At 42.0% G+C, this 144,179-nt stretch overlaps 4 protein-coding genes, 1 long non-coding RNA gene and 1 pseudogene across 9 annotated transcripts; 2 read left to right on the forward strand and 4 right to left on the reverse strand.

Moving 5' to 3' along the window:
• Positions 1-1,285: 1,285 nt before the first annotated feature.
• Positions 1,286-1,782, reverse strand: LOC147625540 (uncharacterized). Its single transcript, XR_015268795.1, has 2 exons — positions 1,659-1,782; positions 1,286-1,531 (listed from the first exon to the last, which is right to left on the reverse strand). It is a non-coding gene; the product is annotated as an uncharacterized LOC147625540 (long non-coding RNA).
• A 10,416-nt stretch (positions 1,783-12,198) lies between these two features.
• On the reverse strand, positions 12,199-81,087 carry LOC147625541 (Peptidase S41 family protein). 5 transcript variants are annotated; one of them, XM_086817043.1, is made up of 13 exons: positions 80,494-81,087; positions 79,765-80,334; positions 42,920-43,039; positions 42,131-42,268; positions 41,878-41,982; positions 41,568-41,730; positions 20,421-20,497; positions 20,245-20,289; positions 13,928-14,011; positions 13,752-13,790; positions 13,098-13,160; positions 12,868-12,997; positions 12,199-12,645 (listed from the first exon to the last, which is right to left on the reverse strand). In XM_086817043.1, exons 3-13 carry the CDS (start codon positions 42,995-42,997, stop codon positions 12,599-12,601), a joined length of 969 nt encoding a protein of 322 aa, XP_086673169.1. In that variant the 5' UTR covers positions 42,998-43,039; positions 79,765-80,334; positions 80,494-81,087; the 3' UTR covers positions 12,199-12,598. The 5 variants fall into 5 exon arrangements, 3 of the variants coding, with proteins under 3 accessions (XP_086673169.1, XP_086673166.1, XP_086673167.1); XR_015268703.1 differs by lacking the exon at positions 79,765-80,334 and having other exon boundaries at positions 13,098-13,165; positions 80,494-81,082; XR_015268704.1 differs by lacking the exon at positions 79,765-80,334 and having other exon boundaries at positions 13,098-13,182; positions 80,494-81,082.
• Positions 54,171-56,806, reverse strand: LOC147625542 (uncharacterized). The gene is made up of 3 exons (XM_086817790.1): positions 55,392-56,806; positions 54,981-55,296; positions 54,171-54,850 (listed from the first exon to the last, which is right to left on the reverse strand). The coding sequence occupies exons 1-3, from the start codon at positions 56,804-56,806 to the stop codon at positions 54,425-54,427; spliced, it is 2,157 nt and encodes a 718-aa protein (XP_086673916.1). The 3' UTR covers positions 54,171-54,424.
• A 253-nt stretch (positions 81,088-81,340) lies between the features above and the next one.
• On the forward strand, positions 81,341-85,711 carry LOC147625543 (uncharacterized). Its single transcript, XM_086816997.1, has 12 exons — positions 81,341-81,628; positions 82,998-83,068; positions 83,398-83,865; positions 83,944-84,039; positions 84,148-84,285; positions 84,359-84,459; positions 84,540-84,662; positions 84,747-84,917; positions 85,013-85,150; positions 85,224-85,317; positions 85,392-85,492; positions 85,609-85,711. The coding sequence occupies exons 2-12, from the start codon at positions 83,063-83,065 to the stop codon at positions 85,709-85,711; spliced, it is 1,539 nt and encodes a 512-aa protein (XP_086673123.1). The 5' UTR covers positions 81,341-81,628; positions 82,998-83,062.
• Positions 85,712-86,995: 1,284 nt separating this feature from the next.
• Positions 86,996-91,029, reverse strand: LOC147625544 (uncharacterized). Its single transcript, XM_086816998.1, has 5 exons — positions 90,613-91,029; positions 89,276-89,343; positions 88,655-89,146; positions 88,182-88,572; positions 86,996-88,083 (listed from the first exon to the last, which is right to left on the reverse strand). Exons 2-5 carry the CDS (start codon positions 89,312-89,314, stop codon positions 86,996-86,998), a joined length of 2,010 nt encoding a protein of 669 aa, XP_086673124.1. The 5' UTR covers positions 89,315-89,343; positions 90,613-91,029.
• A 3,289-nt stretch (positions 91,030-94,318) lies between these two features.
• Positions 94,319-95,826, forward strand: LOC147625545 (calcium-transporting ATPase 3, endoplasmic reticulum-type pseudogene; annotated as a pseudogene).
• The last annotated feature ends 48,353 nt before the right edge of the window (positions 95,827-144,179 follow it).

Here is a 144,179-nt window from a genome sequence, read left to right on the forward strand (position 1 = left end):
TTCTCTATTTTTAAATGTTAGAAGTGGCTCTCCATGGAACTAATTAATTGAACAACCCTAAATATGAAGGTATTCCCACAACATAGAAGATTGTGTACACTGTAGGACGAAGTACTCTTGTTAGATCAGTCTTTGGAATTCTAATTTAGGCTTTGCACTCAAAATCTATCAAATTTGATCTTAACCGTGGACGCATGATTGATCTCGTTAAGTACCTCCTCCATGTTGAAATAATTGTGTCCTAACCTCTGTCAAGGTAAGGTCTCGGCAGTGTTTCCAACTCTCAGTAACACCCATGTATGAAAGGTGGGTCGTAAATATAAATGTGCTTCATTTGTTGATTTCCCAATAATACCTACATGATCGCACAACTACTGTACTCAGTTGGACACAATTCCCCCACAAATCTGTGGGTTTGGATAAAAACCCTAGGCGCTTGGATGATGGCACTCTCCATGGGCTTGGATGATTTGTTGTTTCATTCGTCTTGATTTTATATCAATAATAATTTCGTTGCAGACTCAGGCCAATGAAAAGGCATCCTCCCCTGCTCAATTGATTCATCAATCAATCAAGCCTGCCTCCTTCAAACCCGCAGACACCGTTTAGATATTAGCAATACTTTCTTCTATCTGGGCATTTTTCTCTTGTAATTTAATTGCACTTCTTCCTGTTGTATATAATTAATTGGGCTTGGGTTCTCATCAGAACAAACACAAGATTACTAATGTATGATTGTGTTTACACAAATCTTCGCCACCACAGGAGATATATCCTTCACGATTTAAAGCCCAAACCCATGGCGATTCATGAATCTTTTAACCAAAGCACTTGGATAAGGCCCATATGGCATCGTGGACTCTGAAATTTCTAAGTATCTAGCACATAGATATTGCACTTGTGATGATAACTCTGATCAATCGGGCAGAAATTAAACCAAATGAATTAGTTCCTTGGCCTTGCAAGATGTTTTCAAACACCATCAGGTTCCTAGCAAAGGAACTGAATAACACTCCCCCAGGGGCCATGGTGTAAAGAGAGAGTAACCTCCAAGAGCATGTTCAAGTTCAGAAGTATGAGGAGAGAAGAAAACCTCCACAAAGCAGCAGATCAATATCAATTATATCCTTGAACAACATATACATAAGTGTGCTCTCTCTCTCTCTCACCTTCTTAAATAGACAAATATGCTCCCTTACCTTCAACAAGCTGGTTCCTCTTTCATGCATGTGATTCTAAATTATTATTTTTTATTTTTATTTTTAATTTGGACTCTGCTTGAAAAGACAAAAGCCAAAATGTGTTACTTACGGCATCGAATAAACTAAGCCAAAATTTGAGGAAATGAACCACCAGCACAAAACTAATCGATTCAGTACCAACAAGCACATACTATAAAAACAAATCGCCCCCCAGCCTAGCCTTGAAGAGTGTGTCTTCTTCTTCAACTTCCGGGCGGGAAACTTGATATCAGTGATGGAACTGCTTCGTACGCTTGCAAAGCTGCACAGTAGCGCTACGGTGTCCAGATCTGCAGCTCCATTGAGCACTAGTGGTGTCATCAATCATACATACATGATAAGCCTACAAGTCTTTCTTTCTTTCTGCACAAACCATAATTCTGAGAAGATGTTGCGCAACACAGGGTGAGAGATTACCAAAATTTTGTTGGGACTTCATTTGTTGGCCACAGCTGTTCATTATTGCAGTTGGCAGAGGCGAGGCATTTCGCGCGAGAGCAAGCAGTTTCCCCCCAAAAAAGAAAGAAAGAAAAGAATCTAGATTTCCGCAACAGCATATATATATATATATATATATTTAGAGGCCATTATTTCTAGTTAGAATGCCCATTCTCTCTTTTTTTAAACAGGGACATCCTCTCTCTCTCTCTCTCTCTCTCTCTCTCTTTTTGTGCCGCTCTCGGAAGATGATGACGCACCCGAAAATTCCCCATCGCTGTGGCCTCCGATCCGCTCCCACTTTTTCACTCTCTTGTCGTCAATGAACCCTAGATCTTTGTCCGTACGCCTTTGAGCTGAGAATGTATCAAGATGTGAGCAGCAAGGAAACTTGTGTATAAATAAACTAGTACTCAACCCCCAAGTTGCTGCAGTATGTAAAAGACATTAAGAAGCAAAACAAAGGAATGGAAGTTGGAATCCAAAAGGTCAATCAAAGAGATTTTTTCCTCTTATTTTTTAGAAATCTAAGATTTCTTTTTTTTTCTCTCTCTCTTCTCCTTGTGCCTGCCTTCTTATGATAGATAGGATGCCCTTAGAGAGAGAACGATGGGGCTACTCTTCCTAACTCATAAGAAGAGGTATATATTCAATATTAAAGGAAGCAAGAAAAGAACCTACAATTTTCGATTGAATGAATAAATGCAAAAAAGGTTAAATATCAAATTAATTAACGATTAAATGGAAAAAATGGCTACAATATTAGATTAGTCAAAGATAAATTCCTACCAAGATACCAAAAGGCCACTGTCTTCAAAGTCTCATAACAGAGATGTTAGATATATAGTAGTACTACACTGTGAGGCCATGTACTTATGCCACATGCATTTTGTCCTATTGGGTTTTTTCCTATGGCCATCCACGTATGAATTAACAAAGCTAGTATATAAGCCACCTCATTCAAAGTTTAGGGTTGCTACTCATTTGTACTTTCTGTTTGTACTTATAGAGAGCTTCATCTACCTTCTTTGAGCTAGCCAATCTCTCTCATATTCTACACCTCTGTGTTCTTATTTTTGAGCATTGTGTGTGAGTCTAGATCCATTCTATGAGCTAATAGTGATACCACATTCTACACCTCTGTGTTCTTGTCTTTGAGCATTGTGTGTATGTGAGTCTAGCTCTATTATGTGAGCTAACAGTGGTATCAGAGCAAAGCTTTCCATAGCTTGTTTTTGGTTTTATCTACACTGTGTTCACCAAGGCACACATAAATACTACATACACAAGCAAAACTTAAGTACCTATAACACAGACTAAACGTCTACACATTTACAACTTTCCTGTTCAAGCTTCCATTGAAGCTTTCTCTCTAAATAGTGAAGGAGGTTGTCTCTTATTTAAGCTTCTTCTACTTCAATCCACAACATTGTTGCCGTGGTCCATTCTCACAAACAATTCACCTCAGTTTACAACATTTAAATTGAAGCAACATCTCACCCAATTTATAACATTTAAACCATAGCATACATTAGGATCGTTTCAACAACAATCTAGGCATCAAAATGATCCAATCCTACTCTTCCACCACTTCACCAACAAGTGACACGTGTCGAATAGAATCACCCATTTTTGCGATTGTTTTCATGTGAGATCATTTTTGGGTGCAATCGCCCGATTCTGTGATCATTTCCAAGTTTACAATCGGCCGATTTAACTCTTGAATCATGGGTTTCTTCCATCTTCGTGTTTGATTGCTTAAATCCACTTTTCTCACAATTCCAATAATCAGATCATTCATAGCAATCCAACTTCAACGATCCTACCTTGGCAATCCAGCTTTAAATAACGATCCTTCCTCGGCGATCCAACTTCGCCGATTCCACTTTTTGTAATCCTTTGATTCTACATTTTGGGATTAACTTTTCAACTTTCTATGATCAACCGATTCAACTTTTCAAATCATCCGATTCTACTCTTTGTGATTGGCCAATTCCACTTTCAATGTCCATAGTTGGCTTCAGATTAGGCTTTCTTTTTGCATCTTCTCTTCTCAAATTCATCAACAATCAAGCATGGCTAACAACTTTGCAAATAATTTGTTTGGTATTCTTTCCAAAGAGGATAAATTAGATGGGGTCAAATTACTCGCTCTATGGAGTTTTATGGTTCAAAATGTCCTTGTTATAAAAGGCTTATAGAGTCATATCAATGGTAACAATCCCTGCACAGTTGCTCCTACTACTCCTTGAAGGATCAGAGTGCTCGCATCATAGCCAACTATGGAGGCTCAAAGATTTCCGTAGCTAAGAGATGGAGAGAGAGAAATTGAGAAGAAGAAGAAGAAGCTCTTTTAACGTCGTAGGAACAATCCCAAGAGACCAAATATGATCTATCCGACGGGAGTGAGATTCGAACACAAGACTGGATTTTTGGCAAGATTCCGAATGGGCTAGGTAACCCAGAACATTCAGTTTTCTTTCATTTTTTCGGGTGGACATGTTTGTGGCATATTTGGTTAACTAGGAATGCCTTCATATTTGATGTAAAAGTTGGTATTATAGCTCACACAAGTCGTATAAAAGGGCTACTATTGTGGCAAGTATCTTCCTCTTACGTTCAACTTATTTGGTGGAGAATGACACGGCTATATATTGGATGCGGGTACTCCGAGCTACACCTATGATTCAAAGTAATTAGTGAGGGTCGAGTAACTAAATGCACTGTCTCAGCCAACTTCCGAGTTAATTGGCAAAGAAAGATTTCACACACAGACACACAAACACACAGATTATTATATCTCATTTTGGATTTAATCCAAGCAGAGTAACCCACACACACACACACACATAAAAAACAAACACACAAATAATTATTTTTAGGAGTGGAAACTCTTAGTCGGTGAAGCTCTTGGTGTGCTACTTCTCTTACAATGTCATTTCCATGGGATCACACCCTCAAGCATAACTAAGAAGTATGTCGATGAAGTAGTGGGTGTTGATGTGATGAACTTTGAACCAACACGAAGGTGGACATAGAAACTAAAATGCCTAGATGTGATAATAAAGGAGTCCCCAAAACATAAATTTTCAAGCCCATGTCAATAAGTGCTTGTATAAGTTGCTTTACGCTACCTTTTTATCTTAAAAGGTTATTAAAAACCTTAAAGTTAAGAATGGGTGGCACCGAGAGTTAATGATGATGATGATGACTATTTGAGGACAAACTAATGTGTGAGGAGCACAACTGAAGCCGATGATTGAGTTGATAACGGCCTCATGCCATGCAGGAGGCAGTGGAAGATTACCAGGTACCGTTGAACCTAGTCGGTAGTGCGCGTGGCAAAGATGTAGTCTCATAACATCGGGCGCTTGTTCTAGTGGTTAACGGGAGTGGCTTGTAACCTGAAGATACTCGGCTAGACACCCGATTGTTACCTTACCCTCACTTTGTAGAGCATATGAGGGGTGCTCCCTTCTAGTAGTGGCCAAATTTTATTTTATTTTTACAAATTTTATTTTATTTTTAAAGATGTAGTCGCATCCGTGGTGGTGTGCTGAAGCGAGTGCAAAGCTGGTGGTATGTGGCGCAAAGATGTAGTCGCATCGGTGGTGTGCTGCAAGCGAGTGCAAAGCTATTGTTGCCCTTGCTTGCTCAAGATAATATGAAGCTGTCGGTGAACAGCAAAGAAGAAGCCGGTTGCAGGTGACTCTACGAGTAGAGAAAAAAAAAAACGGTTGCCGGTAGATAACTGCCCGCGATGACTGTAAATAGGCCTTAATATAACGCTTATAAACCTTAAACAAGCCTTAATCAACGGGCAGCAACAGAGATGCTACTTGTTGAGCTGAAGAGGATGGCGTACATTTCTTGATACTGTAGACATTGAAATGTTGTGCTATCGATAGCGAGATCAAAACTATACTGAGCAAACCCTAATCAATGTTTATTAACCTAAGCTCTTATACTAAGCAAACCCTAATCAATGTTTATTAATGATACCAATTGAAGAAGCAGAGAGTTCGTATCATAGCCAGCTATGGAGGCTCAAAGATGTCAATAGCTAAGAGAGAGAGAGAGACAAAGAGAGATGTGATAATGCTCAAAATTGCAAGGATTGTATTGATGTATTGAACCTCCAAGTAGGCAAGTAGCCTTAATTTTTCGACTCAATCAAATCTAGACTAAGTTTCCTAAGGAAACTTTCTACACACTTGCATAAAATCAAATCTAATCCTAAAAGGTTGTTCACACCCAAACACACACACAAATAGTTCCAAAGTGTTGAGATAATGTGTCTAATTTGTTTACAAAGTCAGCTTGCAAGATCTTTCTCACATTCTTATTATTGGGATATGGACAATTGCCATGGACTCCAAGAGCTCATCCCTTGGAAACCTATCTCGGATCTCACTTGTTAAAGTTTGGCAAATTTTTATAAGCTCCTTTTTCACATGTGAAACTACCTATTGAAAGTTTGATCATTTCACATTCTTGGTCTTTTTCTCTTTTTCTATTAATTTAACCACGTGTAGATTGATGAGCTTGCCTTTCACTTCCATGCATAGACATCCCTCGTTTTTAAATAGCTTTCATCACTTTCATCATCAATACTTAACTTCCATTCTTTAAACTCTCCATCTCCAAAATCAAAGACTTCACTGTACAAAGACTCTAAGTGAAGGCATGTCATTCTATGTGCAGATATATACTCCACGACATAAAGATCTCTCATTTGAGCAACCTTGACCAGAAGGTTCATCTTATGTAGCATTGTTGTAGTAGACCCCCATAGTACAAGAATGTTTCCACATCTGTAAGAAGCTCTGATAGATGTCTTGCTTTTTCTTGTCCCTTTTCCTTTATCTGAGCAAGCTTGTGAACACTACCAACAGTTGATTTGTACTCACTCTGAAAGGCTTTTCCACCAGACCAATTAGTGAGATCCATCTAGTGTCAACATGCTTCAACATATTTCTTCCTTCTCTGACTCCCGCAATAAATGCATTAAAGTAGTTCTATCGTTTTGTACTCTTTGAAAAGAAGCTATAAGATTTGCATACTAAATCCTCAACATTAAATACGCCATAAAACTCTCCCAAGCATATGTGGACAATAAGAAGTTTGTAATTGTATACAAAGCCCTATTCAATTGCCATGCATTACTAAGTAGCCATTAGCCCCAACACACACCACCTTTTTGCATACATCCTCTAGAGTCAATGATATGTGAGGCTCATTCTATTAAACAAAGCACTCAAGATGCCGTAATCCGAATGTATATATTGTTTCTACTAAAGTGTGTACAACTAGCTCTAATAACAAACGAGATAAGACTAGAATGTTCACAACTAGCTCATATATGTAACTAGTGTGCTCACAACTATTCTTAATTTAAAAAAATGGAAAAGACTAAAGTATTCACAAGGACCTCCATTTCCTCCGCCCGCGATTGATCTCTCTCGGCTAATTTCTGAATCAAAATTTCTAGCATGAAAATTTATGTAGTAAATAGATGGGCTTTCCTCCCACGAGTCCCTCATAGCTACACACCCACATGCATGATCAGAGTGCACACATCTAGTGATATTATAGAATTAGAGTGTTCACAAATGGTCCACATACAATACCAAAGTGCGCACAACTAATTCAAAGAAAAAATATTAAACATAGCTAGAGTGGTCACAACTATTTTTAATAAAACAAATGGTAAAGACTATTCACAAAGACCCACATGCGTGATTAGAGTGCACACACCTAGTCAAAGTAACATAAATTGATAAAATTAGAGTGTTCACAAATGGTCCATGTACAATACCAAAGTACGCGCAACTAATTCAAAGAAAACATATTACACGTAGCTACAGTGGTCACAAGTTGATCCACATATGTGACTAGTGTGTATACAACTAGCCTAAACACAAACATATAACAATCAAACGAGTTATTGTGTTCATAACCGTACCAATGTGCACACAACTAACTTATTTACACGTACATTTAAAAAATGAATATCTTATATTAAAATATTTTAAATTTAGAGATAAAGTTTCTAAACATAAATCTAAAGATGAAATTTAAAAATTAAGTAGATAAAAATAAAAGCATATTAATAAATTTACATAACATAATCATCATAAAAAACTAAACTTTTAATAAAAACTTATCTTTAAAAAATAATCGTACCAATGTGCACACAACTAACTTATTTACACGTACATGTTAAAAAATAAAAATCTTATATTAAAATAAGATATTCAAACATATAGCAATCAAACGAGTTTTTGTGTTCATAATCGCACCAATTTGCACACAACTAACTTATTTACACGTACATTTAAAAAAAATGAATATCTTATATTGAAATATTTTAAATTTAGAGATAATGTTTCTTAACCTAAATCTCACAATGAAATTTAAAAATTGAGGAGATAAAAATAAAAGCATGTTAAAAAGTTTACATTACATAATCATCACAAACAACAAAATTTTAATAAAAACTTATCTTTAAAAAATGTGATACAATATACACGCTTTCTTGCATTATTTGTTACAATATAGATGAATAAGTAATTAATCCCATGTTATTTGTTAAGAAATCATTGTTGGGATCGTATTATGCATATGGTAGGATGTGTGTATATCCTAGAGGAGAGAGAAAAGAAACGTGATTTTTCGATCTTGCTTTAAATCGTTGGTAGATTTATTTTTTGTGTTGTTTTTTAATTCTTAAAGCATGCTAGGGAATAGCTAGATTCATTTAGAATGCATGGTTGCATCAAATAGCTTTAGGTTTGTGAGGTTTTTGCATTTTAGGTAACTTACAAAGAAGAGGTTTTCAGTTAAACCTAGAGTTTAGATCTCAATTTTGGTTGATTTTTATTATTTTTCTTGTAAATAATTCGGTTAGTAGGTTAGCATTCAACGAGAAAAAAAATCACAAGACTCTTGATTTTTTTTAATCAATGTTAACTAATCTACAAGCTTTTTAATTAGTACGGTTAAGAACCCCCGACAAGAATGCATAAAAAGTAATAAATTGTGTTGCATTGAGCACAAAATCAAAATGCTATGAAAATGAGTTTGTACTCTCATGACCGTAAATATTGCCCTATGATTTCTTCCAAGATTTTATGTTGCCAAATTTTACAAGTCAAGGAGGGAAAAAGGAAAAAGGTAAGACTTCTTAGTTCTTTATCACAATCGATGTTCTAGCGTTCATAAGTAAGCTCATGCACATGATAAGATGTTGAATTCAACTAAGCAATTATGAAATCCATCAATTTAGACTTGGATGCTTAATTAAGATTCTCTTATGGATTATTTCTTTGAGTTTTCTTTTTGGTAGAAACACAACTGCATTGGCAGTAGTTTTACAAGAGGTATTTCTATAACAAAAGGTTTGCTTTTAATAAGGAAACGGATTGGTGCTTGATGGTAATGAAGCCATGGAATCAAAAACAACATACTCTACTTTGGTTCAATCACATTAATCATTAGTAGAGGGGAGAATCTTTGTAAAAGATTTGAAGGAGAGAAGTTGAACACAAGAAACCCTATCACAAGCTATGTAGATCTTTATTCATAGAAAAAAATGTTCCTATGTGCACACAATAAAGGGAAACAAAAAAATTAACAAAGGTATTCACTAACAAGGAAACGGATGCTACACAACATGATTTCTCAAATGATGTTTGAGAATCAAGTTGACGTTGATGTTGTTATCAAATATATATATATATATATATATATATATATATATATATATATATATATATATATATATATATATATATATATATATATATTGAGTGAGACATCTTTTTTATAAATATTGACGGGTCAAGTGAAAAATATGGCACTTCTTTTCAAAAATGAATTGCATGTGAAAAATATATATTCATTAAACACTAAAAGTCTGTAGCATTTGTGTGGGGCTTTCACCTTCTATCCATAATAGAACAAATGGTAAGGAAGGTGTATCATTAAAAAAGGAACGGAAGCAAAAGGTATTAACTAGAGGCACCTACAAGCAAGCAAGGAGACATTGTTTCTACTCGTCATCATGATAATATATGAAGTTCACCACTACTAACTACTACACGCTACGCTGCCTGCCCATCCTCCATCATATAATATTATAATATATTGGTAAAAGAAGAGCCGCCGCCAGAAAACGGATGGATAGACAGATAGCCTCTCAACTTAATTCGGGGGTCCACGTGGGGTGGGCCCCCACACGTACACCTCCTACTACTACTACGCTTGGTTGTTGTCCTTGACATATATATATATATATATATATATATATATATATATATAGAGAGAGAGAGAGAGAGAGAGAGAGAGCGCTTAAGCCAAATATATATATATATATATCACCGAAAGAACTAAAGATACATACAACAAAGGCTTGGAGGGAATAATGATAATGGGCAGTGTGTGTGCCGCGATGACCACATTACATTGGTGGATGCGTTGGAAATTGTAAGTAGGGACACAAGTGTTGATCCCTTCTCCTCCCTCCTGGTTTGTTTCGTTCGAATGACAGCCAGTTCGACTAAATTACCTTTTTTGAAAATGTGAGGTAGTTTAGCTTTTACCTAACAAAGGTTTATGAGCTTCAAGTGGGAAAGAATCACTAGACTTTGGTAAAAGGTTTACCTCAAAGTCTTACAAATCTATGACTAGCTGGATACTTAGATAGTTGGTAAACGGTGGTAAGGGACATCGATGCTTCAACGAGGTGCTATAGATAACATGGTTTTGAACAAATAGACCAAGCTTCTGCATAAACCAGTCAAATAACATATGATACAATGATTGTGACTCATGCCAAGTTATTTGCAGAGGCTTCTTTAAGAATGGATATTAACCACAAGTTTCATTGCCCATAGCTTTGAGGTGTAGTTAACTTTCGCAAGCAAGTGAATGTTGTTTAAAGACTAGCTCAAGCTCACGATTGAGCTTCGGTCTCACATAAAATGTCTAGTAAAGATAAATCAAGATGGTTTCTCTCTAAATTTTCATGTTATGAAAATTTTAATCTCAAGAGAGTTCACAAGCTTTCTACTTGATTTATTAGACCCTTTATTAATTACAAAGGCAATTAACGGTGTAGCCTACAAACTCGATTTGCCGCCAAGGGTGAGCATTCATCTTGTCTTTCATGCCTGCAGACTCAAAAAAAAGTTGAGGACTAGGGTTCGTCTTGTTTTTTGTGCCTATAGACTCAAGAGGAAGTTGGGAACTTGAGATAGTCTTGTTTCGATTGATAGACTTTTTGAGTTACATGATTTAACTCAATATGTTCCACCTAAGTCAAAATCGTTTTTGGACTATCATGAGAACACACTCAGAAACATAACTGTTCTAGAGATGCTAATAAAGTGAAGTGTAACAGTTATATGACAAGATTCTAGAAGACACCGGAGTCCATTGGCCATAGTAGAGGGAGTACGTTATGGCCCTAAAAGTCATAGTGTGACTAGCAATATTTCGAAGGCTGGGCTTACACCTGTGGGACAACGTGCTAAAGATATTCACTACTAAGGATAATAAGCCACTTATAAACACCTGCTAGCGTGAAGAACTTGTTTATAAGTGTACTTAGTGAGATACAAGTGTGAACATCCATCAGAGGGAGGACGACTCCTTGTGAACTTAAGTCCCAAGCAAGGCCAAGGCCTGGCCATTGCCATGGCTTTAGCCACTCACTCCAATGGTATGGAGCGCCAAGGTTTGGGCGACGAGCATGGTTAGGCTTAAACTAATGGGCATCCCTCACTTCCGATGTTAAGGATAATAAGTGACTCATAAACACTTACTGGTGCGGTTCAAGGTGAAAGACTAATAAACCCTTCAGTGAGGTATAAATGTACATACCTCATAGGGAGGACTTCTTGCAAATCAAGTGCCAAGCAAGGCCAAGGCCATGGCCATGGCTCACTTAGAAATGAGCTCCAATCTCCAATGCTATGGACCGCCAAGGTTGGGCGACAGGCATGGTTGCAGTGTGGGTCTAGCCTCTAGCTGGAGGGTGCTCCTAACGATGCTCTCCTAACGATGCTATGGTTGGTTGGTTGGTTGTGTGTGTGAGTTACTGGATGAGGGTAAGCAATTATTGTTGTTTTCATGACGGTATGCCTGCCTGTGTTCGTCAATGATATTGTAATACCAGCCAACCAATGTCAACAATGGCAACCAATAGCCATCCAGATTTGGGACCCGACATTCCTACACTTTGTCTTGTGTAGTTTCAAACACTTGCTTGAATAGCCTCCTCACCAACATTTTAGCACAAAATGACGAAGCACAACCCCATAGCCACCAGCAACAAGTTTGGAAAGTCTTACGTTAGTTCTCCATACATCTATTGTCAAAATCCAAGAGTAGCACATAGAGAACTCATCAAGGTATATTCTATTCTTCAGGGTGATCAAGCTGCTTACTACTAATTCTACCGAGGATTATTCATCCTATATATATATATATTCACTATGATTTTGCACAACCGAAATGCTTCACAATAACCTTAAACATTATCAATGATTGTTTCCATTTCTTGTACTCTTCATTATTATTGATGCTTTGCTTGCTCTTACAAATCCTAGAGCCTTTTAACTGCTATATTGCTTCCTCTATGTGTAAACCTGCACATAGCCATCATATTTTCTTGCTTGTAGGCACTTTTCTTCACAAAACCCTTCCTTGCTCACGTCTTTTCTGGTCCCTGCAGGCTATAGCTTTGACCAACTAATCCCATGATGATGTTAGCTCTGGAACACTTGAAAATGTAACAGGTTAAATTCTTGTAAATCGCAAGAAAGCCTGCATTCACCGGACTTTGATGGCTAGCCAACATGGTCTTGTGTAATACATTTGCAGGCAACAGTCAACTGCTGCAAGTAGATGCTCAATCAAGATGTAGAACATATCTGGAGCTGCTTCTTTACATCAGCTAAACCTGATATTAAAGCATACCCCAGTGTGATAGACTCAGTAATACTGCTGTATGTAATTAAGTGGGTATCACATATTGTTGTTTTTAAAAAGAACCAAAAGGTCACCGCGTGTGTCAACCTTAAAAAGATTGAGCAGAATATATATTTTTAGTGTCGCAACCAAGACACTCTTTTCAACAAGCTACAAGCTTCTAAAAATAAAAATGTTTTTAATAAATACTTGCCAGGAAGTTCTTGGAAGTCGGGCCATATGCCGTTTCCGTCAATATCCTGATGATGTGGCGTTACATACTTCCCAACAGTCAAAATCACCCCCGAACCATCGCTTAATTCAAAAACAGACTGAATAAGACCCTGAGGCCAAAAAAATCTATTAGACTCGTTGATAATAGTGCAATCTCCCCCTTGTTAATCGAACAAAGAAAACTCTCAAGGTCCACACAAGGGGGCACACCTTGCCAAATGTTCTATGCCCAACCAGAACTGCTCTGCAATTGTCGTGTAAGGCTGCAGCAACCTGCACTATCCAGCAAACTTTCCTGTTAACATGTCAACATGCACAGATGAACATACATACATAGACGAGAGGTGGATGCATGTCAGCATGCACACAAACATACATAGACGAGAGGAGAATACATGTCAGCATGCAAAGCTACATGCATACATTTAAAAAAATAGGCAACCATTAAAGATTGCCGGTATATCTAGGGGATAATGTAGGTTTGCTCAACATTGCACTATCCTGCCATCTCTGCTCTCTCACAGCTACTGAACCTACGGAAGATGTAATGTAAAGCCAGGCTGAACCGTGAAACCACCTAGTAAGTAAATAAAAAGGTCTCCTTTTAACCATTATGCACAAACTAAAGATTCACTCCCTCTATCAACAGCCACTCATGCTGCATTACTTCCTGTTTCATCTGTAACTGCATACATCAATCTTTGTTGCCTTGCAAGATCATAATCTCACAACATCAGCCCTTTTGAAATCACTTTAATAAAAGCAACTAAACAACATCAGCCCTTTTGAAAGCACAACAATCATGAAAGGCTCACACTAAATAACTTGACCTTAAAAGCAACTTGTTCAATGTTTTACACTTACAATTTCGCTAGCACTAGCTGTGTGTTCATTTACGAGAACCTGCAATACCAAATCCAATGGGTTAGATACTCTTCAACTTTCTTTGATTCAATGTAGAAGCCTAAAATAAAAATAAAATGGGTCCCACGTGAAATAGTTCGTAGGAAAAAATGAGATTTTAACCTTTTTAGGCTTACCATGAGAGGTGCTCTTGTTAATGGTGGACTGCTCGCAGAGATGCGTTTCTGTATTTCTGGATCTTTTGCAACAGTATAAACCACCTGATAAAGAAAGTTGAATACATATTAACAGAACGTTCAGAATATTTTCAGATATTTGCAATCTAACTTCATAAAGGCCAGCACATACAGCTTCAGAGCATCCAACTCCATCATGCATAGCGAACGTGACATTCCCACTCACATGGTTGTAAATATATGGACGTATCTTTATGGGAGACAACCACAAAGTTTCTCCTTCCCTCCAACTTTCCTCTTCTCCCCACCCCTCTTTAATCCTCTCCCAGTCCCTCCCTTGTTGGCTCTTTTCTGCTTTTTGGACTTTTCACTACCTCTGGTTCTCCACACAAAGGAGGACTTAATGGCAACGACTCTTCCTTCCCTAAGACAACCCCAGCTCTTTAGCCTGCAAACCACACGTGCCATTCATAGTTAGAACCAAATGGACAACTCCCTTGACCAACTGAGACTAGGAGTCGTGACTTCTCCATCCCAACCACAGGTTTGCATTCCCAAACCAGCCCTGAGCATATGGAGAGGAGCAAACACATGAACCGAATATGAGGCCTTCAGATCTCCACACTAATTCACAGCTAGGCCACCACCACACCCATCGTGATACCCGCCTACAAAAGCTCAGCAGTCTATTGACCCACCTCAGGGCTAGATCGGAAAGTTATAGGCCTCAAGATATCCATCTTGGGTTATGAGACTCTTCGTTCACTCATATAGAGCTTTGCCCTACTATTAGCCCCACATCTTCATGGGATAATAAGCCCTCCACACATTTGACTCCTAATCCCCCAATTACACCTTTAGGGGATCTCTAGACCGCTTCACAGCTAGGTCACCACCACACCCATTGTTATACCGGCCTACAAGCTCAGCAGTCTATTGACCCACCTCAGAGGATCCATAAGTTGCAGGCCGCACACAAGACATCCATCTTGGGGATATGAGCCTCCTGGTTCACTTATATAGAGTGTTGCTCTACTATTAGCCCCGCATCTTCATGGGATAATAAGCCCTCCACACATTTGACTCCCAATCCCCCAATTTCACCTTTAGGGTTCTACCATACTTCCCCCCCTTAAGAGTTCCCAGTGCGATTGAGAAAACGCCCCTTTCGGGCCTGTAGTTTCCCATGAATCATCATCCTTGGTTTCCCCCCCTTAAGAGTTCCCTTCATCAAGAGTGTGATTGAGAAAACGCCCCTTTCGGGCCTTTAGTTCCCATCAGTCATCATCCTTGGTTTCCCCCCCTTAAGAGTTCCCTTCATCAAGAGTGCGATTGAGAAAACGCCCCTTTCGGGCCTATAGTTCCCATGAGTCATCATCCTTGGTTTTGCTCTACTATTAGCCCCGCATCTTTATGGGATAATAAGCCCTCCACACATTTGACTCCCAATCCCCCAATTTCACCTTTAGGGTTCTACCATACTTCCCCCCCTTAAGAGTTCCCTCAAGAGTGCAATTGAGAAAACGCCCCTTTTGGGCCTATAGTTCCCATGAGTCATCATCCTTGGTTTTGCCTATCCATTGGATCAGCTTCACAACTGGTCAAATCGTCCATTTGAACCACAACTCATCCATGGATACACAAGTGTCTCCTTAATGTAAGCTGGACTTAAACCGACTTAGTAGGATGAATTCAAACTTCATCAAGAAGTTGAAGCTTATAAGCTACCTCATTGATCTCAGTGACACGGAAAGGTCCACAACACCTTTTCAATAGCTTCTGATGTTTTCCAGCCTTGAAAAATCATGATTCTTTGAAGATCTTTGGGTACACCCAGTCACCCAGTTTGTAGACTTTTTGCATACATTTTGGATCTTTCTAATGTCTTGCTCTATCGTGAGCGCTCTTGACATTTTCTCTTGCCAACTTGAGCATATCCTATTGAATGCTTATAAAATCAGCTACCTTGGTGACTCGATATCACTTGCCTTAATTTTGATAGATGAGCATAAACAGACTAAATCATTTTGCACTTACAACTATTTCAAGCGAATTCAATTAAGGGTAAACATCTTTCCCAATCAGTTTGCTTATGTAAGACATGCTCGAAGCAAAGACTCCATGGTTTGGTTAGTTCTCTCCATTTGTCCATCCATTTGTGGATGATCTCTGCAACTAAACTTTAAGCTTGTGCTCACCTTTAGTGAACCTCCTGTCGCGATCACTAATGATATTTTTAGGCAAACCATATAACCTAATAAATCATTCCACAAACCGTCTAGGTTCTTGCATTGGGGTTCACAGGAAGTGCATGCAACATATAAGGATTAGCGTTTTTCCATTTGCACCCAAATCAAGGTTTGCATTATTGCTTCTCCAGCCACTTTTGTGCAGGTGCATTAGGGTTCTCTTTATAGATCATGCATGTAACAATAATTTGCATGCAAATCAGGTCAAGTTTAGGTAGGCAAGGCAGCCTCTTCTCATCATGGACTCAACATACGAAAAGAACCAAGAACAAAGAGATGAGGATGGCAAAAATCGAAGCCTCCTACCGATAGAGGATGGCAAAGATAACGAAGCCTCATACCCACAGAGCATCGTAGAGATCGAAGCCTCATCCTGACAAAGGATAGCAAAAATCAAAGCCTGATTCCAACAAAAGATAGAAGGGCAATCTGCCAAGTCCCAACTGAAGGAGAAAACCACCAACTTCCATGGAACTAGAAGTATTGGATACTATGGTTTACGTGGCAGCATCGGCCAAGTTTACTGCGGGGAGTTCACTCGAGGTGGAAGCTGAGCAGGATACAGTTTCCAAAAGTGCCAATGAGCTTCCAAGACTAGAAATGGCTCAAGAGACAGTTTATCCAAGTAAGGAGTCTAGACTGGCAAAGAATCTTGAGGAGCCCATATCGATGGCAAGTAGCACAGTGGAATCACCATGGGTTGACGAACAACCCAAGACCCAGAACGCGAAAGAGCTAAGACTAGAGAGCTTCTAAAGGATGCTTACAAGTTCGTAGACTGAATGACCCACCAGAGGTACCAGAGCCAAAACGAAATTTTGAGATGCAATCAGAGCGCGAGCCAACTCCAAGAAATTGAGTCTCTCCAAGTCCAGTATGAAGGAAGACGAAACTACCAGTGGTACAACTATTCCTGTAGCAGAGTCACTGAGTGTGGTGCAAAGCCTACAGATAAACTAGTACGGAAGTGGAGCAAAAGCGCCTTCTGTGCCCCAGTACTCCAAGATCAGTAGCAGGGGATGTCAATGGAATGTGATAATGGCCTAGCACATGGACATGGACCTCACTTGCAGCCTCTTGAGAGAGAAGATTAGGGGCGGCACATGGTCTGATTTGGGCTGTTTGGACAGCCAAAAGGCGCCCAAAGGTACCCAAGACGTGGCAGCATCGGCCAAGATTACTGCGGAGAGTTCACTCGAGATGGAAGCTGAGCAGGAGGGAGTTTCTGAAGGTGCCAATGAGCTTCCAAAACTAGAAGTGGCTCAAGAGACAGTTTATTCAAGTAAGGATTCTAGACTCGTGGAGAATCTTGAGGAGCCCATATCGATGGCAAGTAGAACAATGGAATCACCATGGGTTGAATATATATACCTAGATGAATCCAGGAACATGCCCAAATTCACATTTTAGGAACGTGCATGTTATATACTCATGGTAGTCAACCCACAAGACTATATAACTATCAACTCCATTATGCATAGTATGGACTAGATACTACAACATCCCCACTAACGTCATCAGTGCCCAATAGTGGGTGCAAAACTCTGTATCAAGATATGCTCTCACACACGCGCTCCACCCACACACACACACACATAAGAGCATATATTCACACAAAGCCCTTCGTACTAAGTTTCTGTCAAACCTCCGGAGATGCAAGGCAAACTCAGCCATAATGAAGCCTAGCACTAAGGGAAGTAGCAAATAGAAAGAAATAAGTAGTTGATAGGGCAAATGCACCGCTAAAGATAAAAAGAATTAGCACAATATCAACTGGCCACAACTCGGACGAAAACTTCACAATGTGAAATCTACATGTCCGCTAATACGGCTGAATTATATACCTAGATGAATCCAAGAACATGCCCAAATTCACCTTTTAGGAACGTGCATGTTATATACTCATAGTAGTCAACCCACAAGACTATATAACTATCAACTCCATTATGCATAGTATGGACTAGATACTGAATTATATACCTAGATGAATCCAAGAACATGCCCAAATTCACCTTTTAGGAACGTGCATGTTATATACTCATGGTAGTCAACCCACAAGACTATATAACTATCAACTCCATTATGCATAGTATGGACTAGATACTACGACATCCCCACTAACATCATCAGTGCCCAATAGTGGGTGTAGAACTCTGTAACAAGATATGCTCTTGCACACGCACTCCACACATAAGAGCATATATTCACACAAAGCCCTTCGTACTGAGTTTCTGTCAAACCTCCGGAGATGCAAGGCAGACTCATCCCCATAATGAAGCCTAGCACTAAGGGAAGTAGCAAATAGAAAGAAATAAGTAGTTGATAGGGCAAATTCACCGCTAAAGATAGAAAAAATTAGCACAATATCAACTGGCCGCAACTCGGACGAAAACTTCACAATGTGAAATCTGCATGTCCGCTATTACGGCTGAATTATATACCTAGATGAATCCAAGAACACCACGGGTTGAAGAACAACCTAAGACCCAGAACACGAAAGAGTTTCCAAGACTAGAGAGCTTATGGAGGATGCTTACAAGTTCACAGACTGTAACCACCCAAAATAAGTACCCGAGCCAAGACCCATTTTTGAGATGCAATCAGAGCGCAAGCCCAATGATCAGCCAACTCCAAGAAATTGAGTCTCTCCAAGTCCTGTATGAAGGAAGACGAAACTACCAATGGTACAACTATTCCTGTGGCAGAGTCACTGAGTGTGGTCCAAAGCCTCCAGATAAACTAGTACAGAAGTGGAGCAAAAGTGTTTTCTGTGCCCCAGTACTCCAATATCAGCAGCAGGGGATGTCAATGGAATGCAATAATGGCCTAGCATGTGGACATGGACATCACTTGCAGCCGCTTGAGAGGGAAGATTAGGGGAAGCATATGGTCTGATTTGGGCTGTTTGGACAGTCCAAAAGGTTCCCAAAGGTACCCAAGATGTGCACCAACGGATGGGACACAAGTTGGGACCAATATGAACATATTGGATGAACTTCTAAATATTTTTGAGTCCAAAAAGGGCTGGCCAGCCAGCACAAGCATACACCCTACTATCAGATCCATCTAAAAAGGGAGGTCAAGGGTCATTTGCAAGCATCCATTAACCACGGTCTGCAGGACCGGAAGCAAGGGCACATGGTGGATCATCAAGAAGGCAAGCTGTAGAGTGGCAAGACATGCCACCCTCGTGTGTTAGAGCATGCACAAGTGCAGGCACCCATGAACATTTTTTCCGGTCCCAAGGAGAATCGTTTTGGACAGGGGGTGCTTTAGCGAGCATTGGGAGGTAAAAGAGAGCTCCACCGGAAGTTTATAGTAATAACTAGATAGTAATCCAAAAAGGGCTCTCAGAGAGTAAACAAAATTTCGAATCACTCCCATAGGGGATGAGCCACACAACCAATGACATTGCACAATTTCACTGTCTTTCCACCTCTGGTAACAATGAGGAACCATTTCTACTTTTTGTGCTATCTGCACAGTGGAAGACATGGACATCCCTAACAAAAGTTGGACCCAGGATGTGATTCTTTTACACTCCTAGAAATGAGCCCCACAGCAACATTCATGGCTAGACAAGACCCATTCACCACAATGGCATTGCTGCGACAACCAGTCTTTCACACTCCCTCTACTAGCAATGAGGAACCATTTCCCCGTACTTTTGAATCCACTTCCATTTCAACTTGCACACTGGAAAAGGTGAGGGTGAACCTACATCCCATGCTCCTTACTATGTGGCCAGTCACCAAAGGCATAGTATCTACTTTATAATGTTGACAAGTAGGGTGCCTTATCAAAGCAGAATTTTGTCCCCCTGCTTCTTATTTAGATTCTTGAGAGGTCAAACTTCTTTGGTCCCTTGTATTACAGCCTAAATCACAGCCTCGTCAAGATAAAACTAGGACAACACATTATTCACGCTTTACAAATGATTAGGGTAAAATGAATGTACTTGATCACCATATAGATATTTTCTCAACTTCAAGCTTCAATAGAAACAGTAAGTGCAAAATAATCTTCTGATATCCAGGCTTGCATAAAGAACAGAGTTCCAAAACATACCGTATTTCCTTCCTCCAAGAATGCCTTGGCAACCTCAATACCAGCCTGTTGGATGCAACAAACAGCATACAAATCGTCTAAAAAGGCCCAAAAAGACAGAAGACCTTAAATTTGAACAGCAATAATATTGTCCACAGTGAGAGGTTTTGACTTTACAAAAGAAAAACAAAAACAACCTGAACCAGGCCACCAGGATTGTCCCGTAAGTCTAATAAAAAGGAAGCAGCACCTGCTCCCTTTAGTTTATTCATAGCTGCACACAAATTTCTATACAACTTGAAACTTTTCAGTCTAAAAAACAACATAAAAGGCAATATTTGCAAATACTACCTACCTTTCTACATATATGCATGTTATAAAAAGGGACACGGGGAAGCTCCACACAACTCGATGTTTATATGAGAGGGTTCAACCCTTCATATACAAGTTACGAAAAGCGAGAACTCTAAAAACAACGCAAAGCATTTTGCTAATAACAGCTTAGTGGGAAAAAGCTTTCAGCCTAAAAAACCCACTTTCACACACACACACAAAATTAGGATCGTTCATACACATGCCCGTGGAGCATGGCAACATGCTAGAGTGCTTCAATTTCAGTGCCATTTGATCCGTTGGACTCGGCCTTGAACTCCTTGTTTATCTTGAGCTTGTTATTTCTTCAACATTCCCCCTCTAGCTCAAGATCTTCAAAACAGATAGCTTATACTACTACTTCTCAATGTAGCTCCATCCATTGTTCCCTTCAAGTCTTTCAAGTCTTCAATGTCAATGGCAAACTCCATTGTTGACAATTCTATGTCATCAACCACCTTTATGGTGTCGAAGATTGAGTCACTCTGACTCTAGGCTTTTCCATTGCTTCTGTCTTTAAATTTTCTTGCTTTTACACTCGGTGAGTAAACCCTGAGGATTCTTGAACTAAGTTCTTCATCGGAACTTTGTGATCCATCGTTTGATGATTGAGAAATATCCAATTTCTCCTTGTTCTTGTGCACAGTAGCCTCCTTTGGTGATCTAGCCTCTCTTTGCGATCTTTGAACCCTTGTTTCATTCTAAATGTGTTCAACGTAGACCAACCTCTAGGTCTTCCTTTCCAAGTCAAGGTAGACATTGAATTCCTCAAGTGTTTTTCATGTTCACTAGATTTACCAATGTATGAACTTTTTGATTCATCAAATGTCACTTCCCTTAATCTTGTCCTAAACCTCGAAGGCATATTTCTACCATCTCACTATCACCAACTGGATGACCAATAGCTACCAACTAATCACACAAATTCTCGATCTTACCCACATATTCCAAGACTGGCAAATCCTTCTTTTTGATGTTATATAACTCGCCCTTGAGTTGAGTTTTTTTTGGCTTTAGACGTGTTCTCAAACATGCTCGATAGCTATCGCCACATCTCTTGAGCAGTCTCACAATGCTCGATGTACCATAGTCTGACTCATTGTCTGTGCAATGATGCTCATAACTTTCTTGTCTCTATATATCCATGCCTTCAAATCTGCCTTGTATTGGCCTTCATCTCCATGATGTTTTGGTTCTGCCTCTGAACCACTAACAACTCCCCATGAGTCGTTTGATTCCAAGAATAGCTTCATCTTGAACTTCCATGTATAAAAGTTGCTTGTGCGAGCTTTTCGTATGTATGCACTTGCACTTCGGCCATTGTTTTCGATTGAAGAGGTTAAATTGTCAATGTCGAAAGTTTAGAAGTGAAAGGTTTAAGAAGAAATTTGGGTAGATGAGAGGGGTTCAACAAGGATGGAATATTAAAGTGTAACCCGTACAGAAACTTGTATAAACTTTTTCTTGTAGAAAAACTCACAACTTACCTTGGGTTGATTTAAAATTTGTCAAAAGAATTGGGTCGAATCTAGCTTCAAAAATACCTTTGCCGAACTCCTAATGCAAGCTTTTTGCTTTTGTTTTTAAAAAGCAATCTCGATTTTTTGTTGTTTTCTTCTCCTCCTCATTCTTCTTTTTCTTCTTTCTTTCTTTTGCTATGCTTGGCGTGGGAACAGTCCCTTAGCAAACCTTTAATTAGGTTTTGATTAACCTTAATACAAGTTTTTTTTTTGGTTTTCCCTGCAGTAACCACACACCAGCTCTTTTCTTCTCTTGCCTGCGCTACACTTGCGCAGCTTCTTCCCTTGCTCGATGCACTGATCACACAACATGTTGCCATCTTTGTAAGGTTTTTAAACCTTTGGTTGAAAGCTTAAAGCTTTTTCCAAAAAGTTAGTGCCTATTTTTTTGTATCAAATATACATCAATGATAAGTGAAGACCATAAGAATAGATGGAGGATCTCCAAAAGTAACCATGCTGATAAAGTGTAAACCATAAAAAACTGCATGAGTCCATAGCATAGTCGTGCCCCTTGATCTTCCATATGGTCCCATGAATGAATCATATCACCATAGGATATGGTTCAAGCCTCCAAATATGAACAGGTGGGCCATGAACAAGCTTGGAAAGCTTTAGTCCATAAGCTTTAACCACCAAATGAAGAATAACAATCAATTCACATGTAGATGACTATTATGACAGCCCATGTCATAGTTGAAAACCCTTGCAATTCATTCATGAAAAACACCTTGAAATGAGTTGCAAATGAATCATACACAATGTCAAAACATCCCCATATCATAAGTCTTCATCATGATATCCATTGGGATCCATTGTGATAGGGAAAAGACCCCCAAAAATGCCTCTGCAGATTCTGTCCAAAAAATTACAGAATGTACATCTCCCCATATAAGAGTCAAAAATCCATAAAAATCATGCCACATGGTCATAGTTGTCAGGTACGAAAAGTTCAATTCGGTACGGTACGTTCAAATATGATCTCGGAACGCATCGCTAAATTTTGAAAATAAAAATACGGTGGAGGTACGGTCCATTAAAAAATAAAATATGGTGGAGGCTTGAGGACGAGGGGGAGAGAGAAAGAGAGAGGGAGGGAGAGGCTTGAGGAAGACTCAAGAGGGAGAGCCTTGAAAGTTGAGGAAGAGCGAGAGGCTTGAGCCTTGAGGGGGAGCCTTGAGCCTTGAGGAAGAGGGAGAGAGCTTGATAAGGAACTACTCTATACTTCTATTTCTCAACTCTCTTGTCCATCCTTCTTCCCACGATCCTCTTTGGCTCATAAATGATGTCTCCCTCTTCGTCCATAGGTGGAAGCTCTTTCACTTAGCAACCTGTTTAGGGGCTCTTTACAGCCGTGGACAGTGTTCAGAGCTAGCCAACAGCATTAGGAGCATGCTATGCTCTAGTCGGCCAGTGTATGTAGCAACCAGCAACAGGTCAAGTATGATTAGGCAGTCAGCCAGCAGCTATGGGGGCAAGTAAATGGAGCACAAGCATGCTTCATGTGGGGCAGCAACATTGTACGCAAGCATTCAATGCTATTTGTAGCATTTTATTGTCCATATAAATAGGCCGACAAGGATTATACGAACCGACCAGAAACTTATATTCATATATGAGCAAGCGCTTGGTCTCAACATAATTCATTCAAGCATCAATCAAGTAGTAAGCATTCAGTCTTCATCCTCTCAAGGCAAAGCCCGAAGCTCGTCGTAAGTATTCAGCTGGCATATGTGCAGTCCTACAACTATCGTGGACTTAATTGGCCCATAAGAGGCTTCTACAGTGCCATTGGATTGGTGGATTCTCAGTCGACGTACGGTCTTCCTCGTCCTTGTGTTGGGCAGTCAAATCTTGTTCTAAAGCATTGTATAGAAGTTCTCCAAACAAGTAATATAAACAAATACTCCTACTTGCGGGGGGGGCCTTCAGTGGGTATTTGGGACCCAATACTCTGTTGTCTACATTCTCTTCTCTCTCTCTCTACTCGAGGAATGGATGCTAAAGATCTTACCAAAATAAAGGTTTAAAGAAGGCTTTGTTGCATGTTACCACGGTCAACTTCAGTGCATGTAACATTGGTATTAGAGCATCAGGTCGGTGACCCAACTCAACTACCTAAAGAAGTGAGAGCATCCGGTGGATGGTAATACAGTCAGGAAAAACCACCCATGCCTCGACCATGTCAAGAGAGTCATCTCATCAAGAAGAAAGCCAACATGAGATAATGATGGAGCAAATAAATTCATAGAAAATGCAGCTTGTAGCAGAAAAAGAGTTGTCCAAAGAAGGTTTCTCAAATTTAGCAGAAATGTTCTTCGGTCTAGAGGAACAAAGAAATAAAGACGTGAAGAGGCAAGAAGAAAAATGAAGGGAAAAAAAAAGAAAGAAGAAAGGAGACATGCGGAGGAACAAAGGGATAAGGAAGGCACACACAAGTGTAAGGAAGACCAACGCCGTCGGGAAGAAGTTGATCGAGAGAACCAACAAAGACTCGATTGGGAGGCTATGCAACTCCAGCATCAGTAGACGGTGGCACAGATTTTGGCATCCCTCCCCAAGGTGGCTCCAAATCCTTCGTCGTCCACCACACCAACCACCACCGTCATCATTCGAACTTCACCAAACTTTAGTAAGTATGATGGTAAGTGTGATCATGCTGCTGTTACTTAGTTTATTCATCAATTTGAAGCACATTTTCCATCAACTAAAATCACTAATCCACAAGACAAAGTCCATGTGGCAGCACCTTAACTCATTGGGAAGGCAGTTACTTGGTGAGAGTATTGGTCTCAACTTCACACAAACCCTTAACATGCCAATATCAGTTTGATTGGGCTACTTTTGTATTTGACCTCAAGGCCCATTTTCTTCCATCACAGTATATGATCAATCTTGAGGACGAATTTTACAACCTCACTCAAAGTGGTTCCCTTGTTTTGACCTATTCCAACATGGTCATTACCATGGCCCAACAGTCGGGTATATTGGACGAAGACAAGCTGAAAGAGTTCATTAGAGGTTTAGATACAAACATTAGATATCCAGTTCGAAACTTTGAGCCTCAGACTTACGCATGGGCACTAAGCCTCACTCAAAATTAGGAACTAATGATGAACAGAGGTAAGTCCAAGCAAGTACAGTCTAGTCCTAAGCCCCAACAACAGTCATCCACCGAGTAGTCATTCACCCAGGGTAAGGGGGCTGAAAACAAAAAACTCCATAATGACCAAAAGAAAAATTCTTAGGGTCAATCAGGCGATAAACACCCAAGAAGACTCTTGAGGAAAAATCTAAGGAGGGCATCATTGGAGGTTACCTCCAGCCGGATGAATAGACACGGTACAAGGCAGAGAGCTCTTGTTTCTTGTGCCACACTGTGGGGCACAGGAAGAAGGATTGCACTAAGTGGCAGGCAGAAAAGTCTGCAAAGGCACCCAGGTCCCACTTCCACACTAGCAACCGTAGCATCCACATCCACCCCTCCACCAACAACCTCTAATGCCGTTCAGCTATTGCTCGCTTTGAATCCATGGTATTTGATGATAAGCAAGAGGGTGAGGCTGAGGGACAGAAGAAGGCTCTCATCCGTGCCCATGGCACTGTGAAGGGACAACAGTTCATTGGTCTCTTCGACATGGATAGTTCTGAAGATATCATCTCTTTGCAATTGGCAAACAAAATGAGCTATACGTTTGTTCCTTATCATTTAGATGTGGACGGGTTTACACTTGGTCTACGTACACATATCTCTCGGAAAGCTCAACAATTTGAGTTCCAAGTTCAGAAGGCAACATTCCAGAGAGATTTCATTGTCTCTCCTCTTCTAGGGTGTGACATGATTCACGGGATCGAGTTGGTTAGACAGTATGTATCCATTCTTGATTGGAGGCAGGACACTTTCAATATTGTTGAAGGTTTTCCTAAGCCCATCATGATTCGTGGGGATAGGAGCATTCTTGGAATACCACTCATTTTACACATTCATTTAACGAGCCATAAGAAAAGAAGTAGAGTGTGCGTTGATTGATATCCGCTCTCAGTCTAATGCTATTCAAATAGCACCCGCATATTGGAGCAGAGGATGGCCGGTCTTCCGTCTCAATACTGCAACATTATGTTGCGAGACGACCAGTCTCCCACCGAGTAGACCTAAGGACTATCGCATAGAGTTGGTGCTTGGTTTAGAGCCTCCCAACAAGTTTGTCCAAAAGACAAATAAGATCGCACGCTTATGTAAGGATGACAGGGTGCTAAACAAATTAACATTGAAGAATAGATTTTCCATGCCCAGAATAGAGTACATCCTAGAGCGATTCAATGGTGCTAAATTTTTCTCTAAGATAGATATTAAGAGTGGCTACCATCAAGTTCGGATCTTTGAGCCCGACATTCCAAAATCGTCTTCAAGACCGAGCGAGGCTACTATGGCTTGTGGTGATGCCTTTTGGACTCATCAATGCACCGATGACGTTCAATGAGATGATGTCTTGGATTTATACTGATCTAATTGGCAAATGTGTCTTCATCTTTTTAGATGATATCCTTATCTTCTCACGGACTTCAGAGCAGCATGAGCGAGATGTGGCGAAAGCTTTACAACTCTTGCACGACAATGAGTTGTTTAGCAATGCCACAAAAAGTGAGCTTGGAGTACTGGAAATACATTACCTAGGATACATCATTACTTGTACCTGGAAAAGGGCCATACTTAGTTGGGATATTTCCAAGACAGCCCAAGAAATCCACTCATTTGTGGGTCTTTGTTAGGCCTACTTTATTGGTGGACAAGTTTTTTGACCTTGCAGCATCTCTCATAGAGTTGCTTAAGGGCGTAAACACTCATCGCCACAAAGTGTCCTTTAGAGGCATTCCAGGCATTGAAGAAAGTTTCCTCTAAGTCACAAGTCTTGAAGTTGGCATCATAGGATGATCCTTTCAAGGTGATTACCGTTGCCTGTAACCTAGCCATTGGAGCGATTACCGATGCCTGTAACCTAGCCATTGGAGCTGTTCTACAACAAGATGGTCAGCCACTGGCTTATTATAGCCGCAAGTCCAATGCAGCCAAAAAAAATTATTTGATGCATGACAAAGAGCTATTGGGAGTGATGATAACACTTGAGCATTGAAAACATTTCTTGTACAGGAGAGATTTCACAGTTAAGACATATCATTAGATACTTAAATGGTTGCAATCCATGCCCGGTGCCCAATGGAGTGACAAGCAATCCAAATGGAGTCAATTGTTCCAACAGTTTGGGGGAATGATTGAATACGTTGTCGATGCTTCAAGTTGTAAAGGCATAATTCAACATCATGTGGATTCGGAAGAATTCGGCACTCATCAGTTGACCCTCAGTTCAGAACCAGGCCACCATAGTATACATGATGACTGGTTGTTTTACAAGAACCGCCTATGTGTACTCAAAGATAAGCATCAAGTACTTCTCCATGATGCCCATGATTCTCTTGTCGGAGGTCATAGGAGTATGGGGTATCAACAACACACTGGAGAAGTTAGAGCTGTCATTTTATTGGCCCAAAATGCGAAGAGATGTCTACCAACATGCCAAACATGCCAGATATGTCAAAAAATGAAAGTCCCACATACAGGACGGCGGGACGGCGGTTCGTGTGGGACGGAGCTGGACAGGACGGTCAGCGGACCGTTGCGCATTGTGCCGTTGGGCGCCTAGCCGTTGAGCAGCCCTCCCCACTTGGCCCATGGCTATAAGAAGAGCCCCCATTGGCAAGGCTCCTGGCTCAAGCTCAAGCCTCAACGCTCCTCAACTTTCAAGGCTCAAGTGGAAAGCTTATTGGCAATTTGGTTCAACGCTCCTCAACTTTCAAGGCTCAAGACTCAAGTGGGCATTGGGCAACCCGACAAGGCTCCATCTCTCCTCAACCCTCAACTTTCAAGGCTCAAGCGACATTGGGACCTTGGGTAAGTTGTAATTTCAAGTTCACTTGTAGTCTTGTTGCTCTCCTACACTCACCTCTTGCTCTAGCCTCTCCATTGGCAAGCCTCTCCTACATCTCTCTCCTACTCTCGAGTCTCACCTCCATTGCTCAAGGCTCAAGTGACAAGCCTCTCCTACATCTCTCTCCTACACTCACGGTCTCACCTGCTCTTGCTTTAGCCTCTCCTACATCTCTCTCCTACTCTCACCTCCATTGCTCAAGGCTCAAGCCTCTCCTACATCTCTCTCCTACACCCACCTCCATTGCTAAAACCTCCTTGGCACTTGCCTCCATGGCATCTTCATCGCGACCATCCCCCGCACCTCGTTCCGACGGCGCCAATACAAATAGAGGAAGGAGGACCGAAGGTTGGTCTTGGTGGGACGAGGTCAACTCCGATCATCCCGGAAGTGGAGGAGGCTCTCGCCCATGGTCTTGCAAGCTATGTCCATATAGGCAAACGGGTGAGGCGGATAAAGTGAGAGCTCACCTCTTGCATGAGCCCGGTCATGAGGTCCGATTTTGTGATCAGGTCACACCGGAGACAAGGAGGAGGCTTCTTGAACGTGTTGCCGCACATGAGGCCTTGCTTTCAAGGAGAAGAGTGCCGCATGTGGTTGTGGATCCCGCGACACTAGTGAGGCCATCCCAAGGTTCGGCATCCACATCGGCATCCCCATGTGCATCCACTTCATCGGCACCCGCGTGCGCATCACCCGCCCCACAAGAACGGGCCCCAACACCATCCTTCTCCATGCCGACTGCATTCACACACTCACGCCGGCAAAGTACTCTTGAGGGTAGTTGGGACCCCAAGAAGAAGAAAGAGGTGGATATGGCCATAGCCCGCTTCTTCTTTCATGACCACATTGCTTTCCATGCTGCCAGGTAATCAAGAATTAAGATGTCTAGCTTAAGATCTATCATTTTACAATGTTCCTCTTACAAGTTACTTGAACTTTGAACTTTGAAGTTGATCGGTTATTAAATTATTCATTTTTTGTGGATAGATCGGACTACTTCAAGGTCATGGTGAAGAAGATAGGGGAGTATGGTCCAAACTATATGCCCCCATCATCGGAGTCCTTGCGCACCACATTGCTAGAGAAGGAGAATAGGCTTGTGGAGCAAGCAACAGAAAACACGAAGCAACAATGGACAAGGAATGGAGTGTCCCTGATAGCCGATGGATGGAGTGATATGTGGAAGAGGTCCATCCATGGCCTTGTCACATATTCCCGCGGTGAGATGTACTTCATCGCCTCACACGATGCTTCTGGGACCGGGAAGAGGGCTTATGTGCTAGCAGCAGAGTGGGCTAGTGGCATAGAGATCATTGGCCCAGACCTAGTTGTGGGCTTTGTTGCTGATGGGGAGGCTTCAAATAGGGCAGCCGGAGCGATCATTGAGAGCATGTACCCCAACACCACCGTGTCATTTTGCATGGCACATTGCTTAAATAATATCTTGAAGGATATTGGGAACTTGCCATGGATCCGGCCTATCATCCAAGTGGGCAGCCAAATAGTGACATTTGTCACAAACCATTAGTTACTATGCCATGAATTCTCCAAAAAAAAATCTAGCCGCCGTCAGCTCCTCAAATACTCAGATACGAGGTTTGCCTACAACTTCTTGATGCTCCACCGATTGAAAGAGTGTAGTGGTGCATTGAGACAGTTGTTCATTAGTGACGAGTTCACTTCTTCACCATTGGCTTCCACTGAGACAGGATCTCTATGCAAGGAAAAAGCAGAGAGCCCTGATTTTTGGGAAAAAGTGAAGTGCATTGATGCTATGGTTCAACCTATTGTCCACTTGATGAGGCTTGTGGATGGTATGAAGCCATGCATCGGCAAGGTATATGAGGCTATGGACAGCATGATAGAGAAGCTGAGGGATTTGGAGCCAGATGAGGATAGGTACGAGGAGATCCATGCCCTATGTGGGCGTAGGTGGAACTCCTACTCCTCTCCTTTGCATGCAACAGCCTATGTGGTGGACCCTGAGTTTCAGGGTAAAGGGCAAGAAAGTGACGCAGAGGTGAGCAAGCTATGGAGACTTGTCTTGACTCGACTTGTGCCTGACCCAAATGTTAGGCAGAAGATCCGTGACCAGTTGTCCAAGCTTTCAGGGCTCTTATGGAGACATGGATGCACAGAATGATCGCTTCAAAGTTGGGGCTGCTTTGTGGTGGGAAGATTTTGGTTCGGATGGACCTGAGCTTCAGCATCTAGCCATCCGCATTCTCAGCCAAGCAGTGAGTTCCTCTTGCCTAGAGCAACTTTGGAGCTCATACAGTCACATTGCATCGAAGAAGAGGAACCGTCTTGGGGTGGAACGGGCAAATGATCTAGTCTTTGTGAGTGCAAACTTGCGAATGCTTTGCAAGAGTGCAACTGCAAAGGCTGATGCATTTACCGAATGGGAGATGTCTCAAGATGATGAGGAGTTGGAGGAGCAAGTGGAGGACATCTCTATGGAGCCTGCAAGCATTGCAGGGACCCATGATCGTGAGGCCAGCACTTCACATGCCCCTTGAGGCTTTTTGACATATGTACTACTCTAGTGATAGTCTCTTTTTTGTATGCCACTTACGTGGTTACGGCCTAGGCCTTTGCCCTTGTCTTTTGCTTTAGCCTTTGGCGACTAGGTCCTGGGTGCCCGATCTCCTTTTTTGTAACACCCATTTTTTTGCTAGTATGACTTAATATTAATGCTTTGGAAGTGTAAACTGACTTTGTTTTAGTATTGTTAAGTTTCTTAAATGAGTGCTTACTTAAAATTGCATATTTTGTATGCCGTCCCCCGTTCCCCGTCCCGGTTCCCAGGAATCCCCGTCCCAACCCCCGTTCCCCATTACGTTCCCCGACCCATGTTACTATGGCTTATTCTTTCTATCTTTACCGGTGCATTTGCCCTTTCAACTACTTATTTCTTTCTATTTGCTACTTCCCTTAGTGCTAGGCTTCATTATGGCTGAGTCTGCCCTGCATCTCCGGAGGTTTGTGTCATGGCCCTGTGAAAATGGAGCAGGACAAGTGTGTGCATGGTGGTTGCAAAGTCAGAATATTTTATGATTCACATGGGGGGTGCCCGGACAGAGTTTATGATGTGTGGACATCCCTAGGTGTGAAGGGGGGAACTAGAAACATTAAGTTTTAATGTTTATTGGAGTTTGCCCCTAGGCCTTAGTGGCCCTAGGAACTTATTAAAGTTTGGGGCCCTAGGGATTAAATTGGGGAGGAGTTTTCTCTCTCTTCTCTCTCTCTCTTCCCTTTTTGGGGAATCGTGTAGCAAAAGAGGAGTTTCCTTCATGCGCTTGAATACTAGCGTGGAAAAGCATAGAAGCTGAAGGCGGCTGCTGAAGACCAGTCTGGTTGCTGTTTTTCTGAGTGGAATCAGCCGTACAGCACTGTACGGCCAGAACTGGGCAAACATTTTCTCTCTTTCTCCTCTGTTGCTGGCTGCGCACAGGAACTGCTGCTGGAAACTCTGCGCACAGGCCAGTACAGGCTGTACCAGCAAGTACACAGGCCGTACAGCCCTGTACGACAGCCGTACAGTGTACGGACAGGGCTGACGCACGCTTTTCTGGGTTCTGAAGCTGCAGGCGGCGCTTGTCAGGTGGCTGGACAGACCTGAATACTCTGATTCAGGTTGGTACAGAAGTGGACAGCAGGCTGTTTATGCAAATACAACTCCTGGCATGTATCCCGAGGCGGTACAGACGGGTACAGTGCTGATTTTCAGATCTGTACTTTCAAGGACAGCATAGGAGTGAGCATCAGGAGGAGGACTCAGGCAAGTGCAAGCACACGTGTGAAGCAGGGTTGTGGATTCAAGTGCCTGCAAGCACAGATTGGTGCTGTTGCTTCCTCCAATGTTGTTTCACGAGCTGAACTTGGTAAGCTCTCTTTCTGTTCATCTATCTCTCTTTCTACTGCTTGATGTCTGTTGCAGATATGTGCTATCTGGCTCCTTGTGAGAGGAGGGGTATGGCAGATTGACAAGAGATTAAGACAGAGATTGGACAGCACATGTATGTTTGAGCTGAGAAGATGTATCATGCTCTTGAGTTATGCCAGATGTATGCCCATGGCTGGCCTGCTTTGTGATCTTGGCTGATCAGAGGGAGGCACAGTGTGTTGCTTGAGGACACAGATCTGTGTGCATAGATCCTCTGTGCTGAGAAGGATTTGTGGGCCGTCAGATTGGACTTACAGGTGTAAACTCTTGGCTGGTCTTTATGTTGTACTCAGCCATACATATTATTTTAATTGAATAAAGAAATACCGCAAGGGGCGCCAAGCTTTGGGGCCAACAGGTGTCGCTGTGTTTTCAGATTTGGGCACTCTAGCTCCAATCTGTGTTTTGTTTCTCATCTAGACTACAAGTGGACGGGTGATTGCTCCTACCGCACTCTGGTTTTCTATCAGAGGCCGGTTTCAAGGTTCCGTTGCCGGGACCAATCATCAACTTTCTGAAGGGGGTGAGCTCGTGGTTGCTTTGGAGAAAGCCATCGCTGAAAATTCAGCAATCATGTCTGATACAAAGGAAGAGTACTTCTATCATGAAGAAGAAGAGCAAGAGACTTCTCCTGAAAGAGATGTATCTGAGGATATTTTTGCAGGAGAACAGGCTGCAGATGTTGAGCCTTATGAGGATGTAACACAGCCAGAAGATGTGCATGGTAAAGAGGATGATGATGCTCGGTTTAAAGATCGCTTGGCTAGTGTTATGGATACTTTTATGCAGCTCACACAGAGTGAGAGATTTGCTGAATTTTTGAGATCTCGCTCAGAGCCCCGCACAGAGCCCCAGAAAAAGAAGAAGAAGGTTCGTTCAAAGAATCTTTCTCAGGGTCATAGTGGTACCACTCCACAGGATCCATCTCCTGCACAGTTTCCGAACATGCAGCATGCTTTTGGTGCTAACCCACAGAGTTCCTTCTATGGACAGCCACCTATTCCTCAGCAGAACATGCATCCAGGGTACTTTGGTGGTGGCTCGGTGTTTCAATCCATGACTGGGGGTTATCCTCAGGGAGGCATGGGTATGTATGGGCCTTTTGGAGCCAATTTTCAGCCTAGCATGCAAGGGAATATGTATGGTGGTATGCAGTCCGGTATGCAAGGAAATATGTTTGCAGGCATGCAACCTGGGATGCAAGGCAATATGTTTGGTGGCATGCAGCCAGGTATGCAGCATGGAATGTTTGGAAACATGGCTGGGATGTATGGTATGCCTGGTGTTGGAATGGGAAATGTTGACCCAATGATGGGTATGAATGTTGGGGGCAGCAATCTTACGAAACCACTTCCATATGATAATCTAACGCCTATGGGCAAGGCGAAGGATTACAAGGAAGGGGGAGCTGCAGTGAAGTTTGACACTTTCAGTGGGACCAAGGATAAATTGAAGGCACTTACCTTTTTACAGCAGTTTGATGCTGCTTTTTCTGGTGGGAATTATACAGAGTCCTCAAAGGTGAGGAAAGCTGCCACTTTTCTCAAGGGCAATGCTTTGCAGTGGTGGTCTACTCTTCTTTTGCAGGGCATAGCACCCACTACATGGGTCCAATTCAAACAGGTTTTCTCTTCCGTATGGCTCACATCTACATTTGAGGTGGATGTTATGACCGCATGGCACAAGCTGGATGCTTCAAAGTGTGATAGTTTGGAGGATTATAACAAGAAGTTTTGGGAAGCTCTACTCCCAGTGACTTCTTATCGTGCCATGCCATTATCTGAGCAGGTAGAGAAGTATTGTTGTGGGCTGTCCAAGGAGGTACGAGATTATTGTATAAAGACAAGAGTAACGAACATGTCACAGATGATTGAAAATGCTATGACAGCTAATGCGTTACTCACAGGTGGTTCATCTGGATTTAAGGGCAGTAAGAAATTGAGCAAGAAAGCTGAAAAATTTGGGCATGCTTCTCGTGATGCTAAAGGGTCTTCTGAGACAAAGTATAAGAAGTTGCCAATGCCCAAGAGGACTTCTGAGGAAAGACAGGCTTTGAGAGATGCTCAAAAGTGTTTTTACTGTACTGAAGAGGGGCATATGTCATTCAATTGTCCCAAAAGAACGTCCAAGAAGGACCCTGACAATAAAGGAGAGCCCAAGCCAAAGAAACCAAAGCCTTCTGCAGGCTTAGTTCCTGATCTTGTGGGGGAGCAGCTAAGTGGTGAAGCTACAGAGTTGTGCAGGGCATGGGGCAAAGTGAGAGATCAGAATGCTTTGATCTTCTTTGACACAGGTGCTAGAGCCAACTTCATTTCACCAGATTTGGCTGGCCGATTGGGGATTCGCGCAGAGGAGATGGGGCCGTTACATGAGGCAAATATGGCTTGTCCAGGGTATGCAGAACCCGTTACTCCTATCATTGGGAAGCTTCGGCTTCATTTGCAGGGTTATGTGGACAGCGAAGAGTTCTTCATCATGCCTTTGGATGGCTGTGATGTTTTGTTGGGGATGCCATGGTGCCACAGGGTACATGCGGTGGTGGATACTTACAATAGGAAAATTACTCTGACTCATAGAGGAAAGAGCATGTATTGGATGTAAAACTCAAAGGGAAATCTGTTCCTATTGTATCCGCTTCGGCGATTTCATCAGTAATGAAAAAGCATCTTTCCGCGTACTTGATTTATGTAAAGGATGCACAGGATGATGAGTCTAAGTCTAATTTGTCAATGTTAGATAAGGACAGGGCTGATTTCTTAGGTGGGTTTCAAGACTGTTTTTCCGAGTCATTGCCAGGAGAATTACCTCCCGAGAGGCCAGAAGATCATGCCATAGATCTGATTCCTGGTAGTACTCCACCGAATAGACCGCCGTATCGTGTTAGTGCAGCCCAACAGGAAGAGATTATGAGTCAGGTGCAGGAGCTATTGAATAAGGGGTTGATACAGCCTAGCTCATCACCCTTTTGCTCACCTGTGCTCTTAGTGCAGAAGAAGGATGGTTCTTGGCGCATGTGTATTGATTACAGGGCGCTGAATAAGAATACCATCAAGAATCGATTCCCCATACCGAGGATCGATGACATCTTGGACCGCTTACACGGCTCCACAGTTTTCAGTCGTATTGACTTGAAAAGTGGGTATCATCAGATACGCATTAGACCCGAGGATGTGCATAAGACAGCATTCCGAACCACATTTGGGTTGTATGAGTTCTTGGTTATGCCCTTTGGTTTGACAAATGCGCCTGCCACATTTAACAGAATGATGGACAGGATTTTCAGGCCTCATAGAGAGAGTTTGTGGGCACATTCTTTGATGATATGATTGTGCATTCACGAACTGAGGAAGAGCATAGAAGGCATTTGGCCATTGTGTTTGCAGAACTCAGAAACCATAGATTGGTGGTTAATGGCAAGAAGAGTGAGTTTTTCTTGCAGGAGATACATTTCTTGGGGCATATTGTGTCTGGTCATGGAGTCCGTATGGATCCAGCAAAGGTGGAAGCAATACTTAATTGGCCAGCTTTGAGGACTGTGCATGATGTACGCAGCTTTTTAGGATTGTGTTCCTATTACAGGCGTTACATACGGCACTTTGCTGAAATTGCTTCACCTCTTCATGCTTTGACGAAGAAAGCAACTCCGTTTAGATGGGCTGATCGGGAAATTACAGCATTCAAAAAGCTCAAGGAAAAGCTTACTTCGGACCCAGTATTGGTGTTACCGGACCTCCGAAAGGCTTTTGTTGTCCAGTGTGATGCATGTGGAAGTAGCATTGGTGCAATTCTCATGCAAGAGGGACATGTGATAGCCTATGAGAGTAGAGTTTTGCAAGATGCCGAGAAGCATTTGCAGGTGTATGAGAAAGAGATGTTGGCTGTAATTCACGCTCTTTCTACATGGAAACACTACTTGCTTGGGGCTGATTTCACTGTGCAGACAGATCATCAGACCTTGCGATATTTCCTCACGCAGACTAAGCTTTCAGAGAAGCATATGCGTTGGGCAAACTTTTTGTCAATGTTTCACTTCCAGATTGTGCATGTGGAAGGCAAAAAGAATGTAGTGGCAGATGCTTTGTCACGCAAGCCACAGGTCTCTGCAGTTTCACTTGCTTATCATCATGAGCTTGATAAAATGAAAGACCAGTATGCCCATGATGAGGATTTTGAAAGGTTGTATGATCAGATGTCTGAGGGTCAGCGGCATGAGCATTATACTCTCAGAGATGGGTTTTTATTAATGCATGGCAGACTGTGTGTTACCAGGCCATTGCGACTCAAGGTTATGATTGAAAGTCATGCTCCACCATATGCAGGTCATAGAGGTATTGACGCCACGGTCAAAGCAGTGGAGACTTTCTTTTATTGGCCAACCTTGAGAAGAGATGTTGATGCCTTTGTGAGGCAATGCATCGTATGTCAGAAGGTAAAGTTTGACCGTCAGAAGACACCAGGGTTATTACAACCTTTACCTATTCCGGATAGACCTTGAGAGAGCATTGCCATGGATTTTGTATTTGATCTTCCACGGACACAAACGGGAAATGATGGCATCTGGACTATCATATGCAGGTTCAGTAAGCAGGCTCATTTCATTCCCGTGAGGAAGACAATTAAAGTGGATCATATGGTGAAGTTGTTCATGGCGAACATCTTCAAGTATCATGGCTTGCCTACGTCTATCATTAGTGACCGTGATCCACGGATGACGAGTTTGTTTTGGAGAGGGTTGTTTGACAACATGGGTACAACTCTCAAGTTTTCATCGTCATTTCATCCACAGACAGATGGTCAGTCAGAAGAGGCTAACTCTACAGTGTTGGATCTTCTCAAGTGTTATGTGTCAGAGCACAAGCAACAATGGGAAAAGTATCTTCCTTTGGTGGAGTTTGCATATAACAACACTGTACATAGCTCGACAGGCAAGGCGCCTTTTGAGATTGTAGAAGGAGGGAAGAAGGTACCACCCATTTTGCATACAAAGGATAAGATCTTTGAGGCTGATCAGTATGTGGACAGCTTGGATGAAGCTTATCGGAGAGTTAAGTTGGCCCTCCAGAAAACTCAGCAAAAGCAAAAGAAAGCCGCAGACCGTCACAGACGTGATTTACAGTTTGCATTGGGTGATTGGATTCTTTTGCGTTTTGAAAAGGCTAGACTCAAGAAGATGAAGGGTAAAGAGCGCTTATTCCCTAAGTTGAGCATGCGATATTATGGGCCTTTTCAGGTTTTGGAAAAGATTGGTGAGGTAACCTATCGTTTGAAGTTACCAGATCACTGGAGGATTCACAATGCTTTTCACGTGAGTCTTCTTAGACCTTTCCGCGGGGATGTGCCTGAGGATGTATCAGATGAGGCTCAGCCGGAAGTTGAGGAACTTGATGAGGTTCTGATTCCAGAGCAGATACTGGCACATAAAGAAAGGAAGGTACGAGGTAAAGTTTCCCGTCGCTATCTTGTGAAGTTCAAGAACTATTCACCGATGGATGCGAAGTGGATGGAGGAAGGTGACTTAACAGATTCACCTCAGGTTTTGCAGCTTTATCTCGATGCCTTTGAGTTAGAGCCGACTCTTATTGTGGCTCATTCAGGTTCAGCAGAGCATGGGTCTGGAGCATTACCTGATGCTCAAGAGGGGGGTAGCACCTCCACTCCCTTGATACAGACAGGCTCAGATGACATCTAGAGGTCGCTTGGTGCAGATTTTATCTCATCCGAAGGTACTGAGGCTGACAGTACATCTGTTTATGGGACTTCTATGATATATGTGTACTAGTCACATGAGATTTTTGTGGATATGTATGGTTCACAGTGGTATACAACTTGGACTATTACTATGCCATTGGTTTGCAGTGAATGTTGATACGTGTGTATGGCTCAGAGAGATTGGGACGCTGATCTTGCCATATTGTATATTTCACTTTGGATATTTTGATGCATCATCAGAATGCAATCGAGGACGCTTGCCATCTTTCAAGAGGGGGGTATGTCATGGCCCTCTGAAAATGGAGCAGGACAAGTGTGTGCATGGTGGTTGCAAAGTCAGAATATTTTATGATTCACATGGGGGGTGCCCGGACAGAGTTTATGATGTGTGGACATCCCTAGGTGTGAAGGGGGGAACTAGAAACATTAAGTTTTAATGTTTATTGGAGTTTGCCCCTAGGCCTTAGTGGCCCTAGGAACTTATTAAAGTTTGGGGCCCTAGGGATTAAATTGGGGAGGAGTTTTCTCTCTCTTCTCTCTCTCTCTTCCCTTTTTGGGGAATCGTGTAGCAAAAGAGGAGTTTCCTTCATGCGCTTGAATACTAGCGTGGAAAAGCATAGAAGCTGAAGGCGGCTGCTCAAGACCAATCTGGTTGCTGTTTTTCTGAGTGGAATCAGCCGTACAGCACTGTACGGCCAGAACTGGGCAAACATTTTCTCTCTTTCTCCTCTGTTGCTGGCTGCGCACAGGAACTGCTGCTGGAAACTCTGCGCACAGGCCAGTACAGGCTGTACCAGCAAGTACACAGGCCGTACAGCCCTGTACGACAGCCGTACAGTGTACGGACAGGGCTGACACACGCTTTTCTGGGTTCTGAAGCTGCAGGCGGCGCTTGTCAGGTGGCTGGACAGACCTGAATACTCTGATTCAGGTTGGTACAGAAGTGGACAGCAGGCTGTTTATGCAAATACAACTCCTGGCACGTATCCCGAGGCGGTACATACGGGTACAGTGCTGATTTTCAGATCTGTACTTTATTGTCATGGCCCTGTGAAAATGGAGCAGGACAAGTGTGTGCTTGGTGGTTGCAAAGTCAGAATATTTTATGATTCACATGGGGGGTGCCCGGACAGAGTTTATGATGTGTGGACATCCCTAGGTGTGAAGGGGGGAACTAGAAACATTAAGTTTTAATGTTTATTGGAGTTTGCCCCTAGGCCTTAGTGGCCCTAGGAACTTATTAAAGTTTGGGGCCCTAGGGATTAAATTGGGGAGGAGTTTTCTCTCTCTTCTCTCTCTCTCTTCCCTTTTTGGGGAATCGTGTAGCAAAAGAGGAGTTTCCTTCATGCGCTTGAATACTAGCGTGGAAAAGCATAGAAGCTGAAGGCGGCTGCTGAAGACCAGTCTGGTTGCTGTTTTTCTGAGTGGAATCAGCCGTACAGCACTGTACGGCCAGAACTGGGCAAACATTTTCTCTCTTTCTCCTCTGTTGCTGGCTGCGCACAGGAACTGCTGCTGGAAACTCTGCGCACAGGCCAGTACAGGCTGTACCAGCAAGTACACAGGCCGTACAGCCCTGTACGACAGCCGTACAGTGTACGGACAGGGCTGACGCACGCTTTTCTGGGTTCTGAAGCTGCAGGCGGCGCTTGTCAGGTGGCTGGACAGACCTGAATACTCTGATTCAGGTTGGTACAGAAGTGGACAGCAGGCTGTTTATGCAAATACAACTCCTGGCACGTATCCCGAGGCGGTACAGACGGGTACAGTGCTGATTTTCAGATCTGTACTTTCAAGGACAGCATAGGAGTGAGCATCAGGAGGAGGACTCAGGCAAGTGCAAGCACACGTGTGAAGCAGGGTTGTGGATTCAAGTGCCTGCAAGCACAGATTGGTGCTGTTGCTTCCTCCAGTGTTGTTTCACGAGCTGAACTTGGTAAGCTCTCTTTCTGTTCATCGCCAAGCTTTGGGGCCAACAGGTGTCGCTGTGTTTTCAGATTTGGGCACTCTAGCTCCAATCTGTGTTTTGTTTCTCATCTAGACTACAAGTGGACGGGTGATTGCTCCTACCGCACTCTGGTTTTCTATCAGAGGCCGGTTTCAGTTTGACAAAAACTCAGTACGAAGGGCTGTGTGTGAATATATGCTCATGTGTGTGTGAGAGAGAGAGAGAGAGCATATCTTGATACAGAGTTCTACACCCACTATTGGGCACTGATGACGTTAGTGGGGATGGCGTAGTATCTAGTCCATACTATGCATAATGGAGTTGATAGTCATATAGTCTTGTGGGTTGACTACCATGAGTATATAACCTGCACGCTCCTAAAAGGTGAATTTGGACATGTTCTTGGATTCATCTAGGTATATATATATATAGAATAGGATATCCAAGCCAATGTCAATGTCGAGGCACGAGATCTTTGATGCCGTGCACACCATGAGGATGACCCACAAGTATCTCTCACCGAGCTAGTACCAAATCTAATATCCAAATCCAAATCCAATGAGTCCAAGTCCAAGTCCGTCGTCTAAGTTCCATGTTTCATACCCAAACTTCATGCGCAAGCTATATGTCCAAGTTCCATGTGTAAGTTCCATGCTTCATGCCCAAGCTTTATGCCCAAGCTATATATCCAAGTTCCATGCTTCATGCCCAAGCTTTATGCCCAAGCTATATATCCAAGTTCCATGTTTAAGTTCCATGCTTCATGCCCAAGCTATATACCCAAGTTCCATGTTTTATGTCCAAGCTTCATGCCCAAGTTCAAGCTTCCAAAGCTGGGTGGCGCCCGGGTGGAGCTGGGTGGCGGACGAGCGGCTCTCAGGTGGTTGAGCAGGGCGGCGGCTGGGGTGAGCTGAGCGGCTACCGCTGTGGAGTGAGCTGAGCGGCGGCCGGCTGGGGCTCTGGTTGAACTAAAAGCCCAGTGACGCGCCGATCCCCATAGTCAAGGACGTCTTGAATGATGTTCTCAGCTGCTCTATGGATGGGGCTTGAGGGATGCAAAGAAGCATTTCATCCACACCATCAGCGGCTCCATATACATTGCCTTGGCTCCCTTGCAAACTGCCACCCCGGCCCCGCTAGCCCCGGCTCTCTACATTGCGTGCTTGCACTATCGACCCCAACTTTTTGTGCTACCGAACTCGGGCTGAATCGTCAACGCCTGCATGCTGTGTTGCCTCCCAATCGACATTGTGAATGCTCTCATCATTCACTCTAGCTTGTGTTAGCGTTCTGATGGTGTTGTAAGTTATATGCGCCTGCTTGCTGACTGCTATATGCTGCGTGTTTCCTTGCGCCTGCTGCTGGTGCCCTTGCACGGCTCTAGCTTGCCTATGCTGCTCCCTTGCACCTCCTTTGTGCCACTACGACTGCTGCACTTAATGCCTTGCCAGCCTTATAAGGCTTTGAAGCAAATACTTTCAAAAAGCTTTTCAAAGAAAACCTTCACAACGCCTCCCAAACGTTGAGAGCCTTACCAATGCTGGCTCTGATACCAATGTTATGAAAAGTGGGAACTCTAAAACCAACGAAAAAGCACTTTACTAAAAACACCTTAGTGGGAAAAGCTTACAGAATAAAAAAACCCACTTTCACACACATACTAAATTAGGATTGTTTATACACGTGCCCGTGGAGCATGCTAGAGTGCTCTGATTTCAATGCCATTTGATCTGTTGGAAACACCTTGAACTCTTTGTTTGTCTTGAGCTTGTTATTTCTTCAACAATGCATACATGCGTGCGTGCACATGCATACATACATCATCATGCATGCATGTGCGCATCGGCAAGGGGGAATAGTACCTGCAACCATGTCACGTTTTGCCACTGCATTGAACTCCTTCAAACGGATGTAGCCTATGAGGTCACCTGCTCTGTGCTCTAAACGGTAATAAACTGGAGTTTGCACAGATTGTTGTCGCTCAACTGATAAAGTTTGGGTGTCACCACATGGTTCATGCCGTACCTGTTGAGATGTTTGCAGAAGACCTCGTGAAAATTAAAGAGATTTTATAACACAATTCTAGCAATTTGTCCCATATATGTAATCGGCAAGGCATCTAATCTGATCAATTACCAAACACCCATAACAAAAAGCTCCATTGTTTCACACCTCGATCGAGACTAGAGTGCCCTTAAGACCTTGTATAAGGGAAGATGCTTCAAAGACGGACTTTCCATGAACATCTACTCCATTTACAGACAGAAGTTCATCACCCTATTCCACATGACGGCCAAAGGAACACTTAGGTTAATCCTCCTTTCCCAACCCATTGAAACGATTAACAGTTATTTGAATCTAAATCCAACAGAAAAATAACATCAAAACTTGAATCTATACTGCACAATTCGACACTTTCTATCACCTGTTTGACACCCGCCATTTGAGCCGGGCTTCCAAGCACTATCCCGACCACACGCAATCTTGTGTCACTATCATCTGCCCCAATCTCCCCAAGGCTAAGCCCAATGCCAGTCATGTCATACTTTGAGAGTTGTTTTAACTGTCAGAAACAGACCAGGTCCTGCAGTGAGAAAAGGCAGCCTTCAGCCACACAAATTAAACCATCAGCATTTCAAAAGTAAACACAATCAGCACGTAAAAATTTAAAGAGCATTTCCTACCACTTGGTTTACCACATATCCAATCATGCATATACAACTATGTGGGTAATCATAGCACATTCATTCCCATCCAACACCCCACCAATGTAAGTTGCCATGACAGGTAGCCCAACAGGAGACATGCTCCCACCTTTATACAGTTTTCAAATCCTTTGTGGGGGTTTCGAGTGGTCTAGTCTGTGATGTGTGAGTCTGGTTTATGCAGCCCATCATACAAGCTAACCATTGTGCCCTTTTCTTCTTTACACTTCTAGCAGTCAAAGTAGTAGCATGGATCACTAGAAAAAACTGCAAAGCCCCTTGCCAATGATTTTCAATTCTTGAAGACTTTGACCTTGGATCAACCCAGTTTGGCATGAATTGAAAGTCCAGATGCTAAACATGTGCCTCTCAACTCGATAATTCCGAGTATTTGAAGCCCGGAATAAATTTATCTAGGGAATGAAAAAAATGCTTAGTGAGACGTGGGGTGGGAGGCATTGAAAATATATGAAATCATGAACTCAATGAATAAGACATAAGGAGTTGACCTCTCGAGGGGTAATGAACCTTGTATAAGGATCATTCAACTCCAAAAGCATACTCCTTATGATACCGTATGCTGCCATCCTACTTGGAATTGGCCTCTTGAGCACCTCCTCTCTTTTTTTCTGCAACCAAATAATAACAACCAGTTATGTTAAAGTTAAATATGCACCTTACATTTTTTGCCATGTAACTTTTGGAGCACACAAGGCCAATTGATGGTACAATTGGGAATGGGTGGAACAGATGAACCATGTGCAATTAGAGGCATAAAATCTCAGACTCAGTTGTGGATTTCTAATCCACTCACACTGAGCTATATGTTTCAAATGATTTAACTCTACTGAGACATCCCACTTCATTGCATACATTATTAGATGACTTAACTCTAATGAGATGTGCATGTCAAATGATTCAACTCTAATGAGACTTCCCACTTCATGGCATACATTATCCGAGCTCCCTATGAAGTATTCTAGCTAGCCCTCTTTGGTTCTCCAAAAAACACTCTGGATACCCTTATCCTCACTCGATTTCTCAAGAAAGCACTTTTGCCAATCTTGCCACAATACTCAATCATGTAACAAATGAGCTTTGCAAAAAAAACATCACAATTACGCATTAGCGAATGAAAATGCAACTAATGAGATGTACTTCCACCGGTCAGTGTGGAATGTTTGGTTGAACACAATGCTAATCAATACACTTAAAATGCACTAAGATTTAATGGAATACAATATTGCAAACAATATGGTCGTCGGTGAAAATCTTCAAGTCACACTACCCTCTGAATTGCCTAGGTTCTCTACCGTCTGCTCTCTATTGTTCCTCCCACACATGGTAAAAACAATATATATACCTAGATGAATCCAAGAACATGGTAAAAAAACAATATTCAAGAGAGCACGTAGGACAAGAGATTACTACACAAGGTATGTGAACACGGAGTCTTGCTCCTTCCTCTTGCTACTTGCTTCCATAATTGATCATTAAAGCTTACTAATAGCAAGTAGAGTCAATGTCAACGGAAGTCTTCATGATGGAAGCGTCAGGAATGTTGAAAGCTTCAATTTGTCGCGATCTTTCGTGAAAAAAGTCTTCAAGTGATTGGAAGAAAGCCTCAGAAAGCTTCCCTATGGTTTAACTTGAGAAAGGAAGGGTGAAATTAGGGTTTTCAAGAAAAAGAACAAAAATTACAACGAATAAAACGACTGTTTTGCATTTGAGTCATTGGGAGTGTGTAGGAGAGTGAATACGGCCTAGAAACGCTCTTAGAAGCTTGGAAAACACTCTTAACAAGCTTGGATATGGTGTAGGTAAGGAGAAAGTGCAGAAAATATAGCCATAAAGCCTCTTGACGTGAGCGCAAACTTCTAGAGAGTGGGAAGAAGAGAGAGATGATGAGATATCCACCTAAGGTGTCAGGCAGAGAGAGAAAGTGAGTAGGAGTCGAAGGGAAAGCAGACACTTGGCTTGTTGCTCTCTTTGTACTAGGCGGTGAACATTGAGCTTTGTCCACCCCAAGACATCAGTGTGTACGAACACAAGATTGGTCAATATTTATAAGTGACTTTTGATCGCCTAAAACTTAATAGAGTGTGTACACACTCACTCATAAAATAATGCTAGATCCGAAGCCTCAATTATGACAAATACTTAACACCTGTCAATCGCGGGAATGTCACCATTTAGCCACCCAATTGGTCCACCCGTGCTTTCTCATCATGTATGTACATTGGACTAGTGTCCATGGCAGTGTATATGCCGAGGATTAATGTCACTCATGTGATATTGTGGACTTGGCTTTTCGTTGGGACTTGTGCCTCTGTGTACATGCCCGGAAATGCCTCGTGGATTGGTGTTCCATTGGGTCAGGTACCTCGTATACTTGCTTGGAGCACGTCTATTTTGGTGTAGTCTCATGAACAGGGATTGTCCATACCAATGCTCCATTGCATAGCATCTTTATGTGCTTGCTTACAATTAAAATTGCATGTTTTTTCATGCTTGCTTGACCAATGCATAGTTCCAAGTAAGGGGACGCCCGCCCATAAACCGTGCGTGTGAAACTGTCTGCTGACATGGTTATGTGGCATGTGACAGGTGGTAAATATTGGTCATAAACCTAGCCTTAGGAATTAGCACTAGTTTATAAGTAAGTGTGAGTTTTGGGCGACCAAAACTCACTTATAAATTCTGACCAACCCGGTGTTCACACACACTGATGTCCCGAGGTGGACAAAACCCAATGTCCACCGCCCAGATCTTATCCCCTTTGTACAAAGAGAGTAACCAGCCATGTGTCCATTCTAGCTTCCACCACATAGCATCTACATGACACCTAGAGTGGACAACTCACCACCTTACTCTTCCCTCTCTCTCTAGAAGTAGGCAGCTCCTTCATGAGGCCTCTTGGGCTGTATTTTCTGCACTTTCTCCTTCCCAACTCCATATCCAAGCTTGCTAGGGTGTTTCCCAAGCTTTCAAGAGTGTTTCCGGGTGCTATTCACTCTTCTACACACTCCCAATGAGTGACTGAAATTCAACAACTGTAATTTCAGGTCTTTCTGCTGTAAATCCTAATTTCAGCCTTCCTTTCTCAAGTTGAACCATAGGAGAAGCTTTCCCAGGGTTCCCTTCCTCCTCTTGAAGACTTCTGTCATGAAGAATTGCAACAATTTGAAGATTTCAACACTCCAAGCACTGCCATCGCGAAGACTTCCACTGTCATCAACTCTACTTGCAATTGGTAATCTTTTATGCTTAAATATGGAAGCAAGTAGCAAGAGGGAGAAACCGGATTCCAAGATCACATACCTTGTGTAGTGTTCTCTTGTGCTATATGTTCTCTTACATATTGTTGCTACCTTATGTTGGTGGAACAATAGAGAGCAGATGGTACGGAACATGAGCACTTGAGAGGGTAGTGTGAGTTGCAAGTCTACACCGACAACCACTTTGTTTGCAATTCTGTATTCATATGCATTGGTATGGAAATCTGGTCACAAATGCCCATGACACTATGTACTTGATTCTCCCAAGATCAATATACTTTATTCGAGGGAGGAGCCGGCCGTTCCGGCTCATTGTGCATCTCTTGTCAATTCAACAAATTACTTCTTATATTGAGCATGTTATCCATTAAATCTTGGTGTATTTAAGTGTATTGATTAGCATTGTGTTCAACCAAGTTACATGTCACATGCCACATAACCATGTCAACAAACAGTTTCACACGCATGGTTCACAGGCGGACATCCAGGAACATGCCCAAATTCACCTTTTAGGAGCGTGCATGTTATATACTCATGGTAGTCAACCCACAAGACTATATAACTATCAACTCCATTATGCATAGTATGGACTAGATACTACGACATCCCCATTAACGTCATCAGTGCCCAATAGTGGGTGTAGAACTCTGTATCAAGATATGCTCTCACACACGCACTTCACACACACACACACACACACACACACACAAGCATATATTCACACAAAGGCCTTCGCACTGAGTTTATGTCAAACCTCCGAAGATGCAGGGCAGACTCAGTCATAACAAAGCCTAGCACTACGCGAAGTAGCAAATAGAAAGAATTGGTACAGCAAATAAGTAGTTGATAGGACAAATGCACCGCTAAAGATAGAAAGAATTAGCACGATATCAATTGGCCGTAGTAACTCGGATGAAAACTTCACAATGTGAAATCTGCATGTCCGCTAATACGGTTGAATTATATACCTAAATGAATTATAAAAAGCATTGTGTATATGCCAATGACTATGCAATACCAACCGAAAAGCCACTTTATTGATCTTCTTGATCACTCGAAAAGGCCCGTAGTACTTGGTTGCAAGTTTAGGTTATGCACCCTCTTTGCGAGGCCTCTTTCTAACTTCTCAAATTTCAGCAATATCCAATCATTCTTTTTGACATCAAATTACCTTCTACGCTTATAGGCAATCTTTTTATGTTTGTCTTGTGACCTTGCAATGGCTATCTCCACCTGAGCGAAGGCAATATCCAAGTCTCTTAAATACTCATCAGTTGCAAATATCTCATCCTTTGTAAAGGATGACTGGCAAAACCATCTTACGATAAACAATCTCAAACGGGACCTTTCTCATACATGCATGCACTGTGTTTTTGTATGCAAATTCCATAAGTGATAAGTACTTCTCCCAAGAGGACATTTAATCCGCCACATAACATTTCAAGAGGTCCAACACGGTTGAATTTGCAGCCTCACTTTGCTCATCTATTTGAGATAGACTTACCAAATCACGATTCGCCCCACTTCATTGCTTCCAAGGTCACATATGGAGCATCTCAAATTGCCCAGCGATTCATGGAGCATGTGTTCAAGATACATGGCTTGCCGCTTAACACATAATGTGTAATAGAGACACCAAATTGATGGGAAATTTTTGAAAATCTTTGTTTGAGAACATGGGCACACAAACCACTCCATCTACAGCCTAGCATCCTCAAACGGATATGCAATCAAAGTGTACGTGTAACTATTTGGTCCTCCTAGCTCTTTTCACATGGACAAGTTGATGGACACATGGGAACAGGGTTCCTAAAGTCGCCATTGGAAAAAGCACCAGTCTTGGTCAAAAAAGCAAGAAAATGCAAAAAGTCAAACAAGATTGACCATGAGCCAAGGGCACCAAAGAGGAGACTGAGCCGGACCAAAAAGCTAAAAAAGGCACTTTCTCAAAAAGCAACTCTAAGGCCTTAAAGCTAGAAAAGAAAAGCACCAAAAGTTGAGTAATATTTTATTAATAAAAGTAAAAAGAGCAAAAGCAAAGGCAAAAAGGAAAAAGCAAAGCATAAAAAGGGAAAAGCAAAGCATAAAAAGGCAAAGCAAAAGCATGAGGGCTTTTTGGCAAAAAGCAAGGCCCTTCCCAAGTATAAAAGAAGCTGAGCCCTCTTGTTTTGGGCATCAAGCTTGTGGAGAGCAAGGAGACTCTCATCTTCATCCACCCGCTGCCGCCGCTCATCTTTGGGAAGGGATGGGTTATAATGAAGTAGCAACTTTATTACTTAGTTTTAAGGACTATGGTCATGGACTCAAGTATAAAAGGGGGTTCATGGGCCACCATTTGTGTCTTTTGGACATATTACTTTTGGACAATCTTGGAGCCTTTGGCTTCCACACATTTAGCTTATGAAAGGCTATTTTCATCCTCATGGTGAGAGGCTAATTAGGCATCAATGATTTGTATGTGATTTCTCAGCTTAATATTTGTGCACAAGTGATTCTCTATTACATTTCCGTTTTTTGAAGGACTCCATGATAGCCGCTCCAACTACCTCAACCACGGCCACCCTCAACTGACATTCATTGAGGCAGACCTCCAGCTCTTTTCTACTTCAGTGGTCTACTTGGAGTCCCCAATCTAAGTCTGCAAGTTCATCTGCACCAAACCATCCAAAGGTCAAATTCCTGACCTCCTGCAAAATCACAGAAGTACTGAAAAGCTTCATCCTTGGACTTCAAAAAGAAAACCCAAGTAAATCTGGAGGAGTCATCTACCATCACGAGCATGTACAACGCCTTACTCAAAGACGCGGTACTCACAGGACCACATAAGTCTGCATGAACAAGAGCAAGTGATGTCGAAGATCTGTGTGTCGTCTCCTTCGGAAAGGCCGCTCGGTGTTGCTTCCCTTGTAAACAAGAGGAACAAACAGAAGATGGAGCCTTGATGGTCTGTATACCCTCAACCAACCCATCCTTCAAAGCTCACTGTAAAAGTTGATAACTCAAATGGCCAAACCAAGCATGCCAAAGAGCTGAAGAAGAACCAATAGAGAGCAAAGCGGTCAACTTGTACAAGCCACTATCCTTGACTCCCTGAGCCAAGATGCTACCAGCCTCCTTATCACAAAGTAATCTCGTAACGAGAGAAGATCACCTCCACACTCTGAGTTATAAGAGCACTCACTGACAAAAGGTTATGTCATGTGCACGAAAATACCATGGACATTCTCCAGGCTAATCCAAAAGGGGCAGCCAAGAAAAAGACCATTAAAGCTAGGATTTGGAGCACAAGGTGAAGATGAGGCAATAGGTTGGACTTGGAGCAAGACTTGGAGGACTTGGAGGGCTCAGTTGGCTGCAAGACAGCAAGGGTCGGCTGTACCAAAAGAAGGCGGGTTGCAAGCGCATCATGACCAAACAAGAAGGCGCAGCCCGACTAGCGTTTATTGGAGTCCAAACCAGTCGGCTGGTCCAACAGCAGTTGGCCAGCTCATCCATTGGTCAAGAGCCTATATATAGCATAAGATGCTCATTGTTGCAGTCATTCAACTCATTATGAGTTGGGTCCTTAGGGTCCTTAGAGTAGGGCAGATTTTGGTGATGTTCACCCTTTTTACAAGGCAACCTAGGGCTGTGGACTGAGTACCTTTTTGACCATAGGAATATACTGCATTTCCAGCCATCTCTCTCTCTCTTCTGTCTGCGTTTTTGCATCAGCATGTTCTCAGTGGTGTTTAGGGCGGAAAGAAGACCCCCAGAGCTTCCGCGTGTTACATTGGTATCAGAGCATCAAGCTCAGCAAAGCTAAACACCAAATCAGTCCCATATGATGGTGTACAGGTCCAAGGTACAGGAAAGTACTCGGATACGAAGCCCAAGGCAAGGAACACAGAATCGGGAAGAGCTCCCAGGACGTTTGTTGGTGGTGTTCCACAAAGCCAGAGGGGATGGTAATCCTGTGAGCCAGATAGGTTCTCAGGCAACGGTCCCAAGGGAGGATTATCCTCCAAGGGGTGATGTGAGAGTGCCAGACTCATTTCTCAGGAATGAAGACCAAGAAAGTGTTCAGAGTCAGGGCAAGAATGGATTGGGGACTGGAGGGAACAGATGCATAGATCTTATTCTGAGACAGAGTGGTTTTGGAGACCGGGCCGGGCTTTTAGAGAAAAGGGTTCCCAGGGATGGATGGATGACAGAGGGACTTCGGGAAAAGATAGGGATAATGACAATCATCCAAGAACAGGTTGGAATCCCGTCATCAAGTTTAGCAAAGGGGGATGTCATGTACATGAAAATGCCATGGTCATTCTCCGGGCTAATCTAAAAGGGGCAGCCAAGAAAAAGACCATTAAAGCTAGGATTTGGAGCACAAGGTGCAGATGAGGAGTAGGTTGGACTTGGAGGACTTGGAGGGCTCAGTCGGCTGCAAGACAGCAAGGGTCGGCTGTACCAGAAGAAGGCAGGCTGCAGGTGCATCATGACCAAACAAGAAGGCGCAGCCCGACCAGCGTTTATTGGAGTCCAAACCAGTCGGCCAGCTCATCCATTGGTCAAGAGCCTATACATAGCATAAGATGTTCATTGTTGTAGTCATTCAACTCTTTATGAGTTGGGTCCTTAGGGTCCTTAGAGTAGGGCAGATTTTGGTGATGTTAACCCTTTTTACAAGGCAGCCTAGGGCTGGGCTGCCTAGCAGCCTGGGCACTGTCCCAGCCATTTGCGCAGATTGGCCAGCATATTGCATGGTGTGAAATGAATAAAAAGCATGTTTATTGCCAAGACCTAGTCGTGAGGTTTTTTATAGGTGGCCGACTGGATGCATGAGGGGATATAAATACCCAATGCTGGAATTCAGTCCAGTATCTCATAATTCACAAGGGGTTGGCGCTTCCAAGGGCCAGGACAGCCAAGGGGAAGACTTCAACCAAGGTGGAAAGTGCAGGTCTAGACTTTTCTCTTTATTATTCTGATTTACATCATTCTAATAAAGCAAATACACCATTCGTGGTGAGGGCCCTACAGAGGGTATTTGGGACCCAATACTCTCTCTCTCTCTCTCTCTCTCTCTCTCTCTCTCTCCTAGGCCTCTTCCTCATAGTCACATGGGTCGGGGGACGGGACAGGGACGGGGAAGGGTATGGGGATGGGGAACGAGTGGAGGCAGGGAACGGGGACGGGGGGTGGGACAGTGGGTGGAACGATACCCAAAAAATGCATCAATATATCCACCAAATGTTAAAGTATTTATATTACATTTGAGTACTTTGAAAGAAAGCACACAAAATGACACAATTCATGATTCATATTACAAAAATAGTGTACTGCTGTGTACACAAAACACAATACAACTGTCGAGACTCACGGCTGAAGCATAGTGCCATAGTCTACTGTCTCTAGAATGCAGATACTAGAAAAGAAACCATGTCTACATAAATATAGCTTGGGTAGAGGGCCCTAAAGGCTGAGCTGAGCTGCACATGTGACACCCAAGGTTGAAGAATACATACTGAAGAAAACACTGGCCTCATTGTCATGAGCACCAGTCTCTGTGACCTCAACCTGCTCATTCTCCTTCTCTTGTTGCTACTCCCACTCCACAAAAGGATCAGCTTTTGCAATCACCCCCTTGCCCAACATACACAAGTTGGCACTTACAAAAACCAAATCACGTGCTTTTTCTATGCCAAGGCAGTTCCTCTTCTTTGATGCAATGTGACTATAGGAGCTCCAGAGTTGCCCCAAACAAGCGGAGCTCACAGCCTAGCTGAGAATGCGAATAGCCAATTGCTGTAACTCTGGTCCATCTGATCCAAAATCCTCCCACCACAAAGCTGCCCCAACCCGAGTCCGATCCTCTTGTGCATCGGGGCAACCATACATGCCACAAAAAGATCTATACTCTGCACGTGAGTCTCTTATTTTGCGCCTTGCACTAGGCTCTGACACCAATCTCTCTAAGATAATCCGCCAACCACTATTCACCTCTCGATCATTTTCTTGACCCTTGCCTTGAAACTCGGGGTCCAAAATGTATGCTGCTGCATGCAAAGGAGAATGACATGCATTCCATCTTTTGACACAAAGATCCTAAACCATCTCATACTTGCTCTTGAGAGTGTCCTCATCATCCTCGTCGTCATGATCAAATTGCTCTTGCTCTTTAATAAGCTCTTTCAATTTCTCAATCATCCTGTCCATGGCCTCATACACTTTCCCAATGCATGGCTTCATGCCATCCACAAGCCTCAACAAATGCATTATGGGCTGCCCCATTGCATCAATGCGACGCACATGCTCCCAAAACTCAAGATCTTCGGCATCATCTTTGCATTTCCACCCACCAGTAGTAGAGGCTAACAGAGATGTAATGAACTCATCACTAATGAAAACCTGCCTCAATGCGGCACTACATGTACTCAACCGGCCCAACATCAGAAAGTTATACGCAAACCGTGTCTCCGAGTACTTCCAAAGCCGCTTGCTTGATTTCTTATGAAACTCATGTAGTAAGAATTGATAATTCAACACAAAAGTGACCATGTGACTTGCCCTCTCAATGATGGGTGCAATCCAAGGCAACTTCCCTATATCCTTCAATAAATTATTGAGGCAATGTGCCATGCAAAATGACACTATACATGTGGATACATCCCTTCAACAATGGCACCTGCTGCCTTGTTGGCGACCTCGCCATCCACAACAAATCCCATAACAAGGTCACCACCAACAAACTCTATTGCCTCTGTCCACTCTGATGCAAGCACTTCAGCACTTCCCAGTCCCTGATGCATCATGCGATGAAACGAAATACATCTCTCCTCGAGAATAGGCCACTACCCCATGGATAGACCTCTTTCGTGTATCACTCCATCCATCAGCGATGAGAGACACTCCATTCTTTTTCCACATATGCTTTGTGTTCTCTGCAACTTGCTCTACAACACGCCTCTCTTTCTCAAGAAGAGTGGTACGCAAGGTCTCTGAGGATAGGGGAGTGTAAGATGGACCATACTCGCCAATCTTCCTCACCATAACCTTGAAGTACTCAGATCTGGCAGCATTGAAGGCAATATGATCATGAAAAAAGAAGCGAGCCACTGCCATATCATCCTCCTCCTTTCTCTTGGGATCCCATTTCTGATCAAGGGTGCTCTGTCGACATACAGGAACTGTGGATGGCATGCTAAAGGACGCATGTGATGTGGAGGATGTATGGCTAGCTGATGTTGATGCAGAAGCTCTAGAGGCTCTACTACATGCCTCTCATACAGGTGGCCTGACAAATGCTGCGGGGTCAATTGCCACAAGACGTGCCGCCCTCCTTGCTGTAAAGAGAGACACTTGTGCTGCAGCCCGCTCTTAGAGCTCCGTCCTCTTCTCTTGGCTTACATTTGGGCAAAACTGCACCTCATGCCCACACTCATGGAGAAGGTGAGCTCTCACCTTGTTTGCCCCACTTGTTCGTGTGTATGGGCATAACTTGCAGCGCCATTGACGTGAACCTCCCCCGCTGCCTGGTCTCTGGGCATTCACCTCTTCCCACCAAGACCAATTTGAACCCTTGCCCCCAACATGGGCTGCTGGTGCTCGCGAGGAAGAGGCCATTGTGATTGAACTTTGAGCTTTGAAGGCTGGCAACTGATGGCACTGGGGCCTGGGGCCTGGAGGCTAGGCAGCTTAGATGGAGACTGGACTCTTGAGTAGTGGGCTGTCACCTGTGGCAAGAACTTGTGCTGCAGCCTGCTGTGCAGTCACTGCACACTACAGAGCAAAGATTGAAGGGAGAGAGTTAGGGTTTCATGTGGGAGACACACACAGAGAAGAAGGGAGAGAGAGAGAGAGAGACGTGTAGGGATAAGTCAACTCACAGTATGAGTGTGTGACTCCCCTATCACACATGTATATTTGCTCTAGTACACATAGTGCACTTAGTACATTAAAAGTACTAAGTGTACTATGTACTATAAAACTTATGGGCTAGTACACACTATAAGGGTGGACATAATGCCTTTACCCCAACAACCTCCCACTTAAAGGCAAAGTGCCCTTAAATGAAGGAAAAGAAAAAATCAGCATGTACATGATAATATACAAGCATAGTTGCCACACGTTTTTTGAAACGCGTTTTTGAAACGTGTTTGAAACGTTTCAAAAACGTTTCAAACAAATTTCCAAAAGTTTTTTAAAAGTTTTTTTCAAATTTTTTTTCAGGTGTTTTTTCCAGGTTTTTTTTAGGGGGGTGTCCATAAATTTATGTTTGGTACAGTTTAATGCTAAAATCTACATTCAACTTTCATATACATGAATCATGATACATCATGAATGATGAATCCATGATTCAAATTTCATACTGAATCCTGATTCTTAATACATCATACATGATTACAATTTACATCATACAATGATCATACATGTAACATGAATCATGATACATCATACATGATACATGGCAGTCTTCAGGAATCAGGAATTAGATCATAGATGGCAAAAACCCATATAATTATTAATAGCATAACCAGTTTGAAGTTACAAGTTACAACTTACAACATACTAAGCAACATACTAAGCACTAGTGAATAGTGTCAAATGATAAATCTGAAATCTGAAATACAGATGTCTGTACCGAAAGACCAAATACAAAAACTCTGAAAAAACAAATGGTCTCCAATGTCTGGAGTCTGGACTCTCAACTCTAGACTCAAGTGTCAAGAGTCAAGAGTCACTAGTAGTAACTAGTAACTACTCAGCATCATCCTCCTCTGAGGAATGTGAGTCTGTGTCGTAAGAAGATGAAGCCTCAGCCTCAGCCTCAGCACTCGTAGATGCATGATCTGCTGATGTCGGTGCCCGTGATCGTGTCATAGTAGCTGGTGCCATCATCTCCTCGTATAGCATGGCATAGATGTCGCGCTCCTCAGCAGGGATCTCTGGTACGTCCTTCACTTTCTCTATGTCGATCTTGTCGACATTCACTTGGCGCGGCTCAATGGGATTGCCTTGCTGCTCAATTAAACGGAGGTTGCAATGACAATACACCAACCGTTCTAATTGAGCAGTGGACAATTTGTTCCTCTTCTTTGTATGGAAGAGGGCCCATGTGCTCCAGTTTCTCTCACATGGACCAGAGCTGCAATCCTGTGAGAGGACTCGTAATGCAAGGCGTTTCTGTCAAAAGATAACAGAAAACTTTATAAATAATAAGAAGAAACAACTTATATAAGTTGTAAGTACTAAGTTGTTACTTCAAAGTGCAAACTTATTACATGTAAGTTGTAACTTGTCAGTGGGCACTTACCAGAACTGGAGTACCGATGCCATATTTCTCCCACCAAGAGACTGGCTGAAGCTGAGTCTCTCTCAAAACTGCAGTGGCTCTCCCAAAGGCATGACTCCCATTCCGAAATACTAGGAGCTCATCCTCTAACTTCCTGAGGAGCTGAACATCACCTCCAGTCCAGGTCTGGATGTAAGACTGCCATCCCTCTTCTAGCTCCTCATTGTTGAACTGCTCCTCATTCCGCCATAGTGGGTGTAGTATATGGGCAACCGCATGGATTGGCCTATGAAACCAATCCCATCTACGGTTCCACACCTCCCTGATGTCCTGGATCCTGTTCAACGACACTTGGAAGCATGGAATTAATATCAATGTATAATGTGGCCACTGGCAACTAAAAGAACAACAATGACATACAATGATACATACCTCTCAGCTGATAGTATAGTGCATCGATCTAGGGCCTCTCCAATGCGGTCCATGAACTCATATAAGAGTCCAAGGGTGCTGCCCTCCATGTCCGTAATGCGAAGCACACTATATATAGGCTGAGTGGCCGTGACAAGTGCAAGGGCCTCAGCCCACCAAGTGTCTCGCATTACCGCGCGCACAAATGCTACTGCCTTGGGATGCTCTCTATCATCCCATGCCATCCACTCCTGAGAGACAACAGTGCGGAGTAAACCTGTACGGACCCGCACAAGCCTCTCAACCACAATGAGCATGTAAGCAAACCTGGTGTTTGAGGGCTTCAACAACTCCAAATCACTGTGTGCACGAAACATAGCTAAAACCTTTGGCCTCTTGGTGACAAACTTCACCATGCTCCGAGAAGTACTAAAGAGGTCGGCAATCCACCCAATTTTGGCCACATCCTCTATCAAGAGGTCCAAGCTGTGTGATGCACATGGAGTCCACACTATCTTTGGAAACTCATCCTCTAACATCCTGCCCATAGATACACAATTTGACCCATTATCTGTAACTACCTGCACTATGTTCTCTGGGCCAATCTCTAGCACTGCCTCACGCAAATGTCTCCATATGAATGCTCCAGTAACAACTGTACCTGGAACCGAGGCATCAATGGCACGCAAAAACATTGTGCCCTTACAACAGGACACCAAAATGTTATATACATTTCTCTTTCTCATGTCTGTCCAGCCATCACAAAGCAATGTGCATCCATATTTCTGCCAGGTTGCCTTCAAAGGCTCCATCTCAAGCTCCACTGCCTTCTTCTCCTTCCTTAAGTGGGTTTTGCGAAGGGACTCATAAGATGGACCCTCCCACTCATACCCAATGCGGCTGATAGCTTTAATGGCCTTCTTCCAACGAGGAGTACGCACGACGTGAAATGACAAAGCGCATTGTATAAACAACTTTGTCAATTCACGTGTGGCCTCCTTGACAGCTTGCTTTTGTATGCCTGCTTTAATGCCTGCCCTCTTTAGAGAAGGCACGGTGGGCAATGAAGATCTGTGGGCTACAGGAATGGAGCTAGACCCACCTGCTTGACTCTGCAAATCATCCTCTGTCCTAGCTCTTTTGGACACATCACCTACAGAATCTGTATCCTGTACATCATCATCAATAGGCTGAATTCCCTTTGCTGCTTCATGTTCTCTCTTCCATTGCTGAAGAGACGCTACAACCTCTCTTGGTACTTGACTGCAAGGGCCAATGCCTTCCCCTCTTACTCCTGTAAAATGGGCCTTTACCCTAATAATAGACCCACCTGACACTTTGGCACAAAAATTGCATTTCCACCTTTCTGTGCCTGAACCCCCATATCTGCTCACAGGAGTTACGTGGTTCCACATGGCATCCTTAGCCCGAGGCATGATGAATGAATGAAGAAATTTGGGCAACCTGGCAAGAAATGCCCAAATTTCAAATCTGAAATTTGGTCCAAAATCAGAAAAAATCAGCATTTAGGGTTATTAAAAACCTGAGAAGCAGGGTGCGTAGGGGCCGGAGGAGTAGGCTTGGTGCGTAGGCAAGGTGTGCATGCACCAATGTAGGCAACCTGGCAAAAAATGCCCAAATTTCAAATCTGAAATTTGGTCCAAAATCAGAAAAAATCAGGATTTAGGGTTAGTACAAACCTGTTACCTACGGTGCGTAGGGGCCGGGGGAGAAGGACTGGTGCGTAGGTAGGGGTGCAAGCAAACCTGGAAGACTTCAAAGGCTGGAAACGTCTCTTTCAAGCGTCACTTTCAAAACTGAAATGCCAGGAGATACTGCATCGTACGTTTTCTATCATAAAAAAAAACTGGCCCAGCAAAAAAACGCGTTTCAAACGTTTGAAACGTTTGCACGTTTCAAACGAGTAGCCTAAAGTTTGAAACGCGTTTTTTTGCAACTATGTATACAAGGCCATATCAAGGCTGAAACTGGCCTCATCCAATGCCCATCAAGTGTCTGCAATGAGCAAACCGCTCTGGAGGCAAACTCTTTGTCAACAGATCAACCGGGTTGTCATCCGTATGAATCTTGACAAGCTGAATCAGCTTGTTCTCTATCACCTCTCTGATGAAGTGATACTTTACATCCACATGCTTTGTCTTTGCATGAAAGACACGGTTCTTTGCCAACTGGATGGCACTCTGACTGTCACAATGCAACAATGGAATATCCCCTGTATAACCCAAATCAACCACTAACCGAGATAGCCATAATGCCTCCTTGCAAGCCTCTGTGGCTGCAATATACTCGGCCTCTGTAGTAGATAAGGCAGTGCACTTCTGCATCCTGGATATCCATCACACAGCACCTCCTGTGAATGTAAACACATAACCAGTAGTAGACTTCCGGTTATCTGGATGACCAGCATAATCCGAATCCGTGTAACCATGCACTAATGCATCCTGTTTGCCAAAGCAAATGCACATATCCTGTGTGCCTTTCACGTATCTCATGACACCTTTCACTGCTTCCCAATGCTTCTTGCTAGGTTTGGCCATGTATCTAGTAACCACTCCCACTGCAAATGCAATGTCCGGCCTGGTAGCAACCATGGCATACATGAGACTGCCACAAGCTGAAGCATACGGAATCTTGGCCATATCAGCCCTGTCACTATCTGACTGTGGGCTGTCCATAGCACTGAGTTTCACATATGGAGGCAAAGGAATACTAGTCTTCTTCCCCCCGTCCATATTGAACCTCTGCAAAACTTTGCCAATGTATTCCTTCTGGGACAAATACAACACATGCTGATTTCAATCCTGAAGTATCCGCATACCCAAAATGTGATTTGCATCACCCAAATCCTTCATGTCAAAGGTCTGATGCAGCCTCTTCTTCAAGGCATCCATCTCTTTACGAGATTTCCCGGCAATCAACATATCATCAACATACAAGATGAGGATCAATAGACTGCCATCCAAAGCTTTCTTGGTGTATAAGCAGTGATCTATGTCACTCCTCCTGAAATCCTGGGATTTCATGAATGTATCAAATTTATGATACCATTCCCTTGGTGCCTGTTTGAGCCCATAAAGACTCTTTTTCAGCTTGCATACAAGCTTCTCCTTTCCATTCACTGCATAACCCTCTGGCTGTTGCATATATATCTCCTCATGGAGATCACCGAGAAGAAAAGCAATCTTCACATCCATCTGAATCAAATCCAGATCATCATGAGCAACCAAAGCTAATACAGCTCTAAGTGTGGTCATTTTGACCACTGGAGAGAAGATCTCATCAAAGTCCACACCATATTCCTGCTTGAAGCCCTTAACCACTAACCTGGCTTTGTATCTTGGCTTTGCATCAGGTGCAACTTTGAGCCTGTAAACCCACTTGCATGGCAAAACCTTCTTGCCTGTAGGCAAATGCACCAACTTCCATGTTCCATTTTTGTGCAGAGAATCCATCTCTGACTTCATAGCACGCTCCCAAAGAGCCTTGTCTGCCCTCTGTAAAGCCTCCTTATAACAAGAGGGCTCCCCACAGTCAGTGAGCATCAAGTAGTCAACCCCTGGAACAAACCTGTCAGGGGGTCTGGAGTGTCTTGTGGACCTCCGTACCCAATGATCATCATTTGCAGGTTGTTGTCCAGCCTGCATATCACCTATTGGTGGCTCCTGTTCCAGACCATAAGGTTGAAAGATCATGCCCGGGTATCTCCTCTAACTGTGGGATATCCATAGAGATATCTTCTGCCATCTCTGGCTGTCCATTTGGACCATTTTCAGCACCATTTAAGGGCTGGTTTTGTTGCTGTAATGGCTGATTTACAGCCCTTGGTTGTTGTCCATGATGTCCATCATCATCAAAGATGACTCTGCCAGGCTCATGTTGCCTTGCAGGCTCCTTATACATGCATGTTTCATCAAAAATGACATCATTGCTGCGTATAATCTTCCTATTCACTGGATCCCAAAGTCTATACCCCATTTCACCTCTGTCACCATATCCTAGGAATATGCATTTGTGAGACTTAGAATCAAGTTTGGTGTGTATTTCCCTGCGTATGTGCACGTACGCAACACAACCAAACACTCTCAAGTGCTTGTAGGACGGAGGCTTCCCTGTCCATACTTCCTCTGGCACTTTCCCACCAAGCCTCGTGTTAGGTGACCTGTTTATAAGATGAACGGCTGTCATAACAGCTTCAGCCCAAAAACCATGAGGTAATGCAGCATGTGACAACATAGAACGAACCTTTTCCTGAATGGTCCTGTTCATCCTCTCTGCTGTCCCGTTTTGTGGAGGATCATAAGGAGTAGAGAGCTCCCTCTTGATGCCTTTAGCATCACAAAAGTCCTGAAACTGTTTGGACATATACTCTCCACCATTGTCGGAACGCAAAGCCTTCAGTGTTTTGCCTGTCTGATTCTCAACATGAGCAACAAACTTCTCAAACACTGAGAATGTATCACTCTTCAAACGAAGAGGATAAACCCACACCTTGCGTGTGGCGTCATCAATAAAAGACACAAAATATTTTGCCCCTCCCAAAGAAAGCTGAGGCATCTCACATACATCTGTATGCACAAGCTCTAACTGAGCATCTTTCTGTCCAAGAGCTTTCTTGTGGGGGCACTGGAGTTGCCTGCCATATATACAATGCTCACAAAACTGAAAACTTGAGAACTTTAGAGAAGGCAAGTAACCAAAACGAGACAATTGCTCCATTCCTTTGACACTCATGTGTCCCAACCGGCTATGCCACATAGAGATTTCCGGCAGCTCAGTTGCATTTACATTAGCATGGTGACAAACATTAGCATGCATGAAGTAAAGAGTGTCCACCTTAGAGCCTCTGGCAACAACCAGTGAGCCCTTACTAATCTTCCACTTTCCACGACCAAATGTGGTAACATAACCAGCATTATCAAGCTTTTTTTTTTTTTTTTCCGAGAAAAGATCCTTTCATTAGTTATGTAAAAAAAACCGCCCGTAGGGCTACAAAAGAGATCTCTCCTGCTCCTAACAGAGAGAAGAGCAGTGAATACATCATGGCAGCCCGGGAGACTCTCCCTAGGTGCTGCAAAATACAAGCATCAGTCTAAAGAACTGAGCGGCTAAATCATACAATAGGGGGGGGGAAGAGCCAAACAGGTGGCCTGTAGTGCCAACGGGGGGATCCCGTGTGTAGGGTGTAGAATGGGCTGCAGCGCCAAGTGGTGTGAAAGGCCTGGCGCCGTAAGATCGCCTCATCTGAGTCTCCCCGGATGCGGTCGTACTGTCCTCGCAGGGTGTGGATCAACTCCTGCCAAATCCCCCGAACAGTCTCTGCTGGTGGCTCTAATCTCCCCTCAAAGGCCGTAAAGCACCGGGCCCTCCAGGTGAACCAGATGGTAAGGCTGCTGAGGAGCTCCCATCGTAAATCCCTCTCCTGTGTCCAGCTGGCGGACGAGAAATCCGGCGCCGGAACCAGGCGAGGCTGGCCCCTAATAAATCTGATGGCCTGACTGCCCTGCTCCATCTCATAGCCCATAGCAGGCCCTGACGAAGTCGACCAAGCAGCGGCACCCCACGTAAACATACCCTCTGGAGAGAGGGGGGCCAGAATACGCAGCATCCGCAGCCAAATCTGCTGTGCCTGAGGGCAGTCCCAAAGGCAATGTCTCTGTGTCTCCATAGGGTGGCCGCATCGGACGCAGGCCGCCGGAAGACCGCTGTAAACAAGCCAAGTGCCAACTGCTGAGCCCCTGTGAGCGACCAGCCACTGAAAAGCCGAGATCCTGCGGGCCTGTCGACTAGCCCAGAGCCGAGCCCAAAAATCCTCCAGGAACTCCTGTGATAGTCCCTGCAATCGCCAATGCCCCGCTGCCGCTGGAGAAACCGTCCTCCTCGCCGTCAAAATATGTCGTCCCAGCCGAACAGTATACTGGAAAAAGGTGATCTCTGTGGCCTCAAGGGATGCATAAGGATCATGCCACTCGTACTCCCCGGGGTCCCACTGTAGCCGGGCCAAGGGGCGCGCTGCATATGCCCATATGCGCCAATCCGGGAGCACGTCAGCAGGGTCGGGGTCAATATGCCACTTCCGAGAAGCGGCAGCCACTACCCGAATCCTCTGAAAGGTGCACTCTGCAACCAAAGGCGACTCCACCTCCACTCTCTGGAGTCTGCCCTCATCCTGAATCTCATAATAGAGGCATCTGCCATCCTCAGTGCTAGCTCTGACAGCAATCAGGATCTCCAAATATCATCCCTCATAATCAACCCCCCTCTGAAGTGACTCAGCCTCTCCACCTGGGTCTCCTCTGGTAGACTGCAGAAAGCCTGCCAGTCTCCAAAACTACGAGCTGGGCCTGCCGCTAAAGGTCCCCAGGCTAGACGAGGCCGAGAACCCAGCATATGACCCTGCTCTGTACGAACCGCTGGGCTCCAGATGAGCGGCTGCCTGGCCCGCTCCTCAACACAAGAAGGAGGCCGCTGAGAGAGCCCCGGTCTCAGCAGCTCCCAAGCTCTCAGGATACTCAAAGCAAATCTGTCCTCCCATCCTCTACTGAGGCCTGTCCTCCTCATCTCTATGAAGATCCAGCGAATCTCTGGTGCCCAAGTACCCCCTGCAGGAGGCGCCCGGGCCTGCAGTCGCTGCAAGAGGAGCTCTTTCCAAGGCTCAGCGCCTGGAAGCAACCCCCGAACAATAAGCTTCCCCAATAGGGCTCTACTCTGATCGACTGGATCTATAATGCCCAAACCGCCCTGAGCCAGCGGAAGTGTAATGACTGCCCATGCAACCTTTGCCCGAGCTGGCTGACCGTCCCGCCCAGACCACAGAAAGTTCCTGATCAGCCTCTGTACCTGGCTGATGCAAGAGCTCGAGAAAATCCAGCAAGACGTAATGTACCACATAGTCGCTAACAGCACCTGATTTGCCACCACCACCCTCCCAGCCAAGGATAGTCGAGCTGTACTCCAATACAATAGCTTCTTCCGAATGCGCAGAAGAAGCGGGGCAATCTGCTGCTCAGGTGACAAATCGAGGCCAATCTGACATCCCAAATACCGCACTGCTGTGCCTGGAGGAATCCATCTAAAACCGGGGTCCGGGCTCCATGCCGGAGTGGGAGCACTACTGATCCAAAAGGCCACTGTCTTGCGCCAATTGATCAATGCTCCCGAAGCTGCACTAAAAACCTGGAGCGACTGCTCTGCCCGAATAAGATTGGCCTCTTGGCCATGCAAAAATAAGCCCGTGTCGTCTGCAAACTCAGCATCAAGCAAGTCCTCCCCCCGGACTGGGAGCTGGAGTCCTCTCAAACCAACCTCCTCTGCCGTCAAATACATACTCATAGCCTCCGCAAAGAAGAGAAAAAGGAAAGGGGCGAGAGGACACCCCTGACGGACTGATCTGGTCAGCTCAAAACTCGACCCCCGACCTCCTGCAATCAGCACTTGGCTACGAGCTGTGGAATATAAAGCTGCCACCCCTCTGATCCATCCTGGCTCAAAGCCCAGGCGTAGCATAGTGCCCTCTAAGAATCCCCAGTCAACTCTATCGTATGCCTTCTCAAAATCGAGAAGCATCACGACCAAGTCCTCGCCAAGAAACCTGGCTCGGGCCGTCGCCTCCCAGAAAGTAAAGATGTTGTCAAGGATACTGCGCTCCTTGACAAATCCTGTCTGAGTAGCATGAATCAACTCCCCCAGGAAGGGCTGGATCCGCAAACTCAAGGCCTTTGCTAAGACCTTGTATACAGTATTGAGGATCGTAATAGGCCTCCAGTGCCGAATGTCATCCGATACTCCCTCCCCCTTGGGGATAAGATAGATCAAGCCCTCTGAAAAACTCTGCGGCATCACCCCAGTGTCCAAAACATGCTGAAAGCCCCTGCGGAGGCCTGGCCCCAAAAGGTCCCAATAGCGCATAAAAAAGGCCGGCGTCAGTCCGTCCTCCCCTGGGCAACTATGTCGCGGCAGGACCCTCAAGGCCTCGGCAAGCTCAATCTCTGACAGAGGCGCACCTAGAACTGTGCGCATATGGTCTGTGACCCTCCTCTGCACATGGGCCCACACAGTCTGTCTGCATACATCTCGATCCTCAGTGGCAGGCTCCGCTGAAAGCAGGTCACTATAAAAAGCAGTGGCAATGGCTCTGATCTCCCCGAGCTCAGTAGCTATCGATCCATCCGGTCTACCAAGCTGGCGAACTCCTGCTCGCGCATGACGGGGTCCAGTGATCTCAAAAAACTCCCCAGTCACTCTATCTCCAAGCTGCGTCCACTGAGAGGCCTGACGACGATAGTAAAACTCATGTCTCTGCTCCTCTACCTCTCTAACCTCCTGGCGTGCCTGGCACAGCTGGGACGCCACCCACTCACATGCAGGCTGCTGCTCCTGAAGGCGCTGTAGCGAAGCAAGGCTGCGTCTCAGCCGTTGCTCCCGCTCGCGAATCTCTCCCAGTCGTGTCAAAGCTGCAGCATGTAGAAAAGAGCTAAGATCAATGAGTCCCTGGGCACACTGGCCCGCTGCATCCTGGTCAGAGCACTGACTATCATGCCAGATCCTCTCAATGTCCTCAGCGAGACTGGGATCTGCAAGTACCCTCTCTGGGATCCTCAACTGCAAGCTGGGCTCCCGTGTCCCCTCCTCCAATGTCAATATAACTGGCGCATGATCTGAAAATGAGGTGCCAGCAAGAATGCCGACGGAGCCCCCTCGCTCCCCTAACCAATCGCCCACATAAAAGCGATCAATCCGAGATAGATTAGTCCCTCCCTGCCGGCGATCCGACCGAGAGAAACTAAGACTGTCCTGAGACCGGGAGAAAGCCCCATGCTGCCATGCATCTGTGATCCTCAGTGACATGCAAAACCGGTCCCAAGCTGCAAGCTCCGTGCCATGCACTGTAACATGACTGCCTCCCACCCTATCTGCCGGGTCCTCGAGCATGTTGAAGTCTCCCCCAACACACCAATGTGCGGCCTCTGGCAATGCATCTGTAACCTGAGTCCAAAACTCTGCTCTGGCACTAGCATGATTGGGCGCATAGATGTTGAGCACACCCAATAGCTCATCATGCATCCTCAGAATGACATACTGTGCTCTACCAGGCACAATGATCCCTCGATCCACAATGGCCTGCCGCCATACATCTGCAATAACCATGCATACTCCTCCCTGTCCACCCAAAGGACCAAACCCTGCAGACCAAAAAGTGTCCCATCTACCAGGCATCACCGAACCATATCTCCGGATCCTGCTCTCACCCAAATGGTGCTCCTGCATCATCAGAATGTCAATGCTGCCACCAACCAGGCATCTCTGAAGCTCCTGCCTCAAGCAACCTCGATAGCGTATAAAGTGTGCTCCGCCAAGGCCCTGTACATTCCATGAGATGATCCTCATGGATGCCCTGCTGAGGTGGATGCTGTCTCAGCCGTACGGCGGGCCTTCGCAAGCGGCTTGGATGGAGAGTAGTCCCCATCCGAACGGCTGCGAATCTGCCCACCCGGTGTACTGCAAGAATCCCGGATCAGGCGCCAGTGGCTGTGGCCCATGGCGACTGCCTCCTGCTCTGATAGAGAAACCTCGTGTATACTCACATAGCCAGGGTCGCGCGCCAAGTCTGCCACTATACGCACGACCAAATGCCGAATCCCTGAGGTATCCACACTCCCGGGATCCAAGAAAAAGTGAGCCAACTCCCAAAGTCGGCCTATCACATCAGTCACCTCCAGATCGCTCATGTGGTGAGAAAACTCAACTGCTTGAGTCTTCAAAGTGCTGAGAGCGAGCTCTAGAGTCCACTCCCGATCACAAGGTCCACATAGAGGGAACGAGAAGGCCACCGCCGAATCTAGTGCCTCCTCCCCGCGGGCCGGAGGTATCACTACATGTACTCGAATGGGTGCTGGCTCATGGGGGCCCTCTGCTCCAAAAAGCCGTGTAAAGGTATAATCAAAGGCCTCCGAGCGCTGTCTAATGCCAAGGCGACTCAGCCGACTGCGGATAGATGAAATCCGTGAGGCCCTAATCGGCATAGGTCTCCTCTGTGATGCTCGAGCGAGGTCAGTGCTCAGCGCTCTCCGGACTGCAGGTGAGCGCCAGGGAACTGCCAGGGTCTCCCGGGAAGGTGAGGCGGGCGGAGGGGGAGGAGGGGGAGGCGAGGGAGGTGGAGAGGGAGCCGCTGCCGAAACCGGAGCGGAGGCGGGAGGAGGCGAAGGTGGAGAAGAGGCGGTGGGAGGGGACGGGGGTGGGGGGGGTGAAGAAGGGGGAGCTGGCATCTCCTGGTCCTCAGTCGCTGCAGGGGACTCCTCCTTAAGGGGAGCAAAGCTGTTCCTCACGGGAACCCAGTGAGGCTGAGACTGTGGCTGCTGCTGCAGCGGTCTCTGGGCGTGCTGCTGTGGCTGTCTCCCTCGGCGGCGCCCCTGTCCAGGCTGCCACTCCGAGGTCTCTGTGGCCTGGGCAGGTGTCCCGGAGGCAGCCTGCCGAGCCGAATCTGTGGGCGGGCCATCAGTAGCCTGCTGCTGTGGTGGTGAGGGTCGGGGTCTCCTGCGAGGGCAGGCCTTGGCCAGATGACCAACCTGCCTGCAAATGAAGCACTGGTTCGGGAGCCCCGAGAACTCCACTCTCTGATCTATCCACCCCCCCCTATCCTAGGTAGCTGAATGACCTTAGGAAGGGAGGAGATGTCAGATACCAACACTCTGACCGAAGGTAGCCCAGCTGCTCTGGCCACCACTGAAGCTGCTGAGGGGCCCGTCTCAAGAACCGAGCCCACCAATGCTCCGAGCCTGGAGAGGAGCGGAAGATACTCCCGGCGGAGACCAGGGAAACAAACTGTAATATGGAAGAGGCGCTCTCCCTGCTCCGCCGCAGCTGGGTCAAATCCATGCTGCCAAGGCCTGAAGAAAGCCCGAGCACCCCTGATGTCCAGAGGACTCATGGCAAGGACCTTGGCCACGCTCTGGGCAGCCTCAAACTCGATCTGATAATGTCCCCGGCCCAAGAGCTGTACATCCAGGATCTTGCCCACATCTGCTAGAAGGCGGGCCTGAAGAAGATCCCTGATCTCCCCTCTGCTGGGGCGAGTGCCGACTATACGGCAGATGGTGGAATGAGCCTGGAGGCGTTCCACCTCTGCGGTGAGGCTCGCTTCCTCTTCCGGCGAAAGAGAAAGCCTGATGGGGATGTCCTCGGGGGCGGGCGAGGGGGCTGCGGATGAGTCCCTCTGAGGCGAGGCGGGAGGAGTCTCCATCAGAGTCTGAAGCTCAGGCGAAGGCGAAGGCGAGGCGAAAACGGGGAACCCGCAAGAAATGGGCTGTACACGAGGAGGCGGAAGACCGGAAGAAGAGGAAAAAAAAACAGAAACCCCCTGGGGGTGAAGAAAGGCACGAAAGCGAAGGGAGGGGGCGAACAAACCCCAAGGAGAAGCCCTGGGGGGGGGGGCGGCAGCAACAAGAAGGGGGGGGCGGGGCAGTGCTGAGAGGAGGCGGGCGCAAGCAGGCGGAGAGGGGGGGGACGAATCAGGCGAAAAAAAGGGGGAGGGAGGGCGAATGGGCGAAGAGGGAGGGCGGGGGGGTGAAACGGCGCGAAGAGGCTAGGAGGGGGGGGGGATGAGATGGCGAAAAAAGGGGGGAGGCGCAGCAGCAGCGAGGAGGGGGGGCGCAAGCAGGCAGGACCGCGAAGGGGGGGGGGGCGCAACGGCGAGCAGAAGGGGGGGAGCAAGAAGCGAAGGCGGCGATGGGCGAGCAGCGGGAGCTTCCCAGCATTATCAAGCTGTCCAGTAGAAATCAGGTTCTTCTTGATCTCAGGCACATGCCTGACATCATGGAGCATAAGCTGTGAGCCATCTGAAAACACAAGCCTCACATCACCTCTGCCAAGAATCTGGCATGCATGGTTGTCACCCAAATAAACTACTCCTTCATTGCCAGCAATATACCTGACAAACAAGTCTCTGCAACCTGTGACATGAAAGGAGGCACCTGAATCAATAATCCATGAGTGCATACCATGACCATCTCCTGCAAGGAGTGAATGGGCATCAAGTGAAGACATGAATAGGACTTCATCCTCACTGTCACCTGCATGTGACACATTGACTTCTTCAATCTTGACTCCACTTTTGCCCTTTGGCTTTGCATCTTTGTCTTTGTCTTTTCCTTTGCCCTTTTCCTTTTGATCATTCTTCCATTTGTAGCATTGCTTTTTGAAATGTCCCTTCTTGCTACAATAATGGCATTCCAAGTCCTTTTTGGAGCGGGACTTGCTCCTTCCCCATTCTTGGCTTTTACCCCTTTGCTGGGATCTCCCACGTGCATTCATTGCATTGGACTTTCCAACAGAGTTGTTCTTCCTGTTCATCTCCTCTTGAAGGAGAGCACCCTCCACATCTACATATGACAGCATAGCATTTGAATTGCTAGTGGCTGTCCTGAATGTGTCCCAACTCTCTGGCAAAGTGCATAAGAGAAAGGTGGCTTTGAACTCATCGTCCATTGCCAACTTTTGATTGATGACCTGGCTGACAACACCATTAAACTCATTTAGATGGGCTGTCATAGACGCCCCTTCCTTCATTTGAAGACCTATGAGTTTCTTCAACCAATACACTTTGCTTGAGGCACTTTGCTGGGCATACAAGTCCTGCAATCTTTGCCACATTCCCCAAGCTGTCTTCTCTTCACGTATGCTGAAAAGTAAAGTGTCTGACACATACAACATGATGGTGGATCTTGCCAGCTCATCCATATCTTCCCATTCTTCAGCAGTAAGAGAAGCGGGCATTACACCCCTTTCTTTGATGGGCTTGTGCTGCTTCTTCTGAAGCAACACATTATAGCACTAGGTTTGCCAAATGTCATAATTATGTGAGCCTTCAAGCTTTTTGATATGAAGCAATGAAGAGCTCTCACCTGTGGTTGCCATAGCAATATGCAACCTTTGACACAGTCAATGCCTGACTCCCTGCAAGATGTGCAAACACTGCACCAAAAGCACACAAAGTGCTCACAGTTGTTCTCCCAAAGTTTATCTCCCACTGCGGAAGCACGAATGCAACTCTCCTCCCACTGAATGTGATAAAATCACCAAAATCTGGTTGCTGCAGATTTATGACAGCACCTTAGATGTGCTCTGTTCCCCTTCCAAAGTACTGTACAGCAGTACTAAGTGCTCACCAATGATGTACCAAATCTGTACCGGCAAGTACAATAGCTGAAAATGAACCTTTTCCTCACTCAAATCAATGTACAGCCATGCCAAAACTTGTACAAAGTTGTACCAAATCTGTACCAACAAGTACAGCAGCAATAAATGCTCTCCTGGCTGTCCAAATGAGTGAAAATCAGACCTTGACAGTCCTCACCACTGCATACAACAGTCCCGGACAGAAATTGAGCAAAAGCCCCTTGACTGCAAGTGGATTTCTGAGGGTTCAAGGCATAAAAGTCTTCCCTGCTGCTTTGCCAAGCTCAACAAGCACAAAATCTTGAAAAGCCCCTTGATTCAAGATCAATTTCTGATCATGAATGGTACATTAATGCACATGAAGGCATCCAGAGTCTTCACAATGCTTCCCCCTGGCCACATATACATCCAATACATAAAAGCCCCTTGATTTACTGGCACATTGAGTGCTTGACAGGCATCAACACATTGCCCAAAGCATCAAATGCCAGTGCCTGCATGCAAATCAACCCAATTGGCACAAAAGCCCTTTGATTTGCACTCCAATTTCTTGCAATTTTGCCTGTTGACACCCAATTTCCTGCAAATTGACCCGGAATGTGACCAATGTCACCCAATGTTGCCAGTTTTGCTCAAAATCTGAGCCATTTGGACCTGTACCTGCTCAATTGATGAAAATGGACATGCAAATCCCAAAAAATTGAAGCAAATACCTCAGACAATTTCTGATTTCTGTTTCAAGAAAAGGGGGGGGGGGCGTATTTGCTCTAATGAGGTGCTGCTAGTTGTTGACGTGACGGGAGCATCGTTGAAAGGCAACAGACGACGAGCTTCTCAGGCGAGCTACAGAAAGTATGTGCAGACAGGAGCTTTTGTGTGCAGACGGACCGCTCTGTGGATTGCAGCTGGTGGGAGCTTCTATACACAGAAGCCTAAGCTGGTTCGCCTATCTACATATGGTGCTGGAGGGGACAACGACGAGAGCTACTTTGCTGAAGGCGACCAAGATACAGGCGCATGCGACGGGAGCGAGGCAGGCGCATGGGAAAGCACTGGACGGAGTGTGGCGAGACAGCCACGGCACAGATCAAGCGATGACGGCGATCTCTGTGTCGCACAAAACGGAGAGATCGTGGGCCTTTTTCAACAGTCCCCCACGACGCTTCGAGAAAGTCACCTGCCGTGTATTCGCGTGTTCGTTCCACGCTCACCGCACCATCCTTGCCGGCTCGTGTGACAATCTGCAAGCCGTAAAACCCTTCGCTTCACCCACAGCTGTACGACAGCAAGTTCTCCCAACCAGAAACAGGCCGCCCTAGTAAAGCAGCTATACTGCTGAGATAAAAAACCCTTAAAAAAATGTAACCCTAAAACCAGAGCTCTGATACCACGGGTTTCATGTGGGAGACACACACAGAGAAGAAGGGAGAGAGAGGGAGACGTGTGGGGATAAGTCAACTCACAGTATGAGTGTGTGACTCCCCTATCACACATGTATATTTGCTCTAGTACACATAGTGCGCTTAGTACATTAAAAGTACTAAGTGTACTATGTACTATAAAACTTATGGGCTAGTACACACTATAAGGGTGGGCATAATGCCTTTACCCCAACAAAGATGGAGGAGCAGAGATGGAGGAGAGGCTAAGAGCAAGTGTGCACACTGCACAGGTGATAGCAGAGACGGAGGAACCTGGAAAGCGCACAACAGCACAGACTTGGACGGAGGAGAGCAGAGATGGAAGAGCAGAGAAGGAGGAGAGCAAGACTGCAAGCGCAGAGGTGACAGGTCACAGCAAAGACAAAGGAGTCTAGACTCTGGAGAGCACTCGATCACACACAGCAGAGACGGAGGAGAGTAGAGATCGCTCGACGCTTGCACGACTAGGCCTTCTTTTTTACAAAAAAAAAAACATAAAATGAGGCGCCCGTTTGTTTTTTTTCCCTTCCCGTCCCCAACCAGCCGTCCCACCTGTTTAAGGCGTCCCTTGATAGGGGACGGCCGTCCCCTGGTGAGGGACGCGTCCCCGTGTGAAAGGTAGGCCAGGACAGCGTTCCCCTGTCCCCAAGGCCTAGGACGGGCGTCCCCTATGACTATGCTCTTCTTGCTTGAGCTCCACAAACACAGGGACACCTTCTTGAGAGACCGCCGGCCCCAGCCACCCCGCCCCCTCCCTCGCCAGCAAACCATCACCAGTTTCTTCCGAACCCAGGAGGTGGAGGACACCGATATAGTGGATCTTGTGGACCCTCCACAAGCTGCTCTAAACCCACCTCGCCCGAGAGGAGTTACCTCGGACTGAGCCTCCACACTCTAGCGTGCCCGATGCCCCTAGCCCCCCCGTCGGCCACGACCACCTCATGAGCTTCAAATCCATGACATCCCCACCGCCATCGAGCTACCTTTCCACGTGACATAGCTGAGGGAGACCTCTCGGCCATACTCATTAGCCCCATGCTTGATATTTTGGAGAGTGGTATACCATCTACTCGGTGCTGATGTTGCTCTCATGTTTCTATGTTCTTAGTATTCCATGATGAGTTTCCATGGACAGTTTTGTATCACCCCAGTGAGATAGCTATGTTTATGTTTTCTTTCTGTTTTATTTTCCATTCCATGATGAAATATGCCATGGACATTATTGTATCACTTTGGTCTCATAGGCCCATTGGGTCTTTAGTAGACGCTTAATATCTCTCTCTCTCTCTCTCTCTCTCTCTCTCTCTCTCTCTCTCTCTCTCTATTTTCTGCACATCTACTTTAGTTTTGTGCGTTATATTCGTCGTGCAAGATTGCTGAATTCTGAGCATTGCAGTTACCGATTCGACCACGAAGCTTCCACATGTTACATTGGTATCAGAGCCTTCTTCAAGTGTGAAGATTCAGCTTGAAAAACCCCCCCAAAAAAAACAAAAAAACAAAACTCGCTTGTGTGGTTGGTTTCTAGACTCCGGTGGGCCACAAATTATCATGCACTCAATAAGCTGACTATCAAGAGTAAGTTCGCGATGCCTCCAATAAATTACATTCTCGAGAGACTGAATGGGACCAAGGTATTCTCGAAACTAGACTTAAAGAGTGTGTACCACCAGGTGAGAATTGTTGAGGTGCACATCCCCAAGACAGCCTTCTGTACGGAACGGACCCAATATGAATTCGTGGTCATGCCTTTTGGCTTGAGAAACACCCCAGCCACATTCAACTGCATGATGAAGCGTGTGTTTAGGGACTTAATAGGAAAGTGTGTGTTCATTTTTCTGGACGACATACTAGCATTTTCGGCTACCGTTTAGCAACATGACATTGATGTGGATAAAGTCCTGCAGTTGCTGGAAAGCAACAAGCTCTACATCAATGAGAAGAAGTCGGAATTTTATTGTTCGAGGTTCACTACCTTGGATACATTATCAATGCCGAGAACATCCAACTTGATCCGGCCAAGGTGGCCGAGATTGTCAATAAGGAAGTACCAAAGACTGCTTTTAATATCAAATCCTTTGTGGGTATATGCCAGGCATACTCCACCCACATAGACGAGTTTTCTGACCTCTTGGCAAATCTCACCAATCTGCTGAAGGGTGTCAAGACTAGAAGGCAGCGGATTCGAATGACTCGACGAGCATTGGAGACATTCAAGAACCTCAAGGTGGGTTTGTCAAAAGTGCCTTGTTTAAGGCTTGCCTCGTGGGACGAGCCATTCCAAGTGATCACCCAATGCGAGTAACATCGCAATTGGAGATGTATTGCAGCAAAATGGCCTTCTAGTAGCTTACATGTCTCGTAAGTTACTGCCTGCAGAAAAGAATTACTCAATCTACGATCGGGAACTCCTAGCAGTCATTCAGGCCTTGAAACATTGGAAACATTTCCTTTATGGCCGAGAATTTGAGGTTCGCACTGACCATCAAGCATTACGCTGGAGTCGAACAATGTCAAGTGCATAGTGGAGTGACCGACAGTACTGCTGGAGCCGAATCTTTCAGCAATTTGGTGGTATGATCGAGTACCTTCCAAGAAAGGCCAACCTAGTAGCCAATGCTTTGAGCAGGAAGAGACAAGTGACTTTGATTTAGACCACTAGGCTCGACCTCACTGGTATGGGACTAGATGACATGGACAAGTGACTTTGATTTAGACCACTAGGCTCGACCTCACTGGTATGGGACTAGATGACATGAAGCACACGTACGTGGATTTCGAGGAATTCAGTGCACAGTGGGAACAAGCATTGGATGCCACACGACCATGCCACTTTTTGATACACGAGCGCCTTTGTATCATGAAGTCGTATAGGGAAACTCTTCTCCATGATGCCCATCACACCATCACGGGTGGTCATCAAGACATGGATTCGACTCTGGAGAAGTCAGAAAGGCAATATTATTGGCCAAGAATGAGGCGGGATGTGTTTGCACATGTGCAACAATGTGACATTTGTCAAAAATTGAAAGCTCCTCGTGGGAAGAAGATAGGGTTGTTACAACATTTACCAATTTTCGAGGGACCTTTCCAAGATATCTCAATGGATTTTGTCACGAATCTGTCTCCAAGTTTGGGTAAGCATAATACTCAATGCTTGACTATTGTTGATAGATTTAGCAAATTTGTTATGCTTATCCCATGCAGGGCCTATGTGACGGCCGAGGATGTTGCCCATTTGTTCATTCGGCATTGGCACCCGATTGGTGGGATCCCTAGGACCATAGTATCAGACTAAGATGCCAAGTTTACCAGTCATTTTTGGAGGACATTGTTTGATAACCTGGTACTAAATTGAATTTTTCCAATGCATTTCATCCACAGACTGATGGCCAGACAAAAACCTACAACCAGTTGGTCTTTGATGTGCTAAAGTTGTGACATGTGAGGGATTGACCGTACTAATCACAACCTTCACTTAATGATGCTTAAGAGATGGACAATTAGTGTCAATGCAATGCAATGCAGCTATATTAAAATGAATGGTTACAATAAAGATCTAGAAATAGATCTATGATGCTGTCCTAGATGAAGATCCTTGTCACCAATTGGCCGACCATTTGGTCTATCTCCAGATTTGTGTCTCGTTCACTTGAGGCCAGGCCGGTGTCTCATGTGAAGGGGCCAGTATTTTTGCATAACATGGACGGGAACCAGACTGGTGCCACGTGTGTTAGCAGGATGGTGTCGTATGGACGGGAGCCAGATTGGCGCCACCCGTGTATGACCTGGACTGTGTTCTATCCATGGGATTGTCACGCCATGGAAGAGCCAGTATTTGTGCCGTGTCTTGCCTATGGGACTATCACTCCATAGGGAGGCTCATGCCTGGATCTGTGTCTTACCTATGGGACTGTCACTCCATAGGAAGACCGGGATTTATGTTTTCTGTCGTGCCATCATTGTGCCCGACAGATGTTTAATACTTGTTCCATGAACGGGAGATATGTCCATGATACTGTTTGCACATGCATTCATGTTTTGCATGTTTGGAACTGTTTTCGCATGACTTGTATTTTTGTGTTTGCCTGTTTGACGTGCCACTTACTGCGCAAGGACGCCTGCCAGTGAGTCGTGAAGTTTTCTCTATCTTCTGACGAGTTTTGTTGCGTGTGATCAGGTGGTAAGTGTTTTACACTTGTTTATTTTATAGCATTCTTTTTAACCTTTGTTTTTATAAGGTTGCAGGTTCACACTCATTAACGAGTGGACACCCTCCCCAAATCTTACTTGGTGTCCTTCGCAGGGTGGGCACCCATTTTTGGGCACCCACGTTTTAATCATGAAGGGTAAAGGGAACCCTTTATGTGTGGGGCCAGTGCATGGCCACCTACCAACCCCCCACCTTGGAACTGGCCGCCTCCATGCAAGCTAGGGGGAGCCGGCCAGCTGTTGGACGTGTGCTCTCTCTCCAACACCTACAAAGGAGCGACCACCTCACCAGCTTGGGGACGACTGTGCAAGCGACCATCCTATCATCCTCCTCTCCACTCTGCAGGCGGCTACAGGCGACTGCGCACCCCTTGCAGGAGGCTGCGCTCCTCTCCACAGGCAGCTGCTCTCTCTACACAAGCGACTGCCCACTCTGCAGGCGGCTGCGCCACTCCACAGGCGGCTGCAGCCAGGCTTCTTCTGCCCTCCTCAGGCATCGCACCCCTTCCCAGGCGGCTATAGGTGGCTGCGTTTCCCTTGCAAGCGGCTACAGGCGGCTGCGCACCCCTTGCATGCGGCTGCACTCCTTCCCTTGCAGGCGGCTGCGTTCCTCTCCAGGCGGCTGCGCCCTCCTCCACAGGCGGCTACGCCCTCCTCCACAGACGGCTACGCCCTCTTCCACAAGCGGCTACGCTCCCAGACTTCCACAGGTGGCTGCGCCCAGGCCTCCTCTCCATTCACCAGGCGGCTGCGTACTCTTCCCTCTTGCCAGTAGGCTGCTGCGCCCTGGTGTCCATCTCCAGCAACTGCACTTAGACGCCTCGGGTATTTGTCTTCCACTAGCGAGCTACAAGTAAGTGGATTGAGATTTTGATGTAAATCTGATAAGGGATACTCTCTACTGCTAACACTCGTTCGGTGCCCGGTAGTCCAAGCTTCTGGAGAACCACGGTCCATGGGTGCCGAGATCGGGAGAGCCAGGCGTTAGTACGGGAGCGCCTGTTTGTGCGTAGTCCTGGAACACCAGTGGGGCGCTCTCCGCAGATTCCAATGAAGGCACAGGACCGTAGAGACTAAACTACTCAATGGGATTGCTCTCCTTCGAACGTCTACTTCGAGTCTCTTGTTTGGTAACTGTATTCATCTCAGTTGTACATGAACCCATGGAGCATTGTATCTTTTAAATACTCCCAATAATATATCATATATTGAGGGGGGGGGTCGGCCCGTTCCGGCCCCAGTGCTGGTGTCCATTGATCAACATTTCATTTCATTTTAGTTTTTAGTTGTTATTAAGTTGTCCATTCAAATTGTGATATTTAAGTTGTGCTATTACGCGTGTGGGTGTCCAACGGAGTCTATTCCCACTTGACGGGATCGGTTTCAATCCTTCTCGGGATGAGAGGGATATGATGAATGCTGATGATGAGACTGTTCCTTGCTCCAATGTTGTGGTCCACCCCTTCGATGCCGGCTTCCCTCTATGTAGGAGGTAGGAATGATGAACTATGTGCTGAATATGCTAGCTAATTGCTGATCTGCTTCTCCCTTGCTCCATGGATGAGAAACGATGAGGAGAGATGAGATCGTGGACTGAATATGCTGCCTATGATGACTGTATGCTGAGTGAACTGCTGTCTCGTTGACTTCCCTTGTCTCCTGGGAAGGAAACGCTGAAGAGAAGATGAGATGCTCGGACTGAACTGATGCGCTTCTATATATATGTGTGAATGATGCTGGTCGGCCAGCTATTAGGCTGTCGGCCAGCTCCTAGATGCTCACAACCTGCCCATAAATGCTCATAATACTTGTCGGCTGTCACCTACTTGCTGTTGGCTGCCACCATAAATGCCTATGAAGCCTAATGAAGTCTAATGTGCTGCTTTAGATGATATACTCAACCTATACCGCGAGATACATGCTGAATACCATGCTTAAATGCCTGATAAAATGCTGGAAAATACCTGATAAATCTCGATTAATTCCTTATTAATGTTTATGATGCCATGTCACTTGTACACCTTTCGGGTGTGCACGTGACAGAAGTGTTATGTACACGATACGCAAGGTAAGTGGGAATCATATTTGCCTTTAGTTCAAGCTGTTTTGAATGATTCCTTTTCATCTATTGGCAGGACTCGATATGAAACAACGTTTGGAAGACCATTCCAGTCGCTATTGACCAAAACCTCATCTTCAGTACCTGAAGCAAACAAAATGACGAAGTCTTACCATGAGATTTTGGAGTCAGTGAAAGACAGGTTGGCTAAAGCACAGGAAACCTACACTCGACAGGCCAACAAAGACCCAAGGGATATGAAGTTCTCAAAGGAGATTGAGTTTATCTCCGGATTATGAAGCAAAGGCTGCAACAGGTGCAGAAGCAATGCCCAAAGCTATCATTCATGAGCTTCGGACCTTTTTCCAACCAAAGAAAGAGTAACGAGGTTTCAATGAAGTTGAAGCTAGTAGCTACCTCTGAGCTAGACTATGCATGATGTGCTCCATGTCAGTTGGCTAAAACCGTATGCATGTCCAATCCCTTCAAAAGTGAAAGACGAAGCGGAACCAGATATAGTTGACGAAGCTGAAGTGATGGTTCCAGAACAGATCCTTTTGCACCGCTTCAAGCATGGCTCCAGCCGAAGACAAAGACAGTTCCTCACAAAGTTTCAAGACCAAGGGACCCACGAAGCAGTATGGCTTGACAAAGAGTCCTTCGACGACTATCCGGCTTTATTGACAGACTATTTGGAGACTATGCAGCTTCTGTCAAGTTAAGCAGAAGGGGATACCACGTGAATCCCACACTTGGATGCCACATAGACATATCTAAACAAGAAGGTGCAGGACCTAGAGTGGAAACTGGTCCCATGTGAGCCCAGTCTGGACGAGTCAGCCAAGGTTCCACTCTTCTCCCTTCTGGAGGCAAAGATGAGATCTCTGGCTCTGCTTGTGAGGGTTGCAGACTTTGATGCATAGACTAGTAGCCGATTGGGTTGGGCCGTTTGTATGGCGTAAACGCAAACGATGAACCACCAAAAGTGGACAAAGGGAAAGTCCCTGAAACAAGTGGGGGACATGCAAATGCTGAGGATGAGGATGCGGGCAGTGTCAAACTATTGGTTGGAGTGACTGGCACATGCATGTCTCGAAAGTAGGATGCCTGAGAATATTGGGAGTATAAGGGCGTGTACTCGTTGTCTTGCGAGTTCTGGGAATCCATAGGGGGATTACTGGCATCCGGGGTCAAGTGTGCATTGTCCTGCACATGAAGCAATGTCAGTGCGTACTCTGAGTCTCCCCTTGGAATGATGTCAGGCGATCTGTGTAGTTGGTCTGCGACCAAGTGACGGACATCTGCGTAGGCATGTAGGTTTGCATGTAGGAAAGGAGCTAGCCCATAGGGGCTACCCCAGATCAGAGCTTAGAGCTCTAAACAGTGGCAAGGGGCAGCTTAGAGCCACCCAAGGGGCCAGGAAGGCCCCATGCTGAGCCCACCATAATCCATCCCTAGCTTGGGCTGGGCAGGCTGTTGGCCAGCCCTATGGGCCCTGGCCAGGCAGCCGACTGGGCCATGAGCCCTAGCTAGCTTGTCGGCCAGGTATGGGGGGCAGTCCCACACCCTTGTGCAAGGCTGCCCAACAACCTGGGCATCGTCCCAGCCATTTGCGCAGATTGGCCAGCATATTGCATGGTGTGAAATTAATAAAAAGCATGTTTATTGCCAAGACCTAGTCGTGAGGCTTTTTATAGCTGGCCGACAGGATGCATGACGGGGTATAAATACCCAACGCTAGAATTCAGTCCAGTAACTCATAATTCACAAGGGGTTGACGCTTCCAAAGGCCAAGACAGCCAAGGGGAAGATTTCAATCAAGGTGGAAAATGCGGGTCAAGACTTTTCTCTTTATTTTTCTAATTTACATCATTCTAATAAAGCAAATACACCATTCATGGTGGGGGCCCTACAGAGGGTATTTGGGACCCAATATTGTGTCTTCTCTCTCTCTCTCTCCTCTCCCTGCCCAACTAGCAAGGAGTCCACACACAGAGAAATTACTGACTTCTTTAGAGGGACTACCCGGGAGGGCACACAACCGACAGCCCAACAGGGCACCCCGTGGGACTCTAGTTGAGAGAGCTATCCAGTTGGGCAGACCCACACGCCCGAGGGCTCACGGATCCTCACATCAGAGACGGTGGGCATCTCACTATGGCAGATATCCAGGCCATCCGGCAGAGACCCATGCTAGAGCTCCTAGGATGATTACCACTCCAGCCATATACTGTTGTACTCACTGTCACTTTTGTACTCCCCCATATTCATGTATTCATGTATCCACGTACTCATGAAACCCATTTTGACTAGTAGCATCAGCTTCCCACTCTCCCTAGTTGCTGCTTCCGGATGCTCCCTACTGATGTATTGTAGGGCTAGATACTTACCTTCAGTTCTTTCTTTTCTTTTCCAGACAGTGTATCAGATGTCACATGGTTGTAACTTTGGTCTCATAGGTCACTTTGGGTTTTTGAAGACGTTAATATAACATTTCATCTCTCTCTCTCTCTCTCTCTCTCTCTCTCTCTCTCTCTCTCTCTCTCTTCTGCACATCTACTTCAGTTTTCTGCGTTATATTCGTCGTGAAAGATTGCTAAATTCTGAGCATTGAAGTTACCAATTCAACCGCGAAGCTTCCGCATGTTACAATACTCTCGCATCTCCTTCTCATACCTATTTTCTGCTCCTTATTTCTCCCCACGAGCCATAGATCTGCGTACTATGGTATCGGGTTTGTTCGTGGCTGATTGAAGGTTGTATATTAGTTGATTCAAGGGCTGGTTGCCATGAATCCTCACAAAATCCAGTAAAATCATCCTAAGGTACAAGAGATTCCGTGGGAATCTATGCAGCCACAACCCATGGTGAAACAGATGCAAGGGGGTGAGCAACCAAACCAAATTTAACATCAACCCCAAACTCAGAGACAAACCACCAATGTTTCTATGGCAGGGGTGGGCCCATGCCCGGGCGGATTCATCCAGTTTCACCGCAAATTTAAACCATGCTTTTCATCCATTTACCAACCATATCAGCAAGTACATGGCCTTTGTACAGCCCCCTCTTCCCTACGGTATACCACCTACCATACCGCGTACTCCCGAATCACCAATTTCTCCGTCCTTTTCTGTAACAACTTTATTCCACGGTAATGGACTTGCAGAAGCAATTGCAGGAGGTTAGGTCTCAAGGTTCTTCAGCCGCGTCCCATGCAAGTGACTTTCCACCCGAAATCGAGAGGAAAGAGTTTAAGGAGGTTCACATTGATAAAGGGCTGGGGAAGGGGTCCACCTTTTATGATCTGTATAGATACACTGACACATATCATTCAAATACACATCATGATGCAAAATATGAATAAGCTTTTTGGGAAGACGTCCACCATAAGCCAACCACATGGGTTGCTTTTCAGGTTATCTTTAGATCAGCCTTTGTTTCCATCAACAAAATAGACAGCTTTCGTAGGTTGTTTAAATTACAAATGGAAAACAAGACCTTTGAGACTTACTCTCAAAAGTTTAAGCTTTTGGTGAATCGTAGTAAAATTCTGGCAGATCCATGTGCGGTGGTAAGTGTCTCCAAGTAGGATGTTTAGCAGAGAGGACTTGACCTCGATTGCACACCTTGAGATTAAAAAAAGAGTGGTGTCCGCTTCAATTCATACCACATCATCCCATCATGGGCCCATTGGCCTGTATTGACATAGTTAAGAGATAACCATTATGCAAGTGTTATCATACATGAGAGCTTGCATAATGTGTCCACATTCCCATCATGGTCAGTGGTTGGTGGACGAGTAGGTAATCAAGGTCTAATCTTCATTTTTCCAGCACAGAATTATAGATTCAGCAATTACAATCAACTCACTACATCAGAGTGAAAGGCAGAATTCCTGCAGCTGTGAGCTTTTGAGTTCCCTTGTAACTGTCTTCTCAAGACTTCAGAACTCAATATCTTTGTCCCCCCCTGACAAGGGACGCTGGCAAAAGGGCTTGGGTTGGAAATTTGTCCTTGCTCACGGCTCCTGTAGCTGAAGGTGAGGGACTCATCGAACTGTGTTGATGCAAGTGCTGCATTGCTACAAGAATGCATGAGAGTGTTATGCTAAGCGATACGTGCGAGACATTGAAGGCACATACCTAACAATCCAGTATTATTGATGACATAGTAGGGTCATATAAACATGTTCGGGAACCTTGTAGACCATATCACGTGTATAGGGATCAAGAGAACTCACCAGCCAAGCATCGTGAGACCACTTATGGTGGCGGGCATCGAGATACCTCGCATTTACAACTTGCCAGGCCTCTGCAATGATGGACTCATTGGTCACTTCTTCAGTCTCAGGATCCTTGGCAACAGCAGCAAGGCTGGCGGTGCAATCCGCTAAGTCCTTCGCATTTAGGGCTGGCGTGGCGTCCGAAAGGCCGATCTGTTCATTTCTTACTGGAGGGGCCGGTTCGGAGAGGTAAAAACGAGACAAAGGTGCATGTGATTCAATTGTAACAAGGCTTCGCAGGCAAAAAGCTTGGGCTGGAGGAGGCCATGTGGCAGTGGCCACCGCCAAAGCAGACGCAGCGAGAAAGCAAGCCAGAGCACTACTTGCCCCTGTCGCGCGATGTTCTTCTTCTTCGTCTGTACCATAGCTCTTCCCCTTTGTGAAAGAAAGGAGATGAACACTCCTAACACTGACAGGGGCACTCTTCTGGCCTACTACAACACAGGCCGCTATAGCACAGCTTGGCAGAAAAAGAGCTCCCATAAATCCCTGTACGATGGCTGTGAGGGAACGGAACTCTTGTATGCCCTCATGAGGTGGAGCTTCATTTCAGGAAACACTTGATAACGTTATTAATTTATATATATATATATATATATATATATATGGGTACATGAAACTTAGAGAAAGTGTTTTTTTTTAATTGAAGTATCTCTATTTTTCCCAACACCGACTTGACTTTCTAGAGTAATCGATGAAGGGACAGCTCTGCCTTGCATTCAAGTCGGGGCAAAGCCTCCACGAGAGCAAAAGAGAGAGAGAGAGAGAGAGAGAGAGAGAGAGAAGAAGACCCATCGCGATCCTCGTCTTTATCTAACACGGGCTGAGGCCATGGGATCAACGGACTGCAAAGCGGGTTGAATGGAGGCCGTCCGATTTAAAATTTAATCTCGGGACGTTTTGAGGGTGGCCGATCGAATGATGGTCGGGGAGTGTGGGGCGGGCAGTGTGGTGACATCCAAGCTGGAGCAGCGCCATATCTGAAGCCTCGTCTGTGCGCCCGCCAACCACGCCAAGGCACAGTCTCCTGCGACGGACGAACGCCAGCAGCTCGCCGCCTGTATAACCATGTCTGTGCGCCCTTGAAGCTGAGGTACTCGTCTTTATCTAACAGCAGGCATCTGCGTTTTCTGTGCACAAAGGGATCTGCGTTTTCTAATCACGTTTTTGAATATATGCTTGGCCTTAAGTACCCTTGTATCCCTATGATTAGGAATCTGCGTTTTATGTGAACAAAGCAGCAGGGTTTAGGGGGCAGGCATCTGCGTTTTCTGTGCAAGCTGAGGTACTTATCTTTATCAAAGGGATACATGATTAGGAATCTGCATTTTATCCACATCCTAATCACGTTTTTGAATATTTGCTTGGCCTTAAGTACCCTTGTATAACTATGATAGGGAATCTGCGTTTTATGTGAACAAAGCAGCAGGCATCTGCGTTTTCTGTGCACCATGGCCGACTATATAAAAAGGACTGCCCCCAACCGCGCTTAGCTAGTAGACCTTCCCTGCTGAAGCCCACGATGCTGTAGTAATCCAGAGAATGGGAAATTACAGAGGCGGCAATTTGTGTAAACTTCAAGGGATTGGAACACACATAATGGGCCTCCGTAACAGTATACACACACACACACACACACGGGAGGATACCTTGCAGGTATTTCGGGATTCATATGTGAAAAGAGGGGGGATTCGAGAATTGAAAGTGGGAACCCCTCTTCATTAACCATCTGCGTAACAGTTTAGGTGTAAGCGTATTATTTATTGTTTGGATGCGAGTTCATGGAAGCACTGTAGTTCCGTAGCTGGAAATGTAAGTCCCTCTTCTTCAGAGTGTTAATGGCTTGTTATATGTAGGGTCTCCAGGTTAGCTGTGTTCAGCCATCCACACATGTACCCATGCAGCTAGAGTGGGTTGCCTGTCTGTGCATGTATGTGTGTTTGTGTCAGGACATTCAGTGTTGACTGTATTGATAGTGCTACATGGTGAGGCTGGAAGGAAGCTCAGCATAGTTGGCATAGTATGTTTTATGTTCTCTTATGGTAACCAATTGCTGTTGGACATTATGTTTATGTTGCTTCTGAGGTGTGTATGAGTGTATGATTGTCCTTTGGAAATCTGTTTATTAACTTGTTTATTCATGCCATCTATGTCAACTGGACATGAGAGCATGTGTTCTTAGAAAATTTCCCACTATGGATATCTAATGCTCACTTTTGTGACATGGGCATGTAAAAATGTGACATGCGCAAATGCGGATGCTATAGCAGAACAGTGGATGCTAGATATATCTATTCCTAATCAAAACGTGGATCAATATATTGTTGTGTACTAGTTTGATCATAAAAATACTTTTAGCTTTTCAGTGTAGGTCTTTGCCATAGCCATGTGTCTTGAACATTTTAAGGAAATTGAATCCATAGCTTGAGGCCTAATGTATTGAAGCTTTTGTGTCAATATAGTTTGCATACACAAGCCAAGGAAGAACTTGCACGAACAAATACGATCGATAACTCTTCTTCGAGCCATGGAGGTAGGGATCTTCATGTATACACGATACACATAAGCGTGTGTGTTTGCCACGAGAGAGAGAGAGAGAGAGAGAGAGAGAGAGAGAGAGAGAGAGAGAGAGAGAGAGAGAGAGAGAGAGAGAGAGAGAGAGGTGATGTTTAAGGGATAATCCGCAGGCTAGCATACTCTCTTTGAATTTATGAAGAGATACGCATAGCCTTGCATATGTGAAATGTTAGGACATATGCACGCGTAACTAAGGATTTTCTCTCAAAGTTGGTAGATTTTATGTGTTGTAGATAGATTTAGGGTTTAGGGTTTGTTTGATGTTAGAAGCTTGATGTATTTTAGGAACATGCTCTATTCAAATTGGTACAAGACGAGGATGGCAAATGGTGGCGACATTGCCTTGCCTCTCAAGTATGCATAGATAAAAGTCAACGTTTCGAGAAAAGGGTGGATATGAAACGCCACCTTGAAACAAAACATGCGTGTACTAATATAGTACTCCCGCCTCTTCCAATGGGTCGCCCAAAAGCGCAAGAGAGACCGACTAAATCAAAGTCGGATAGATCGCGTGTCCAAAGTGAGGCGCGGTTTTACAACGAGGAGCTAAAAGCAAAAAATGCTAGAAAGGCGCACGAGAAGAGCAAAATAAAAGAGGGAGAATGGAGATGGAACCTCTTAAAGGAGAAGACAGGGTCTAAAGAGGAATGGGTACATAACTATGTCAAAATCAGGATGGCGACATGGGACTCAAGGAATGAATCACGCAGAAAGTTGGTGCAAGAGCGTGTTACAGAAGGATACGAGAAATGGGTAGGCTATCATTGCATTTAGTTATACATGGTTATAAACTACATACCTACATTCTAATACACCTAGTTTTTATGATAGAGACGCAATTGTACTACAAAAACAGATGTCCCTGATGTAGAAGAAACAGATGTCCCCGATGTAGAAGAAGAAACCAAAGAGGAGCCAGATACACCTGTAAGTTATTATGTGTGCTACCTTTTCTTGCTCTCTCTCTCTCTCTCTCTCCCTCTCTCTCTCTTTTCTTAGTATAGGACTTATAACCTTGTTTTCATAAAATAATAGCAAATGGAGACTAGTCCAGTCGAAGATCCACCTTTAGCTCCTCGTAAATTACGAGTGAAAAGAAAGCGGACATTAGATATGTCTCTACCATCCGGATCTCGTCATTCAAAAGAAGACATCATACATGAGTGTCAGCAGGTACCTAAAAACCTTTAGTTTTCTATGTTGTAATGCAAAGACTTTTAGAAATCTTATATAGACATTTTGGTAGCCCAAGTTTCCCAATGCAAAAGAAGATGCTCATGTAGACATCAAAGTTTGTTCTGGGAGTTTCGACTGCAAAAGTCCCAGTCCCGATGCTTTTGCAGAGAGGTTAGCTCTCTTTATTATTCAATGTTTGAATGTTCTCTTGTTTGAGCTTAGAATCTTATTTTCTTAAAATGGTTATTTAGTGGAGGAGTAGTCTTTCACATGAAGTCTACCCGCTTTAAATTGGCGGTCGATCTTCATGCGTCAATTGTGCAAGACACAATTAATGTTGAGGCGTCTACAAATACAATGAATGTTTTTGCCTTGTGAGTATCTCTTACACAGACCTTATGATTTTTTCTAAATAATCATCAATTTTTGTGTATAATAGTGCATTGTATCTTATATAGATGGATGGAAAATACATTGTCGGTCAATGTGCTAGAGCAAACGTGGTTTGTGGATAGCCTATGGCGAGCGTTCCTTGGCCGAAAACAAAAAAACGAGAATACAATGGCTAATTTTTTGGGTACGCCCGATCTTGGGCGTAAAGTCTTCACATTCTTTCCTGTCATTGATAGGTAAAGTAATATATTTTGTGCTCAAAGTATATATCATTTAGGCACAAAGTATCTAGGTGGAAAGCTTTGTTTTTCTAACGCTATGAAAAATTTAGGGCACATTGGACTTTGCTTGTTCTCTACAATCCTCATTGTATGCGATTGCCTAGCCTACCAAGGAGGCGTTCTTGTATTTTAAGTTTTGACTCCCTTGGTATGCGCTCGTCACAAAAGTATCACGACCATCTATACAGGTATGTTATGATATTTCAAGCATTTATAAGTTGTACCTATTACACAGATCTCTAAAAAGTGGCATTTTTTTAGGACACTTGTCCATTTTGGTAGTTTCTGTAGTGATCCAATCGTTAAAATGGAGCTTTTGAATCCAACAGAAGAAATAGGATGCGAGTCTTATGAGGTAGATATCTCTTAGAAGCAATTATCTATAATAACTAGCTATAATTAGGAACTCATATGGTTGTTTGGATGCAGATTCCACAACAGCCAAATGCGTATGACTGCGGATTTTATGTGATGGCAGTCATGTGGTTTCTAATCAAAGGAGGATTGGATGATTGTCGACCCAAAACTTGGTTATGTGATCAAATATGGTTATGGTTATGGTTAATGGTCTCAAATATGGCTATGGTTATGGTCTTGTTGGTTATGTTGTAAGTCTCAAATATGGTTATGGTCTTGTTGGTTATAGTTTTGGTCATGAGATCTTGTTGGTTATGGTCTCAAATATGGTTATGTTCATGATCTCAAATATGGTTATGTTGTTGGTCTTAAGTATGGTTATGGTTATGTGATCAAATATGGTTATGGTTATGGTTAATGGTCTCAAATATGGCTATGGTTATGGTCTTGTTGGTTATGTTGTAAGTCTCAAATATGGCTATGGTTATGGTCTTGTTGGTTATGTTGTAAGTCTCAAATATGGTTATGGTCTTGTTGGTTATAGTTTTGGTCATGAGATCTTGTTGGTTATGGTCTCAAATATGGTTATGTTGTTGGTCTCAAGTATGGTTATTGTTATGATCAAATATGGTTATGGTTATGGTTAATGGTCTCAAATATGGTTATGGTTATGGATACTTTGCTTGCATAGGTCTTGTTTAATTATGATTATGGTCTCAAATATGGTTATGGTCTCAAATATGGTTATGTTGTTGGTCTCAAGTATGGTTATGGTTATGATCAAATATGGTTATGGTTATGGATACTTTGCTTGCATAGGTCTTGTTTAATTATGATTATGGGCTCTCTACAACTATGATTACGATCCCCCTATGACTATGGTTTTGTTTACTTATGATTATGGTCTCTTTAGGACTATGATTATGGTCTAGTGAGGATTATGGTCTTTCTGGTTAGGGTAATAAGTGTGCACATGGTTTTGGTTATGGTCTATAAGTATTAAACTTGGTTCTAGTTTTGATGACTGTTCTCTGTGAAAACTAATCTCGGGATCCCGAGTTTAGTTTTTCCAGAGCCTTAATGTTGTGCTCTGGAAAAATTAATCTCGGGATCCCGAGATTAATTTTTCCAGAGAATAGCCTTGAACAACATTTAGGCTCTGGAAAAATTAATCTCGGGATCCCGAGATTAATTTTTCCAGAGAATAGCCTTGGAAAAATTAATCTCGGGATCCCGAGATTAATTTTTCCAGAGCCTAAATGTTGTTCAAGGCTATTCTCTGGAAAAATTAATCTCGGGATCCCGAGATTAATTTTGCCAGAGTCTTAATGTTGTTTAAGGCTATTCTCTGGAAAAATTAATCTCGGGATCCCGAGATTAATTTTTCCAGAACCACTATAATGCTCATGGCTATTCTCTGGAACAATTAATCTCGGGATCCGAGATTAAGTTTTCCAGAGAACAGTCATCAAAACCAGGTCTTGTTTAATACTTATAGACCCTAAACCAAAACCAGTTGTAGAGAGGTCATAATCATAATTAAACAAGACCTATGCAAGCAAAGTACCCTAACCAACGATGAATTAAACTTGTAACCTTTGTAATAGAATTGAAATTAGTAGAGAGACAAAAGATGCACATATAACTTTAAAATTGAGATCAAGTCAAATATATGTTTAGATGAAATCCAAAATTTGAGGTACATGTCCAGTGTACATGAGTATGATTCTAAATTGAGATGCCCTGATTTGTTGCAATTGTGCAACATTAGAACTTAATATGAATATTCTCTCTTCATCTTTGGAAGACCCATACTGACATGAAGAAATGATACCCATAAAACTATCATTATCATTACATACTTGAATAGATTTTCCAAGAAGACACTTCTCTGCTCCTTCACTAACATGTCTCCTAGACAAAGGTAGTAATGCATGGCAGGTATGGCATGAGAAGATAGCTATAGGATCCACCAATAGTGTTTTGGTGCAGCAATGTGGACACCATATGCGAGGAAATCTATCAAAACGAACTCGACTTCTACCACGTTGATGCCTTTTTCGAAGAACACCACTTTGGCATGTTGGCTTTTTTGGTTGACTTGAAGAGGCTACAACATCCATAGTAATCACATCATCATCTTCATTGCGTGGTTTTCCGTGGCCAAGACGCGTTTGAGTCACATGCGCTTGAATAAGTCGGACATTTCCTCGAGCTGGCATGTTGATTTTCCCTGGTGTCATCACGGATAAGAGTAGATCCTCAGTAGCCCTCAATTGTGCTAGAGCAGCTTTCATCTCCCTTGGATCTTTTGTAGGCGCTACTTGCTCAATTGTGGAGAGGATTTCTTTAAGCTTTCCAATATGCTTGGACAATTCCTCTATTGTCACATGGTCATGTGTATCATGACACGTTGCAGTATTGACATCATCAACCACTTCAAAAGGGTTTTCATCTCCATTATCCACTGTAGGAAGCAATTGCTGTAATTCTGGAAAATGTTGTAATACTATCAAGCGAATACCATAAATGTGCTTGCATTGGGAGCTCCAATCAGGACAATCACAGTAGTTGCTTTGCAAATTCACATGGTACCATAAGCTCGGAGTAGAGACACTTTGAATCTTGAACAATAATGACATAGAGTTAACTACCTCCACACATGATGGATTGTCCTTGAATCTCTGTAATAATTGCTCTCCGGCATGCAATCTTGAGGTATGTCTTTTTGAGGAGCCACGGGTTGAAAATCGACCTGAGTCAGCTGCATAATAAATAAGAAATGGCTTAATGTATGTAAATCATAACATTCAACTCCATGCTTTTGACTAAATAGATGGGACTTCGATATCAACGACTCACCTATTTCTTGCTTTTGCCTAAAGAACCTTGTTAATGTTCCACCCATGCGGTTGCCAGTCTTTGAATCACCGATGAGCGCATGTAGTAGCTCGACAATTGATCGATTAATACGAGCTTCTAGAAGAGTGTATTTGATATATTGCCATAATCTTTCAATCAAATTTGTTGTATCAACATTGCCATAGTTGAACATTCGTCCAAATTTTGGCCACCGTGTTTTCCACATGCAATTAGGTCCGCACCAACCATTTGTGACATATCGAAGCACATTAGGATGAGATGAATACCTTCGCAGGAGATCTTGGTAGCGTCCCTCAAAATCTTCTATGGTAGCACATTGCATTAAATTAGACATCAAAGAATAAATTTCATTTCGCTTCTCTTTTGGGACCTGGATATCAAAATGGGTTAGGATAAGTAAGTATTACTTCAACAAACTCCAAAGAAGAGCGACGAAAGTTGTGCTTGCATACTTGTGGAAGTAGATTCTCCACCCATGCCTTCTTTGCATGAAACCAACAAAGTAGCACATGACATGCAATTTGTCTTGGAATCCCATTATCATCGAGAATCCAAGAGTGAGGATCTTCATTTACAGCTTGGGTTATAGCCTCAAGTTCTTGTTGGCATTTATCAATAACCAAAGCACTAGGCCTTACACTACCCATCCTTTGCATAATTATTTTTAGTGTCATCTCTAGAGCAATGACCTCATGATGAGACCCTGGATCACATGAACACATCATAAACCATATTGGCATGCCAACACCAAGTTGATTTGGTATTACTGCAGCAAATAAAGGCAATCCATAAATGTTGGTTTTGAAAGTACTATCAATTGCCCATGCATTATTGTGAGAAAATCGAATAGCCATTTGTAACATCCAATCATCTTGAATGATAAGTATGAAAGGCCTTTCTTTGATCTTCTCTGCATGGGGATTATATGGTTGACAGTAAACCACCTACACATTTAGAAACGAAGCGAACTTGATGATAGTTTCGGTATCAATGACTATATTGGATTTAAATATAATAATACTTTCGGTATCAATGACTATATTGGATTTAAATATAATAATAGTTAGTGGTACCTTATTTTGTTGCTGTAGAGCCAAAGCCTCCATGAACATTGATGTCCAATCATCAGTTGACACATTAGCTGCAATGTATTCAATTTAGAGAATATCCAAAAACATTATGACAAAGGTTGTAAACTGTAGGGAGAAGATAGTACCTTGGTGACGGACTTGATATGACAACATGGCAATTTCTTGAGGAATCATGAAAAACCTATAGATTTTGCAATCCAAAAGAGAAGCCTTTTCCATATGGAGTCGCTGTTTAGATAATGATATTTGAGAAACATGTCTAGAGCTTCCCACATCAAACAAATCTTGAATGCAGCACTCAATCACTGATGGATGAACTGGAAGGTGATATAAATCACTTCTTGTGCCCGGTGTGTGACCGTTATGTGATGGATATACAAATAAATGAACATCTTCCATCCCTTCTATATACTCCACTTGCACTTTGAATGTGCAACCACATTTCTTGGATGTTCGCAGGCGCTTTTGCTTTCCACTTCTTCTTGGCTTGCCTCCTCTATGACAAATGTAGTCTACCATGGTCTTAGAAGAACCATATGTCTTTGTTGATCTCACCATTATTAATCTAGCATTGTACTCAATCATTATACTCTTTAACTGCTCCTGTACCTTAAATTTAGTAGTGCTTATTACTTTTGAAAGATCCTGAGATTGTGGAACGGTATTACATTTAGGGCGTTTACATCCGCATGCATTGATAAACTCTTTAATGTAGGATTGGGGAATTCCATGCTTTTGAATACCAATGTACCATGTTGACTTGATTTTGTCTATTGTATCACTGAGACTGCGGTGAGCACTATCACTTTCACTTTGATGTGCTCCAACAACAATACTCTCCCAATCCTCAATACATGAGATCCTCAGATTAGGCGTGTCTTTTAGACAAAGACAATGACTATTGTCTTCCTTAGTTCTAAGGACCAACGCATCTTTCAATCTTCGCCACTTTTTCAAATCAAGCAATGGACTACAAACCTTGAGATCTTCTAATGATAGGGAAACATCATGCTGTAATGCTCTTATCATTAATTCATACGTACTTCTATTAAAATATAAATAAGTTTGAGATACATGTGCAAGTGGATCGACCCAATTTTTTTGATAAGAGTCATGCCCATGGTGGGTGTCATTATGAGGACCCTCATCATTTGACACACTCTCATGTTCGTTTAGGGTGTCATTTAACCCAAGCTCTTCATCACTAAAATCCTCACTAGATTCATTTGAAGTGTTGTCATCACTACTCTCCTCTTCAAATACATAATCCATTGTTGCATTTATGTAAACAGAACAACGAATGCTATTTAGTGAAGTACCTTATGAGTATGTAGATATACCACCATAATGGGCCTCTTAGCTTCTTGTAAGAACCCTACAACAAACATGAAGAAGAATGAAGGAGAAAAAAAGAAAAGCGCAATAGGAAACTTTTTCCTGTAAAAATTAATCTCGGGATCCCGAGATTATGGGATCCCGAGATTAGTTTGGTAGTTCGTGGCATTTACTCCATAGGTCTTGGCATTAAATTCCACCAAATATTCTTTAAGAGAATGAAATCTTTTCTGAATGCTCAGCCTTTAATGATTGTGTGTACCCTTTCGCCGCCTTTTCAACCCGATATTCAAAACTTAAAAATTAATCTCGGGATCCCGAGATTAATTTTTATCCCGAGATTAATTTTTCCAGGATCAACGGACGAAATCAAGCGACGGGGTTGTCTTTTGGTGGGCGCCCTTGATCCCATGCCTTAGACCCCGTGTAAGATAAAGTTGAGGCATCGCGATCAGGATGTTTAAAAAATTTATAATTTTTAAAAAAACATCGCTAAGGGTTAAACCTTAGCCTATTTCATTGATTAGTGTTCGCTTGCAGGCACTAACTAATGAAACTGGCAGTAGCCTTATTATTGACATCAATAAATACATGTATCTTACTTAAATATCCAAATCAAAAATTAAAATGTCCAAAACCATTATAGTCCATAAATTTATACTTCATCAAAACATTTAAGTCTCATGTGCATTTGCCCATCCCCTTCTTTTATAAATCCCCATAATCTAGGTTTAGACTTATCTCAATTATACTAAGTAAATCTAGGTCATTACTTAGTCCAATTCTTTTATATTAAAGATTGTTCTTGCTAGTCAAATTTGTTGATCTCCTACATGTCCTTAAACATCATAAGTAATTTCTTTAATCTCCCCATAGATACTTAACAATATCACCTTTGAATTTAGCTTCACTGGCACACTTAACCACATACTTACCCTTGACTTATGGCTCTTTCATGCTCAATTTATAGAGGTCATTTAAGGTCTAAAACGTGCAAATAAGGTCAATTTGTAGAGGTCATTTAAGGTCTAAAACTTGCAAATAATTAGCACCCTTTTGAACCCTTAAATCAACTCTAAAAGATGGGGTATCAATATCCTTTGAGAATCTAAAACTTTGCACGTTCTAGTTCTCAACAACTAGTTCCAAGGTTAAAGTCAAGATGGTCTTTTGGTCTCTCTATTCCCTATTAAGATCATTCGCTTCACCATGTAGATTTCCTTCTACACTTAACCTAACTTATACCTTTCCTAATTTTGAATTTTCAAAGTTTTACTTCTCTCATTTTGAGCCATAAAAATAATGATATACTTCTCTTATACTTGAAAAGCCTAAAAGAAAATTCTCAAAAATCTTTTCTCTAGCTCCACTTATACCCATTTGAATCTCTCACGCTAGGTTTCCTTTCTATAGTTTTTTCTCACAAGTTCTCCCCAAAAGCTAAGGCTTTCACTCCTTTATCCCACATACGGAAAAACTTTGTAGAAGTAAGAGAGAGCTTAAGTGAGCTTCTCTCTCTCCCCCTTTGTGTGTGGGTTGCTCGCATGGGATGTTGTAAGAGAGAGATCTAGGGATAGAGATGAAGATTGCACTCATGAAGGGAGTGCCACCATAGATCCACTCATCGTAGCACCTAGACATGGGAACTCTACAATAACATAGCCATGAAAGCTTAGGCCATAAACTCCAAGAAAGGTAACAATGTATATGTCAAAATGGTCAAAAATTTTACAAGTACATAGGGCATGTGCCTTTTATAGTCCCAAGGCCCCATATGCCCCAATACACATGTCTAAATGTACCTAAAGACCCATATGCCTAGGCCCATCCCTTGTGTGTATGTGCATACTAAAATTCCTTCATTACAAACCATCCCCTCCTACAATGATTTCATCCTCGAAATTCAAGGGTGGTCATGCGCACCAAACATATACAAGAGTCTATATACAAAAGCTAAAAATGTTATGGGAATATATTTTAAGCCCTCTTAAAAATATTATTCTACCCTCTTAGATAATTTGGGGACACTTGGATTATCTTTGCGTGAAGCCAAATCATGTTAATATCATGGGTAATGCCATTATAAATATTATTCTACCCTCTTAGATAATTTGGGGACACTTGGATTATCTTTGCGTGAAGCCAAATCATGTTAATATCATGGGTAATGCCATTATAAATATTAATATGTTTGGTGCATATTGACGTATAATGGGACCTCCAATGTTTATTATAGTTTGGTTTGTATGGAAGGGTGATTCCTGGGTTACTTACGCCTTGCAAACATGTGTGTGGTCCTGGTTTGTACACTTATGAAATATTTTTTTACCAATTTATTGTTGGTTACTTTATAGGTGAAGAGGATTCCGAAGATTAAGGAGAATTCATAATGAAATATTTTTGTACCGATTTATTGATGGTTATTTTATAGGTGAAGAGGATTCCAAAGATTGAGGAGAATTCATACATTATTATTACTTGGCACACACTTTTGTAAACAAGCTTTGTATATACATGTGCTAGCTTGTGCACATTTTGATTTATTTTTGGAAAGCCTTGGTTTATCAAGCTTAGACTTGAATCTTAATATTTTCTACAACATGATATGCTTTAACCCTAGCCTCAATTTATGGACACTCTATTTTGATCATAAGAGAGTGTCATGCAAGAAAAGCACCTTTTTATATTTTTGGAGGCTATGGCCTAATTTGGAATAAAGTATTACGTAAATACTCATGTGTGGGGAGAGGCCACACACATGAGGGGGGATGATTGCACCTAGTGTTTGAGTCGCGATCTGCAGCTAAGTATTTTATTTGTTATGCTCTCAAATCTTGAGAATATGTTGAATTTGTGGTCTTTTGATGAATTATTTGGTTTGAATTAATCAATTTCTTGCAAGTTCCTTTTTACTCTATTTTCCTAGAATTGGATCCGTGTCAATGGTATCAAAGCTTGGGTCTAGGAAGATGGAGGCAAGATTTGAAAGCTTAATTCAAAGGTTTGAAGAGTTGCAGTTTATTAACCAAAGGGCAAAGACCAAGAGATAAAGGGGGTGGCAAACCACTCTACTGAAAACCACCAAACCACCTTTCTTTTTAAAATGGTTTTTCCAAATTCATAACCTCTCTATGATCCAACCATATAGATGTAATCCGCTTCTGAAGGAGGTTTAAGCCCAACAACCCAATTGCTAAACCACTACAAGATGATCAAATCCATAATGGATGGAGCACATTCTTTGACAAATCAATTTGTGGAAAAGGATCAATTGCTTGTAGGCTATCTATTTCTTTTTTGGAATTTAAAAAGAGAAGAGCTTAATTTAGTTGGAGTAAAATCAAAGCAATTGACCCACAAAAAATCATTCTCTTCTCCTCCACGGTGGCAGCAACATCAAAATGAACTAGATTTCACCTTTCTTCATTTGACGCGATGGGCGGGTTTCTCCTATGAGAGATACCATATTTTCTTACAACGTTTTGTAAGCTTCAAAACAAAGCTTAATATACCATAAGCTTACAACAAAATTATAGGTGATATAAGCCCACAACAAGACCAAGATAGAGGACGCCTACACTTGATCGGTATAGGAGGTTCTTGCATTCTTTAATGTGAATCAAGATAAAGGGTTGATGGACTTGTAGGTTGCTGCAAATAGGTATTTTCATGAAATGCTTGCACTTCCTCATGAGTAGATTTGATGATTTGCTAGTAAAGTTCTTGATTGGTGTTATGGATGTATCTTTTATTTTAGCTCTCATCAATGGCGAAGCTGGTTTAAGCGCTTTGATATTTTTTTAATCTCGGCTACCAATGCAAGTGTAAGTGTGATAATTGAGACCAATGTAGAGAAAGCTCTCCAAACCTTTTGTCTATTATGCCATCTTCAAATCTTGTCCCCCCGGAGATATCGGTAAGGTTTCAGTTGGTTACCAAGTTTCAACCGATATGCGAGTGATTGAGTTGTTAAGTAGTTAGCTAAGAGTTGATCAAGCCATATTGACAAGGGAAAATTGTTATGTGGTAAAAAATTTTGATGCGACCTATGCTAAGAAAGTTATGTATAAAGATAAAACAAACATATTGTTTTATGGCACTGTGGTTGCTGTTGGATGAGCAAGAGCAACAATCACTAGTATTGGCCCAAAGACTGCTATGGGGAAAATATGTGACACAATCTCTCAGACTGTAGATGAACTCCACTCAAAAGGAAGCTTGATGAATTTAATTAGTTCTTATCAAAGGTGATGTGATTGCAATAATTTGTGTAGTTAATATTGGCCACTTTTGTGATGCAACACACAGGATTATTAGATGGTGCAATATAATATTTCAAGATAGCAGTTGCCTTGGCAGTGCTGCAATCCCAAAAGGACTTCCTGCTATTGTAAAAACATGCTTAGCACCTGGAACAAAGAAAATGGCTAAGCTGGATGCAATTGTGTGGTCATTGCCAATCAATTGAGACTTTAGGATGCATCATGGCCATATGCAATGGTAAAACTGGCACTTTAACCACAAACATGATGTCAGTCTCAAAGATATGTGTGATACCATCTGTACATAAAGGTGCATTTTCTATTCAGTATGAGGTTACTAGGACAACCTATGCGCCCAAGGGTTTGATCTTGAACTCCACTGTGTGCAAGGTCTTTAGATCGAGCACCCTGCACACCTACCTTGCTTATTACGCATTGCAATGTGCTCTGCCCTTTGCAATGAATCAGTTGTGCATTATAACTCAGATAAAGGGACCTACAAGAAGATCGAAGAATCAACAGAAGTGTTCTACGTGTTCTTGCCGAAAAGGTAGGGTTACCAGGCTTTGACTCCATGCCAACCGCACAGACAATGCTTAGCCAAAATTGAGCGAATTACGTAATGTAATAATTATTGGGAACAGCAATTCAACAAGGTTGCAATGCTTGATTTCTCCATGTGAGGAGAAGATGCTGAGTGTTCTTTGTACACAAAACCAATAGGAGATTCTTTTCTGCAAGGGTGCTTTGGAAGTTATTATTGCACAATGTACATATTTGCTTTGTAACAATGATGGTTCAACTGCTCCCATGACCATTGAAATCCATACAGAGCTAGAGGAGAAGTTAAACAGGATGCACAAGGCAAAATATATGATTAAAGGAGATGATCGGAAAGATAACAACAAAACCTCTAATAGTCAGTCGAAGAATTGAATCGTCAAGTGTTTCAGATGTCACAAGGAAGGACACCTCACGCAAGGCTATCTTGAGAAGTAGAATAACTCCGCATCTGTGGCTTAACTCAATGTTATTGAAGACGGTGATGATGATTCTTTTCAAGCAAGAGAGTAACTTTGATCCTAATTATTCGGATGAAGATTCATAACTCATTTAATGTGAGTTTGTTAAAACCTTTCAAGGGATCACTTCTCACTCATCCTGTGTATGAGGAACCACTTGTTATTGAGGGTGAGCAAGAAGTTTTGCTTCCAGTTACTATCATTGATCATCAGATTACATCAACTCATACTGAAAATCAATATATCAAATATTTGGTGACTTTCCAAAATCATCCTCAGTGAAACTGTAGATGGGTGCGTGAGAAATATTTTCGTGCCTTCCCTGAGATCCTTCATTCTTTTCAACAAACCCACAATTGAGGACAATTGCAAACTCAAGCAATAGGGAATGTTATGGGAATATATTTTAAACCCTCTTAAAAATATTATTCTACCCTCTTAGATAATCTGGGGATGCTTGGATTATATTTGCGTCAAACCAAGTCATGTTAGATAATTTGGGGATGCTTGGATTATATTTGTGTCAAACCAAGTCATGTTAATATCATGGGTGATGCCATTTTAGATATTAATACTCTTGGTGTATATTGACGTATGGTTGGGGCCTCTAATGTTTGTTATAGTTTGGTTTATATGGAAGGGTGATTCTTGGGTTACTTACGTCTAACAAACATGTGTGTCGTTATGGTTTGTACACTTATGAAATATTTGTTTACCAACTTATTGTTGGTTATTTTATAGGTGAAGAGGATTCCAAAGATTGAGGAGAATTTGCACATTATTATTACTTGGCACACATTTTTGTAAACAACCTTTGTATATATACATGTGCTAGCTTGTGCACATTTTAATTTATTTTGGAAAGCCTTGGTTTTTCAAGCTTAGACTTGAATTTTATTATTTTGTAAAGCGTCATATTCTTTAACCCTAGCCTTAATTTATGAACACTCTATTGTGAGCACAAGAGAGTGTTGTGCAAGAAAAGCACCTTTTTGTATTTTTGGAGGCTATGGCCGTCGTGCACACCAAACAAATACAAGAGACTATATACAAAACCCAAAAATAAATCCACGACTAGGTATCGATGTTGGCTCAAACAAAGGACCAAAGTGCCAAAAGATGAACCAATGTTGTCGATCCATGTAACATCGCTCGCACCATCCAAAACGTGATCCACTGTATTAATACATGCATGGGCATGATTTATACCATGCACATATCCTCACGTGCAAGACCATCTATCTATATGTGTGTGTGATCCTCTAAAACAAAATCATGATCAATAGGATCATCATAAGCATTAGCATTATTGAACACGGACAATGTATCCATGCATGAGAGATAAGAAGTATCATCTCCATGTCATCCTCAAAGTCTGCGAAGTCAACATAGCTTGGTCTATCTCTATCTCAATGGCGCTTATCTATGATCCATATTCTCTGATAGGTCAACCTCCATAATCATAGGATCTAAGAAGTATCTAAATCGAATAAAAAGCACTTAAGATCCATGTGCATAATCATGTCTCTCCTATGAGGTCTCGCCTCAATAAATTCATCACTACCCTCCTGCCTGGCTGCTCAAACACATGAATTATATCCACATAAACGCTCCCACGAAAGCTATTAGAACTAGTAGTGGATGAATGATGAATGTCTCCACATGTGAACACTCTAGAGGAGTAGCCTAATGCATGTAACACGAGAAACTCATGTCTATGCTCCTCATGGTCCATCATATGTTCAGAGGTATCCCATGAACCCACATGTGAAATACCACCAATCGCATGTGTAACAATGGATGCATCACTAATCACATATTCATGGGCATCCAATGCATCATCAATCAAATGCTAATGATCCTCTAATAAACCCTCATCATCATTTAATGCATCGAAATGATCCCTAGGAAGGTAAGTAAATATAGACGTAGCATCACTCACAATGCTCAGTGGTGGCAACCCTGCCCATGAGATCATGTCCACATGATCTAACTCACACATCTCACTATCACATATAGCATCATCATGTGCATATGCGTCAATATCATCACCACGTGCACGTGTATCAATATCATCGTGTGTGTTTTACATCATCATCATCTGAATCGGTATGGCATGCATTTGGTGTGCTAGAGCATAATCATAGCAACTCAAGAGTGCAGGATGCTCATGCAAGTTAATAAAAGAAGAATCATCCCATGTAAACACAATGCCGAACCATTTTGGTCGAGGTAGCCAAGTAATGAATCAATGAAGTCACCATGTGTGGACCATCTGGGACACGCATCCACCTCATCAAACAAATACCTTAAGTGACTAGGCATCAAACTCTGTAGCTTAAACATCCAACCATGGCATAAGTATGCGGCGCCTTGTCATAGCATGAAGTCAGGGAATGAAGATCGAAAGATCTAAGCCTCAAAGTTCCAAAGGTTTATGTAAACTCAACAAAAGATGTGTGAACCATGACATGAAATAGCAACTTGAAATAACGAGTGTACATCCATGATTACAATGCATGAGCGAATCTCCTATGATTAGAATTTGAGATGGTATCTAAGTGATGAAGATGAGAGCTCACACCACGGTGATCATAAGAAGGATAGAAATGATAGCCCATGGTCATGTGTGAATGACCACCAATCAAAAAACAAGCACCTTCCAAGATGCTTAAATTCAACACCAAACTACCCAAAAAATAACAGCATGTGAATAACTCCAACATAATCCACACATGCCAACAATATACAAAATCCCCTCTGCATATGAGCAATCTCTTGTATAAAAGGGAGGATGTGTGGGCAAAGGAAAAAATATCAATGGCAAGCAGGAATGAATGAAAAAGGGTAGAGAAGTGCGAAAAGATCAAAATAATCCCTAAGACCTAACAAAAATATGTGCCCCTTCTTTGCTGAGATTAGAGCTTCATAAAGCCATATGATAGCTATGGTATGCTTGCTTGTATTGCTAAGCTCTGAGCTTCACAAAGCTTGGTGATGGCTATGACGCATTCACTTGGTCGGGAACTCAGCTCTAGCTGTGATGCGCATGCATAGAGAGGAACGATCATTGCACCATTTGTTTGCTACACTTAATTGATATGCGCTATGCTTAGAGTTGTGATCTCATACGATTTGTGTTGATTGTAAATAGAAGAGCTCTTAAACTGCTATAACGACCAGCTATCACTTTCTAAGGTGGCTTTGGAAAAGCCTTCATGGGATCTACCTATTTCCCAAACCATATAACAAGGTTCTATGGAACTTGCATGATGCAAAAGAGGTGCTTCCAAGTCTCCATTTTGGCGACTATTAGGGGTAAGATCTCTAATAAGCCTAGATTCCCAATTCTCATGATGTTTGTTTATGTCCACACCTAAAAGCTGCATGATTCTTCTCCTTGTTGAAGACCAAGAACTGCCATTTAGAGCCTCCCTCAAGGTAATGTTCTCCTCTGTAAACCTTTGCAACTGCCTAAGGGCTCATGCTTAGTTTTGTCTAGACAAGCAACTTGCACCTTCAGCTTGGCCCCTTGCAGCTCTTACTTAATCTTGTCCAGAAAAGCAACCTGCACTTTTAGCTTAGCCCTTTTCCACCATCACTTGCTGCTGCTGCCACCACTCATCAGCAACTTTACCCAAAACAAACCTCACCTACACATCCATTGTGTCTTTTGACTAGAAAATAGTTAATTGCCTTTCTTTTCATGATCTTCGTTGTTTCTCTTAGTAACACTCTGACATAGCTTGCTGAAGCTAATATTATTGAAAAAATGATATACATTCTCTTATAGAATCCCATAAAATTAAAGGAAAAACTCTACAACATGTTGAGTTTGATTTGCCTTTAAAAGTCTCTACTATGCGATAATGAACTCCTTAAAGTACACATTTCTTGCACCCTTAGCATATTACATGCAGATTAATTCATGATATGTATTGCTTCTCCAACACATAATTAATGATCTATATTACTTCTCCAAATACATAATTAATGATCTATATTGCTTCTCTAATAACCAACACTCCCAACCATGTGGTGTATGGAGCACACTGGTTTACACGAGTGGTCTCCAACAACCAACACTCCCAACCTTTGTGGTGTATAGAGCACAATGGTTTACTCCAGTAGGGTGGGTTCTATTCCTATCAGAGTTAGTTGGCTATACAAGTCAAGCTGCAACTTAGGGTAAGGAATTTGCATTGCATGTCTCACTTGATATTTGCAGTCTTAATCAAATATTGTCAACTGATTAATCACATTGATTGGCACTAATCCTTATTATGAGTCACTTTCTTGATTAAGAACCTTCTTAGATGGAACTTAGTCACCAAATGATGCAAAAAATGTGTCACAAAAGATTACCCAAACTTGATCAATCTTGCATAACTCCCACAACATTCACTACTCTTGTTTTTCTTGCATCAATTTCAACAAAGAATCCATTATTTGTGCTTTTCTTAAGTTTTCAAAAATCTCCATAGTTTCTTTAACTTTTTAGTAATTTTCTTAAAGAAACACAATTGCTTATAAGATATGGTTAAAGATTAGGAAAAAATAAATCTGCTCAAACCTGCAACATAGTTGTAATTTTTACACTCTCTTGATGAAATTTGCATCAAGATTTGCACAACAATCCCTACTATCTTTCAAATTGCCAAGATTCTAAGGAAACTAGGCAAATGTTGAAGGAAACTAGAGTTTATGAATATATTTGATGAAAGAAATCCCTAATCAAGGTAATTTTACACTAAACTTAGAGAATAGGTTTTTTAAAACTTGTGTTTAGCATATATATATATATATATATATATATATATATATATATATGATTAACACTAATATGATTATTAATCCAAACAAATTAAAATTAAAGTAAATGTAAAAACTATGTAAAGCTTAATCCAAAAATGATTATGTCTTAATCACTCTTTACACAAGGATCCAAGCAAAAGCTCTGATATCACTACAAGAGAGGTATTTAGAGATAGAGATAAAGATTGCACTCATGAAGGGAGTACCACCATATGAGAGGGATCGAGGGATAGAGATGAAGATTGCACTCATGTGAAGACAGGAGTACTACACAGATCCACTCATCATAGGGAGTAACATGAGAAGTCTACCACCATGAAAGCTTGGGCCATAAGCTCTAAGAAAGGCAACAATGTGTATATCAAAATGGTAAAAACGGTTTCAAAAATTCCCAAACTTGTACGAGGCATCTGTAGGACCTTCTAACACCCCATTTTCACATGCACCTTGGAGGCTCTCTTTCCAGTCGTGGTTTTATAAGTTGCTCTTGGTGAAGCCTAGTAGAGTGACTTGAATGACACACTGACTTAAAAAAAAAGATATTAAATATTAATAATTATTTAAAAATTTAAGATAATAAATTTAATAAGTACATTCCTAAGGCCCCATATGCCCTAATACACAACATGTCTAAATGTACATGAAGCCCCCTATGCCTAGGCCCATCCCTCATGTGTATGTGCATACCAAAATTCCTTTATTACAGATGTTGGATGTCATCTACTCCACATGGATTGTGTGTGGTAGCCTCCTCCTTAGTCTTGGTATCTACACTTGGGCTTTGTGCTCCCTCCTCACTTGGTTTGTTGGCTCTCTCCACAAATCTTTTGGTTCCACTCTCTCCCAACAAAGAGTTCTCTTTACCTTACAACCAAGAATTGGGGCTTCTTCCATGCCCGATTTCCTTCCTCTCCATATAGTTCTAATTGAAGTTAAGTTCACTTAGAAGTATCCATCCACTTGGCTACCACATGAATACATTCTCACTAGTTATAAGGCTCACCCTACACACACTTTTAAACCTTAGAAAAAACCTTACTCTTTGGACATGTACACTTCAACCTTACATTAAACTTTCTAATCACTCTAATAACAATGTGAATGTATACCTTTTGAGTTCATTCTCCACAAAATAATCAAAAGACATAAGAAGAGCATTTAGTTACCCTATTTAATTATAATGTCACAAATTTATAGGTGGAATGTATTGGTTTATCCCATCTCTTTCAAATATTTAGTGTTTTTAAAGTATGTTGTGAGATGCGAGAAGTGAAAAAAAATCACATCCTTGGACTACTATGGATGAGATGTGAAGATCATTGTGTGTGTGCGTTTAGTGAATGATGAGACGTGGAGACAGGAGACGTGTGCACTTCTCTAACACATAGACTTCTCTAACTCAACCACTTTCTTCAACTCTCTTTGCTGCTTCTTCAACATTCACTTGAGATCCCGTTTCTTGGGGAGTCAATATTATTACATTGGTTATGTGGCACGGCTACCAAATTTGTGCATATGTTTGTGCACACCACTACAATAATGGAGCTAGGCAGCCTCTTCAGCTCAATGGATTTAGCGTTATCAAGCGCTTATGATAGAGGCATTGTGGATCAATTGGGTGGTGTGGTCAAAGATGAGGTTATGGAAGGAAGGATCCTACTAATTTGAGGGAAGGTCCATGGAGATATAGTTCTATTTATTATAGATTTGTTATAGAGTAGAGTTTTGAGAAATCTTGATATAGATTTGTGAAGTTAATAAGATCAAATTGCAAAAAAACAACAAATCTTGCAACAATATTGAAATAGTGAGTGATTTGTGTGCAGCTTATAGTTCTACTATAGATTTGTGTAGAGTGGAGTTTAGAGGAATCTTGATATAGATTTGTGAAGTTAACAAGGGCAGATTGCAAAAATCAACAGATCTTGGAGCAATATTTATGTTAATATTATAGTTCTATTATAGATTTGTGTAGAGTGGAGTTTAGAGGAATCTTGATATAGATTTATGAATGTTGGTTACTATACAAATCTTAGTGCAGAGTTTATCAAGAAAGTGTGAAGATTGCAGTTTTGTAGTAGATTTATGTGAAGATTACAATTCTATTGTATATTCTGAGCTGATTTATGTGCAGAGTGGTGAAAATCTGATAAAGATTATACATAATGTATACACAATGCAATTTACAAGGTTCTTGTGATGAAGATTTGTAATGTTTGCAAGATTATGTGTAGAAATCAATAAATATTGATGCAAACTAGAACAAGATGATTCTTGATTAAAACTTTCTTAATCTTGATCATTTCTTGCAAAAAATTGTGTTTCTTTAAGAGAAATTGCAATAACTTCAAGAAACCATGATATTATTGAAAATTTGATGTAAGAGAAGCAAGATTAACACATTTGATTGGAAGAAATGCAAGATTTTTGTAACAATTGATGCATAAGGGTAGTTTAGACAGTTTCAAGGGGCCAAAAATTAAGCAAATAAGAAAGGATTATACTATTATTATGATTAGTAAACTAATCTTAATTAATTATCATTAATCTTAGCAAATCAAGAAGTTTACAACACTCTACAATAGTTTTTAACAATTCAAAACAGCTTGATTAAGGTTCTTTAATTTTGATTGAGGCTATTTCACAAGGAGAAGTGGTTATGGCCTCAATAATTTGCTATCTTCTAAAAGTACAGAGCATGTCTTATATGGATTAATGCAAAGAAATGGTACAAGATGTTGCAAAGTTATATGAAAGCAAGAAAAGCATTGATTTGGTGGTAATCCATCTAATTTAAAGGCCCATCAACACATCACTTGACCTTAAACTTAGTCTATTAGCTAGCTTGCCCAAATCTAGAGAGGCTCTCTTGAGGTAGCTTCATCACAACTATTTGAGCAAAATTAAGCACAACACTTCTCTTGGGGCATCTAAGATAAATGAGGTAACAGTTTTCTTGGGGCTACTTGGACAAATAAGGGGTGGTTCAAAAGATTGCACTTGTAGATGCTCTAGGTGGTTACACAATCACTATTTCCCTTTTGACTGCAGTGTGTGGGGTGAGCAAAGAACAAAGTTGTGGCCTACTACAGTGGAAGCCACTACTTGGTGTTGGCAACCACATGGACTCAACTAATAAGCTTCTGTAATCAGCAAAAGGGGGCAGATCACTCTAGTAGCAACCTAGCAAATGCAAGCGATTTGGATTTAGGGACATAAAAGGAGCACAAGAACTTCCCATCTTGGACTCTTGTTGTGTGATAGTGAGTTAGGGAAGCCTGAATCAACTTTTTAGGGACATAAAAGGAGCAAACAAACTTCATCGCTTGTATGAAATTTTATGGAATAGGTCTTATAAGAAGCCATGTGATTTCTGAGGTGAGAAGAAGAAGCCATGTGATTTATGGAATAGGTCTTATAAGAAGCCATGTGATTTCTGAGGTGAGAAGAAGAGATCGTACAATTGAGGAAGATCATGTGCTAGGTATACTCGAGCTTTTAGGCGTTGGTTTCTCACACAAAAATTCTACAAGAAGAAGGTGAGGTAGCACAAGAATAGGAAAAATGGGGAGCTTTTGGGTGCCCACACCCCTAGACAAGGCAACAGAGAAGTGCTCTAAGCATTCGTAAAGGAAGCCCTTGTTGCAAACCTACAAAACAAAGGGAGCTTGTTCTTAAGGGATAAGAAGGCTTCCTTGTGCCAACCACATATTGGGATTCCTTGCAATATCTTTGTCATAGTACACTCAAAGATCTAGATGGCCACAGGGGCAAGCTGCTCCTATAGAATATCTTTGGTGTACCACTATCTCTACGTGGGCTGATCGTGGCATTGCCTTCTTTGAGTGTGTTGTTTGCACACAACTATGGGTTATTCTTATTACCTCTATCCTTCTTATAACTGACACACTACACAACGTCTCATCATCATCGACGTCACTATGTTACCATCTCAGATCTTGATCTTAAGAGGGTTGCTCATGCATTAACTTCATGGCTCCATGATCGACATTTTGAGTTGCCACTTTGTGTCATGGTTCATATATCTTTTGTTGCATTCACACATACTTTTGGTAGCACATTATGGGTACAACCTTGTAAAAATCATGAAGTTTTGTATCTAGTATGAAACCTTCTTCTCCATCAGAAAGAATGGGTAGCTTCAGCTTCATAAGCTCATGACTCGGAGAGAGTATTTGAATGTCATTGGCCCTCCTTGCAAAGCAAAATATTCCTTTAGAAGATCAAGTTTGAGATCCTTCCTTCTGCCTTAAAAAACTAGCAAAAGTTTTTATCTAGGAAAAGACCCATAAATAGTGATGTTTTTGCTCATTGCTCTCAAAGGACACACTAGGAATGGGGACTCAAGAACAAAAGAAAAATACTGAATAAGACATAGCAACTAAAGGGAAATGAGAAAAGAAGGGAAATACTAGACTAGAACAAAATCTTCCACCACTTAAATTTTAAAAAATATTTTAGAATCCCAATTATATAATAATATTTTGAATCATTACCTATTATTAGTTTTCTCTGAGGATAAAATGTGTGTATTTTATTTCTAATGTGTATATTTTATTTCTCGTGTGTATATTTTTAGTTTTTCGATTTAATTTGTTTAAACACTTACACAACAACTAAAATTGTAAATTATAATATCGGTTAGAATAAATATTGTAAAATTACAATCTATCGTATTCTTTCTAAAAGTAATATTTAAAGATACGATGCACAAAAGAAAACTTAATATAGAACGATGGAATATAATTGCTCCGAAATAATAACGGTTGCCTATATTCAATGGAATTGAATATTGCATATTCTCTATATAATAAATGTTGTAAAATTACAATCTATTGTATTTTTTCTAAAAGTAATATTTAAAGATACGATGCACAAAAGAAAACTTAATATAGAACGATGGAATATAATTGCTCCGAAATAATAACGGTTGCCTATATTCAATGGAATTGATTATTACATATTCTCTATATAATTACAATGATTTATTTTTTGAAGACATATATTTCAATTTTCACACATTTTTCATTTTTGATCAAAGTGGTCTCAAAGTTAATTATGTCCCTAGACTTCAAAAAGGTTCAATGTTCACATTAATGATTTGATAAATAGACCACTCACCGAAAGCCGGCCTCAAGGTTTAGGAATGGATTCATGGCGTTAAATGTTGTTGGAAAGGGCCAAGTATCTTTTAGAATAAACAAAATGTGGGTCCGTTGCATTCTACGTAGGAGATTCCATGCCCATACGCATGATGACCCAATGCTCCAGGGAAGCTTCCCACCATTGATGTGACAAATGAGTGTGAAGGTGCAACAACAGACTGAATCCCCATCGCCCACCCACCAACTCCGTCTGTTTGAAATATGGTTCACACCATCCTCCTCTTTCTCCTTACCCCTCATTCTATCCTCCTCTCTCACCCTATTTCACCCTCTCAACTACTCACCCTATCACCCTCTCTCACCCCTTCACCCATCCTCTCAACTAACTGCATGAAGAACGATGGCAACGATGAAGAGCCAAGCAAAACCCCCATGACCTCCAGCCAATTAGAACATTTTTTTTTGTTTTTCCCTTTCATCAATTTTGCAGGCCTCCATTGCCATGTCACCCATTACGAACACAAAAAAATGGCCTTGAAATGCAGCCTCCTTCAAGGCCATTTTTTTTGTGTATGCCATGGGATAATCATTGTGTATGCAGTTTTTGAATCAGCGCTTCATCCCTCGTTCTTGCTTGTCTGTTAACTTGTTGTGTGATGTGAGGCGCGAGGGAAATTGAAATTGTGAGGTAGCCAAACATAGCCATGGCACATCCACTATTCATGGCATATCCTTAATGCTTGCCCATGGTGGAGGCCGACATAGCCTCCCTTGGCCATTTTTTTATGGAGCATATGCCATGGGTAACCATTGAGGATCCCATGGGCAAGCCTTTCATAGCCAAGGCAACTCTACTATTCAAGGTGATGGCATGGCCTCCCTTGGCCATTTTTTTAATGCAGTATATTCCATGGGCAAGCATGGTGGATCCCATGGGCAAGCATTGAGGATATGCCATGGGCTTCAATTTAAACATGTGAGAATTTGAACCATGTACCATCCTTTGTGCTGAATAGGTGAGAATTTGAACCATGTACCATTCTTTGTGGTGAACAGGTGAGAATTTGAACCAAGTCTCATGGGCTTCAATTTTTAGAATGGCATTTGCTCCCATCCACCATACATGGCATTTTCTCCACACAAAAAAAGGCCAAGAAAGCCCCCTTCCTTGGCCTTTTTTTTTTTGGTACGGAGAATGCCATGGGCAAGTGTGGGCTTCAATTTTCTCATCGGAAGGCATTGCCTCAAAGAGTACCAATCTCTTGGCATCCACCATACATGAGATATGCTCCACACAAAAAAAAATGTCCAAGGGAGGCCGCGTCGATACTAGATGCTAGAATAAGTGTAGCCATGGCTGTCGACCACATCCATGTCCGAGAAATTTTGGCAATCTAAGATGCATTTGCAATGCCCATCAATGCTACTGTTGGTAGCCAATCATCCCATCTGGTCGACACCCAAAGTTCCCTTTAGTAGTAACAAACAGATTATGTGTTAAGCCTTCTTGTTTTGTAACAACCTTGTAACGGCTACTTGTAAATGGGTAGTACGACTGGATGTAAGAAGCCAAAGGGGAAACTCTCCAGGTATATTATGAGATATGAGATGAGTAGATGTCAGATTAATGTATTTTTTAGACTTTGAGCTAATATTCAAGAATGTCTTTTGGGTTGGTCTCTCTCTCTTGTTGTCGTTGCTGCACTTCATTGCATGATTATGTCTACTTTGTATCACTTTCATGTTTATCTTTGTGTTAACTACTACCAAGAAACATCAAGGATCTAGGAACTAACCTACGTAGGAAGCATGAAGGATCTAGGAACTAACCTGCGCATAGTCATGATTATTTTCCATAATCATGAGTAGCCTGGTAGCTCAACACTGCTAGGCATTAGCTTGTCACATTAGGCGCATTTGAGATAGTCCTTGTGCTCTCTAGGAGTCGACTAGGTGGTTTGGAACCACTAAAGTGTCGGGTCTTAACCAGACAGCAACACTTTTGGCTATCCTGCTAGGGAGATGGCATGCCAAGTAGGGTAATAGGAAGTAAGGGGTTAGTTCTACATAGGTAGCTTGAGTTGTGTTGTTCATGATATGTATGTTCTCTTGTAATACTTCTAACGTAGGAAGCTAGTTAGGGTAGATCTCGAGAGAAAGTTTGTGCGTCATGATGTTGGGTTCATAAGAGTGCAATGGATAGTGCATGGAGAATGAAGGAAGTTCAAGCAAAGCAATGCAGTACTGCCACATGCAGTTGGAGGCCTCAAGAAGTGAAGGGCGACCGCATCATCCCATGAAGATTTCCGAAAGGGATTTTGCACGCTAGTAAGATCAAGAATGACAGAATCAAGAATCTATGAGAAATCAAAAGGGAGAGGAAGAACACCATGAGCTTCGAAATAGCAGGCAGAGAGATTAAGAAGAAAAAGAACTAGTAGCCTTGGGAAGAATATCTCTAAAATACCCAAAGTTAAAGGGCAAAAGTGAGGAGGATCTAAACGCTCATGTCCTTGCCTTTGAGACCACTTTCTAGGCCACTAGAGCCCCATTGCCACAAAAGATAGAGTACTTTATAACAACTCTAGGTGGAAAGGCCATTAGCTAGTACGCTCACAGCATGGTCTGGAGCACTTCCAAACATTTGAAAAATTGAAGAAAACTTTCCTGAAAAGATTAAAAAAGACAAAACCACCACTGCGGTATTGGAAAAGCTACAAAGGCTGACTCAAAAGAAGAGGCCAATAGAAGATTATGCAACAAAATTCAAAGCATTATTAATGCAGCCAATAGAAGATTATGCAACAGAATTTAGAGCATTATTAATGCATCTTGACTAGCCAAGCAAGCCTGCAGAGCATCAACTAGAGCGAAGGGATCTTGAAGCAAACAAGCAAAGACCCTAAGAAGAAAAAGAAAGAAGCTAACAAAAGGAAAAAGAAGGAAGAAGAGATTTTTGACTCAGATTCCAGTGAAGGCACCTCGGAATTAGCCTCCAGTCAAGATTCGGATGTTGAAGAGTGAAAGCCCCGGAAGTAACATTAGATCAAATGCTAAATCTGGTGCCCAACTATAGGCAAAAGCTGCTCCAAGCCATAGTGCTGAGTGAAAAGTTGGCGCATATGCCCATTCAAGAAATGAAGAATCCGGCTTTTAAAATGTAGAAATGTGGGAACAGTTCAGCATTGTGACATGGCCATTTCAGAAGCGACCATAAAAATAACATGGCAGATGGTGTCACGGGTCATCCTCGATGGAGAATTTGGAGTGAATATAATATCAGATAGCCCGACGAAGAAGCTAGGAATTACAAAAATGCAGCCTGCTCCATCCAGATCTAGATGGCTAATCCAAGAAGGGTTTGGCTTGTTCGAATCATCAAGGGAGAGAAAATTGAGGTGGTAGGATGTATGTTCACTACCATATTGAAAGTCCTGAAGATGATTGAGATCATGGGTGTATATCCCATGTTGTTGGGAAGACCGTGGCTCAGAAGTGGAAGAATCAAACACAACAACTGGGAAATAGATAGGATCAGAATCGACAAAGGAAAAAATAAGGTATGCATCTCGGTTTTAGGGAAGGACAAGTTAAATCTGTCCAGTCGACTGTTGCATGCAGAAGGTCTAAACTAATTGGAAGGGGTGGAAGATGACAAGGAAGAGCAGATCCTGAGAGAGAATCTTGACTTGCTATTGTCACTCTTAGAAGTAGACATATAGTGGATTGTCCAAAGGTACAATCTAAAAGTCATGGTCACACAACCTGAGGTGCTAATGAGTGAAGCAAATAAAAAAGAAGATGAAGAAGATAATTAGGACAGGATAGCAGAGATGCAGGCAAAGCAGGAGAAGGCCAAGTTTACTCTCAAGCAAGAAGAAGACAAAGTGAAGAGACATAATATTAGAGTGCAGGAAGATGAGCTCCAGGAGATAAACCTAGGAGATGATCAAGAGCCCAAAACAATCAAGGTCACTGTAAAACTGAGTCAAGATTTCAGAGAAAAACTCTTGGAGCTGTTGACATCCTACAAGGATGAATTTGCATGGAGCTACTCTGACATGAAAGGAATTGATCCTAGCTTCTATTAGAACAAGATCAATCTAAAGGGAGGATGCAATTCCTATAAGGTAGAGTAGGTACAAGATGAATCCTAACTACGCCAAGCAGGTCAAAGAAGAGATAGATAAGTTATTGAGAGTGGGATTCATATATCCGATTGATAGAGGAGAATGGCTATCAGTCATAGTAATTGTCCCCAAGAAGAATGGGAAGCTCATAGTCTATATAGGCTACAAAAAACTGAATGCCTCCACCATGTCAGATCCATTTCCTCTACCATTGATAAACTCACTATACTGGATGTTGTAGTAGGACATGAGATATACTCATTTATGGATGGATTCAGTGGTTACAACCAAGTGCGCATGGCTCGGATAAGGAGAAAAAAACCTTTGTGAATGGGGGGCTTTTGCCTCGAATGTGATGACCTTTGGGCTAAATAATGCTCTAGCCACGTTATAGATAATGGTGCAAATATTCTCTAAATATTTGACCACCTTCATGAGGGTTTTTATAGGCAACTTCAGTGTGTTTGGGAGAAAAGAAGACCACATAAAGCACCTGATGATGTGTTTGGAGAAATGTAGAACAGTCAGATTGTCTTAACCCAGCGAATTGTACCTTTCTTGTCACACAAGTGGATCACTATTGGGGCACATAAGAAGGACTGGCAATGGACCCGAAAAAAGTCAAGTTCATAGTAAAGCTCCAACCACCTAAGCATACCAAGGAGTTAGCCAGATTCCTAGGATTAATTAAGTGGCACAATAGGTTCATGAGGTTCATGGCAAACATGGCAATACCTTTGTACAGTCTGATAGTGAAGGATGTAGAATATGTCTGGTCACGAGCCTGTTTGGAAGCATTCCATAATCTAAAACGGATATTGTCTTCAGCACCAACTCTTTAGTAGGAAAATTTTGAGATGGTATTCCATGTGTTCATAGATGCTTTTGACTTTGCTACATCGGAAGTGCTTTAATGCAGGAGTCACATGAAGGATGGTTCCATCCAATGTATTATGTAAGCAGAAGACTATCAAAGCCAAAGAGGAAATTCCACCGCGGAGAAGGAATTACTGGGGATGATCTACTCAATCAAAAAATTTAGGCATTATATATTGGGTAATGTTTTTGAATTTCACTTGGACCATAAGGCACTCTTGTATCTGGTGAACAAGCCAGATTTAGCAAGAAAGTTAGCCAAATGGATGTTGTTGCTGTGCTACTGCAAGAGTTTGAGTTCACCATCAAGAACACTCCAGGAAACAAACATGCAGTGGTAGATTTCCTATCCAGAATGGATGCAGGAGAAACTCCAGATGGGGTGGAGGATGATTTTCTAGATGCTCACCTCTTTATCATAGATGAAGAGAGACCAAGTTAGTATGATGAGATGCTGCAATTCCTTTTCCAGGAGTACACGTCTACGAATCAGAGGAAAAAGTTAACTCTCTAGAGCAAGTCATTCATGGTGGTGGCAGGATAATTATATAAGATGGGCATAGACCAAATTCTGAGAAGGTGTGTTCCTGAGTATGAACAGCAAGCTGTGTTGGTAGAGGCACATCAAGGGATCAGTGGAGGCCACTTTTCTTAAGAAATCACAGGAAGGAAGGTATTCCAAGTAGGACTGTGGGTGGCCAATAGCATTGAAAGATGCCCACATGTTTGCAAAGGAGTGTGACATGTGCCAAAGGCTAGGATAGCCAAATGATTCAGAAAGAATGCCTCACACCCTAATCTACCACTTGAGCCATTCCAAAAATGGGGTCTAGACTTTGTAGGCCCATTCAAGCCAGCAGAGAACAGGAAACATGTATATAATGGTGGCTACATATTACTACACGAAGTGGGTAGAAGTAAAAGCCTTGAAAGACTGTAAGACATCATCATGGTGGCAAAGTTTCTGTATGAAACTATCATGACAAGATTTAGATGCCTGATTGAGATAGTCAACAATCAAGGAAGCCACTTCCTCAATGAAGTGATTAAGAAGCTAATAGAGCAATGTATGATTATGCATAAGAAATCAACAGTCTACTACCCACAGGCTAATGGACAGGTGGAATCCACAAACTGGATCACGAAAGGAAATTTGATCAAGACAGTCAATGAAAATAGGACAAATTGGGACACAAAGTTGCATTCTACATTATGGGCACTCAGGACAGCTTTCAAGAATGTGACGAGACTTATGATGTATGGACTGGAAGCAGTAGTGCCCATGGAATTCCTCACGCAAAGTCTCAGGATAGCCATGGCAGAGACATTATCTCCAAAAGAGTTGGAAGTTCACAGAATCGAGAGCAACTACTCGAATTGGATGAAAAAATGTTGTATAGTGCATGGATAGCTGAGATTGTGCAGAAAAGAAGGAAGCTCCAAGTGGATAGGAACACAACTCGAATTGGATAAAAAAATGTTGTATAGTGCATGGACAGCCGAGATTGTGCAGAAAAGAAGGAAGCTCCAAGTGGATAGGAACACAAAATTTAAAATCTTTGAGGAAGGAGATGCAGTCCTGTTATTCTCCTCAAGAATGGGACCTCACCCAAGAGAGCTGAAGATGAGATGGACATGCCCATTTAGAATCATTAGGAAAATGGGAACGTGAACCTTCAAACTGGCAAGCCTAGATGGAACAAGGTTAAAGAAACTGGTGAACAGCTATAGGCTAAAGCCTTATCATGGAAATAGGAAGAGACACAATCACGACAAGAGTGTCAAGAATTGGAAAGCATCGGAGGAGCAGAATCCAAATTCAGTCAAGATTAAGAATGGAAATCAAGACATGATTCTGGAAAGAGAAAAAAGGGAAAAGCATAAAATTTAAAAATAGAAACTATCAGTGTAAATGTAATTTTAATTTGTGTGGATAGTGAGGAGCCAATTGGTAATTGTATGAAGGTGGTGGGAAAATCGATGTGGTCGCCCCGTAAAGGGTGCACGGATGGAAAGGGAAAGGCATCACATCCATTTTTCCCCACCACTACCTGGCCATAAATGACCTCTTGGCTTGTGCAATAGGCACCGATAATAATATTTGAAAAGAATTGTGGAAAATCATGAAAACATTAGGCAATTATGGCTGTACTACCAAGGAGGGGTTGTGCCACAATAATGGTCAGGAGGCACTGCACTTTCTCACTCAAACGCCTAGTTTGCATGTTTCTATTGTGTAAAAGCTATATTCCTCTACTTTGCTATGCTACTTGCCGTCTCCTTGCTAAACTATGATGTGATCCATGCCTTCTCTCACTCTACCCTAGCTTTCTGTTACCTGGTAGGATGGTGGAGTTTAAGTACTCATCATCCACTCTATACAAGGAAGTAGACAAACATGTAGAGTGGTTGGAAAAGATGGGATTGAAGGAGTTTGCAAAGCTGCCCTAGGAGGAGCTCCAACATAACTTCAAGGCATGAGAACAGTTAGAACAACTCCAGCATTCTAAAGTCATCACACTCCTCTCATGAGAGAAGAGGGAGTTCAACCCCTTGTACATGACTGAGGTGTTCCACTTGCCGACAGAATGTGAAGTGAAAATCAAGCCTCCAGAAGATGATGACTTGATCACAAAATTTGGCCCACTGGAGGGAAAAGCTAAAGAGTACAAGGTACCCAGAACTGTTAATGAGGACATACAGAAACAAATGAGGTTTGTGGTGGAGATGATAAACCTCACTCAAAAACGTTATTACATGTCTAGAAAAACATTTGACATGGTGAAAGCTATAGAAGCAAACACAAGAGTGGCATGGGAAGAAGTGCTCTACTACAATCTCAAGGAACAGATTGGGAAGCTCACTAGGCCAAACACAAAGATAAACATTGGGTCGTACCTCAACGTACTTTTCAAAGGAAAGGTTCAACCAAGAACAGATTGGGAAGCTCACTAGGCCAAACACAAATATAAACATTGGGTCGTACCTCGATGTACTTTTCAAAGGAAAGGTTCAACCAGGAGCAGAGAAGGAGGAGGGCTCAAAGGACAATGCCCAAGGAAAATCTGAAAGCTCAAAGCCCTCCAGAAGGACTTAGCAACCAGCCACCTCAAGCCAGGGCAAGAAGAGGTTCTTTGAATTCGGGGAGAAGAAGGTCAGCACCAAGAAGGGAAAATCTCTAAGGAGGGTTCCAACGGAGGGGTGAAGGTGCCAAACAGCCACAAATGAAGGACAATCTAGTTGCACTAGGAAGATCCGTGTTGTTGTCCTAGAGGTTGGAGTAGGAAGCAGCCTCCACGACAACACTGCAACTAGAAATGCAGCCCCCCCACAGCCAAAATTCTCGATGCCCATATCAACCCCAATTGTGCTGATGAGCGAGTACAATTTTCTGAAAAACATAAGATCCTTGAATTACTTGCAAAGATGCATGAATGACAAGCTCAAGGAGATGATCAGCTTGCAATCTATCATCAAGAAAAAGGATGCTACATGTGCTCAGAGCACAAAAGCATTATAGGACCTAAAGAGCCAATAAGAACCATTGTAGGAAGAGCTACACAAAAGGAAAGCACAGGCTAGCTAAGTGGATGACTAGTGAAGGCAAAAGCCAACAAAGGGCTGAAGAACGATGTGGAAGAGATGAAGAGAAACATGGTTAAAAGGGACCAAGAAACCCTATAGATGTAGGATGATCTAAATAGGACCATAGAAAAGCAAGCAAGCATGGAAGCATAGGTCACCCTGATCCGAGGGGAGCACTTGAGAATCATACAGATGTCCAAAACAGAGCGGATAAAGATAAGTGAAAGGTATGCCTAACACTATTGGATGCTAAGGAGTGTCCATAAGTGTATAAGCTAGAGGCGAAGAAGATGGAGCAATCGGAAAATCATGTAATGGAAGACCTCGAGGAGGTGTGGCGGGCTTACTTGGAAAAGTTAAAATCAGTAATGGAAGCACCCACACCTACTTGCAAACAAATAGCCCCCCATCACAGTAGGAGATAGGAATCCGAACTGAGGCTCAGGATACCTGGATCCAGCTCCATCCTCGGGCCTCAAGTCATGAAAGGCTTTGAATGCCCCAGCCTTGAGTGGACTGAAAAGAAAGCAAGAGGCAGTAGAGGCGGGGGCAGCAAGGCTGAAGAATGGTAAAAAGAGAATGAAGAGCTACGATTGGAGGTGGAAGCATGGAGAAAAAAATACTATCTTGAAAGGAGAAGGAAAGAAACCAGCAAGCACAAACAGATGGGAAGGGTAAAGAGATAGTCATGTGAACCGGCTCAGCATTGGATCATATCCTGAGACAAATGAATTAAAAGAACATGCTTGGGTGGCCATAAAGAAATTTGAAGAAAAAGTGAATGATGAAGTGGCTCGAAGCGTCCAAGTGAAGGAGTTGGAGGCGTTGAACGAGGAATTCAAGAGGAACAACAAAGGCAAGATGGCAAGACCATCAAAAGTTTAATGAAGGAAGTAGAGGCAGCCACACCAAGGGGCAACGCAGGAATTCAAGGAGCAACAAAGACAAGATGGCAAGACCATCAAAAGTTTAATGAAGGAAGTAGACACAACCACACCAAGGGACAACACATGAAAAATGAAGTCAAGAAGAAACAGAATAGATGGATGCTGCCAAGGTTAAAATCAATTTGAAGGAAAATTCCAAGCAATGGGTTGTACCATTGACCAGGCTTTCGCCCACCATGCCCCCCCCCATCCAGAGAGATACCTGGAAGTTGTCGATGGTGAGGATTTGGTGCAATTGTTCTCCTATGCATGAGTATAGATATGTACTCATGGAGTAGCTGCTACATTAATTTAACCAAAAGAGTAGTAAGCAATAAGCTTACAAATATATAATGGCTATTGAAGATCATTGTGCAAGTGTTAATGCGTGAGATGGCTTAATCCGTGTGATGTGGCTTAATTCGTGAAAGTGCAGGTTCTTAAGCCATGAAATTATTAACTCGTGCAAGACTTGAACTCGTGAGATTGTAGGTTTTTTTGGCCGTGAAGGGAATTCCGTGAAATGGCCTAATCCCATGAGATTGTAGGTTTTTTGGTCGTGAAAGTTAATCCCGTGAAATGGTGTTTCCATGAAAGTGCAGGCCGTGAATTGGAATTCCGTGAAAGTGCAGGTCATGAACTGGAATTCCATGAGATGGAATTCGGTGTAGTGTAGTTATGTGAGATTGGAATTCAGTGAAAGTGTAGGTCGTGAACAAGAATTCCGTGAGATGGAATTCTGTGAAGTGTAGTTCCGTGAGATGGAATTCCGTGAAAGTGCAGGTTGTAAATTGGAATTCCGTGAAAGTGCAAGCCGTGAACTAGAATTCCGTGAAGTTACAGGTTTTGACCTCGATGGTTTTTTATTTTGATTAATTTTATGGGTCCGCTAGGGCATGACTTGCAACCAACAAGTTCTTGTGCACTTATTTCTCACATCCAGAGGGGTGACAAGAGCATTGCTATTTTGTCCTTGATGCGCTCATAAGTCTCTATTGCAGATGTGGGTATTGATTCTTGAATTTATTGCTCAAATGTTGTCGAGGCAGTAGGTAAGACTGCTAGTTGTTTGCTCGAACACGCAAGCTCTTGTGTTGGTGCTAAAATGCACGAGATTGGTTGAGTGATTTGCTTGTTGTTGCTTGGGCCTCCATTCTTGTCGAACTTTAGGTGAAGCTATTGGGGTTGAAGTCGGTGGTGAGGCTTTCTTCACATTGTTCGAAGCGGATGTGCTTGGTGCTGAGGCTTCCTTCTTTGTGCAAGCTTAGGGGACTTTGTGATGCGCTTGGGGGATCCAAGATTTGGTATTTCTTTGGTAGTACCCTTGTGCTTTCAGTAGTGTTTTTGGTACCCACACTTGTTGACTTGGTGGAGTTCTTTGAGGAACTCTCATAGGCTTTGGTGGATGGTGTTGTGGAGTATTTTTCTTTTCCCTTGGCCTCTGAGTGCTGCATTGAGGAAGAGGCTTTGACGGTCGAGGCACCCAAATTTAATTGGCACCTTCATAGCCGCCGTGAGCTACAAGTAGCTGCTTTGCCACCCACATCTTGATACTATTAAGATACCTTGATTATGGTTGTCTTAGTGGAGTTTTTTTTTTGGGTTGATATGGAAGGTTTGGGGGCCTCCTGGACTTTGGTTGGCACGGAGGCTACAAGTTTGAGACTCATGGGCATTTTTTATGATGATAAGGCCAGAGTCTCTGGTGGAGTAGCTGTCGAATATGAGGCCATCGAGCATGTGGTTGTCTCCTTTGGTGAGGTTTGTCGATGAAGAGGCATAAGCTCCAGGGTTTTTATTTTGAGTTCCTTGTTAAAGATAGATGGTTGCACTGTGGGAACTTAATCAGGAATAGCTATTGATTGTGAGGTATTGGCATCTAACTTCATTGGTGAGGATGGGGTTGAAGGAGTAGATGCTCTAACAGATTCGGTTGTTGACATAGATGGTAGGTCATTGTGTAGAGGGACTTCTGTGGAAGAGGCTTGTAGCCTTTTGTGTTCAGCATGCATCATAGAAATCCATTAAAGTTCTATCCTCTTCCTTGCAATATGGTATTGTCAACTTTTTGTCGTTGAATATCATAATGACTCTATCGCTAGCAAAGCACAGTGGTGCTTGGGCAGTAATAGTCCATTTATGTCCCCAAGATTAAATTTGCTTCCAACACATACTCAACCACCAAAAACTTGCAAGTAAGGGGGTTAGTTTCAATATACATTGTATGTTCAAAGTACACCAAACATGGCATGCTCAAGTCTTGTGTAAAGTTTATTCTTTTTGGATGGGCTGTGAGTGTTGGTTGACCTAACAAATCCCATAGCTCGAGGGTCATGAGATTGTGTTCTTGTGTTGGATAAAGCTATGCTTGAGCTGTGGTTATTTTATGGGAAATTTCCAATCCAGCCAGAATTCTAGGGATCTTTCCAGTAAGATATGTTGGAAGTTCGAGCTCCTCGAAGGTCTCGTCCTCCCGTTAATAGCAATTGTACAATGCCGACAGGAGTGTTCAAGGTGACTGTTTGCATGGATTCATCTATTGAATACAATGATTCACCTACCCAAGTTCCACCAAGGATAACAGCATACTCAAGAGAATCTAGGGTAACATGGAATGTAAATTGCAAGACTATTGTCTATAGGGATGAGTTTAGGTTGTCCCAATGACACCCAACTGTCTATTGTCCCAATGACACCCAAATGTCTATTGTCATGATGTTATGACTAGCCCGAGGGCTAATCAATGCGCGTTTGCACTTAACATCATTGCTTGTAGGGAAATCCAACCATACTATGATAGAATCTTCCAAGGGAACCATGGATGTTTCAGTTTTGTTTCAGCTCTTCAGATCCTATTTTTGATTCATATTCCCATTCACCTTCATCCTTTGTTTGGATCTTAGTTTTTTCAAGAGTATCCAATGTATACACTGGCAAACTTGGCCCTCTTTGTTGCCATATATATAGGCAGTGATGTGTGTGAACACACTTAGGACCGCTGGGGCACTTTTTTCCTCTTTAGGAGGTTTTTTCCCCCGACTTGTATATATGCCCATTATTCTAGGGCTAACTCATCTTTTGTACATTGACACAATCTAATACATTGTGTGTTGTGTATATTCTTGCTTCTTCTTCTCCAAACTTTGTGTGCTTTCCTGCAACCCTAATTCTAACAATTGGTATCAGAGCAGGCATCGGCTCCCAGGGCTACGCCGCCAGCACCCTCCGACTCACGTTCTCCGATTGAGGTGAGATTTCACGAGCGCTTGCAGGTCCCAATCGCATCTGAGGTCGTTTCGGGCTTCGTTTTTGCATTTCAAGTTCTGCACAGGTGTTTTTGTCATTTTGTGCATAAATTTCGACAGTGCAGTTTTCTGCAAAACAGGCATACGTACTCTATTGTGGACCGTGCTCCATAGCATGAGTTGTTTTCTGTTCAGTCTTTGCTTCATTACAGGTAGCTTTTGCATCAGTTTCAGTCAGTGGCCATGGCTGATAACAGCAATAATGTATTTCGCATGTTATCTGCTGATGACAAATTGGATGGAGACAGCAACTACCCACTTTGGGCATACATGATGCAACATGTTTTGGTTGCAAAAGGAGTGTGGAACATTGTGCAGGGTATGGATGTACGTCCAGGTTCTGTGGATGTAGGATCTGTTGAGGATGTTGCAGGTTCTAGCATCTCTACTGTTGCTGCTGTTTTACCCACTGCTGAACAAGCTCGTTGGGATGGTAAAGATGCGTAGGCTCATGCCTTGATTGCACTTTCTGTCAAACGTAACATCACCCCACATATTCGTTCAGCTAAAAGAGCAAAACAGGCTTGGGATATTCTAGCTGGTTTGTATGCAGGTCGTAACGAGGCAAAAATCTCTTACCTGCGTAAAGAGCTAGAATTGAAGATTATGCAGGAAGATGATGACATGAATGTTTGTTGAGATTAAAGATCTAAAAGAACAGTTGATTTCTGCAGGTGAGATTATTCCTGATCATTCTCTTGTGCAGACTGTTCTTGATGCTTTATCTGAGACATATCAGACTTTTGCTTCCACGTGGAGACTTCTTACTGAGGACAGACCTGATGCTGTCAAGTATGATACTTTAGTCAACAAGCTCTTGCAAGAAGCGCAGTCCACGCAAAATAGGGCCAGGCAATGTGCAGTTGATCAAGCATTTATTGCTGCCCAACAGCAGAGAAGAAGTGGTAAGGCAGCCCCTTCCATTGTTTCTTCTCCTATTAGTAGGTCTGCAACTTCTTCTCCTTCCACAGGTAGCAACAATAAGTCTGAGAAGGCTCTTGATAAAGGCAAGAAAAAGATCAGGTGCAACTATTGTAAGGCAAATGATCATATCATTAAGAATTGCCCTAAGCTAAAGGCTAAAGAGGCAAAGAAGAAAGAGTCAAATGCAGCCACAATAGCGGATGCTTCTACAAATGCATATTTTGCAAATGTTGTGCAGGATACAGAATGGGCGTTTAGCATGTATTGCCAGTATGACCCATCTGTACATGATGCATGTTTGGCAGTTTCTGTTGACTCTAATGTATGGTATTTTGATAGTGGTGCTACAAAGCACATTACCTTGCATCGTGATATGTTCACTTGTCTTGAGGCTGTCTCTAATGGGAATACTGTCACATGTGCCAATAATGCTTCTTACCCAGTGAAGGGCGTTGGTAAAATTATGCTTACTACTGCAAATGGCAGCGCTTTCACACTTTCAGATGCTTTGTATGTGCCAGGGATAAAGAAGAATCTATTGTCTGTCTCTGCGCTTGCTAGACTTGGACTTGTAGTCAAATTTGTGGATGACAGATGTACTGTTCATGATTTGACTTCTGGTGATACGATTATTGTATCTGGCACCTTGTTTCGTGGGTTGTATAGGCTCAATTCTTATGACAAGTGTGTGGAAGATTCAGCAAATGCAGTTTCTGATGAAAAGGCAGTTTCAGATGCAAAACTATGGCATGCTCGTTTTGTGGACTAGGCAGAGAGCAGCTGGATGGAAGCAAAGGGGACAGGCAAAGGGTGGCTGGTGTGGGCCGCTAGGTGAAGCCGGAAGTGGAAGCAGAGCGGGTGCCGAGTGAAGAGAAGAGAAGGACAGTGTGGCTGCTTGGCTGGTGGGGCCGATAGCACTGTAGAGAAGTGGCAGAGGAAGTGGGTTTGTTGTGAGCTGGCAGAGGATCAGCACAGAGAGAGAGAGAGAGAGAGAGGTGTTTGGGTAGCTGTTGCTGGCGACACATACAGAAGTGATGGGCTACAGAGAGTTAAGGGTGGGGCGCCTTCTGAAGAGTGAGAGTGGCCGGGTTCTTTCTGGTGTGATTGGTACAGTAGGCAGGCGAGAGGTTCGTGGTGATTGGGGATGTGGTGTATCCTCGGCAGTGATGACAGGTCAGAGTGTTAATGTGTGTGGTTGCAGAGGCTTGGTCGTCAGATGCAAGGTTGTAGTTCCTGAGGTGGTGTGGCCGTGGTGGAATTCCCTTGGCAGTAAATCTAGGCCTGAGTAAGTGTATATGAGATAGTTGTGTGAGTAAGGCTGGTGGTGCCTCTGTTGTGTTTGTATTTTCCAAGTTTGGGAGGTGAAGGGCTATAGAGGCAGTGGTTCTTTCTTTCTTTTTTTCACCTCACATTCTTCTGGTGCCTCCACAGAGGATAGCTCTGGCGTTGTTCTTTGCCTAGGAGGGCGTATGTTCCACTGAGGAGAGCTCTGGGATTGTTACAGGTTGTCATGATGTGGTCTTATCCTGAATTTCATGGCAGGAAGGGTGAGGATGTGTGTAACTTTTTGGAGCAGATGGAGTTGGCATGCATTAGCAACCATATCACAGATGAAGAGCAGGTTCTGAAGCTGATAAAGATTTTCTTGAAGGGAGATGCCCGAAGCTGGCTTAAAGGTTTTGAAGCACAGGATGCGGCATGTGAGATACATGGTGTTTTGACCTTAGACAGGTTGAAAGAAGGTCTTTTGGAGTGTTTTCAGCAAGCGGAGGATTCTAGTGTGCTTTGGCAGGAGTTAAGCATCTTGAAGCAGGTTCATGGGCAATCACTGGATGATTTTGTGAAGGTATTTACATGTTTGTGGAGTAAGTGGTGTATGACATTAAAGCAGGGAGTTCCTCCTATGTTTCTGAAGAAGAGCTTGTTTATTGATGGTTTGCTACCCATTTTAAAGGTCAGGGTTGAGTTGAAGAATCCCAAGTCATTTGATGATGCAGTTAGGGTTGCTAGGGAAAAGGAAGGCAAGATTTTGAAGCAGATGGAGATGGGTATTTATTCGTATGAAGGTGTTGTGTCTGCAAGGGATATGCATGTGAATTTGGTTGAGGTGGATAAGAGTCCTATGCAAAGTTTGATTAGACAAGAACCTCAAAGGCCGATACAGGTGCAAAGGGGGATGTTTTATGTGCCTTCTGATTTTTTTCCAAAGTCTTTAAAGCAGGTGAAGGTGGATAAAAAGCAGGTGAAGGAGCAAAGTGAAGATGAGGAGTTGCCAGTGGATTCTTCTTTGGATGGGGACGACATGGCTGTTCATGACAGTGATTTGGCAGGCTCTATGGAAGATCATTTGAATTTGGATTTAGATGACATGCATGCACATGGAAACGATTTTTTTTTGTAACACTTATCTTTGGTTGAATTAATCTTGAATTGTTAATTTTTGTTATTGAACTTATCTTGGCTTTTTCTTTCATAAACTGCTATTGACCTTTGTATGCAAGTTGAAACTTTAAGCATTGGCTTATGCACTAGTGTTACTTGCTCTGGCTAGAAGGGTTGGGTTCGATTCCTATAGGGTTATCAACAATATTTGCTTTGTTTGATTTTTCATCTAATTTGTTGTACTAGCATTTGCTTTTATTGATTCTACATCATTAGAGATTGCAAACCTCAAAAGTCTTTAAGAAATATTCCAAATCCAAGAATGCTTTCTTTAAAAAAAAATTTAAGATCCATTAAAACTTTGCAAGATTCATTACAACACTATTGTTCATTGTTTTTCTCCCTTCTCAAACCACTACATACACTTTCTTTGTATAACTATTGCTTGTTGTTGCTGAGTAAGCTTTCAATATTCAAGAAACGAGATTTGTTAATTTCTACACTGCATAGTAAATTCTAAAAAATCTGCACACTTCTTAATATAATATGCACCAAAGTCTACATAACATGCAGTCTTCTCTAAACTACCAAGAAACTACCTCTTAGGCTTTTAATCAACAACCTTTGTAAGATCCAAGCATAAGAATCTCTTAATGGCTCAAAATTGCTTACTGTCCACCAATTTTTTTGCTTCTTTCTCACCCAATCTCTACACTACTACTTGTACACCAAGTTTCTTGCAACCAAATGATCAAGAAATAGACGACAGGCTAAATATTTAAGCACTTATAATAATTATGCACTCCAAACTTATTGTAGATTAAAGATCTATAATAATCTGCACACAATAAGAATGGAATCATAATAATAGGAATGGAATCACAATAAGAATGGAATCTACATAACTCTGTAAGTTTCTCTATACCACTCTATAATAGATTTAAACTCTACACAACAATTCTGCACATAAATCTTTGAACCATTTATGTAACAAATCTGAAATTTGCACCACTTTGTTGATGAAATTTTTACCAAAACCTACATTAAACCTCAATTCTCTCTCTAAAGTGTACATAATCTTGATCTTGATGTTTTGAGTAAGGAGTGATTAATCCATTTTTGGATTAGTGCTTAATTCATATTCAGATTAACGCTTTTACACAATTTTTAAATTTTGATTTTTTTATTTTGAGAAGATTAGTAGTGATGGTTAATCATTTTCGAGTTTATGCTAATTATATTTTAAAAATCTTAATTTTTATGATTTCTTGATTATAGTTTCTTTAATTTTTGCATTTCTTGATTTTCTTGAAATCTTGAAATCTTTCAAGATTGGAGGTTCTTTTACTAAACCTACTAGATCTTTCTCTATCTTTGCTTAGATCCATACGTCACTCGTACACCATGATTTGTCCATATGTCAACTGCACAAAGTCACACTGATTTTTATCGTTAAATGTAGAATCATAGTGCTTGTACACGTCGGGATTTGTCCATATGTTGTGACTACAAAATCGTGTCAATTTTCATTCGTGAGCGCAAAATCACGCCGCTCGTACATCGTGATTTATCCATACAATGCGGTCTGACTGCAAAGTCACGTCGATAAGTAAGGTTTACCATTTTTAGCCTTATAATCTTGAAAATCACAATGGGAATCTCGAGAAGATAATCACATGCGTGATCACAATCGTGATTTTGCAGGTTTTACCCAAAAACATGATTTTGTATTAAAAAAAACTTGAAATTTGATTTTTGGAAAGTTTTGATGTTTGTCTTGACCAAATTATCCAATATGGGTCTCTTAATAAGCACGAAGATCCATGAACATGTGTTCAATGAAGCCCAATTAGACATCTCTTGACCTCAATAATAAAAAAACCAGTGTCTTAATGAAAATTAGCAAAAAATCAATAGTTTTTTAATTATTTTTTTGTTGATTAGGCTATCTAGTATGAATGCTAACATGCTAATGAATCAACTACAACAAAAAAACCTAAACATGCAAAATTTAAGCACCTCAGTTCTATGTTAACACATAAAAGAGAGCAAAAAGAAAGCAAAAATCACACCTTTTTCACATAAATCTCCATCAACTCTTGTTTGTGTCACTCTACTATTTAATGGGTAAACCATATATTAGAGAAAAACAAATGATAAATCCAAGGGATTGCTCCCCTGATAAACGGTGCCAAAAATGTTAAGGCTAAGAGATAGCTTCGAGGGAACCACTTAACTCTACTCACCTTAGCGTGTCATGGGGATCTTTTTGATGGCCGAGCTTGTAACCCTTGAGGTCTCCAAGATCAACATTTCCATGGGTAGCTTACCATTCACCTTCTCTCAAGAGTATTATCACATTGTTGTGTTACACTACAGGCACTACTCCCTCCTCTCCTCTCATATCACTCACACACGCTCACTAGCATGGATTAGAGGGAAGATTAGAGAGAGGTTTAGTAAGAAGAAAATATCAATTGCACAATCGGAGAGTCTTTTTGCATTATGAGAGAAATTGCCTTATATACATGGCTATAAGTGTTTACACAAACTTAAACTATTGGCTGGGTAGCACGTCTAAAGCTTCTATTTGGCATATTTCTTGTACATTGCTTCGTCTCATAATAAATTGATGCATTACAACACTAGGGAGCACATCCTAGCTCAATACCATATGCTCTTTGAGTGGGAAACACCATTAATTACCCATTAGCTCAATACCATATGCTCTTTGAGTGGGAAACACCATTAATTACCCATTGAACCTTTACGAGCACCTATCTAAGTTTGAGATTTGGAAACAATTTCTTCATGGCTTGTTTGTACATGAGTTTAGTGTGTCCATCCTTGACATTTGATGTAGATTACTCATGATTTGGCATACAATTGGGTGTGGCAACCTTGATAACCATAAAATGGGTTTTAACATCTATGATGTGCTATGCTATCACGTTATAAGACAAAATGTTGTACGCACTTTGTGTTCTATCTTACAAGTGATCCATAACCAGGACTTGCCATTCAACGGGAGATTCCAAGGGTACATCAGGGATCCATAATGAAGTGCATTGACTCACCAAGATCTCCATAATGGGGGTCACCTTACGTATTTAATCTTATTAGCAATATGTAACAACTAAAAGAGCTTAACCCATGTGGTGATTAGTGAAATGATTAGACAAGCAAAAGTGAAACAAAATAGCCACTCTCTATTTTTCAGATTTTATAAACAAAAACCCACTTTGTGAAGCTTCATTACCTCTCATAATCTCTTCAAAGTGGGTTTTTATAAACAAAAACCCACTTTGTGAAGCTTCATTACCTCTCATAATCTCTTCAAAGCTCACATAAATCATGTCTAATCATTGGTACTAAGTATGTACAATACATACAAGCTGAATCTCGATATTATCCACACACTTAAGCTAATCACCTAGTGCACAAAAGGAGAGGAAAAGCTAGCATAAAAAATAGCATTGGGGGGGTTTTGTCAAAATCATCACCGTGGCCAAGCATTGCACTCCCTTGCATTTTTGTATAGCTATTGGGTATCCAATCAAGGTATTCATGAGCAAAAATCATTAACAAGAAATGTAATAGAGAGATTGGAATTTTTAGCTTTATTGACAAAAATATAAGAAAATAATTAACCTCTCATCATCATTATGGACCCTAATGAGCATTAACAATAGCTTAGCAATGATAAAGAGGGGCTAAAAATAGCTTACCTTACTCCAAATGAGCTTGTATGGAGTGGCGGAGAAGAAGGCAAGCTTGCAGCGCCCAACATGGAAGTAGTGTGGAGAAAAAAGTGAGCAATAACAAGCCTTTACCTCATTTTCATAGACATTTACTCATGTACATATATGTTCACATTTTTATACACATTTACTTATGTGCATGTGTTTACACTTGTGGGGATTATTTCAATCAAATATTTTCACATCATCCATGTGCTCATTTGTGCATGTGTACATTTACTAATGTACATGTGTTCACATTTACTTATGTGCAGATATTCACACGTGCAGGGATTATTTTAATCAAATATATTCACATCATCCATATGCTCATTTATGCAAGGACCTTCTAGAAGTGTATTTGTTTTATCTTATTACAAATATTGAATCTTTATCCTTAGTCTTATGTTTTTCAATGTAAATTTTTGCTTGAGGTTGATCAAAAGTTTATTACTTCTTTGATAGGGACATTCAAACCTTGACTACTTCTTTGATAGGGACATTCAAAACTTGACTACTTCTTTGCTAGGGCTCTAATTTTCTTGGGGTTTGGTTCTACCATTTTCTAGGCTCTAGGACTCTAGGTAAATGAATGCATAACAACTGTTTTAGGACCTTAATCAAGTAAGAGGGTGTTTAAATGCCTTATCTCCTTCTTCAAAGGTTCTGACATATCTTTTCGAATTAGCATAGCTTTTCCAACGATCTTGAGTTAATTTTATGTTTTGGTAGATAAGCTTCATCTAAATTTCCATCTCATCCAACATTTATTTGGTAGTCTCCACTCTGATTAAAGGGTTGGACCAAGACAAGGGTGTAATACATTCTTGTCCATATAAAGCCTTGAATGGAGACATATATAGGCTCCTATGAGTAAATTCAGCTAAATGGAGATGAGTTCATCTCCATAATAAGCTAAATTCAGCTAAATGGAGATGAGTTCATCTACAGATTTCTTTGCTATAATAAGCTCTAAGTATATCTTTTGTTACTTGATTTACTCTCTCATTTTGCCCATTCGACTCAGGGTGATATGTTGATCTCATATCCAAATGTGTTCATATAGATTTAAATAGAGAAATCTAGAAACTAGAGGTAAATTTAGAGTCCCTATCATTGATTATCCTGTGAGGGAGTCCATGGAGTCTAACAATTTCCATCAAAAATATATGGGCTATGTCGACAATCATATAGGTTTTTCTTTATACACCTTCCTTGGCCTTGGATTTACATATGAAATCAAAACCCCTTACTCTCTTACCACAAATCACCCAACCCCTAATCTTATCATATCCTTAATCTTACCTTAATCAAAACATGGATGATAGCCATATTCTTAAAGCATTGGATAAAAGACTACAAAATCACCCAACCCCTTAATTTTTTCATACCCTTCATCTTACCTTAATCAAAACCTAGATAATAGCCATATCCTTAGAGCATTGTTAATAAACTACATCATACAATGCAACTATCCAAGCTAAGATAATAACCATCTAAACTACATAATAAATCATAATTATCATCTAAATCAACACACAATGTATAATTATTCTATTAAAGCACAGATATTAAACCTCTCCTCAAATCATTAGTAAATCTTTGCTAGGAGTTTCAAATAATGAACATCATACAAGCCATCCATCGGTGATCCCCATATAGATGTTCACACTAGTATCACCATAATTATCATCTAAATCAACACACAATCCAAAATGGCTTTTATTAAAGCATAGATAATAAGCTTCTTCTCAGCGCATCGATAATACTCTTAGCATCAGAGCTTTTATCAAAGCATGGTTAATAATCCCTTATCCCCACATTCAAATCAAACAAAAAAATGTTCACCCACCAGAACAACACCAGAACAACCAAAACAAACTTTCAAGTGGGATGCCATGACCAAAGTGATCTACTTATATAACCTTTGAAACACACAGAAGACGGAATACTTACCTCTCTGAGAATTTTTTATTTCTTTCTTCTTAATGGCTAATGGGAAGAGCTACTAGGCTACACACATATCAATGAAAGCTATTCTAAAAACGGTGTAGGAACCTCTAAGTTACACCATGGTTATCATTTTCATGTAGAAACTATACACACGATAATATTAGTCTATCTTGAAAATTTTCCATGTTCCACACTCAACTTTGAGATGTGCTTGCACATGCTCTCTTAATTGAAAGAAAATGCCTGCTAGTCTAGCATCAATATGTCTACACATATTTTCATGATTCAAAGACACATCAGACAAACAAGGGGTTGTAAATAAATTGATTTCAGAGCTTACTACTTAACTTTACACTGTTTTCATGTAGAAACTATACACACGATAATATTAGTCTATCTTGAAAATTTTCCATGTTCCACACTCAACTTTGAGATGTGCTTGCACATGCTCTCTTAATTGAAAGAAAATGCCTGCTAGTCTAGCATCAATATGTCTACACATATTTTCATGATTCAAAGACACATCAGACAAACAAGGGGTTGTAAATAATTTGATTTCAGAGCTTACTACTTAACTTTACACTGCTTTGATAGGGAGAGAAATTCGGGATGAATAATATCTAAAACCTCTCCCACCTGGGGGAACAAAGCCAATGATTTTATATTGTAATCATTGCAACTAAGGCCATGAAACCATAATTTATCATAAGGTTTGTATAATTGAACGAAATAAATCATAAACACAAGTTATACACCAACCTTATCTGATTGGTGCATCATATTTAACTCAAAAATACTCTACAAATGAATTAGCATGAGACACAAAACCCTCAAACCTTATAAATCTAAGAAATCACATTAGAATTTATGGTGCCCTTAGTCCAAAATAAGACCAAACAAGGGTAGAAATAGTAGATTACCCTATCTAAAACACCCTATCTCTAATAGCTACTAACACTTTGAAACCCCTATATGACTAACGTGCATTACACCACTTGTTTAAAGATTGTCCCTTGAAACTAAAAATAGTAATACCAAACACAATAGAAGTTGCACCACGCAACATCGTTAGTGTGCATAATAATGGACGGTTAACCACCACCATACCATTGAATGTGTTAACATGACTATAAGCCAACGTGCAAACCAAAACAAAATCTGCCAGCATTAAACTTCAAAATGGGTCAAAGAAAATGTTATGAAACATAAGACTAACAAGGATCTAAAGCGAAAGGATGAATCCCAAAAATTGAAACAGAAACTAAACTGAGATAAACAAGCCTTGATCAACCAAAATCTTAACCAAATAAAAGGGATCTGGAACCTTAGAAAAACCAAATAAAACCAAGGACAAGCAAAAGGTGGAGGTCAAAACAAGGTCAAATGTAGGAACATCCACTGTATAAGAAACATCAAAACTTACATGTGAAACTATTAATGTTGATAACATAAAATAAGTTTTGCTAGAAGATAAAGAGACTCCGATGCCAGTGCTACATAAAGGGACATTAAAAAAAACCCAAAATAAAACTTTTCTTGTGCCACCACACATGGGAAGACAAAGGAACAGAATCACGTGCACCCTTCCAACCAAATGAAGAAAAACTGAATCCAACTAATAGTTACAACAACGATGAAACATGAGCGAGTATGGTATATTCACCCGTTAACTCCTCCCCATTGACTTCTCAAAAGTTTATGCAAGAGAAATGGGACGAACCTGAGGATTATCAATTTCCCTTTCAAAATGAGCCAAATTTTATAAATGAAACTCAACCTTTGAGACAAGCTAACTAGAGAGAACTCAATGTGCTCTATGTACGAAGGCACAACAATGTCATTGGCATACAAATGATAAGCTAGAATTAAATGAAACTGAAAGTACCCACGAGACACAAATGTTAACACAACTAATGGAAAGAGGTAATCGATATACATCTTTGTACACAATCAGTGTTGTGGGGACCATGAGAATGACCTTCAAACTCTTGATCAACCTTTGATGAATAATTGTAGACTTGAAAATGCTTTAGGAGAATATGAGCTCAAGGTTGAAGATCAAATAAATGAATCTAAAAATGAATAATTGTAGACTTGAAAATGACCTTCAAACTCTTGATCAACCTTTGATGAATAATTGTAGACTTGAAAATGCTTTAGGAGAATATGAGCTCAGGGTTGAAGATCAAATAAATGAATCTAAAAATGAATGGGGATTATTCATTGAAACATTTGTGTTACCTCTTGAGGATCCAATCAAGATTTGGCTTTATTTCCCACTGGGCAAAAACATTCAATGAAAGCAAGCAGTGGTGACTAGCCTCGTTACTACTCACAATACTATTTTAAAAATAATTTGGGCATCTTTGGGCCAACCTATGCTCACACTTAGACAAATGAATATGCTAGATGTTGTTGGCCAAGATCTCAAAGTTTGGGGTTATTTCTCACACACACAAGGATGATAGGATGTAAATTTCAAGCTACCCCTGAGGAACTAGAAGAGGTTGTCCCTCTCGTGGTGGTACACTTGGTACTCCATTGATGAAAGCAAGTAAACTATCCTCTTGGAGAACCCTGAAACATCCTTCACATTGCTCTTATGACCAGATGAACCCTTGCCTAAAAGTGCAACCATAGAGTCTAAACCATAACAACCAAGGTTATCACTACAACTAACAAAGGAAAATCTATCATTATTATCTTGTCAATGACAATCCCTCTTGCTAAAGTCCCTAAGTCTATAATCACAAAATAGATCAAATAAATAATTAGATTCGGTAAAATTCATCACATAGCCTCTACCTTGGTTACCCCTCCTTTATTGAAGACCTCAACCTCTCATCAATGCTGCCATAACCCATAACTAAAGTCTCGCCAACTCATATTAAAATAGGTATAAAAGCTTTAAGTCCAGCAAGGAAAGCTCATTCTCCTCCTCCAAGAAGACCATCGAGATACTTCCAAAGCATTAAAGGGTGGGTGGAAAAGTGAGTTTGCTTCAAGCACAAGGATTCTATGAGGGTAGCAATCCTATTTGGCTACCTAGTCAAACTTAGCTAAATAAATTAGGCATGACAAGAAGAAGAAAGTACAACAACCTCAATCATGGCATTCAAAAATCAATCACACATGGCATTCAAGCACAAGGATTCTATGGAGGGTAGCAATTCTATTTGGCTACCTAATTAAACTCAGTTGCATTCATATAAAGAAATTCAAACGCCTGACAAGAAGAAGAAAACAAGGCAACCTCAAACAAGGCAACCTCAAACATGGCATTTAATTACACCAAAAAATGCTACTTAAAAATGTATGGATTCTAAAGGCAATACTACAAGCCCAAACATAGTAGAATTTCATGCCTAGAGAGGATTAGGGTGTGTAGAAATGGATACATCAACATCTAGATATAATAGAAATATAAGGAAAAGATTAAGACTAATGATAAAGCTAATAGCAAAACTATAGCATAATGACAAGATAAAAGGGTTTATCAAAAAGCTCATATAATAATTCATTAGATAGAGGCCCTTTGTACATCAACATTAGATAGAGGTTTAGTAAAAAGATCATAAAATAATCCACTATATAGAGAGCCATTATGTATAAATAAATTAGCATCAACTTAAACACGATGATATAATTTGCAAAACGTTGCTCTTAAGTGATTGTGAATGACAAGGTTAAATGATAAGGTTGTTGTTAGACTTATGCAAGGAAGCCACAAGAACCAGTACTTGCAAAGGTAGAATGCCACAAAAACCTCCCACAAACACAATCTGGTGAATCATCATTGGAAGGAGTGCAAAGATCAAAGACTTCATTAATAGCCAAATGGATGTTGCCAAGAAGAAAGATAAGCATAAAGGGTCAAATTGGACTCATGGGTGTCCAACTCCTAGAAATCAAATACTTCCATGGTCAAATGACAAAGGACAGAGAATGATCTTAAGAGTGTTCACCACTGTGACTCCCCAAAAATCATGCTTGTTGGCCAAAGATCAGTAGAAATCCAAGGAATTGTATGGGCAGTGATCCATAAGCATAAAGGAGCATCAATATCACCCAAAACACTAACTTTAATTGCCAGTGATTTTGTAGTTAGTCATGATCCTAATCATGCCTCAAGGAATTCATCAGAATTGGTCGCTTGCCATCATAAAGATGCTATCACATTAGTCAGCTTCAAGGAGGAGGTACAACTTTACTCTCAAAATCACACCAGTATATCTTTATATAAATGTTCCAAGTGCATGGTATTTTGGTATTATCTCATCACGTCTATACTACTAAAGTCATTTCCCCTCAAAATACATGTAATATTATCATCATGATTCTTCCAAGAATCATGCCCGTGATTCTTATCTCTATAATCACGTTACCTTGGCTATCTTAAATTCCATTAAAACCATCTCTAACATCATGTGTTTCCCTTTGTTCTTAATGCATATCAATCATCATCTGGTGTAAACACAGGCTTTTCATCGTTGTGATTCTAAAATAATCACGACCATGATTTCTAACATCTACAAATTCACACAGACTTAAACTCACTCAGCTATGAATCTACATCACCACATTGTTTTCTCATCATATTTCCAATCCACAAAACTATTCTTCAACTAACCTTGTCTACTACATTCAAAGGAAGTAGCTACTCAATGAGTACACTTTTTACTCACCCACTTGTGGAAACCTCATCATTGACACCATATAGGTACATATTTGAATGGAGGAACCATGGTGGGTGTATTCTTGACCAATGGTACGACCCATTTCCTGGACTTCCTTAAAGTTTAGTCTCGCCAATATAGCAGCTATTGATCCTATCCAAACCGTTTAAATGGCTCCACAACCTTTCAAGTCGACTAAATCCTTTCAATCCTCTCCAAATGTTTCAAGCAACAGCTCTAACCAGAGTTTAAGAACTCAACCCTTTTGTACTTCATTGTTATCAACTTGACTAATGGTCAAAGAGCACCAAATTATTGTTTATAGATAAAATAACACTAGATTCATTTGTTATCAGCTTGACCAATGGTTAAAGAGCACCAAATTATTGTTACTTCATTGTTATCAGCTTGACCAATGGTCAAAGAGCACCAAATTATTGTTCATAGATAAAATAGCACATGGGCAGTAAAGCATGCTAGGTCACTATAGAATCCTCTGACAGTCACACATTAAATCAAAATATGTTATGCTCACAAAACTTGCTTGTCAATGCTCCTCGAGACCTCTCCCTCTCTTCTTTAATTACTAATAGCAGTAGAATCCCCACGAACTTTAATAAATATTGTAACCTTACATGTGATTACAAACAAAAAAAAAGAAGAGAGAGAGAGCAAGAGCAATCACACGTAACGGTCCCCACCATCCCAATTAGGATCCCATCTGCTACTATTAAATTTTTCATTTACTAACTAGCTTCTAGAGGATTAAAGACAGGCAATATTTACTGCATGCTAGTGTGTGTGTGTGTGTGTGTGAGTGAGTTATACGAAGTGAGAGGAGGGAGTAGTCCCATAGTGAAACACAATGGTGTGACAACACTCGCAAAGAAAAGGCGAATGGTAAGCTACCCATGGCGGTGCTAAGCTTGGAGACCTCAAGGGTTACGAGCTTGGCCATTGAAAAATTCCTCAACACGTTGAGGCAAGTACAGGTGAGTAGTTCCCTTGAAGCTACACATTGAGGTGAGTGGTTCCCTTGAAGCTTTCCCTTAGTCTTAACAGTAGACACCACCAATATCGTGGATCCCCAACTCATCCTCAGTGACCCCTTGGTGTTTCCATCATATGAGCAACCATTATTATGGTCAATTCGTGTGGTAAAAACACATGCACCTTTGACTAGGGACATGGCTATATCATGAGCAACACACACCAATAATTTATCCTTATCTGAGCCCACACATTTAAGGTGGGCCAACATGGACAACTACATAACAATGTGGGCAAGGTGAAGATGGTGAGGGTGGTGGGTAGGGTTTGGAAGAAGCACCTTAGCATGTAAAAGAGGTGGCCTTTTATAACGATGCGGGCAAGCTGAAGATGGTGAGAGCATAGTGGCAGAAGAGGTGGCCCTTCATTACCCATTTAATCGATTGTGTTAAATTTTAATTGAATTAGGATTGGCATTTGAGCATGTAATATTTCACCTTATGATGTGGTATTTTCTAAAATTTAACTTTTTTTTTTTTAAAGAGTGGTTCTTTAAAGGTAAACCAATAGATGTCACAACTTTTTTCCATCTTTTTAGAGCTAATGGTTATTCACATATTCTCTATCCAATGCAAGATAAAGATGTGACTCAGTCATTAATTTTAATGGTTATTCAAATATGTAAAATATAATCTAACTCTTTTTTTGTAAAAAGGTGATTCTCCTCTATTAGGAGGTTGTTCATGTTATTCTTCAAGGATTTGTGTGTGCATGCGCTTGCTCTCTCTCTCTCTCTCTCTCTCTCTCTCTCTCTCTCTCTCTCTCTCTCTCTCTCATATGCAATTCTATCTCTTTCTCTTCTTTTTATAACCTCTCTCTTACACAACAAAAAAGTTAGCAGAAATAGTAGCATTGATGATGCTAAATTCAAATGGTCAAAAACAAAGAAGCTTAGTTTCCAATGCTTGGTTTTTAGGTCTCGCTTGGTTTTGGTTGCTCGGTGTTTCAATTGCCTCTGTCTGGGCTAGGATGACTTGGACAGAGTTTTATGTGTGGGTTTAAAGTTGCTATTTAGGTGTAAAATGACCAATATAAAAGTTACCCCAAGGTTGTTTAGAAGGTCTAGTACCATGGTTTTTTATCTTAAAATTGAGCAAATGATGAGAAATTTCATTCGCCTTTAGATAATATATGGACATTTTATCACTTATTATGAACCACACCTTGGGGAAAGCTAAGCTTGCCATGGTCTAGGCATTAATAAAAATAATTAAAATATCTTGAAACTTATATTAAAATTTAGGTGGCTTTCCCATGATTCACATCCCTTCACTTGGCAACCTCCCCTCTCCTTACTAAATTTAGAACTTCCAGTGTAGTAGTTAAAAGGTGAAGAAAAAACTCTTTTTTTATTACTCCCTTTGCATGCTGAAATCTGCACTGATTTCTTACCTATGTGGAAGGAATGGTGGTGGTCTCCATATCTTTGGAGCACTCAAGTCAAATCCCAAAATTCTAGAGAAAAACTAGAAAATTAGGCCCTTTCATAGCCTTGACTAAAACATTCAAATTGGTCTCTATAAAAATTGGAGTGAGTTACTGAGTAATATGGAGATGGAGGCATAGTTACACCAAATTGAGAAGAAATTAAAGACCTCGAAGGATTATTGGTAAGAAATTCAAGAAGTGGACATACCTCAACAAGATTATAACCTCAGTTCAAGTTCCAACATCTCCCTCCTCCCCTACAAATAAAATCATTAAGGTATTTTCCTTCCACTTTAACTTTGATTCAATCTTGATTTGGAAGCTTAAATTATATATAAATTTTTTTGTTTATCTTGCTTGAGATCAATTGAATTGTTGAATTCATGCAGGTGTATAAAGGTAGGAATCACATACAAATACATGATGCCTAAGTGGTTTAGCCTCTCACCCGGATGTAAATAGCCTTCCACCATAAGCCAAATGTGTGTAAGCCAGAGGCTCCAAGATAGTCCAAAAGTAATATGTCTAAAAAAATACCAATGGTAGTCCATGAGCGCCCTTTTAATCTTGAGCCACCCATGATCATATTCCCTAGACCTAACTTAATAAAGTTGCTACTTCATTATAGATTAGAGGAGAGAGTATGAGATTTTGGTCTTGTATATTTTGAAAAAGGGCATGGAGAAAATATGATATAGTGTGCCTTTTGTGGGCTATGCCTTGGCAAGATTATGTTACTTGCTCTATGGTTTATTAAGATTATGTTTGGTTGTTATAAGGTTTGTCTAGACCATGCATGATTATGCTATTATTTATCTAGATTATGTTTGGTTGTTATAAGGTTTGTCTAGACCATGCATGATTATGCTATTATTTATCTAGATTATGTATGCTTATGCCATTGTTTGTCTAGATTATGTATACTTATGCTATTGTTTGTCTAGATTCTACATTCTTATGCTATTATTTGTCTAGATTATGTATGCTTATACTATTGTTTATCTAGAATATATATGCTTAAGCTATTAGTTATTTCACTTAAATAATGCATGTGATGCTAATATAGTTTAGATTATGCATGTGATGTTAATGGATTGTCTATATATGCATATAATAACTTTGCTATGATAAACTATGCATGTAGTGCAAATAATGTAATGAGATGGAGATTACTCATGTGACTTTGTGCGTAAGATTTGTGATGAAGGGGTACTTTAAATGCCAAGATTGTAAACAAGATAATATGAATTATTAGGTGGGCCACTATAAACAGAGCCATGGGTCCATGATTAGCACTTTTGGATCATTTTGTATTTACAATCATTCTTGAAGTACACATGAGTACTACCTTTGGGCTTTCATGGAAGCTGGCTCACAATCCTTCGTATGGATGGATTATCACATGGATTCCTTGGATACAACAGAGACTCATAATTTTGTATCTTTGATTTGCATCTTTTTTTGATGTTATGCACATGCCATGCATCAATGGAGTTTACACACTTTTTCCATACTTTTCCTATTTGGTGTAATTTTTAAAATCACTTGATTTTCTTGTGAATACCTTGCTTATATTGTTATCATATAGCCTTGATTTGATCAAGGGAAGGAGAAAATAACAAAAGTTTGAGTGATTCCACATGTTTTTTTACAAATCACACGTTTTTGGGTTTTCTTGATTTTCTTAAAAAAATGTTGCACTATTTTCTTAATTTTTAGCCAAGATTAAGTGTAATCTTGCAAGATATGAAGCATCAGATTCAATTTGGGAGGAGAAAAGGAGTGTGATACTATGGTTTGATCAAAGTTTTAGAGAAAAGAGAGAAGGAACGTTTCTTTTCCCTTTTAAGGTTTTTTTTCCTTCTCATTAAAAAATGAGAAAAAGTGGGTGTCATATTTCTTCCCCCTTCCCCCCTTTGTTGAAGCTTTCATGAAAACCTTGAAAATTGGCTCTCTACTACACGTTATACTTCTCTTTCTCTACCAATAGTGAAGCCATGGCTTATCCTACACAAGGAGCTACTTCTTGGCCATAGAAGGGTGATGATTTTGCACCATTAGGCTCTGCTTGCATGCATGTCAACTACTTGCTAAAGACATGGAAAATTTATATCTTCATGTAAGCTTCATCTTGATATCTTCAATGCTTCATTTGGGGTTGATTTTGATGATTTAGGGTTTTCTTTAAAATTAGGGTTTCTATCCATAATATCTAAAAATTCATGAAACTTCTTCTTCTCTACATATTTCGCTACTCATAAATACTAGATCTTCAAGTTTTGTGCATGGGAAGCTAGATTTCCAGCCTTCTTTAGGGTTTCTTACTTTCTTCCATTAATTAGGGTTCCCCTCCTCCTTTTTCACTAAATGGCATTACCATAAGCTTCTTTACACTCTCATGAACCTATCTAAGGAAGTGCATTAGGGTTTTCTTGAAGTTTCTTGAATTTTGGTAAAGAAATTAAGTTTGTAGTCATTCTCATCATATTAGGGCAAATTTCTTCCATAGTGGAATCAAGCTTACTTCTATTATCCCTAATCCATGTTTATACATGCAAAAATCCATCAATTTCTTGAGAAATTTAGGGTTCTCAAAAATTAGGATTTCAAGGATTCCTTTCAATAACTTTTTCATATAAGAATCTTTCATAAAGTCTAAATGCACTTAATCCAAGCTTATGTGTTAATTCTTTCATCATTTTCATGGGTAAATTAGGTTTTCTCAAAAGTTAGGGTTTTGGGAATTCATATTCATAATTTTCTTGCACAAGATTGTTCATCATGCTTCATTACACCCATGTATTGTGTATTGTGGAAAAATTACAAGTGGAAGGTAATGCTCCCAATAAATCTATGGGCAATAGTTTTAGGGGAGCCAAGTGGGTTACAACTTGCATGCCATCTCAAATAAGCCCATACATTTGGAAGAAGATGCTTTTAGGAATGTTGCCATGCAATCCAATGAGCATGTGCACACGTAAAGGGTTGCCTATGGACATCGGATGGAGATTCCCCCAAGAGTTCATTCATGGATTGGACCCTCTCATCAAGGTGGATGTGTCGGCCCAAAAACCACCTTCTTTGAAGGAAGCAATGTGGCTTGTGGAGCTTTGTAAGCCTAACTTCAAGAGGTCTCAAAATTTTCAACTAAAAAGAGCTTCTAAAAGCCATCTACTACCACATGGAACAATGGGAAGAGCTTTTTTTCCTACACAAGCCTCTTGCATACCAACTTTCCAATGGTATATGTGATAGGACATCCAAGGAAACTCTCATGCACAAATTAATAGCATAAAGAAGCCCTTCTCTTATGATAAGAAGCCCACATACAATCCCAACAAGTTAAGGCAATTAGATGCTTCAAAGATTCAAGAGTTGAGGATCAAAAGGGCTATGTTTCACATGTGGTAGAGAAAGGGCTATGTAATGTGAGCACGATTGTCATAGATGAGGATGACATGGCTGAAAATGATGATATGGTAGAGGATGCTTATGTGGATTGCCATGAGGAGGTGGTGGAAGAGTCTCCTTCTCTGGAGAATCATGAGTTTCCATTTGATTTGGGTGGAAAATCAGCCCATGTATATTCTATATCACATGATTTGCTTGTGGGATGTAAGGGAGCCACAACCTTAAGGCTTCATCAAGACACTATCAATAGAAGGGTGGCTTATATTTTGGTGGATTTTTGGAGCACACATGGCTTTATCATCTCAAAATCCATTCAAAATCTAAGATTATAGCCCATTGAGCTTCCACATACATTAAGAGTTCAAGTGGAAAATGGGAAGAATGAAGTTATTACCATTTATAACCCTTCTACTTTGATTGTTCTTTTTCCTTGGTACTCTATACAAGCCAACTAGGGCCCATTTATTTGATATTGGTATGTACTTTAGGTGAGTTCTCATTGAACTTATCTCACATGTACGTGAGGTTTATGCATGGTGGTAAGCTTGTAACACTCAATGGCATTGGTTTTTCAAAGCTCTCCCTTGTCACTTCCAAGCAATTGAAGAGGGAAATGAAGAATATGAGCTCCATTTATGTGTTACAACTCATTAAGGATGCTATAAATCGGGGTGGATAGCCCTTTGATAAAGAGATAGCTCAACTTTTGGAGGAGTATAGGGATGTATTTCAGTCCCCTGAGTTTTGCCTTGTAAGAGGGATGTTGATCATGCGGTTAATCTCGGAGGATTATAGGGATGTATTTTAGTCCCCTAAGTGTTTGCCTTCCAAGAGGGATTTTGATCATGCGGTTGATCTTGAGCTAAATGCTAAACCAGTCAATAAACCACTCTATAGACTCTCTAGAGAGAGGAGGTTGCCAAGAAAGTCTAAGAACTCATGGAGATGGGGTTTGTACAACTAATTCTATCTCCATCTGCTTCTCCCATGCTATTGGCGATAATAAGGATAACACATGTAGGGTGTGCATTGATTATAGGGATCTCAACAAGCTTACCATAAAAAATTACTATCCCATACCTAGGATTGATGAGCTCAAGCAAGCTAAGTTCCTTTCTAAGATAGATCTCAAATCTAGGTACCACCAAATAAGAATGAAGGATGGGGATGAGTTCAAGACAATTTTTCGCACACCACAATAGAGAGATTTTCCATTTCAAGTTATGCACTTTGGTTTGTCATTTGCTCTTGCCACATTCCAAGCACTCATGAATAAGGTGCTTCAACCCTTCCTCTACAAATGGGTGTTGGTATTCTTTGATGACATCCTTAGCTATAGCAAGAGCAAAGAGGAGCATTTATTTCATGTAAGACAAGTGTGATGCCTTAAGAGAGCATAAATTGTATGCCAAAAAACTCAAATGTTATAATAAAGAAATTAAAAGTATTGAGGGAATGGCTGTGTCATTACAATATCAGTTTTCAAGAGTACATAAAATAAGTTGTTATAAATTTAGAATAAGGATGTACATAGAACAAGGATGTACCAATATGTGAGAATGCAAGGAAAGAAGAATATGGATCTATGGATAAATGGAAGGATTTATCCAAAGGATCCTATTACAAGTTCTACACCTCCATTCTCAAATGTCACAAGTCTTCTTTGATTTACAGGTGTGTAATAAATGCCCTCCATAGATATACGATACATCTTCATGCAAAAAATGAAGTCCTAAAGTTCAAGAAACATATTAATATATCAAAATTTTCACCAAAGGATGGAAATAGACTTCCATAATCCAAGGTATGGTAGCTCTAGGCTCCAATGTACATTCCAAAAGTCATATGATCAAAAGATTCCAAAAGTTACAAATGAGGATGCATGAGCCCCTCTTATACTTGAGCCCTATGACCATAAACCTAAGTTATATGAACATAAACCTAAGCTAACTATTAAAGTTTCTACTCCATTATAAACCATCCCTTCCCCAAAGATTTTATCCTTCAAAATCTATCATGTGTACAATTGCCATATCTCCCATATACATCAATGAGAAGAGAGGGTTTCATCTTATGTACAAGACAATGGTAGGGTATCCAAAAGTAGCCATGTCCAAGTAGTATGAGCCCTAAATAGATTCCGTGAATCCATAGCATGAGCAGTGTATAACTAGACTCTCCAATCATGAAAGAACTCCTCTTGAAGCATAGTGGATTGTTATGACAATCCATGTTGATGTCGAAACCTCTTGCAAATCTCTCATGAAAACACCTCAAAATGAGCCCTAAATGACATGTGCATGATGCCAAAGCATCTACATATCATAAATCGCCATCATAGTAACCATTAGAGCTCATTAAGATTACCAAAAGACTCCCAAAATTACCTCTACCAAATCTATCTAGAAAATTCCAGAATGCACATCTTTCATTTGTAGGAGTCATGAAAGCCCATATAATGCATACCAAAATGGTCAAACCACATCCTCCAATAATAGACCTTGTTGTTGCATATAAGAAAGTGGTTGTCATGTAGCCTCATCCATAGGTAAATCCACAATGTGAACAACTCTCCCATAGATGAATCCCACCACTGGGGTCAAATGGAAATTTATCCTTTTGAAATGTCATGTCATCCATAATGTGTCCATTATTCCAACCACTAGGGTCAAATGGAAATACGTCGCCCTCTTTTATGAAAGAGTGATCCTCATGTGATTCATCATGTGCTTCTTCATTACAATCATCAAATTCTTTCATATCATAAGAGTCATTGGCAACTTCCTCCTCATCCATGAGGATCATAGTGGCGACAATCTTGCATTTGTGCCTAGGTGACCACCTTTCTTTGCATTTGAAACATAGGCCCTTGCTCCTTAACTCATTAATCTTTGGGTCATCCATCCTTTGAGTCTTGTTGAAGGTTTGGGGAGGCTTATTGGTCGAAGCATTCCCTTTCTTTGCATCAAAACGAGCTTCACTCTTAGGCTGTCCACCCCCATAAATGGTAGGAAAATAGGAATGGAAGAGCACCTGGTATAGGAAGAAATTTTGTACCCTTATTAGAAGAAATAATGGGTGGCTTAGATGATTTATTCATGAGTAAAGTGGGCTGTGATTTTCTATATTTGGGCTCATGAAGCTCCCCAACCTTATAGCCTCTTTAAGGGTAGGTGGTCTTTGATCCGACACATCTGCCTTGCTAGAAGAATCCAACCCATGCATAAACTTCTTCATCTTCATTTCCTCACTTAGCCCTTCCACATACATGGAGAGCTTCATGAAACTCTTTATGTACTCCTAAATTGCCATACCCTTTTGAGTGAGCTCATACCATTGCTCATGGTATCTATCAAGCACCAAGGGTGAGATGAAAGTTAAGTTCATCTCCCTTTTCAAATCCTCTCATAAGTGTGGTATATTACCAAGTTTAACCATGTGTCTCCACCATTTGTGAGCATAATCTTCCAAGTGTAGGGAAGAAAATCCCACTTTATCTTGCTCACTCTTGGGGTAGAGCTAAAAATAAGTGTCTAGCTTAGTGATCCACTCCTCCAACTCATGCAAAGCAGAGCCATCACCCTTGAACTTGGAGAGGGACACATTGTCCTTGATATCTTTGGAAGTATTGGAAGAAGGGTTCTCGTGATGCAACTTGCTCTCTTGTGATTGTGTATAAAAATTAGAAAATTGGGCAAAGTCCTTAAGGGTACTCCTTTCTGATAAAAGAGGGTAACTCCATCGAACTATCATGAGCCGCCACTTGTCTTTGTGCAAAAGACATGTACTCCCAATCATCCCCGCCGTGACCCTTTCCTCATCCCAATGAATCTCTTCTTCCACCTTCATCTGATTTTCTTTTGGGTATAATCATACCCTCTTGGCCTCTCCATGATATGTATCCATAGGCTTGAATGCAACTTGTCAGGGCTTGCCATATAATTAAGAGTTACTGGGCTGAAATAAAAAGGGTCTCAAGTCCTTGAAAATGGGTGTAGCCACTCACCACCAATAGCTCCAAATTGTATGCCAATTGGCTTGTTTGGAAGGTGTTGAGATGGAAAATGAAGTGTAGGTGTCCAATTTGGGTCAGCTTGAAACCACTCGGACTGAATCGCACTTTTGTAAAATTTGTAGATTATGCCCAAATGTCAACTGCAAGCATCCCCTATGCACACCCTTGCACAAATGCATTCCGGCATACCCAAAGCATCATGTGTCATCCAATTAGCATCCTTTCAATGCATCTTGACTCACTTTTGACAAAATTTTACCATAACTTTGTTGTATTTGCAAGCGGATCTCAACCAATGCAAACCTAAACCAATGCAACCAACAAGATCAACTATGCATCCTTGCATAACCACATTGTGAATGATTGCCAAGATTCCTTGAACCCATTGCCACTTGTATGTAGGAATCATTGCCACTTGAATGGATTGAGGGAAGTTGGTGTAGAGCTTTTGCTTACTAATCTCCCAGCCAAGCTTCCCACCCCCTTACCAAGGTTTAATTTCCATGGGCAAGGGTTGGGGCCATGTCTTCACCATCATTTAACTAATCCCCTTCCTTACCATTTTACCATAGCACTCATGGAAAGGAAGGTTCAAGTAAACTCTCCCCATGGTCTCTTCTCCGAAGTGCCAAGGTACCTCTTACACATTCAACTAGATTCTAGTTGGCTTAGGAATCAAATATTAAATGGCAAGAGGAAGATAGAGTACTCACTTGTAGGTATGACTCATGCCAAATTACAATGCTTATCTAATCTCAACACAAGAGTTTAATTTTGATGAAGAGGTATCTCAACTTAAGAATTTCATGTTGATGAAGAGGTAGGGGAATGTTGATTCCTTGGCTTCAAATGGTTGAGCTTTAGCTCTCTAATCAATTGGTTCAAGAGTGACTTCGATCCTCTTCCAATTCACACAACTTCACCTCTTCTTGGAGATGCATGTGTAGAGGCTTGTAGAGGATAGAGGATCCATGAAATTGATTCTTAACTTCGGAAAACCAATGCAAGGATCAAGACTTATCAAGAGTATGCATAGTGGAATCTCAAGCAACATTAACTTTCCCCAAGAATGCATGTGTTAATGAAATTATTGATAGAAATTGCTCCAAATGGTATTTAAACTTGAAAGGATCATTATGCATATCAAGAAGGAGGCTATGAGGTTCAACTAAGCTTCAAACTTTTGTAAAATGTCCACAAAAATCCCTAATTTGAGCAAGAAAGCCCCAAAACCCTAATCCATTAAAAAAAACCCTAATCCCCTATTCATTATGATGCAAGAGTGGTATGGATGGATAGAGGAAGGCTTGATAAAGAGAATGAATGACTTGGATCCCAAAAAGCATGAAGGAAACCCTAATTTTTGACAAGAAATCCCATTGAAGCAAAGAGGGAAAGGTACATGAAATCTTGGCTTAATCAATGTATGGGTGGAGAGAAGCATGAGGAAGATGAAAATGGTAACAATTTTTACATATGATGAGTAGAAAACCCTAATTCATGAAAACTTGATGAAAAAGAACATTGTTCACATCTATGTGGAGCTTACATGCTGTAGAAAGTCTTGGACAAGCTTGGCATGTGAAACATGATCACCATCATCACCATTTGTAGAGAAACAAAGTCGACGCTGATTTGTGGCCTCACGAGCAGAAAACGTCACTCCATATAGTCAAGATGGTGCTCCTTATGATGCTCATAAAGTGCTCCAACAATGCCCATGCTTAGGAGAGTCAAATCTCAGCCAAACAAGCTCCATAGCCACGCGAAATGTGTGCAAGAAGAGGGAAGAAGAAGCAGGCATGAGAAATCCAAAATTTTCCTAATTTTCTTCAGTTTTGGTCCAAACAATTGGTCCAGTATCCCAAATGTGCTAAAAAATTTGATCCCGTGCCCAAATGTTACCCATAAATCTTAGGAAAAAG

This window comes from Cibotium barometz, chromosome 23, assembly GCF_041138505.1.
Source record: "Cibotium barometz isolate CiBa-2024 chromosome 23, ASM4113850v1, whole genome shotgun sequence".
NCBI classification, from domain to species: Eukaryota; Viridiplantae; Streptophyta; class Polypodiopsida; order Cyatheales; family Cibotiaceae; genus Cibotium; species Cibotium barometz.

Bases quoted from the DNA above. Each gene is read 5' to 3' on its own strand.
- LOC147625542 (XM_086817790.1), bottom strand. From the start codon at position 56,806: ATGCCTCGGGCTAAGGATGCCATGTGGAACCACGTAACTCCTGTGAGC. The intron at 55,297-55,391 runs GTATGTATCATT...GTCGTTGAACAG, and splicing joins ACTATACTATCAGCTGAGAG to GATCCAGGACATCAGGGAGG. The intron at 54,851-54,980 runs GTAAGTGCCCAC...ATCTTTTGACAG, and splicing joins GCATCGGTACTCCAGTTCTG to AAACGCCTTGCATTACGAGT.
- LOC147625541 (XM_086817040.1), bottom strand. From the start codon at position 81,018: ATGGGAGCTCTTTTTCTGCCAAGCTGTGCTATAGCGGCCTGTGTTGTA. The intron at 13,791-13,927 runs GTAAGCCTAAAA...TTGGTATTGCAG, and splicing joins TAACAAGAGCACCTCTCATG to GTTCTCGTAAATGAACACAC. The intron at 12,998-13,097 runs GTGTGCCCCCTT...TTTTGGCCTCAG, and splicing joins GGCATAGAACATTTGGCAAG to GGTCTTATTCAGTCTGTTTT.
- LOC147625543 (XM_086816997.1), top strand. The intron at 84,286-84,358 runs GTACCTAAAAAC...ACATTTTGGTAG, and splicing joins TCATACATGAGTGTCAGCAG to CCCAAGTTTCCCAATGCAAA. The intron at 84,663-84,746 runs GTGAGTATCTCT...TATCTTATATAG, and splicing joins ACAATGAATGTTTTTGCCTT to ATGGATGGAAAATACATTGT.
- LOC147625544 (XM_086816998.1), bottom strand. From the start codon at position 89,314: ATGTTCATGGAGGCTTTGGCTCTACAGCAACAAAATAAG. The intron at 89,147-89,275 runs GTACCACTAACT...CTAAATGTGTAG, and splicing joins CTCTACAGCAACAAAATAAG to GTGGTTTACTGTCAACCATA. The intron at 88,084-88,181 runs GTGAGTCGTTGA...TTTATTATGCAG, and splicing joins TAGGCAAAAGCAAGAAATAG to CTGACTCAGGTCGATTTTCA.